The 144,179-nt window shown below is 31.5% G+C and overlaps 4 protein-coding genes across 4 annotated transcripts in view; all 4 read left to right on the forward strand.

The window, feature by feature from the left end:
* The first annotated feature begins 5,371 nt into the window (after positions 1–5,371).
* Positions 5,372–64,173, forward strand: LOC103575352 (diacylglycerol kinase 1). Its single transcript, XM_014441915.2, has 14 exons — positions 5,372–5,497; positions 31,004–31,135; positions 33,024–33,109; positions 42,987–43,121; positions 46,162–46,375; positions 46,467–46,628; positions 50,684–50,806; positions 50,881–50,930; positions 52,455–52,529; positions 56,348–56,585; positions 60,240–60,445; positions 62,032–63,112; positions 63,710–63,891; positions 63,971–64,173. Exons 2-14 carry the CDS (start codon positions 31,072–31,074, stop codon positions 64,058–64,060), a joined length of 2,706 nt encoding a protein of 901 aa, XP_014297401.2. The 5' UTR covers positions 5,372–5,497; positions 31,004–31,071; the 3' UTR covers positions 64,061–64,173.
* A 14,241-nt stretch (positions 64,174–78,414) lies between these two features.
* LOC103575351 (juvenile hormone esterase-like) lies at positions 78,415–84,039 on the forward strand. Its single transcript, XM_008555100.2, has 8 exons — positions 78,415–78,625; positions 78,694–78,982; positions 79,063–79,248; positions 79,312–79,514; positions 79,636–79,792; positions 83,184–83,504; positions 83,570–83,714; positions 83,804–84,039. The coding sequence occupies exons 2-8, from the start codon at positions 78,859–78,861 to the stop codon at positions 83,961–83,963; spliced, it is 1,296 nt and encodes a 431-aa protein (XP_008553322.2). The 5' UTR covers positions 78,415–78,625; positions 78,694–78,858; the 3' UTR covers positions 83,964–84,039.
* A 49,955-nt stretch (positions 84,040–133,994) lies between these two features.
* Positions 133,995–135,975, forward strand: LOC106693769 (prion-like-(Q/N-rich) domain-bearing protein 25). Its single transcript, XM_014442941.1, has 5 exons — positions 133,995–134,049; positions 134,518–134,772; positions 134,843–135,253; positions 135,378–135,626; positions 135,713–135,975. The coding sequence occupies exons 1-5, from the start codon at positions 133,995–133,997 to the stop codon at positions 135,973–135,975; spliced, it is 1,233 nt and encodes a 410-aa protein (XP_014298427.1).
* A 4,779-nt stretch (positions 135,976–140,754) lies between these two features.
* LOC103572014 (juvenile hormone esterase) overlaps positions 140,755–144,179 on the forward strand; it is a 10,582-nt gene continuing 7,157 nt past the window's right edge. Inside the window, 6 exon segments of the mRNA XM_014442943.2 lie at positions 140,755–140,893; positions 140,988–141,173; positions 141,233–141,314; positions 141,316–141,415; positions 141,498–141,696; positions 141,808–142,128. Coding sequence (XP_014298429.2) covers positions 140,770–140,893; positions 140,988–141,173; positions 141,233–141,314; positions 141,316–141,415; positions 141,498–141,696; positions 141,808–142,128 — 1,012 coding nt within the window. The 5' untranslated portion in view covers positions 140,755–140,769.

Below are 144,179 nucleotides of genomic sequence, written 5' to 3' on the forward strand. Positions count from 1 at the left end.
GATGAAACGCGTCGATTGCCACCTTAAACGTCAAAATCGGTTAATTAGTTCAAAAGATATCGGCGTTGAAAAATTAAAAAAATAACATTTTATGCTTTTTTTTCGGATAAATTATAATATAATGTACTGAAATATGTCTATGTGTAAAATCATACCAACTTTTCCTGTTTATGGTTTTTTTCGATCATCATATAATGTCATCTAACTTGTTTTCTAGTTTAAATTATATTAACAACCAAAAAATTGAAAAAACGCAATTTTTAATATTTTGTGACATAAGTCAACACTTATTTAAATCTTGATTTTGATCTCTGACATTAATTTCTGCCTCAATACACTGATTTAATTAAAAATAATCGGAAATTAAATTTTAAAAACCGCTTCTTTATTAATGATTTTTGATTCTTAAACTTTCAAACTTCAGCATAAAATGTAACTTATTAGAGCTTGAAAAGATCATAAGAAACAACCGCACGTAATAGCATTTTCGAACTTGAAGAGCTCGAAAATACATGCGCACTACAGTTTTCGAGCTCTTTGAGCTCGAAAACAGCGGGAAGTTTTGGAGCTGGCCCGCAGGGCCAACCAACGCCCACGTTTTTTTTTCAGTTTACATGCACACTTGGATATCATTCTGAAATAAGTCAGAATAGCTTCCTAGGATCTTAAAACGTCGACATTTGATAAAAACTGACTTTCAAAAATTGGGGTGAAAACAATAACTTCCCGAATTTTTTGGAAATGATCGATTTTCTTAGCGGAAAGTTAAAATTGAATTTGTCAAAAAAATATTAATTGTCTACTTTTTATCTAATGTTGTTCAGATTATTTATATACTTTAACAAACATTTTTTCTATAAATAAATAATTTTACCCTCCCTAAGATTCGATCCTAGACCGTTTACGCGAGACTTATGACGCTCACCATGGTGGCCATATTTCTGGAAAACTCGGAAATGTTAAGGAATTAAATAGACTGGAAAAATCCAAGAAAAGTCAGGGAAGTCCATCACAAAGCTGTAAAAATTTTTATTTTTTGCAACTCATGGTAAGAAAGCACGTCTCTGATTGGTTAAAAATGAATAAATATCGCGAAGAATGTCCACATTGTTCATGAAAAATATGACAAACGTACACTTTTTACATATATATAAATATACTATTTATTAGTTATTAATCGATCCACAAGAAAACCCAAGCACACTTGTTGTCGAAAGCACCTTCCCCTTAATGCGTTAATATACCATTTATTAATTTATGTTAGAGCCAAATTTTATTTAATGCTAAGCAATAAATTTACATGAAGAAATTCTTTGCCAGTATCTTGTAGTTTTTTGGACCTGATTGCATTAAGAATCTAAGCTTTATAATATTTTATTTTCTTTTAGAGAATCATTACTTAGTAAAAATATTTTTTTTGATTAGTTTTCTAATATTCGAATCTACTCGACTTTTAGAAAATAATTTCTGCCTTTTCTCGACCAACTCTCGATATCGAATATTTTTATCTCGTCTCGTCTCGTCTCCTCGTCATCAATCGGTATGATCTGGTCTCGTCGAGATATTCTCGACTCTCGCGGAAACACTACATTCAATGACATACATTTCAAACTTACAAGCTGCTAAATCTTGAAGCTGCTGAAATTCTTCTGGTGATAATTTGTTTCACTAAAGGGACGTCCTTACATTGAATAAGTATGAGATTTAGTGGATTGAACATTGTAATTGAATTTATTGAAACTAATGACCTGTAGCAAAAAAATATATTTTTATAGAATCCGATTCTTAAGATCGAAAAGTTAAAGATTTTTTAATGATTGAAAAATATGATTTTCTGCTTAAGCAAAGGTTAAATATGCTGCAAGTCTCTGTACCATTAAAAGTTTTCTTTAAAACTTTGTACCAGTATCTATAGTAAGGTCCTTAGTTATGGAAAGAGGTAGACAAATAGTATACTGGTGACCAGGTTTGGATAAGATTTCTCTAAGAATGTTATATTGGGTGAAATAAATATTTCTCGGTGAAGTAATCGTCTTAAAATATAGACATTATTGGAATAAGATGTATTTTTACGGTCGTTAAATATCCAGCAATAGATTTTAACAAATAGGTCACCAAATATCACCATTTCCTATCTTTCATCTGCTGAAAATTGTATTTTTTAATAGATTGTTGCTATGTTTAGATAATTTAATAAACTACAAATTAAGTAATAAAGAACAGATCACGTAAATTTCAAATACTTTCGATTTCCACTTAACTAAATAACCAGCTTATAATTTTTTTAATTAATTGTATGTGAAAATATAGTCAAAATTCATGTAAGCTATTTTCAATCGTAAAGTTTCAAGAAAATATTTAATTTTTATTTTATAGAATTGAGAAGAAAAAATGAGGCACCCCACAAAATTTTATAGAAGAAGTTTGTTTTTATAATTTTTTTTTTTTTTTTTCATTCTAAAATCACTTTTGTAAATCTAATTGAGCGTTGATTAATTTTTTTTTACTCTTTTCGAAAAGTTTTATTTTTGTAAAAATATAGTACGAAATGAACTTGATTTTTTTTTCTCATCAATTTACAATAAAATAACTGTCAGTGTCAAATTACTTAAAATGTAGGGGAGCGTGGGGTCATCCCGGTCAGCCGGTCGCTCCGGTCACCCAAATTTTGAAAATTCTATCATATTATAGATTTTGAATTTATTTTTATTTTATACTCTCATTGAATTAGAGGTAATTAATGAGCCCTAACGTTATAAATTCATTACTTATTAAAAATAAATAATAAATAAAAAATAGATCGACTTTTGATCTAAAAATCAAGGACATTATCATAAGGTTTTGTATATATATTCCAAGAAAAAAAGAGTTTATAATTGATATGTATATAATCTACAGACATTTCTTAAACCATTTTAATTTATATAAAAGTATAATTTTCAATCCTTTTTTTTTTTTTAATTCAGTTTATTTTCTCAAAAATTAGTTGGAGTCGTACCAATCAAAGTTATAGGGTCACAACGGTCAATTGATTCACTTGTTTTTTCGACTGACAATTCGTGTGTTTGTTTAATAAAAATATTAACCAATATCTTATTTAATTAGCAATTAATTAATTGAGGTAAGCTTTTTGAAAATTTAATCTAAAAATTTTTTTGTTCATCAGGGGCATTTTCTTCTACAACATCGTAACATTTTTGTAATAATATTAATGAATAAATAAATAAATTATAGATGCCTCGTAAGCGAGGACGGAAAATGGAAAAAAAGTTAAATGTTGTTAATTATTAATTTGACATTTTTTTCTTTACTTCTTAAGTTTTAGTTGACTAAATAAAATTTTAATTTGATGAAATTTCAGCAATACGACTTTAGATTCTTAATTTTTGATTTAAAATTAACAATGACCGGGATGACCCGCCAAATGACCGTGTCGGGTCGCCCCGGTCAAACTTACAATTTTTTTCATTCATAAAATATTTCTATTTACTTTTATACTTTCATTTTTAAGTATGTGTCCTTGGTTCTCTAGATTCCATAGAATAAGATAAAGTCCGTTTTATGATCTAATAAGGATAATCCGAAAAATTTTGAAGGTTTATTTGTTAGGTGTCCGGGGCGACCTCACACTCCCCTAATTATGGAATTTAATTAATTTTTGAATCTATTACTTTAAAGAATATATAATTGCTTTTTTAAAAATATCTTCTTTGGAATTAAACTTAACTTAAATCTTTAACTTTGAAATTAATAATCCAAAGTGATTAACAAATAAAAATTAACCACTTAAAGTCGGTATTTGAACTTTTTTAAAAATCGAAAGTCTCAGTCGAAAAATATTAATGACTTTTGTTTTATGATAAAAACTACTAAAATTTTTGTCTTCCTATGTATATCATCCCGTATGAAAATAACATATATGGTCAAAATATATAATATATATCAGAAAATATATGTGGCCAATTTAACTACATGATATATTTTTTTTTATATTAAAAAATATAATATTCATTATATACGAGTCTGTATATGTTTAGCATATATAAAATATATGTCATTCATATACAAAAAATATATTTTCGTCATATATGAAAATATATATTCTTGTCATATACAAGAACTATATTTTTACCATACATAAAAATATATATTTCTATCATATACGAAAAATATACTTTGATAGTATATAAAAACATATATTTATATTGTGTATGGAAAAAAAAAGTTTCTTATTCGTATGACCAACTCCAATCAGATTACATTTTAATTTTAATATACTCTTTAAATTGCAGATAAAATTCTCGACATTAGTTAATTTGAAGCGAATATATAGTATACCCATATACATACACATACACCGAATAAAAAATATGCTTGAATATAACAAATAAAATATATGGTGCCATATATATAATAAATTATATACTATCATATATTTCATTTCATATAAAAATTTTATATTTTTTTAATGTAAAAGGAAATATATCAATACAATATACACTATAAAGTAAATGTAAATGTATATATAGCTTAATATAAAAACCATATAAGTTACATATATGAAATACATATATTTACTTCTGTATATAATATTATATTAAATCGGCGAAAATCACTGTATGATTTTTTATAATATACAATATAATATATCATATATTTTTTGTTGCGAACATATATGGTTTTATATATTGTAACCATATATTGTTTTTTCATACGGGATACTTATGTGAAATGTAATTTTTCTTTATGTAAAATACTTGAAAAAAAATTTTATTACTCAAATTTATTTAACTTTTAAAATTTTCGTTTTTTTTCACCTTTTTTAGCGGATCCCCATTTTGTCCTCGAAAAATGAAATTTGTTTTTGACGGCAGCTAAAAATTTTTCTATTCACATCAAATATCACAAAAAAAAATTAACCTATTTTCCTTTCCGAAACTTAGAAATTCCTCAAATACCCCGTTTGCCCCCCCCCCATCTCTTATTAATAATATAATTAAATAATTATACAGTGTTCAATAAAAATTATGACAAGTATGGAATAAAATTATCTGACCGAATATGTACCTTTTCTACTGGTTTGAGTTGCTGATATAGAAGGGAAAAAAGCTCACACTTTGATTGGTTTATTTCTTAGAATATGGATGCGTATAAAGTTGCGCAGAAAAACATGCAATATGTATATGACGCGTGAAGTAGTTAGTCTCGCGCTCTAGGCGTGTTGTGTTGTTGTTTATTATCAATTTTTTCACATATTTTTTCAGTAACATTTGATGAACACACGTTTTTTTTTTTTTATTTTTTTTCTAATAATAAATGTGATACTGTCAACGTTTATCAAAATAAATTTTCAAATATTATTGACGTAGTACCATATGAACTAAAATAGTTTTGTGTAAATACAGACGATTTATTAGTTTGTGAATATATTTTCTTCTGAGTCTTTCACGTCCAGTGGAGCTGTCAGGAAAAAAAAATTAGGGATGGCGCCGAGATGGTGAGATCTTTTTTTTTTTCTTTGAATAATGCAGGAATTCTCATAAGGTTACTTAATTAAAAATTATTTTTCTCATTAATAATTAATTTTTTAAAATTAAATTTCATTTTTCATGTGAATTTTTTATTTTAAACGGTGAAAAAAAATAAAGATACGGTAATAATTACCTCCAAGATGTTATAAGACAGCGTGAGAAACTATTGTATTTTTCCAGAAGATAAAATGTGATCAACTTTATTTTATATTCACCAGAAAAATAGATAGAAATGCGGACGAAAGGATACTCAATTTTATAATGCAAATAAATAATTACCCGGAATTGAAAAAACAAATATCACGGTCTATATTTTTTTTATATTTTTCTAGCATTTAAAAATCTTGTTTAGGGAACAGCCAACTAACCCAATTTAAATCGAATGCATTCTCGTGCATTTGATTTGTACTCAAATTTAAATTTATTCGATATTAAATAATAAATAAAGTATAGCTTACATACCACAACTCGATACTGAAATTAGCTATCGTCCAGTAGTTTTTGGATTTTTTTAGAAACGATAAATTACAAACAAACAGATATTTTTAAAAATTGCACCTATGGATTTTTTTGTTTTCTACATGTGCATATTTTTAGTTTTTTTTTTTTTCGTAATCGATTTGTTAAAAAAGAAAGCTTCAGGATCATACCATAGCTTATTTAAGATACTTGAATTATTGCTTGAATAATTATGAAAGCTATCATTCTATTTCTCAATATTGTTTCTCTATGTGTCAATTAATGCATTGAAATATATACAATTTTTGAAAAAAAAAAGTAATGATAATACTACTTATATATAAGTTACCACATCCGGCTACATAAAGTTCGTATTACATGTAAAATTGGCCATTAATTTGGTGTGTATTGTTGACATTTTATTCTTAACCTTATTGGCTAAAAGTCTTATGACGTCATGTTGTAGATAAAAAAAAAATAAAATTTACGTGTGTAAGGTATTATGAGAATAAAGAATAGTTTCATATCGACCATTTGATAGTTTTTTTTTTATAATTGATTGAAATTTGTTTTTAGAAAATTCCGACGTCTTTTATCGATATAGGAAATAATTTCGGGTGCAATTAACAAAAGTTCAATTTTATATGTTCTTTTTTTGAGTAATTATTTTTAAAAAAATGTTTGAAGTTTAATTATTCAGATTTGTTTTGTGATAATGATAAACAGGATATGATACATCATTATTTTCCATGTGAGTGATTTTTATCTCGTGAAGGTGTTTCGGAATAAAATAATTCACTGACGAAATTTCTTATTATTGAATTAAAATAATTAGATTTTTCCATGTAAGTATAAACGAATAATGGGTAGAAAAATTGACTAAAGTGTTAAATTAATATTGAATTAGTTCTAATGACTTGCATATACTAGGTGTTTTTTAGAATGAAAAGTAATTATTGAAAGTGCAGTTAAAAATTATTCTGTCTTTCCTGTCATGGACTATATTCAGAATCAAAAAAATCATGAATTCAATGTCAAAAATGTAAAGAATGGGCTCATGATTCCTGTGCAGGAGTTGACGAATATTTTTCCGATATATACATTTGCGAATATTGTGAGGATTAATTTATAATACACTTAAATTAAATTTAATATTTAAAAAAGTAGTTTTGTTACATTTTAATAGTTAATGTTGTTAATTTTATAAATATATTATTAATAATGTTACATATAATAATTATAATTGTTCTGTTGGATTCTATAACAAATTATATGAATAAATTGAAAGTTATTTAATAAAAAATAACTTAATTGATTAATAATTATTTTTCTATTGAATAAAAATTTGACTGTTGGTATTTTTAACTTTTTCAAATGCTCTATTTTACTCCAAATCCATAGAATTAACCAAAAAATGTTATTTCTATTAAATCAATCATGACTAGTTTATAATAATATGAAATATATTTTTTTTAGAATTTTTTAGTGGTTCATTTTGCCCCTAGTTTCACTTATAGGACTAAAAATGAGTAAATAATCTGAATTTGTGATAATCAAAAGAAAACAAGAAAAAAAAATTTTGGTTAATTTTTGAGGTGGGCCTTCTTGCCCCAGGGGGCCGTCTTGCCCCGGTCTACTCTACTAATTTTTTATTTTATTATTTACCACTTATTCGATTTATGTGTATTATAAATTAATTTATAATGATGAATAAATGATATTTTAAGCTAATAATTGATCAGTGATATCGAATTTATAAAATAAAACTAACTTTTTCAATTTGTCGGCTGGAAAAATCAGTATCTAAGATAGCAATTCCTAATTTGCCCAATCATTACTTGTTAATAGATTATTTCATAAATTAATTAACTTTCACTAATAAGTCACGTTTTATACCTAAAAGTAATGATATTTAGTTACTTTTTGAAATAATTGATAGTAGTTGTTAGGAATCTACAAAAATTAGTAAACTACTTTTCATTAAGCATATAAGAGTACTAATGAATATTCACTAATTATGAGTGCCAACCAAGCCACTTTTTGAAATTAGTGGTTCGGTTTGCACTTGAAATTAGTGAATATTCACTTATTTTCACTTATTCACGTTTAGAGAGTATATTTTTCAAAATTTAAAGGTGGATTTTGAGGAAAATTGAGAAAATACAAATAATAAGCTTCCTATTAGGTAATGTCATGTAGTCAATTGCAAATTTCTAGCCAGAAAAAAATTTCTTTAATTTTTAAAAAAACGGTTTCTAAAGAAATCTTTTAACATTCTCTTTTACATGAAGAAAGCATTTTTGTAATACCAACTGCGGAAGTCTAATTACCGAGCGATGTTTGGCGGGGGAAAGTATATGATTCCCGACCAACGAAAATAATGAATGAGGATGGTTTTTTAATGTTTCACTCAGAATTAGGCTTGATAAATTCAATAAAATATTTTTAGACAGAAATTAATAAGAACCCGTGAAAAATGAATCATACATGGCCATGCATGGCCGTATATGGCTCATATATGGCCATACATGGACCATACGAACTTTTTTAATACAGTCATACAAAACCATGTGTGGCCATACTTGTGTGTGTGTGTGCGTGTAAAAATTACAATCATATTTTAGAAATAGTGCATTTTTTCGACTAATTCACTTACGTTAAATCATCTCTACATTTTTTCGATTACACTAATTACGTTAAATTGTATACGAGTACAAAGATAACTTATTTAAAAATAATTTTGATGCAACATTAAATCGATTCATTATTCTATTGATTTAAAATGAATTATTTTAATCCAATAAACCAGTGCTGTCAATTTTCGTGTATGAATCTTCAGAACTGCGATAACTCGAAAAATATCAGAAATTGGCCTAATTTCGTTTTTATTAGCTTTGTATCTCCCGTTGTTAGAAACTTTTTGAAAATAACTATCTGAATTCTGTTTGTTTAATCATAATTAATAAAAAACTTAATAACGGTAATTCATGACTAATTTAGCTATCATTTCTAATTTTTATCGTTATTATTTTGTCTTTTTTTTCTCCACCAACTACTGGCAGTAGCACTAGTGTGATAATAGGATTAAAACATAAAGCGACGTCTAAGAAAAAGAGGTGGAATTAAAAAAAAATTTTCAAATAAAAATTAAACTGAAAGAAAAAACTAAAAATAAAACATAAAATTAATAAGTTAAAAGTTTAATAAAAATTATTAATAAAAAAATCATAATTAAAATAATAATGTAATCATAGTAATATAAAAATACAATATTAATAATTATCATGAGCAAGTGAAATGTCTACTTTTGGATTTTCCAACTTTTTTTTTTTTAAATACCTCGGACCTTTTGTCTCCGTGCACACGCTCAAATTTAACGATTTATAGTTCATAGCTTACAGTACAAATGATCAATTTTTTTAGCAATTTTGTGACAAGTATACCCGGGTCGAAAAATTTAATTTGATTTCAGTCTAACTGGATTATTTGATCTGTTTTTTATCTTTTACAAAAATTTTAAGCTGTTTTCGACCTGTTGTTTTGAAAAACAATTTCGTTACAGGCAGACAAAACTAGATTAATTCTTGAACTTTAAAAATTTCAGTTCTGAAAATTTGCAGGGACAAGACTGGATTGAATCATGACTTATAGGATCTATATTTATGAGCAACATTTATAAAATAAATATTAAGCTACAGAATTGATTATGTTTTGTTTACTATATACTTAATATCTTTTGTTTAAGAATGTCGGCAGTTAATGAAAGGTTGACAGCTTAATTTTTAGTTATCTTGACTGAATATTTAAAGCATTGAATAAAAGTGATAAAATAACTGTTAAAATGTCAAGAAATTTTTCTTATTTACTGGATGGAATTGAAAATATTTTGACATTAGAAAACATCAAAATTCTTGTGACATCTTATTACGGAAGCGCATTAGCATGTTTCAAATACCAAAAAATTAAAATAAATTTATAAATCTAGATTTTTATTATTATTAGTTATATTTATAAAAAGTCCTGTTTTTGATCTAAAAGCGATCAAAAACAGGCTAAAAATTATAGTACATGAAGTCTGTTTTTGCCCTTAAAAACAATTGAACACAGGCTAATAATTATAATAGAAAAGTCTATTTTTAGTCTAAACTCGATTTAAAGACTAAATATCATACAAAATTAAGTCTGATTTTGGCCTGGATAAGGAATAGTACGGGTAAAACCATATTAAATTCCTATATAAATAAATACGATTTATAAACTTGAATTAAAAAAAAAATATTTGAATTTATCATTTATGTTAAAACAAATCTAATTTTTTGACCCGGATCCACTGGAACTAAAAATACTAAAACATAGATTTTGAAAATTTGTTCCTTACTGTGTTTTGGAATTGGGCAGCCGTAAACATCGAGGGAAAATACAGGGAACTTTAATGAGAAAAGCTAATGAAACATTGATGCTTTAGTGTTTTCGTTCATCAATACGTCAGAGTTATTACGTATAGGTTAATGAGTATGGTTTGTGTCATTATGTTTATCGTCATCAGTATTTACAAAAAAATAGTAAGACTATAATTAAATGAATTTAGTAGTGATAAATAGAACTTATTGAACGAATGAATCATTTTTTAGCAACAAAAACAATCTATATCTGAGAACAATGTTTTAACTTCGTTTGCAATTTGAGTTAATTTCAAATTTAAATATTTTAATGCACTAACTTTGAAACCACTAAATGACCACTATACAAGCTCATAAAGCGTGTGCGTACATTGCTTTTTGTTAATTTAATTTCAAATATATGATTGTGTTAATTATGCATATTTTCGTGATATATTTAACACATTGGATGGTAATGAATCGAGACAATACATATATTCAGTGCATTCTATTAATGGAATAATCTCAGTTATGCACAAGTGCACTTCGCTTGTTTCTCATATTTAGAGACATTAATATTATCCAGATTAGTTATTTGAGATAGAAAAAATTTGATAAACAATTGATTGAAAAAAAAAAAAATTGAGAATTGAATATAATTTTCATATCTAATTAATATTTAAAAATTTATATTTCCGAAAAAAAAAACACTCTTTCACAACTTTCAGGATATTTCTTGTTTAATGAAAAGTATCCCGTATGAAAAAACAATATATGGTTAAAATATATACAATCATATATGTTTGCAACAAAAAAATCTATGATATATTATATTGTATATTATAAAAAATCATATAGAGATTTTCGCCGATTTAATATAAAATTCTGTACAGTAGTAAATTTATGTATTTCATAATTTATATGTAACTTATATGTTTTTTATATTAAGCCTTATGTACATTTACATTTACCTTATAGTGTATATTGTATTGATATATTTCCTTTCACATTCAAAAAATATAAAATTTTTATATTAAATGAAATATATGATAGCTTATAATTTATATTACAAATGGCACCATATATTTTCTTTGTTATATTCACCCTTTCGGTTTAGATACCACCGCCAAAACTCCGAGTAAACTCGTCGGAAACTCGGAGTATCAGTGGCGTTTAGGGATAGTTTTAGCGGAGTAGACTCGGAGGATGGTTTGCAGATGCGACGCTAGATTCCGCTAGCGCTCTGTCGGGGTTTTTGTGGAGTACCGTTAGTGTCCTCACGGAGTATGCGCGGAGTACTGTTGGAGTTTTTTTGGAGCATTTGTCGAGTATAGTCGGCCTTTTTAAGGAGTATGCTTGGCGTTTTGACAATGTTTTTGCAGAGTTTTTGTGACGTCTGGGCGGATTTCTCGCCAAATTTTCCCCGCATTTTGACGGAAGATTTAGCCGTACAATTGTGAAATTACGTCAATATTTTGGTGGCAATACAAAATTACGGAAGTTACGTTTAAATTATACACTGCTCAAATTATAAAAGGGTATAATATACTATGTATAATTAGACAGCTCATAAAAAATCAAATTGTTAAGAATCAATGGTTGGAATGAGAATAGCTTAAAATTAATATAAATAATATATTTCACTTTTTTGTTCTGTTTGTTAAGTTATTCCAAAATTCATTTCTCTTAAAATAATTATATTATCACAATATATTATAATTAATTATAGTATTAATCTCTGTCTATTTCTGTAAAATTCTAATTATATTAATTGTAATTAAAGAACATATTTTTTCAACGAAATTCACGTCAAAATCTGTTTTCAGAACATTTTCTAAAACTATGACTTTTAAGTTATCTTTCTTTTCAGTTTAATTAACAATTTTATTAGATAATGAAGCATCCATATATAATGAATGAATAAAACATTTGCTTATTGTGAAAAAGACATACATGAAAAAATATTTATATTAGTTTACTTGTGATTTCAAAATACGCAACTATTATACTTTTGAAACATTACTAAAATGTTGAGATGAACCCGTATTTATGTCGAAATTATGCTACAAATTTTCGCAAAAGCAGTACTTAGATGTCAAAAAACATAGCGAAAAGTCCACCAAGTCACCGGAAAAATTCCGCGAAAACGCCAGCAGTACTCCGTAGATACTCCCTGAAAACGCTGCTTGTACTCGACAAATGCTCGGTAAAAATGCTCGCGGTACTCCGGCGATACTCCTTGAAAACACTGCTTGTACTCGACAAATGCTCCAAAAAAACTCCAACAGTACTCCGCGCATACTCCGTGAGGACACTAACGGTACTCCACAAAAACCCCGACAGAGCGCTAGCAGAATCTAGCGTCGCATCTGCACACTATCCTCCGAGTCTACTCCGCTAAAACTCTCCCTAAACGCCACTGATACTCCGAGAGAACTCTATGACGGAGTATACTCCGCAGAAACTCCGAGTTTAATCCGAGTTTGCGCCGAGTCAACAGAACCGCTAGGGCAAGCATATATTTTATTCGATGTATGTGTATGTATATGGGTATATTATATATTCGCTTCAAATTAACTAATTTCGAGAATTTTTTCTGCAATTTAAAGAGTATATTGAAATTAAAATGTAATTTAATTGGAGTTGGTCATACGAATAAGAAACTTTTTTTTTTCCATACACAATATAAATATATGTTTTTATATATGATCAAAGTATATTTTTCGTATATGATAGAAATATATATTTTTATGTATGATAAAAATATAGTTTTTGTATATGACAAGAATATATATTTTCATATATGACGAAAATATATTTTTTGTATATGATTGACATATATATTTTATATATGCTAAACATATATGAATTCCTATATGATGAATATTATATTCTTAATATAAAAAAAAATATATCAGAAAATATAGTTAAATTCGCCACATATATTTTCTGATATTTATCATATATTTCGACCACATATGTTATTTTCATACGGGATCAAATAAAAAATAATCAGCCAAAATTATTCTCTGCTTTGTAAAAACGAATTAGTGAAAATCACTTATTGCCAGTGCAAAGTATACCATTTTTTAATTAGTGACATACTTTCACTAGTAAACAGTAAATGGTCACTATTTCAAATTTAAGAGAGTGAAAGATCACTTTGCATAATTTTTCAAATTTTGAATTTCCGCAATTTCGATATTTATTTAAAATTTTTCTCAAAATATACTTTTTATGATACCCCCACGCTTCCTGTTCAAAATGAGACCAAGACCGTCCTTACGGAAAAAAAAACTAATCAGCACTAATAAGATACACAAATACCTTAGTTTTTTTGCGAACTAATGGTTTAGTGTCATTAGTGCGTTTGGTGTGATTGGTGTGTTTAGTATCACTAATTTTATTCTCACAGTAGTGGAGTACCGACTGTTCGAATTACTAATGAATACTATTGAAACCTGATCAGCACTTATCATTTCTATTAATATGATAGGATTCACTAATCAGACTACTAATTATCCCTAATACAACGCTATTCAACACTAATCACTTCCAAGAAGTGCTGCTAGACTCAGTTTTTAGAGTACTTATGATCACAAATACAACACTCATCACTTACAACAATGTTGCAAAATTCATTTGCCAGAATACTAATTAACACTAATAGAATAGTATCCAAAACTAGCCACTTCCAAAAGTGTAGCAAGATCTATTAGTGCTCCAACTAATGAACACTCATACAACCCTATTAACACTGATCACATCCAATAGTGTTGTAAGATTCACTAATGAGAGTACTAATGATCACTAATAAAACACTTATCAACACTAATGAATTTTCAACAGTGTTAAGTGCATATTAATTTTTTTCCGAAAGGGCAGAGCTACATCTCCGACAAACTTAACAAATTCCAATAAATAAATAAAGTTTACATAACTTTTTTCAAAAATTTTTTTTTAAATCCTTTGGTAGGGCTTTGTTCAATATTAAAACAAAAATCTCGGCAAAATTCAATACAAGTCAGAAAGGGTCGAATGCAATAACTCGTCGATTTGATATGGAATGACGCATACACATACATCTATATATATACATATAGATATAGAAATAAATTTTAACGGCAGTTTGGGTCTTGGGGGGATTCACCAACGATACCTGCTAATAAACGCGTATAAGATTAGCTTACCCTCGACCGACAGACAACACAACGAACTATATTTGGATGTCAGGGCTATAATACGAGGTCCTACCTCGACCAACGTTGATGATTCAGCAAGAATTCATTCTTATCTACTCAGCATTCGATGATGCGTGTGGATTATGAAGATATACACCCAGAAAAGGGAAGTATTCCCCCACGAATCTTTAACTATTGGAGTAAATTTTTCCGTCATTCGTCAAAAAAATAAGAATCAATTTATAAATATATATTAACATAATTAACTACTAAATTCTAATCGTTCATAAAAAAAAGATATAAAACATCAGTTCAATACTACTGGAAATTCTCTACGTGATTACCGCAGTATGACGTCAAATACAGGCGCTGCGATAAACGAATCATAATTTCATAATGATCATATTCTTTATCGATGTGCCTCAAGTACTAAGAGGACCTTATCAAGTTAAAATAAAGTTTGCCTCAATAAGACAAACCTAATCAGGTCCATGTGAGGTTTTCGTAAAATAGCCTTGTGCAGGAAAAAATTATTTGCCATCAGGTTATCCTGGTCAGGCCCATCTGGCGTTCTTTCTAGAAAAATTCGAACTGAAATTCAAAAACCGATTTCATATACCCAGGAAAAAATTTTTTTATAAAATTTTACAAAATTTAAGTACTATCCACCATATTTCATTGTATTAATTTATAATAATATAATAATTCGCACATTATTGCAGATATAACTTGTTTCTCAAACACGATCAGGTTAAATAGTACATAACTTCATTTATAATTATGTATAAAAAAACGATTTGAATAATTCAATGATCGATTGTTTAATGGACATAAAATTTTAAAATTAATTAAATTTATAGATTTTTAATGATTTATGTTTTTGAATTAATGTCGAAACTTTTAAACTTTTTTGTGAGTAATGAAGATTTAATTTTAACTGATGGTTGATAAAATAAAAGTTTTTTAACATTAAAATTAAAATTGCCACATTATGTAATATATATACAAATATGCAGGGGAAAGGGAGACGGGGTTAGACAAAACGAGGTACTTCCAAAATTTTATAAAAAAAAATTTTATTTTTTAAATGTATTTTAACCATTCCAAAATTACATTTGTAAATATAATTGAGTATTATGTTGAATTTTTTTCGTTGAACTTTTCCAAAATTGAGTATCAAAAATTTTTTTATCTTCCTTTGCATCCAATAATTGTGTAAAATATAATTTTTCATAATGTAAATAAATTACAAAAAATTTTAATAAAATCAAACTTATTCAATATTCAGAATTTTTTTTTTTTTCATTTTTCAGGGGGTACCCTACATATTGCCCGCAAAAATGAAATTTTTTTTTATGGCCATTGAAAACTTTGTCTATTTACTTTGAATTTCTTACAACTTTTATAATAATTTGTTATAAACTTTATAAAATTGTTCGAAATTTTATCAATTTTTACAAAATCCTACCCCACACTAGATGCAATAGTGACATCAAATTCTCTAAAGTTTTATGAAATGTTATAAAATTTTATCTAATTATTACTTCCCTTTTAAGACCTTATTATATAAAATTTTAGAAAATTCTATAAAATTTGATAAAATTTTATAAAATTTCGCTGTACAGTCATATAAAATTGTGTAAAACTTTATTAAATTTTATATTATTTTATACAGTTTTACAAAATGTTATACAATTTTATAAAATTTCATTTATTTATTACGTTCTTTACTCAGATCTGACTTTATAAAATTTTATTAAATTTTATGAGATTCTATTAAATTCTATAAAATTGTATGAATTTTTATAAAATTTTGCTCTTAAATTTTATAAAATCTTACAAAATTTTATGAAATTATACAAAATTTTATAAGAACATTTTTTCCCGGGCATAACAAAATTACGTAAAATTTTATTCAACTCCACCATAAATTATTCAGTTAAATTTTTGAGAATGCATATTGATGATAATTATTTTTATGATAAAGTTAGATTATCGAAGAAAAATTGTTTTGTATACACGAAGAAGGCCAGGCGCGAAAATATTATAATATTTAGCAAGGAATGACTAGTTCAAGTCAAGAAATTCATTACTTTTACTGTTTTTTGCTAAATTTATAGTAAAAAATTTCAAAATGTTTATTGTTACCATGTGTTTATCTGAAAATTTTCTATATCATTATGTTTATTGCTAATTCATGCGTACTCTTTATTAATAAAACAGAAGTTTTTATAAATAGTATATTAAATTATTAATAAATACTAAGTGATACATTTCATTATTCAAATTAACGATTTTCCTCCTGTAAAAAATATGAAAATTCACTGAAAGTATTTATTAAATATTCTACAGTATGAAAAAATTACAATTTGTTTAGTGATTTCTGTAAATCAAATTAAAAATGTAGTATTACGTATTGTACAGCAACTAAAAATTACTAAATAGCTTGTAATTTTTCGTAAGGAGATTGACAAAATTAAGGATTAGTAAGGAAAGCGGATACGAATATGCATTACAATTTTAGATGCCTTCGGTCAAACACTTAAAAAAAATTCGTTATCTTAACAAAAGTCAAAATTACGCAGTTATTTGTTAAGATAACAAATCCATCTTGGTCAACAGAACAAAGTAACATTTGTTATGGTAAGTAACGTGAAGTCGCCGTTATAACAAATGACATGCGTTGAGCTAAATATTAAGTTAAGTCTTACAAAGATTTCTTGACTCGAGAAAATTTTACTTCACCTAAGATATCATCGCGTCATGATATATTCTCTTGAGTCAAGAAAATCACTTCTTCAAGACACCTGCTTTTAACTATACTTAGACATCGCTATACTTTTCGAAATAAATAGCATTTAATATTTTAGCCATGAGTTTCAAACACAATTTATATCCAAAATCCTAAACTCGTGATGAATTCTTAATGATATTGTTCACCTAAGTAAAGCAAAAAATTCTATGCGTATTCAAAAAATTTTTTCTGAACACATATCATTTGTTACAATAGCCACTCCACTTTACTTACTACAACAAATGTCACTTCGTTGCGTTAACCAAGATAGTTTTGCGATCATAACAAATAGCTGTGTGATCTTGATTTTTGTTATTATAGCAAGTTTTTAACTTCCTGCTAAGAAAATTATCAATGTTCAAAAATTCGGGAAATTATTGGTTTCACCCCGATTTTTAAAAATCGAGTTTTTATCAGATGTCCACGTTTTGAGGTCCTAGGAAGCTATTCTGACTATTTTCAGAAGGATGTTCGAGTGTCTCTATATATGTGTGTGTGTGTGTGTGTGTGTGTGTGTGTGTGTGTGTGTGTGTGTGTGTGTGTGTGTGTGTGTGTGTGTGTGTGTGTGGATGTAAACTTTTAATATCTTTTTAATGAACTGACTGATTAACGTGTTTGATGTGACAATCAAAAGAGTATGTTGGCCGTCAACTTTTCTGAAAATTTCAAATCGATCGATCAAATAGACTCTAAGATATTGAAGAAAAACAAAAAAAAAATTTTCTTTTTTTAGATTTTCTTAAATTTTTTAGAAATGACTCGATCGATCAATTCCAAAATCTAATCAGCACAAGAATTCAATAAAACGCGTCGATTGCCGCCTCAATTATCTCAATCGGATGATTCGTTCGTAAGATATCGTGGGAGAAAGAAATGTTTAAAACGGTTTTTTCCTAAAATAATAGCATACAACAGTATTTTCGAGTTCGAAGAGCTTAAAAATGTATTCACGACAATGTTTTCGAGCTCAAGGAGCTCGAAAATTGCGGGAAGTTTTGGGGCTGGCCCGCAGGGTCAACCGATAGACCGATTTTTTTTTTCAGTGAAGGAGGCATTGGACCGGCAGATTAAGGACAGTATTCACATGCGGAAAATCAGGGTTCGAATCTCGGTCAAGTCAAGTCATTTTTAAATATAAAAATGACTGGTAGCTTGTCTAATGTGTTACCAATTTAAGGTGCTATATTTTTGTGCTCGAAAGGTAACATATCATGACAGAAAAAAGCAGTGGTCAATAGAGTACTCAAGTATATTCTTAAAAAAGTTGGAAAATTCAAAAGCACACACTTTAATCGCTCATTTTATTTTTAATCATTGCTTTTATTTTATTTTTGTTTCATAACATTAATTTTTTTTTTAATTATGAATTTTTATTTGACTTTTAAATTATTTTTTTAGTATTTCTTATTTTCAGTTTAATTTAAAAAAAAATTTTTTTTTAAATATCCCGCTTTTTGTCTTAGATGTCGCTTATTTTTCAATTCTAAATATAATAACTATTGTAGCATAAATAATAATAACAACAGTAAGAAAAATGACAGCTAAATATTTCGAGAATTATAAGTTTTTAAGTTTTTATTAATTACAATTAAACCAAAAAGAGTTGGGCGGTAATTAACGAAAGGGTTCTTGTAGTCGCCAAACTAATGCTCCTAAAAAAATTAGGTTATCGAGCCGTTTTATTCGGGAGTTATCGAGATCACAAGAAATCAGTTAATTAATTGACATCAGGGTTCCCGCCAACTAAATTCTTTATTTTGAAAATAAAATATTAAGGAATCAATTTTATATTGTATTACAATTATTCCTTAATAAGTTTTCAATAAGATAATATAAGTTTAATATACTTTAAAAAGCGTAAAAGTGATTGAAAGTGAGTGTGGTACCCGAAAAAAATCGAGTGACAATAGAGCACCCTAAGCACTTTCGCGCTTGAAGTGTGCAAAACAAATTTTTCCGTTCTTATTCTATTTAAGATTAAACTACGTTCAGTTCAATAGGATATCATCGTTTTTCTTTATGACATATAATGAAAAGATAAAACTTATTAAAAGATCTTAAAACAATATACTACTTACACTGAGTAGAAAATTGAATTGATAGCTCTTTATATGATTGTGTTCGTAATGAAGGAAAATAGATAAAGAAATAAGAGAAAAGTGGTATTTAATTAATGAACTTCTATTTTTAGTGTGTATTTTAATAAAAGAGATCTTACTTTTTGTAGCAGCCAGAAAATTAAGAGATTTTTTTTTACCGTTCGTGTGCGTTTATGTGTGTGTGTCACTACATCATATCTCTCGAACGAGTGGATCGATTTCAGCGCGCTTTGCGGTAATCAAAGGGGGTTCATTCTTTATCAGATTTAGAGTGAGCTTGACGTTTATCGGTCCAGTCGATTTCAAGTTTGTCGATAAACAAATATATACTAATTTTTTTTTAGTTTTTGTTAATACCCTAAAAGCTATTTCCTCTGTTCCGATTAATTTCGAAATTGAATCTGCTCGAAACTTGATAAACTTCGTTAGCTGCCTTCAGATTCTCATTTCAATCATTTAATTCGTTTTAGAAATATTGTTTGTAAATATTTGAAAATTAATTTTTTTCTGCGTTTTTTTTTTATTGATTCACAACATATTTAACTAGTCTAATAAGCAAATGTCGAATTTTAAAAATGGTCTTTATCAAATAATTTGATCAGAATTTATCGTCAATTGAAAATTCAAAAAGTTTTTCACTTTCTCAGTATTTGTGAAAAAAACTCTGATCATAACCGTTTTAAAATCTCATCACATTCGTCTCAAAAAATTTTGTTAGTTTCTGCTATTCCCTGATTAGAAAACCAATAGATTTTCATGGCTGTATATTTATAGCCTATAGTTGCCCATAGCACTTTTTCATAGAACTCATTCATTCTCATAAAACCTCTATGAGAATTTACGGGATTCTATCGGACTTGATGAGATTCCCTAAGCAGGGTTATCATTATTATTAATAGAATAACATTTCTTGTATACACGTATATATACTACAATCTTGAAGAAATGAAAAAAAGCCATTTGGCATCCGAAATGGAAGTAGATTTCACTTTATTGACTTATTTTGAAGTTTTAAGGTACAATTAAATTAAAAATAAATTTTTGGGCAAATGTCGGAGTCAGAAATCACCGAAGATTGATAATAGAATTTTGAAGATAACACAGAAAGTAATTTTATAACTTGAAAACTTTATTAAAAGTTGAAAAGTATCCTGAAACACAAAGTAAATAATAGTATTTTGTGTAACAAGGAATGAAACAAAACGATTTCAGACTGCAGGAGATGTCAGCTCTCGCCACAGGGAGAAAGAAAATCATTATTACTCACACTAATTTTTATAAAACTTGATCACGAAGTCAGAACTGTCATTCACGTGAATAAAATTAATGGTTTAAAACTACTATTAAACAAGTGACAAGTATCAGAGTTTAAATTACGAGTCTTCAGTCAGCGGGCGGAAACATTATTCGTTTCTTCCCAAGGGACAAAACAAGTTTGTTTCTGCCCGCTGACTGAAGGCATTCGCAATTTACGCGTTCGCTAATATTTATTCGCGGCACTGAACCGAAATCAGCTTGTTTCGACCGGCTGTAAAGACACTAAACTTCAAGTTTTGGGAAGACATCCATTGGACAGGTTTCAATTGGAAAAGTAACTGATAGGACATATCCTAATAACCCAGATCCCTATTACCTGAAATACCAATTAATAATAATCCCGATGACTCAAATTTCCAATCGCCTAAAATCCCGATCACCAGTAATTTCAATTACCAATACTACCAATTACCCAAATTTCCAATAATCTAAAAGTTCGATAGCTTAATTTTTCATTAACCAGAAACATTTGTGACAAGACATTCCAATTGAACAGGTTTCGTAAACTCAAAGTCAATTTCTTTGTTACATAACAAAGAAATCCATTTTAAGCTTTGTTATATAACAAAGAAATTTTAAAAATTTCAATGAATAAATGATTAAACTAATGAATTGTACAGTAAATATTAAAGGCAACCGAGCGAGCTTTCAGATGAAGCAAAAAAAAATGAGATATCTGTTTTCGTTTAAAAGTTACATCCAGTTAAATTGGTAAAATAATTTTTTTTGAAAAATTTCAAAAAACCATAACTTCTAATCTTACGAGCCAAATCGGCTCGTTTTTGAACTCATCCAAGGTGATCCATAGAATAAGTATACTAAGTTTCATTAAGATCGGTGTTAACGTTTTGACTAATTCTTCCAATAATTTAATAGTCTTGAAAGTTTGAACAAAATCAAGAAACTTACCAAATACACAGAAAGAAAATTATATAATAATAAAAAATTTATAAGACGTTTAACAAAAAAAAATTTGATCGTGTAGATTTTTTTCGGATCCCGTGATTATACAATCATCAGAATCAATAGGTTTGTGAGCTAATGATGAGATTTGTCTTATTAAATTTAAATGATAATAAAAATAAATAAAAGATTCTGGAGTAAGTTTTAGTGTAGAGATTTTAATAAACATTTAATGATATGATTAATCATATATAATAATTTATACGTTTAATATTATAATAATCCATATCATTTATAATATGTGTGATTATATACATGTGATATTGTATCAAAAATTATATATCCGTTTTATATATTAATTTATAATTCCAATATTATGATAATCCATGTAATTTATAATATGTGTAACTACATCTAAAATTATATTCTCGTTTTATATATAAACTTATAATTTAAATATTATGATAATTTCGATATTATTATACAAATAATTTAAAATATATATTCATACTAAAAATTAAAGGAACAAAAAAATATAAATAGTTGTAGTTATCATGTAACTACATAAAAATACTAAAAATATCATAGCTTACATCATATATCAATAAGTATATAAATCTATCATATATTTAAATATATATATGTTTACACATATTTGTGCAAATATATGCAAACACATATCTATATAAATATATATTTACATACATTTATACAAATATATGTGAACATATATTTATATAATTATATATTTACATGTATAAATATTATATGTCAGTCATTTAATTAAATCATATATCTTAGGATATAACTTAAAGTATAGTGTAAAATATTCTAAGCAATACTACTGTTATCATGTAAAAAAAATATATTACCGATATATATGTTGGAAATTATAAAATCATATACTATTTTGGCAAAATTTTGTATATGGCTCCATATATGACTTCTTATAATTTCATATAATTATCATATATTTCAATTATACTGAAGCTCATATATTGCTTTTTCATACGGGTATTTTTGTTTTGAATTATTACTTTACGTTTAGTGAGCTTTCTATACATAAGTTTATCTATGTAAATTGTATCCCTTTTCCTCGATTTCCACCCTCCTTTTCAAGGGCGACTACTTGTGCTCAAGTTTCCATAGCAACCGGCTGTCATAAGGTAACACGCTCAGGCCTTTTTTTCATTGTCATGATCGGTCTTTTTTGCTCATGAATGTGAAATACTTTTATTTTGGTTTGAATTTCGACTACATCATTTATAGATTTGGAGAAGCAGAAATTTTTATAAAGTAGATGTTTCATTTTTTCATAATCACTTAAAACATGCCTTACATTATATTTTGGTTGACTATTATTAAAAGATGATATAATTATCGAATTATAACAAAGTTTATTTATTAGCAGCTTCAAAATATATATAACATATTATAGACGATAATAGTTTTCTGTCTTTTTATTCATAGCTATTAAATTTTTCGAGATAAACTGCACTTGAGGCAATCGATACGTTAGTAGCGCTCTTTTATGCACTCCTCACTCGAGAGGTTATCGGATTTACAATACCTGCTTCGCTTCAATTCCTTTGAGGGCATCATGCTTCATTTACTATTAGGTAGTTTGTCTTCTGCTCTATATATTTAACACATTTTTTTATTCTCTTTTATCGGAGACTTTAAAATTGATATTTTTAAAAGGCTTAAGATTATAAGCAACAACATTTTTTTTATTTTGCAGCTGTAAACATAGTGTATTAACACTAATTTTTTACATCTCGGAGAATGGCCAATGAAGAAACGTGTAGAATATTTTCAAACTTCGGCAGTCACATGCCAGATTGTAAATATGGTTCTGCAAATAGTTCTCTAGAGCTTTTGTAAGTTTTAAAAAAATGAATGTCAGTCTTAACCTGATAAAGAATCATTTTAGATATTATTATTATTTTTTTAATAAAATCAACTTTTTCGTTAGTATTAAGGATGAAAATACAATATTTGTATAAACTCGGCTTCGCCTTAACCAACAATTACATGTGATCTGAGATATTTCTTACTTTACTGCCCTAAGTGTGTAATATGCTATTGCTTGATTGAAAAAAAATAATTGCTTCTCTGGTAGATCCGAATTAAGGTAATTTACTGCATTTTGCCGTAGTTTATTCTAAAATACTTTATTTTATTTAAATTACGGTATTTTTCCGACAATTACGGCATTTTACCTAAATTAAACTAAAGCTAGCGGCCATAATAACCCGAGAAAAAATTTTTATATATAACCATATAAAACTATATATAATTATATACAACTCGATTGTATATAATCATATATGAAAAATGGCCAAATATAATCATATATAATTATATATAACTGTATATAATTATATATAACTATATATAATTATATTTGGCCATTTTTCATATATGATTATATATAATCAAGTTATATATAATTAAAAAATATTTTTGAAAAAAAAAAAAAAATTAAATACCAAATATTTGATTTGGTTATTACCGCGCGAACGCATTACAAATTCAGAAACAAGAATTGATAGCAGTAAATGATGAAAAAATCCTGGAACATCTGCTGAGTTCGAACACGGCTCCTTTTGGCTGGTAGCCCTGAACGTTGATCACTGGTCCACATCACGAGAGTTCAAGTCATGTGCTTAATTGTTGTATTTAAAGTGAAATACCGGTAAAGACCGAGTTCATAAGTTTTCGTAATGGATTTTTACACAATTTAAAAAAACTCCATGAACTTATATGAAATTTTATTTTTGTCGGCCTCGATGATAATTATATAAAATTTTATTAAGTTTCTTCAAATTTTTTGATTTTCTGTTGTGATGTGAAATTAAAAAAAACTTATATAAAACTTTGGGAAACACTGAATAATTTCACAAAATTATATGAAATTCAACCGATTGAAAAACTGGGTACTTTCAATTTTTGAATACCATGAAAAAAAAAATTATTTTTTTTTAAACACCCTAATGATAGTATAGAATTATATATGGATATATATATATATATAAGATTATATATAATTATATATGATTCTAAATGAAAAAAATTTCTCGAAATAGTATTATATATAATCATATATAATATATATGGAGCTACATATGACTTTCTCTGTTTGAATATTGTATTATGTATGATCATATATAATCATATATAATTATATATAATTCTATATGATCATATATAGTTATATATAATTATGTATGATTATATACAAACATTTTTTCTCGGGTACAATTATATATGGATATGTATATAAGATTATATATAATTATATATGATTCTAAATGAAAAAAATTTCTCGAAATAGTATTATATATAATCATATATAATATATATGGAGCTACATATGACTTTCTCCGTTTAAATATTGTATTATGTATGATCATATATAATCATATATAATTATATATAATTCTATATGGATATATATACAAGATTATATATAATTATATATGATCATATATAGTTATATATAATTATGTATGATTATATATAAATATTTTTTCTCGGGAAGTAGCGGCCAGGCAAAAGATCGTGTTAGCAGCCGTAATAAGTAGCAGCCACGCAAAAAATTGCTGGCCGCTACTTATTACGGCTGCTACTTCAGCTTCATTTTAACCTAAAACACCGTAATTCGTTTAAATATCGTAAATTACAGTAATTACTGTAATTTGGGTCCGCCATGGTTCGCACCATTTAAATAACTAAAATACTTAAATCAATTTTTTTTCCTTGAAAACATGCATTTTTTTCTTTCAGTGTAGAGAAAATAATCAATAATGCTTTAGAAAATATATTGTGGTTTGTTTTATTTCGATTGGCAGTAATTGTACTACAGATAATCTTTACTTCAAATACGCATTCGTAACAATATGTGAAGAAGAGTCAATATCATCAATATAAGTATCAGTTATTATTAGTCGCTTCAGTAACGTAATACGGGCTATCATAAATTGAGTCCACCGTATTGTGACTAAATGATGTTTATACTAATGTATTTTATAGAATACTTTTCTTATATATTTTACTTAATTAATTATTGAATGAAATAGAATGAATGATTGAACGTTGGTAGTTCCATTTCGTATATAATATAAGTAAAAAAAAGTCCTATTTCTTAAGGTAATCTTATAAGATAGTTTCATACAATGTGATTTCCAACAGCATTCAAGTACGTGTTTGAAAAAATTGTGATTGAAGTACCAATTACAAATCTTTTCCGAAATTGGTATTTTAGTCGTTTCACATTCTACTTAATGTAGCTATATAAATATGTATTGTAAATGATTATAATTCGCCAAGTTGACATCGTTGAAGTACCGATAGTCCTTTAGGAGGAGCTCAAACGCAATCCTACAAATAACGAATCGTATATGCCCGTAAATAGAGCATATATGGTCGTATTTGAGTATACATACATTTTAAACGATTCCATACCTGACTTTATATAATAACATATGGACATATATAATCATGTGTTCATATATAATATGTAAAAGGCACTGTCTATAAATTGAAAAATTTCCAAAAAATGTCTATTTAATCCTGATGGATGTTGAAAATAAAAATTAATTTTTTTTTTAAAAAATGATGATTGGGTCTTGCAGGGGATTTATTCATTTTTAGCGCCACCCTCAAATTTATGGTGCAGTTATTGGTACCCGAAATATTAAAGATCAAAGCGAAAAGGATCATTTTTTGTTTGAAGGCCGATATCTCTGCGACAAATCGTCATATGAGGTTAAAAAAAAAAATGCTAAATTGAGGTTGAATAAATTTGCTAAATGGACTATGCTTTGGTTCAGTTGGAAAAATTTTTCCACGGTCCGTGGGCTCTTCGGAGGAAAAAAAATCGGTCTATCGGTTGACCCTGCGGGCTAGCCCCAAAACTTCCCGCAGTTTTAGAGCTCCTTGAGCTCGAAAATATTGTTGTATGCTATTATTTTAGGAAAAAACCGTTTTTAGCATTTCTTTCTCCCACAAAATCTTACGAATGAATCAACCGATTGAGATAATTGAGGCGGCAATTGACGCGTTTTATTGAGTTCTAGACCTGATTAAATTTTAGAATTGATCGAATGAGTCGCTTCAAAGATAATCGAAGAAAACCGTTTTACACCATTTCTTTCTCGATCGATTTCTCTTGAACGAATAAACCTATTGAGATGGTTGAGGAGGCAATCGACGCGTTTTAATTCAATTCTTGTGCTGTATTAGATTTTGGAATTGATCGATCGAGCCACTTCTGAAAAATTTGAAAAAAACCGAAAAAGAAATTTTTGTTTTTTGTTTTTCTTCCATATCTTAGAGTCTATTTGATCGATCGATTTGAAATTTTCAGAAAAGTTGACGGCCAACATACTCTTTCGATTGCCACCTCAAACATGTTAATCGGTCAGTTCATTAAAAAGATATTAAAAGTTTACATCCATACACACACACACATGCATACAGAAACTCGAACATCTTTTTGAAAATAGTCAGAATAGCTTCCTAGGACTTCAAAACGTCGACATCTGATGAAAACTCAATTTTCGAAAATCGGGGTGAAACCAATAACTTCCCGAATTTTTGAGAATTAATAATTTTCTTAGCGAGAAGTTAAAAAATTTAGAAACTTTTCTTCTCGTGGTATTTTTTATGTTTGCGCGATAACCAGAGCTCTTAAAAAAATTTGATAAAAATGCACTGATACTAGAGATTTTAAGCTATAAAATGTTTTTTTGTAAAATCTCGATACGGTTATTTTTCACAAAGTTACAGGCTTCCAAACATCACTAAAAAATTTATAAAATTTTTCTGTTCCTTTAATTTTTTGCGTTAGTGTATAATCATATATATAGTAATTCCAACAGCTTATATACTCATATATGGTCTGATCAAGCCCCATACATTGCTATATAATGTATAGCATGATATAAAAATATATAGTACAATATTATGCATAATATATTCTTATACTTTCTTACATAACATATGGCATTAAAGGCGTTTAAATTTTGTTAATAATTCTGAGCTCAGAATCACAGTTATTGACATACAATAAGTTATGGAGAAGAAAAAATCACAAAACATATCTTTAGTGATAGATTTTCAATTTCATTATATAACAGGGCTATTGCTGTTACTCTGGTTGTCCTTAAATTACCTTTTAAGGGCGCCACTGGAAGGATTAAATGGTCTTCCAGAACCGGTTCTTAATGCTCAGGGTCGATGTAAAAATTAATTGTAAGAGGAGGAAGAGGAAGGATAATTTTATAAATAACTTAGATTTATTTATCACAATATTCATCTTTTTATTAATTCACAACTTTGTAATTAAAACTTTATAATTTCCATAAGCTTATAACTTTTGACCTTAAACCTTATACCTTATAGCTATTAGACCTAATACCTTATAACCTTTAGACCTTATAACTATTGACCTTTTTACCTTATAACAATTGACCTAATCAAATCCTACCAATTACCTTTGGCGACTTAATTTACTTAATCTACATAGCCACTACCTTGGCGTCACACTCTCACACACTCGGTTAAAATCGTTGCCAACTACCTTTGGACTTACAATTTAAAATCGGTTACCTCCCGAATTATTTATTAACTATTTTACACATTTTAAAATTTATTTCCTACACTCATACTGCACTCGAGTCCCCTGGACTTTTCTTCACACACACTGAATTTAAAATGGCTCTTCCCGCCACGCACTTGATTAATTAATTAATTTATGAGAAGTATTATGATTATGTGACGAGCACGGGACAAATATATAAAATAAATATAAATATTAAAAATAAGCATACGGTAGGTGCGAGAGAGAAGGCAAGCGAGTGACAAGCACGACCGAGCGTCCGACGGGAAGAGCGCGACCGAGCGGAGGAGATAGACGCAGAGTGGGGAATATGTTTGCGGTGGCGTCCGCTAGAGCGCGCATGATTTAAAAATATTTTCCAAGGGGGATAGTAGGCTCAGAAGTTTTATAAGCCGATCGAAGTGACAGATGCTGCAGACGAGTTCAGTACGAGCGGTGCGCACGAGCTGGACTATTCTCAGCAGAGGACGTTATCGAGGTAACTCTTCTGTATTATTTTTGCGCCGAAACGGTTAAATTATATTTATTGTAATGAGCATAACTCGTTCAATAAATATAACTAAGATTTGATCGGGGATAGTTGGATATTAACTCAGAGGCTCTCTGAATTAATATTGCCGAGATAGATTGATTTTTTGGCCAAGCCACTAGGCAGATTACACGTGGAATAAGGTTTTACCTGTTTCGTGTACTCTAGGGGAAGACACGACAGGTTCCTGAGGCGTAGCTTCTGGGCCGGTGTCTTTATAATTTGCAGTAGGGCTTCTCCCTACTGATAGAGGGTCCGGGGTACTAGCTGGATAGAACGTGGGGTGAAAAGAAGTCGAGTCTCCGCGGTCGCGACGCGAATCCCAGTTAGGAGTAAAATTAAGAATTCGCGGCTTGTCACACTTAAATAAGAATATTGTAACAATGTATCTTGGTGTATATTACAGTTCTCTTAAATTATAATTCTTTTAAGATAATTAATATTTGTACATATTAGTGAATAAAACGGTATTTCAAGTCAAACAAATAAATTTTAGTAATTATCTGAGTTACGAGATCCCCATCCTGACCCTGGGTTTCCGACGAGCTAAAGAGTAGGGGATACGATAACTAATCAACATCGTGAGGTTTTTTTAAAACCTTCCGTAACGTTACAATTATTAATTAATTAATTCCAATTAACTCCTTTCCAATAACTAACATTATTTCTTCAATATAATACTGATTCAATTTCACGAGAATTAACATTTTAAGTTTTAGTTAGTAAAGTCTCATTTCTAATCCTGACTCAACACTCAACTTTTCTGACTTTTACTTATAGAATTTTCCTTTATGCCGAGTATATTTTATAATAATTTTATTAACTAATTGTATTTATTATTAATTTATTTTAATTATTAATTTGGTCCGAGTAATTATTTTAATTAATATTTAATTTGGTTAATTTAATTATTTTAATTAATAATTTAATTTGTAACAACGCGGACTAAACTATGGAAAATTCTGGCTCATCGGCCTAGAATTTTCTACGACGCATATAATTCCGGCAATGGCCTGGAATTTTAAGACAACGCCCTGGACCCGGCAATTGGGACTGGACCCGGTTAGACAACCGTCTGGCTTAATTTTTATTACTAAATTAATTTTACGACTAATTAATTAAATATGGGCCTAGACGCGGATACCTCGACAAACGACTAAGTATTTGTAAATTAAATCAATATTCTGGCTTCGGCCTAAAATAATTAATTTAATTAATACCTGATTACTTTTTGATGCGGTTCTCTTTGTTTCACCGTCTCTCGTCAGATACTTTTCCGTCTCGTTCGTCGCGTTCTCCTGCTTTGTCTCGCGTCTTTCCTCCTGTTGTTTCTCGTCTTTCTTTTTATTTGGTGTTGGCTCCTTCACCTGCTTTTCCAAATAATTAATACAGTGATATCAAAGGTACCGGCTAACGGCCTGGTATCAATAATAGTTAGTACAATTATCGCTTGGTTTCACAAAAGAATCCAAGTCTAAAATTAATTAATTACCTGACTGATGAAGAGCGTCTTGGTTGTTCGGCGTCTTGTCCGGTTGTCTCGTCACTTTGTTCTCTCCACCTCTCTATTCGGACGTCCCGATGGTTAATGCCCGATTCTCGTTCCGGTCCCCGTTTATAATTGCTCGCTCACTCTTGACTATAGTTGTCCTTTTTTCTCTCCTACTTAACTCTAGGTGGGGTCGACGGTCGAGCAAGTGAAATTTCCATTTCCGGACGACTAGTCGCTACCTACCCGGAATACCCGGAGTGGTAATATCACATAACCGACAGCGCGCATAATAGATTTTATTTGAATTTACTTCAACGCGGTAAATACGAATTTACCCCGTTACAATTTTACTATTTCAAATTGGAATTATCCGTCAATTTTATATACCATATCTGAATTATATATAGGCATTATAGTTCGCATAATGCAGTAAGTAAAGCGTCAGTCTTTCGTGCGTAAAGGATCGATCCAAATTCCAGTAAAGCGTTTTCGGTTGTTATTAGATTTTATCATTTTTCTATACATCATTCAGAGCAAAAAGCAAAGAAAATTTTAGTGATACGGAGAATTGCTGCATGATCAACCTTTGCTTAAGCAGAAAATCATATGTTATTACATTTTTCAATCATTAAAAAATCTTTAACTTTTTGATCGTAAGAATAGGATTTGATAAAAATATATTTTTTTGTTACAGGTCATTAGTTTGATTAGATTCAATTACAACGTTCATTCCACTAAATCTTATACTTATTCAATGTAAGGATGTCCCTTCAGTGGGACAAATTATCACCAGCAGAATTCCAGCAGCTTCAAGACTTAGCAGCTTGTAAGTTTGAGATGTATGTCATTGAATGTGACATCTTTGGGTAACACTTTTCATTTTTCCCTCGAAAATTATGTCCATTGAATACTATACGTAAGCTTCAAATGCATACTTAACGGAAACAATAACTAAAATTTCCAAGCATACTTATAACAGTCTTATAGCAATCTGGCCCAAGCCTGGTCACCAGTATACTAGTTGTCTACATCTTTATATAACTGTCGATCTTGCTACATACACTGGTACATAATTTTAAATTGCAAGTCTTGAACAAGACAATAAAAAACGTTGTATTATGTTGTACTTCACGAATTGTGCAAGAATGTTGAAGATATCTCGCTTAAGACGCATTAACACAGTTACTCGAGCTAATCTTGCACCAGAAATTACTTGCATATACTAACGAATATCTTGCGCCAAATCTGCGCAAGTGTCATATTGTACTTTCTATCGTACTTCTGTCTTTGTCACTATGTTCCTTCAACTCGCATACGATGCAAGATCTTGAGGTTAAGCGACAGAAATATAAATGCGATATAGACATAGTGTAATACAGTCGAATTCCATTACGCCAGATTCTATTAACTCGGAACTTTCCCTCATTCTTGACCCCAACTACGAGTTACGTGGTCTTCCACCCGATCCATTACGTTTGTATGTGTCTATGTTTATTTATACATGCATCAGTCATGTAGATGTAAGGTGGGCCTATGTAGTTTACTATTCAAAGGACAAGGGACATTCTGTAAGTAGGAATTTCCCAGAAATTTTCGCTCTTCCATAGACTAATTGTCCAAGTTAACAGAATTCTACTGTAAGAAACTTCTTGAGCAGATCTGGCGCAAGATATAAATTAGTGTCTGCGAGCAATTTCTGGTACAAGACTCGCTCAAGATAAGCGTAACTAACGTTGCTAACATTTCTTGTAATAGAATAATAAGTATATAAAGACGTTGGCATCTGGGGGTCTTCCGCAAGATACTTTTATAAAAATAGTATACGATCATTGCAAAACTATCTTTAGTACATCACCTTAGGCTAATCCATGTAGTATCTATCAAGATTCTTGTGATGAATGTCTTGACCAGTAACTTAAGATGGAAATCGTCACTGTCTCTCATTCATTGCTATATCGCTGTAGCCCCGCTACCCAGACAGCATTTAAGTCGGAATAACTTCTTTACGACGTCTTTTTGAAGAAGTCCACAAGAAGTCTTATAATGATCCCTTACAGGTGTCATTTTTAAAAACTCTTAATTAAGAGTTCTTGAAGAATCCATAAATAAGACGTCAGTTTTGTGACGCCTAAATGTATTCTTTTTTAAACTTCTTTATGAAGTCAAAATTAGGAGCTTTTTAAGATGTCATGGTAAATTCATATTAAAGTCTTATTCACGAAGTCAGAAAAAAGAACTCTTTAAGAACTCTTCTTGAAGACGTCTTACTGAGTTCGCAAGATGGCTCATTCGACATCTTGAGAACTTCTTAAAGACTTCTTTAAGATGTTGATAAGACGTCCAAATTATAAATAGGAACTCATTCAGAACTTATCAAGATGTCATTTTGCTATCTGGGTACTGTTTCCTTTTTTAAATTAAGCCTTATTTTGGTAGTTAACTTAACAGACCAGGAAACTATAAAATCATATTTTTTAAAATGATCTATAAAAAAAAAAAAATTTGTTAAACACTCTATAAGTCGGAGTAAAAATAATAACTTCTCGCATTGTTCGAAAATTCATCATTATGATAGCGAGAAGTTAAAGAAAAATGATTTATTATGCTGTAAGTATTGTGAATATAATATACAATACTTAAGGGTTTCCTATTTACTTGCTAGATTCCATTTACACACCACTTTTAAAATAAGTTATATTATTTTGAATTTTCAGATTCCACACGAAAACTTGAAGATGTCCTTACTGAATTTTGTGGTACAACAACTCTGGGTAGCGGATCTAAATATCATCCCGATGGGGTACGGTAATAAAAGAATTATTTCACATCGAATTTTTTAACTTTTTCTTTTAACCATTAAGTAAATTTCTTCATAATGCCTCAAATATCGTATTCGTTAGAACAAAATAAACCATTGGTAGTCTCAGGGACTGTTTGTGTGGCTTGTATTCAGTTTATAACGTTCTCTACTATTTTACGCGTCCCACGGCGGAGTGTGGTTGGCGCTCAATAGCCGTTATGACTCTCCGTTGGTCGAAAACTGAAAAAATAAAATAAACCCAGAAAACAAATGTCCTACCTGAAGATCCTGAATCTCCCTGGACTCGCTGCTCTGCTCAGGCTGGGTTAGAAAACCTAGTTGGGCGCCAGTTCGTGTGCCCCACGAACAAAATTAACTCAAAATTACACAACGGAGAAAAATGAAAATGAAAAATAAAATAAATAACAGGATAGCGATTTCAGATTTAGGAATAAGGATAGCAAAAAGGATAGCAGTAATTAAAATAATAAAATTAAATAATTACCGGGTTGATGACCATTTGCTTTAATTATCAATTAATTAGTAAATTAATCAGTCATATAGCGCATACTCACAGAAATAATCTTCGCAATAATAATAATAACTCACTTACAAAATAATATTAGTATGCGCATATAAAATCCAAATAATAATAATACTACATACACAATAAATGTATTGTAACAAAAAAAAAAAAACACGTCTTGAGTCAAATAAGTAGGACTGGTATTTAGACCTTGATCACTCTCGCGTGATTATTAAATAATACCTTGATGAAACAACTCAAATTAAATATAATAATAATTCACACTCAATATCCAGTTAAACAATAAGTAATAAATCAAATTATTAATATTTAATACGCAAACTAATAATAATTCATAATCAATATTCAAGTAAATAATAATTAATAATTCAATTTAGGAATAATGAATACGCTAAATAATAATAATTCGTAATCAATATTCCGTTAAATAATAATTAATAACTCAAATAATTAATATTTTATATACAAATTATTAATACTTCATAATCAATATTCAAGTAAATAATAATTAATAATTCAATTTAGGAATAATCAATACGCTAAATAATAATAATTCGTAAGCAATATTCCGTTAAATAATAATTAATAACTCGAATTATTATCACTCAATACGCAAATCATCAATACTTAATAACTCCAATTTATAATAATCAATACGCTAATAATAATAACTTATAACAAATAGGCAGTTTAACAATAATTAATATCTCAAATTATTAACACTCAATACGCAAATTATTATTACTTGATAACTCAAATTAATAGTCAGCGCTTTGTACTGTATATATATATATATATATATATATATATATATATATATATATCAGACGAGCGAAACTCCGTCGCATATGATTGTCGTCACGTGACAGAAATAATAATAATTATAAAATATTTTTCCTAAAATAAATATTCGCCGTCAAATAATAATAAATAGTTGCGAGTAACATTTAATCATCCACTGGACTCGATCACTGTTAATTTTATTATATGCTTGTGATAACTAGTGTAATAATGTTAGCAATAAATAATCGCCAAATTCATAATATTCCCACGCTTGCAAATGGCCACCAACGCGGGACAGCAGTTACACGCCAATGGATTACCAAAGGTACTTACAGTCGTCATTGGGTAATAACCGGCGAACAGGATTCATTGTTATTATGAACAACTACCAACAAAAATCTATTATTAATTGATTACACTAGAGATGCCGATTCAAATGGCAATTTTAATTAAATATTTCTGCGCTAACTCAACTAGCTTAACAACAGCACACTTTGCTCGTACAACAGATTATCCACGTCTGACCATGGCAGCACGTGAGTTTCATGCCGGCACCTCGACCGGCCATATTTTATATCTGCATCTCATTTTAACCCATTGGAGAACTATCTCTGTCGCATGTTACTTTCAAATAATACCAACGATAACGTACCCGATGTCAATTGTGTAACTTTGCCAATTCCCGACGTCAAATGCCCAATTACTCCTCATATTAATAATTAACAGTAAGTTAAATTGCCAAACCAATTAATGATTTATGCATGATAATTTTAAATTTCATTTATAATATAATAATAAATTTGTCGACGACAACTGTTGCGTCGCCGCGCATGCGCCGACCAACCACAATAACTACAAGCATATAAATAAAATGAATAATTATCTCCCAGCTTCATAAAATATACTTGCAACATCAACATGATCAGTAATTTTTGCTGACTTCAGCACAGTTTTCACCTAATAAATTAATTCAGTATAAGTAGTGTAATAATTAAAGTAAAATCTCATACATAAACAAAATAATCATAAAATTAATGAGTGTAGAGACGTGTGAGCAGCGAGTGCCGCCATCTGTTGTTCACCGACCTGATGTGAGACTGCAGCGATATTTAAATATCGTGACAAGTTTAACGACAGTATATTGCATAGTAACGTAAGGAAACCAAAAGATTTTTAACGAGGTTGAGGTTATGACATTGCATAGATTTTGAAAGTGCTTTCATCCCATGTTACGCGCTCTATTTTTCGCAATTACTTGCATTGAAACTAAGTCTTTGAATATCTAGAATCAGTAGAAATAAGTCGACTTAAGATAATGTGCGAAGGTGAAAATTCAACTTACTAAAAATAATGTATAGTTATTTTGTAACTTACAATAAAAACTCGTGACTCTAATTAGGTCAAAACTAGGGAAGACGAGCCGATATTTTTTGATTTGCTCTACCACATTAATCTAAAATTAGCTTGTTTTGACTGGCAGCAATTCCTTAGATGTTTGGTTTAACCTCTTGTCACACAGCGATAATTTAATTTTATGTGCATTTTTTTTGCATAAATTTTGTCGACAAATGCATAATGCCGGATTTAATATTACAATTGAAGGAGTTAGAAATATAGGAGCTTAATGCCTAATTCTTCCATTGTTTTATTATTATCCGATTTATTATTAAGTGAAAGAAGGGCATCAATCGTAACACCTGAAAATGTAACAATTGGAACACTCAGACCGGTCTGTGCAGGAGTGCGAACTAGATGTGCAATGTGTCTAACCTGGGCTTATATAGACGTATAGTAAATAATGTATTTACTGATTGTTATAGGCGTTTTAAATGAATATTCGATTATTTATAATGCAATTGATTCAAATGTATTAAAAACATTTGATATTATGAGTTTAGAAATATGAGACATGTATTCTATTTTGCCCGGATATATCCCGGACATATACTGTCTTCGTATGGGTTTCTGCACTTATTTCAGGTACACACGCGTCGCGGGGATGCCTCTACTTCTTCCCCAGATTTCTTAGTCGAAAACAAAATATAATCGAGTGATGATTAAGGGTGGGCGTTAAGCGGAGGTATGATCGAAAATCCTTATTTTGCGTAATATCTAACCACAGCCACCACGAGTCCATACTTCTGTCGGCCACACACTCCAGACACCTCAGGAAATAAATAGACTCTGGCCAAAGAGGGCTTGAAGAGGCCCCCGTGGTACCAGTTCCCTGTACTGGTGATCAGGTTGCTTCATGATAAATGGTGAGACACATCTCGTCAATACCCCAAAAAGGGTTTACTCCATTTATAATCACTTAGATTTCGGACATGCCATTAACACAACTTGTCTTAATCCATCACTAAGTGACTATCAGCCTTCGAGCTTGTTTGCACCCCGATTTTATAAAACTAATCAAGGTGGCGAGGAAATACTCATTGATAAGTTCGCAGAGACACCTGTTGGCTTCCTGCAACCACAGCTTTTAGACAATAAAAGTGAGATGACTAGTAGCGAAACCCACGGAAAAGGCGGTGCTCGCTGGTCTGGCGCCCATTATAGGGCGCTTAACCTCTTTCGCCTTGACAGAGAATAACAAAAATACTTCAATAGAAATTATATTTTCATTTTGTCTTAAAATCGCGACTATATTGTATTACAATTGTCCCTCGAGTGGCTCTTAACTGTGATTTGGCTTGAATAATCAGAGTTTGTCTCAGCTCGGGAAAGTACAAAACCTATCAGGGGCTGAACAAACGAATAATTGCTTGTTGGGAACCCAAAAGAAACAAGTGAAGGAAGCCCTTTACATAGAGTATGGAAAGAACTTGCACCCCACCACTAATTCTATGCAAGCATGTTAACCAGAGCTGGGAATCTGGTACTACGAGTGGCCCTTCTAAGCCCACTGTGACCAGAGTCTCTTTATTTCGTGAGATGGAAGCAGTGTTTGGCCCAAAAAAGGTTGGACTCGTCGTGGCTGTGGTTAGATACCACGCGCAATGATGAATTTTTTATAATTCCTCTGGTTAACGCCCACTCTTAGTCGATTGTCGTCTGGGTGGTAAATGGGGACACCCCGCAACGCGTGTATGCCCAAAAGGGTGAGGAAACGGTCTCCAGTCGGCGGAGGTGGACTTAGGTCCCGTTATATTAATTAATTGTATTACAATTGTAGCCCTCGCGTGCAGCCCTCTTGATCTCTGTCTTCAGCTAAATAAATTCATTTTTCAATAAATTAATATTAATTTTTTATTACTCAACTAAATCGGTGCTATAAAGAACACAACAGAGTAACTTTTTGACAGTTTTTGAATTTAAAATAATAAAAAACGAAAAAGTTATAATAAATAGAAACTTTTTTGTTCAATTGCAGCACCTCTCCCCTACCTCATTAATGTAATTTATTCCTGATATTATCAAAAATTCATATTGTTAACTTTTTTATCTATTACATCTGTTACTTTATTTCTTCTAGCACTCATTTGTATGCAAGAAAATTTACTATTTTATTTAAGATATCAGAAACTGTTCGCTTAGAGCATAGAACTAGCTACTTTATATTTTTATCCTCTGTCAGAAGAAGGCGTGTTGTGATTATAAGCGGGTTAATTAAAGCCACCCCTTGAAGCTATTCTCGGAAACCAAATTGTTGACATGAAATTTTTCTTTATGTGTAACTTTATCGTTTTTAAGGAATATTTGTTTAATTATAACCGTTGTATAAAGTCAATTTTCCGAATTTTCTAATTATCCAAGGCAGGAATCAGAATAATAGGCCTATAGTCCAGCACAATAGTAAGGTTAGGTACCTTATTGATACGTAGAATGATGGACTTTTTCTCGGGTTCAGCAAAAATTGATTCATGTAGTGATAGGCTAAATTCTTAGTAACATTGCTTGGAGTCTGAAGAGTATAGCACACCGGACAATTTTTAAAGTAGCTTTAGTGACTTCCGGATTGTCCAGCTTTGTAAAACATCAGCAAACTGGCTCTGGTGATGATCCGCAATTGACACAGTAGCAAATGCATGACATAGCTAACTATCATCCACAGTTAGTTTCCCAGTATTTAAAACCTGGAGAAGTCCCAGCTCACTTAGTTCGCACCACATAGCGCCATTATGCCAATGCGCTTCTGCACCGTACGCAGGCAACAATTTGAGTCCTTTAAGCCCCTAGATATCTATAGAGCATGCTATGGTAGTTGACAAGAACATTTTTCAACGAATCATAGTTGTCAATATGCACTAGGTAAGGATCAGAGGAGCACGCAACTACTTGACTGATAACGAGTTCAGCTGAGGTAATTGAAAACCAATCCAGGTTGGCAAGGAGAGCCAAATCATTAGGTTCCGTAAGTTTGTTAATCTTCCTGGTCTGTATGATATGCATTGAGGAAATAGTATGGTTGATTTCAAGGTGGTATGTATCACAAGATGTCTTCTACCAAGAAGTAGATCCGACTCATCTCATGAGGTGACATGGTCCATATTGTCGGCAATGATGAGGTCCAGCCATGTTTCAGAGTGTCTAGTAACATGAGTAACTCCATGGTCGACGAGTTTTTGAAAGTTTGCAATTACAAAACACTTTAGGAAGTCAGCATTGGATGTGTCACGCTATTGATCAGCATTAAAGTCCCCGAGAATCAGATTTTCACTGTTCCATTCATGGTCGATCCAAGGACAGAAGCAAGACATTCAAATGGCGTATGAGGTGGCTGATAGGGATGTTTTTGAAGTGTATAGGATTATGAAATCATAGAACAATGTCATGTCCATACGAATTGTGATAATTTCTAACTAAGTTGCAGCCCGGAAGACTAACAACTGAATCTGATATATGATTATCTAACCAAGTTTCAATTACTGCAATGATGTAATATAGTAAATTGGAGTCAAAGAAGAGCCGTATCTCATCTAAGTGCTTTTTGAGAGAGTTGGCATTCAGATGACAGACTCGAAGCAACACTGAGGTAGTATTTAGATTATAGATGCTAACGACTTTGATTGGTGGGCGACAATTCAGTTTAAATTACTTTTGGTGCATTCCTCATCTATTTTAGTTACATAACTTGCAGGAGTGACAACCTGTATCAGTGAGCTCATATTCTTTAATGAAGATAACTTTATACACAACAGCTTATTTGGAGCATCTGATGGCAAGAGTAGCGTGTCTCATGTTAGCAGAAGTCGCATTATTAGATCCTCCAGCTTCACTCATCGAAGCAGCTGAAGTATTTTGCTTAGATAAATGGCCCACATCGATTATATTACCAGGAACCAATTGGAACTTCAACACAGCAAGAACAGAGTTAACGAGACCTAATAACTGGGATTGATCACGGCTAAGACAATTAGCTGGGAAACCAGATAAAATTAACTCCACACAGTTAGTGCTAGTTTAATTAACCAATTTAATATAGTGGAAACTTAAAACATGCAAACCTTCTCAATAAGACAATTTATAGATAAATTGAGAAAAATATAGATAGCCCGAACTGGGAATCGAACCCAGACCATGTCGGTATCGCGCCGAGTGCTCTACCAGTTGAGCTATCCGGCACTATACTATATTCTGTTCAATTTCATCTATAACTTATTGAGCCACACCGTCCATCGTATGGTATTACACCAATTTAATATAGTGGAAACCTAAAACATGCAAACCTAGCATTGAGAATTTTTGGCACATTAACAGTATTGTAATAGAGGTGAGAAGTACTAGCTAATCAGCATGTTGAGTAGTCGCAGTATCGGCTCCATAACTTGCTGCTTCCAGTTTTTAGAGCTGTTCCATGGCATTAGCAACATTTTCTTTAATCATACTATTATTACACTACGTCTGTAGTTGCTGAGTGGTCGTATGTAAAGAGATATTTGCCAAAAACTTTTCAAGATCGGCTTCGATGTCAGGCAGAGAACCGTGCTTTATTTGAGAAAATCACTTCAACTTTGTGCTCAACACTCACAGACGGCTGCATATTACAGTCCGCTGAACTTGACTAGGTTTTTCTATGGTTTCCTGCACCATTATTATAAAATATTCTCGTAAGAAAATGTAGTTCAGTGAAAAAATAAGACGATCATAGAACGAAGAAAAGGCAGAAGAGACGGGGACAGCCGATAGTGATAACCATGCGGTTCATCGGCGGGATCTCACTCAAGGGATCTTCCGAAAGAGAATACCACTTGAGTGAGGGTTCGCGTGGTAGGGTATACGCTAGCATGCGGATCACTAGAAGACAAAGTTTAGATGAGATCACGTGATCTTTGTGTTTGAAAAAAGGAAGCTCCAGTAGTAGGAGGACCACATGAGTCAGCCCAATCTCGGGTTTAATGGGAGGTTACGACACCGTGCTAGGCCTCTGAGGCTGCATTGTGGGAATCACTCCTAAAAAACAAATCTGGGCGTCGGTTGGCCCTGCGGGCCAGCCCTAAAACTTCCCGCTGTTTTCGACCTCCCAGAGCTCGAAAACATAAGTGTAGATATATTTTCGAGCTCTTCGGGCTCGAAAATGCTATTACATGCAATTGTTTTTTTACGATCTTTCCAAACTTTAACAAGTTACCTATTATGCTGAAGTTTGAAAATTTAAGAATCGAAAATCAATAATGAAGCAGTTTTTAAAAATTAAATTCCTGACTATGTTCAATAAAATAAGTGTATTGAGGCAGAAATCAATGTCAGGGATCAAAATCAAAATTTAAATGAGTTTTGACTCATGTAAAAACCAATAGAATATGAAATATGCGAGAAAAATATTAAAAACTATGTTTTATCGATTTTATTGTTGATAATATGATTTAAACTAAAAACCAAGTTCGATGACCTTATATGATCAAAAGAAACCATAAAAAAGATGAGTTGGTATGATATCAGGCACATTTTAGTACGTTATATTGTGATTTATCCGGAAAAATAACATAAAATGTTATTTTTTTAACTTTTCAACGCCGATATCTTTTAAACTAATCAATCGATTTTGATAGTTGACGTGGCAATCGGCGCGTTTTATTGAATTCTAGAGCTGATTAAGATTTGAAATCGATCGCGTCAGTCGTTTCGAAAATATTTAGAAAAAACCGTTTTTCACCATTTCTTTCTCCCGCGATAACTATCGCACGAATTATCCGATTTTGATGTTTGAGGTGGCAATCGACGCGTTTTATTGAGTACTAGAGCTGATTAGATTTTGAAGTCGATCGTATAAGTCGTTTTTGAGAAATCAATAAAAAACTAAAAAAAATTTTTTTAGAAAAGTTGATGGCCAACAAGCTCTTCCGATTGCCACCTCAACTATCCAAATCGATTCATTAATTCAAAAGTTACAAAGAGTTTACATACATACACACACACACACACACACACACACACACACACACACACACACACACGCACACACACACATACACACACTCGGACATCATTCTGAAAATAGTCGGAATAGCTTCCTAGGACCTTAAAACGTCGACATCTGATGAAAACTCGATTTGCGAAAATCCGGGTGAAACCAATAAATTCCCGAATTTACGTATTTTGAGTTCTAGAACTGATCAGATTTTGGAATTGTTTGGGTAAGTAATTTCAAAGATATTCGCAAATAACTGTTTTTTAGCATTTCTTTCTCCCGCGATATCTCTCAAACAAATTAACTGATTGAGATCGCTAAGGTAGTAATCGACGCGTTTTATCAAATTCTAGAGCTGATTAGATTTTGAAATCGATCGTTCGAGTTGTTTCTGAGAAATTACTAAAAAACTAAAAAAAAAATGTATTTTTTTTTGTAATTCGTATATATTTTCGAGTCTAGTGGATCAAAGGATCTAAAATTTTCAGGAAAGTTGATGGCCAACAAGCTCTTTCGATTGCCGCCTCAATTATACAAATCGATTCATTAGTTAAAAAGTTAGAAAGAGTTTACATACACACACACACACACATACACACACACACACACACACACACACACACACACTCGGACATCATTCTGAAAATAGTCGGAATAGCTTCCTAGGACCTTAAAACGTCGACATCTGATGAAAACTCGATTTGCGAAAATCCGGGTGAAACCAATAAATTACCGAATTTTCGAAAATTTACAATTTTCTCAGCGGGAAGTTAAAAAATATGTCGAAGAATAGATATTAATAATCGTATTTAATCAAATTAATATAATTATGTTTCTATCACTTAAATTAATAAAAATATAGGTGAATAAGTTAATCGGAATATATATAAACGTCAATATTTTTTTCTTTCCTTTTTATTTTTGGCTGATTCTAAACTAGGAATCGCAGTATAATTTATGGTAAAATGTTTTATCTGTTCGATTTATCAGTTACTCTGAATAATTTACGAACTATTGCGATTAATACTTAAATTTCAGAACTTCATCCTGATAGGTTTATTTAAATTTTTAGAAATGTATTTAAATCAAAATTTTTAAAATACTGGGCTAATTATGTCTTCTCAGCATTGTTCACTTATATGCTGTTATTAAATTTAAAATTTACAAATATAACAGAAATTTTTATCTATGTTCAGGACATCGATTATGAAGGGTTCCGCAAGTTTTTGGATACATACCTTGAAGTTGCCGCACCCGATGATCTTTCCCGCCACCTTTTTTTATCATTTATCAAAAAAAATACAAGAAATGTTGACAGCAAAGCTTTTAAGGTAATTATTACATTCTTAGAACTTAATTTATAATTTTGCAAATAATTCGTTCTCAATGTAGTATATTGCATGATAAGGGATGAAACAAGATGATTTCAGGCGAGGACGAAGTAGACTGCCCGAGCTGACATCACTTGACGCCTAAGGTCGTGTTTTATCCCATTTCCGGAATGAAAATAGACATCTTATTGAAATGATTTCAAACCTCAATGAAATCGGTAAAAATCATTATAAAGTAAAAAGTTGAAGAAGAATCAGATTAAGACTTATTCTAGGCGCAATAGTTAATAATTTTAGTCAATTTAAAAATTTCAAATTGTCATTTTTCACCAATGATTCACTCAATTTCACTCTTTTGCAAACTGAATCAATCCTAGTGGATCCTGATTTCCGTTAAATCTACGGTAGATATATGGTAGTAATTTAAGGGTGACTTGCGGTAAAATCACCGGATGCCACGATGCCATTGTCAATATTTGCGGTATAACAGGACTAAGCTGTTGCTCTGGTCGTCCTTAAATTACCTTTTTAAGGGCGCCACTGGAAGGATTAAACGGTCTTTCAGAACCGGTTCTTAATATTCAGGGTCGGTGTAAATTTTAATTGTAAGAGAAGGAAGAGGAAGGATAATTTTGTAAATAACTTAGATTTATTTATTATAACAATATTCACTTTTAATTAATTTATAACCTTGTAAATTAAACCTTATAACTTTTCCATAAACCATATAATCTTTGACCTTTATACCTTATAACTTTTATACCTTATAACTATTATACCTTACAACTATTAGACCTTATAACTTTTTATAACTTTTGACCGTATAAAACTCACCAATTACCTTTGGTGACTTAAAACTAATTAGCCACTACTTTGGCATCGCACACACTCACGCACTCGATCAAAATCATTGCCAACTACCTTTGGACTTACAATTTAAAATCGGTTACCTCCCGAATTATTTATTAACTATACTATTAATTTTAAAATCATTTTCTACACACACACGCGCACTCGAGTCTCCTGGACTTTTACTCACACACACTGATTTTAAAATGGCCGTTCCCGCCACGCACTTAATAAATTAATTAATTAATTTTTGAAGAACAATTATTATTATTAATTAATTAATTTCAATATAACTCCTTCCAAAAAACTAAACATTAATCCTTCAATATAACACTGATCCAAAATTACTAGATTTAATATTTTAAGTTTAATCAGTAAAATCTCATCTCTGTTTTCTTGACTCGACACTCGCCTTACTCGACTTTTTACTTTATAAATTTTCTTTTTGTACTGAGTATCTTTTTATAATAATTTTATTAATGAAAACTAATTTTAATTAATTTATTAATTTGGTAAATTTAATTAATTTAATTAATATTTAATTTATAACAACGCGGACTAGAATATGAAAATTCTGGCTTGTGGCGTCCACCATCGGCCTAGAATTTTCTACGACGTATATAATTCCGGCGATGGCCTGGAATTATAAGACGACGCCCTGGACCCGGCAATTGGGCCTGGATCCGGTTAGACAACCGCCTGGCTTAATTTTTATTTTAATGAATTTAATAACCAATTAATGAACTAATGGCCTAGACGCGGATTGCCCCGACGAACGACTAAATATTTATTAAATTAAATTAGTTTTTCTGGCTCAGGCCTAGATAATTAATTTTATTAATACCTGATCTTATTTTGGTGTGATTTCCTGTCCTCGTCAGGTTCTCTGCTGTCCTATCGTCACGTTCGTCAGGATCCTGGTCTCTCGTCTTTTTTTTCGTCGTACTGTCCTCTCTCGTACTTTTCTTGTTCACTCAGATATCTCTCGTTCACCTGCTTTTCCGATTAATTAGTAAAATATTTAAGGATACCGGCTAATGGCCTTGTATCAATAATAATTATATATATAATCGCTTGGTTCCACAAAAGAATCCAAGTCTATAATTTAATTAATTACCTGAGTGACGGAGAGCATCTCAATTATCCGGCGTCTTGTCCGGTTGTGTGTCTCGGCCTGATTTTTCTCTTCACTTATAATTGTACACCCACTCAACCGAATTCGGCAACTTCCGGAAACATCGACACCCCTACTTATCACTAAGTGGGACTGACAGACAAGCCCCTACGATTTCCACGCGGGACGACAGTCGCACTCTACCCCGGATAACCCTGGGGCAGTAATAGATTATATCGACCGCGCACATGATAGAAAATCACGGCAACTGAGCGCGGAAAATTCAAAATTCCCTGTTACAGCGGTAGATTTTCTGTGTATTCTGGTGCCTTATTTCAAAGTTCAACTATAGTACGTTTAAAGCGAATTTACCGTGCCTAAGTATATCATATATTATCGTTTCACGGTAACTTGTAGTATTGTATTGTCATTACAAACCTTCGATATTGCTTTATACTTACAGTAAGATAACGATCCCGTGAGGTACATGTATGGTATTTGGTTCACATAAACGTATTTTACCGCAACGTACGGCAAATTTACAATATTTTCATCGTTACACCGCCGTGTAAATTTGATTTTTTTCCTCTGAGTTCGATTGTAAGCAGATGTATTTTAATTGTCTCAATGATACAAAATTGTTGATATTATTATGATGATTATAATTTATTAATTTGATACTTTTTAGCTTAAAAAGAATATTTTATGCAATACATTTCAAAATTAAGTTACAGTCGAACTCCGTTAACTTAGGTTCCATTACCTCGGAACTTTCACCGCATAATCACTGGAATACACTGTGTATACACGATGGTAAAATAGAACAAACCCACCGTGTAACCACGGTGGATCCACGGTGCTTACACTTCTACGGTATTCCACCGTGATTTCAATCTGCGGATACGCTGTAAAATATTGGGAGTGAATTCGGAGTGATTATGGATCTTATTTCAATCCGAATTCACTCGGAGAACTCACTCCGAGGAGATTAAATGAATAAACAGTCATCCGCTCTCAACTAAAACATCAATTATAATACACTTGTTCAACAACTATCGTGCGTGTATTGTTTTGTAGGAAATGACAGTTATGTCATCGACAACAGCATGTGCCGCCATAACATCACATACAACATCCAGTAGTAATGTGAATAGTACAGGACTTGCTCCAGTATCTACTGAAAGTCATGGGGGTTCATCTCTTGCTGAAAAATTCCATGGATTAACGGAAAAGTTTCAAGCTTTGGGTCATCACAGAACTGACAGTGAAACGTCAGCTCGGGCCAGAACAGGTAATGGAGCAAAAATTGAAAGAATATTTTAGATTTTTGTTTCCTAAACAGTTGGTCAAGCCAACATCCTTAATTTCTTTTTTTATTACAGGTAGTATTCATCCAATGTTGACAATTGCTCATACGTCTTACAGTTGTCACGATGTTTTGGAAAAAAAAAGCACTGATAGTAGCCCTAGTCACAGTCAAATGTCACGTAATTCATCGCGAAAGTCGAATAATTCTTTGCTCGTTAATAATGGAAAGCTAGAAGGTAAAATACTTTTACTTAAGTTTAACCAAATTTGAAAGTAATTTAAAATATTTATAACTACATTGAGAGAAAAAAAATTTAATTCAAGTAATTATTGTTCTTATTTCCATAAATACTAGAATTAAGTTGTTTTTTTCTAAAATTAAATTGATTGTTATAATTTTAAAAAAACTATTGCCTCAAAAGAAAAAAAGAACCTTCAAAAACAGTTTAAAATGAGCTTTTTGTGAACGTTGTTTGTACTGAAAAAATAATGGAACCTAGCAGTTTTCATGGAAGAAAAAAAAATTTTAAATACTTTTTAATGCTTTTGAATACTTCGAATAGTTTTGAATCACCCTTCTCATGGGCATTTAACATTGCAAATGGTTTCTTTTAATTAAGGAATCGTCTACACTTTTTCAGCGACGTTTTTTACACGGGTTAGGCAGCAAATATTTATTCGATTTAGTTTATACCTTCTCAAAAGGAATTGAAGAAAGACACTTGAAAATTAGAAAAAAATTTATTCTTGTAACAAAATGAAATATTTCATTGGTACTGATAAAAATATAGAATATATTACTTTTTTTGAACGCTACTTCTATAAAGTATCAAATATTGGAATTTCATCATTTAGTTGTGTAAATTAATATGATGAAGAATATCGATGAATAACTTAACAGTTTATTCAAAGGTCAATTTATTTATTTATAAAAAAATAATGTTTGTCCAGGTTCCAAATTACATGGAGAATTACTATACACGTATTAACCAATAGTAAAAGTAATGCACTTATTGATTTGCATTAGTATTTTTTACTAAAATAATAATATATTTTCAAGACTTGTTTTCTCCGTGTAATCTGAACAACATTAAAAAAAAAAGACGGCATGTCTAATAATATTTTTTTGATAAAATCAAATTTTTTTCTTAGCATTAAGAAACTAAATAAAATACTTGAATAAAGAAATTATTTTACTCAATGGAAGAAAATAATTTCTTGGCACTACTTAAGTGACTAAAATACTTAAATCCAGCATTTCTTTTTAAAAATATACATTTTATTCTCTCAGTGTATATAGGAATAGATATGAAAAAGAAGTTTTGAGTAAAGAGTCAAAATTCTCACATCATCACATCAAGCTGACCTTTAATATTTACCGTTTGATGATAAACGTCTGTGTTTATTTCTATTTTTAACATTTATTTTGAATACACGAGGTCATCTGTCAGTCTTTTTCTGATTTTTAATTAATCTTTAAATCTGTTAACAAAACTACACAAAACTTCAAAATCTATATCCTTGTATTTTCTTGTATATTCTTAGATTTATATCCAAACTAAAGCAAAGCATACACAACTTTCTGGACTGAAGCACTCGTCATCCCCACATTTATAAATAGATTAATCTGCATGCGTGACGTCATTGATACTAAAATTATATTTAATATAAAGTATGAATGAGTATAAAATTTTATACAAACGCTAACTTAGTGCTCTCAGCTACCGATTGCAATGCAACAAGTGTGTTTAGTATCGTATCAATTCGCTAAAGTTCTTTCTATATTTTCTTGCCGGAACTTGTTTTAAATCTGCATCAACGTTCAAGTTTATCATTATTTTTAATATTAATATTTTATATTTATAAGTTAAATCCAACTGCATAACACTAATAATGTTTATTAAATTATGAATAATATTGCAGTTAATAATTTACTTTAGTGAGCTATGTTTACTCCAGTATGAATACTTGAAGAAATTTTATATTATTTATCGATATTTTACTGTTTTTGGTGTTTGTATTAAAAGCAATAAATTCTTGAGTACTCGTAAAGCTTTATGAGATCATCAAAATTTTTATTTGTTTTTCTTCTTATTTTGTGTACACTGAGAGAAAAAAATGTACATTTTCAAGAAAAAATGCTTGATTTAAGTATTTTAGTTACTTAAATAGTACCAAGCAATTGTTTTCTTCAAATGATTACTAGCCATATGAAAATAACATATATGGTCAAAATATATAATAAATATCAGAAAATATATGTGGCCAATTTGACTACATTTTTTGATATATTTTTTTTTATATTAGGAATATAATATTCATCATATAGGAATTCATATATGTTTAGCATATATAAAATATATATGTCAATCATATACAAAAAATATATTTTCATCATATATGAAAATATATATTCTTGTCATATACAAGAACTATATTTTTATCATACATAAAAATATATATTTCTATCATATACGAAAAATATACTTTGATCATATACAAAAACATATATTTATATTGTGTATGGAAAAAAAAAGTTTCTTATTCGTATGACCAACTCCAATTAAATTACATTTTAATTTTAATATACTCTTTAAATTGCAGATAAAATTCTCGAAATTAGTTAATTTGAAGCAAATATATAATATATCCATATACATACACATACACCGAATAAAATATATGCTTGAATATAACAAAGAAAATATATGGTGCCATATATAATATAAATTATAAGCTATCATATATTTCATTTCATATAAAAATTTTATATTTTTTGAATGTAAAAGAAAATATATCAATACAATATATTATATTATTATAAGGTAAATGTAAATGTATATATAGCTTCATATAAGTAACATATAAGTTACATATATGGAATACATATATTTACAGCTGTATATAATTTTATATTAAATCGGCCAAAATCGCTATATGATTTTTTATAATATATAATATACTATATCATATATTTTTTTGTTGCAACCATATATGATTCTATATATTTTAACCATATATTATTTTTTCATACGGGTATTTAATATCTTATAGAGTAGCCCTCGAAAAAATTTATATATTTTATATTTTCATCAATACCGATGAGAAATTTTATTTTGTTATAAGAACAAATTTTTTTCCAATTTTAGAGTATATCTTTCGTTAATTCTTTTTTTTTATTTAACCAAATAATTGCTTTATTGAAGTTTTCAATTCCAACAAATTTGAGAAGTTATCAACTAAACTGAAGAAATATTTGCTTGCCGTAAGTAATTGATGCTTCTAAAAATTAATTACTAAAATGAAGCGATAATTTTTTACAAATAATAACTATTAATTGAATTTTAGAAAAAAAATCGGTCTGTCGGTTGACCCTGCGGGCCAGCCCCAAAACTTCCCGCCTATTTCGAGCTCCTTGAGCTCAGAAAATTGTTGTAGATACATTTTCTCTTCGAGCTCGAAAATACTTTTGTATGCCTTTGTTTTCGAAAGAAAACGTTTTTTACGATTTTTTCTCGAACGATATCTCTCGAACGAATAAACCGATTAAGACGTTCAAGGCGACAATCGACATGTTTTATTGAGTTCTATAACTGATCAGATTTTTGAATTGATTTATCAAGTCGTTTTTGAAATACTTTCAAAATACTAAAAAAAAAATTTGGAATTAATCGGGTCAGTCATTTCGAAAATATTTGGAAAAAACCATTATCCACCATTTCTTTCTCCCGCGATATCTCTCGAACAAATTAACCAATTGAGATGTCTAAGGCGGCAATCGGCGCGTTTTATTGAATTCTAGAGCTGATTAGATTTTGAAGTCGATCGTATGAGTCGTTTCTGAGAAATCAATAAAAAACAAAAAAAAATTTTTTTTTTTTTCGTAATTCGCAAATATTTTCGAGTCTATTCGATCAAATGATCTGAGATTTTTAGGAAAGTTGACGGCCAACGAGCTCTTTCAATTGCCACCTCAACCATCCAAATCGATTTATTAGTTAAAAAGTTACAAAGAGTTTACATACACACACACACACATACACACACTCGGACATCATTCTGAAAATAGTCAGAATAGCTTCCTAGGACCTCAAAACGTAATTTTCGTAAAATCGGGGTGAAAACAATAACTTCCCGAAATTTTTGAAAATCGTCGATTTTCTTAGCGGGAAGTTAAAAATTACTTACTTCGAGTATTTATATAAACAATAAAAATAATTACTTGAATTTAATTTGTTTTTATCTGCGTGTACTAATTTTGATGGAATTTAATGTCTTCTTTTAATTATAGAAATAAAACATCTTGTGCGGAAACAAAGTACTATTGATGTTCACACGGTTAAAGTGAGCTTGAAAGATATTGTATGCTATCTTTCATTACTTGAAGCTGGTAGACCAGAAGATAAATTAGAATGTAAGAAATAAATAGTATTATTAGAAAATATTAAAAATATAATTTAATGGCTTTTTTTCTTTTTTTACTAATAGTTATGTTTAGACTGTATGATACTGATGGAAATGGTGTTCTCGATACTAATGTAAGTTTTAGTGTTAAAAAAATACTTTCTTTTTGCAACTCATGGTAGAAAAGCACGTCTCTAATTGGTTAAAAATTACACGACAAAGAATAAATGTCGAGAAGAATGTCCACATTGTTCTTGAAAAATATGACAAACGTACACTTTTTACATATATATATATAGCTATACTATTTATTAGTCATTAAGTGATCCACCAAAATACCCAATCAACAGCCGTCTCGAATTAGGACAACGCAAAGTCTCAGACTATAGAAAATCGTCTTACTGTATTTAATTATAATATACAATTCACTATATGAACTTTGACTCGGAACTCTAGTTATTTTCTGCTGAGTACCAAAATTTTTAAAATAATAAAAATAATTTCAAATTATTATTAAAATCAATTCAATCATTTTTAATTGTTACTGTCATTATTTAATAATCTTTTGCATCAGAAATAATACAGGAATTAATTTTATATTAATAAGACAGAATATTATTTTAGGTTAATTATAAGATTAAATTTAATGTAGTGTCCTTTTTTACCAATAAAAGACATTCTTTCTTACCATTCGATGCAAAAACTATTGTAACAGATTGAGTAGGAAGGGCTTTCGACTCTCGTGAGTTGGAAACACTCGCCTAATGGCTCGTGAACCATTCACACTCGTTGTCGAAAGCACCTTCCACTCAATGCGTTAATATACTATTTTTTGTACTAACTGCTTAGAAAGTTCAATTTACGAACACTGTACAAAGTGCTGAAAGTGGCCAATTTTTTTAGTCTGAATTATTCACTTTTTTCTAGTCGATTTACGGTAAGTGCTTTACTAATTCATAATTTTTACTTTCCGTCATAAAAACAAAGATATAATGCCACGACTATTTCTTTAATTCAGCTTTCTCCGTGACTAAGTATGCGGCAACATTCAAACTGACAAAAACGTCGATACGAATTCTGAATCGAGTTATAAAAAACATTTATTTATTTTTCGATTGAATCCGATAGAAATATTTTAACCAGATTTTCTCCGAAAATAATTAGTTCTTTTTCGATTAACTTACCAATTTTCGATTAACTTCCAATCAGATTCATTCGAAACTTTCCGATCACAACTGATTGAAAGTCAATCGGAAATTTTCTATCAAATGTGATAAAAAACTCTCAATCAAATTCAATCGGACTTTTTAATCAGGGATTATAACACCATGCTTCAATCTTTTCTTAAAAATGACCCTTAATTCTACAATTAAATTTAAAAAAATATATTTTTTCCGTGATTGAGTTTCAATTTCCTTCGAATTGAACTTTCTTAGTGGACTAGGCAAAAAATTCATTCAATGTCTCGAAGAAATGGTGGCTCTGATAATCGTGACTTGACATAGGCCTCTTAAGTTCAGGCTAATCTATTTAAGGAAAATTGCATTATGAACTATATGCTCCTATAAAAATTTCACGATTTTCTAATTAGTTGACGATTTCTTTAAAAGTCACCCAATATATTATTATATTGTACTTAATTTATATTTTTTCATCAGGAAATGGATTGTATTGTCAATCAAATGATGAACGTTGCAGAGTATCTTGGATGGGACGTATCAGAATTGAAACCAGTAAGTTGAAATAATAAGAACAAAAATATATCAAACTAGAAAAAAAAACACCATTTACTTTACATAGATATTTTGTACTACATTAAATTACATCTTGAATTATTAACTCATGAAAACTAAATTTAGAACTCAATTCTATCAGTTCTTCATTCATTTTGAACGATTTTCCCTAAGTTGTCGGTTAATCTTTTCATATTCATTTTTAACTTTATACTACAATAATTACGGTTGGTTTTCATTGACTTGGACAGTTAGTCTATGGAGGAGCGAAAATTTCCGAAAAATTCAGACTTATCAGATGCCCTTTCTCTTTTAAAGAGTAAACTACAACGTGTGCACTCTTACATCTACATGTATGGTGTATTCATAAATATACACACATACATACAAATATATATATATACAAATATATAGTATCCGGTGGGAGACAGCGTAGTTCGTAGTGGTGGTCAGGATTGAGGGGAAGTTCCGAGTTAATGAAATCCGACTGTAAATATTTTTTATAACCGAAGAGTTATTGGTCCAATTTCGGTTTTCAGAACTCAAATTTTCCACACACGTTACTTTTTTTAGATCTAAAAACCTGTTTCTGAATGACCGTCAATCTATTTGTAAATGAGTGCATAATAATTATTGGCGTAACTAGTAGGGTAAGTTATTCATAATGTGTCAGCGTGATGTGGTTAGCACGAGTCGTAAGTGCGCAGGTACGACCGAAGCGAGTGCATACTGCGCACCGGACACTAGTGCTAACACATTGCGGATGAAGGGTTATGATTTAACCTACATGTTGCGCTCATAGATTTATTCAACTCATGTGTATTATTCACGTTTTATTAATTACCTAAAATGCGAAGTCTAAGTAGTTTTTCAGTGACATGGTGAAAAAAAAAACTTATAATATTAAGAATATGACAAAACTATAGGGATGTTGATTTCATTTAACGTAAATTCCAATTCAATATCAAAGTTTCAACTCCACGTTAAAAACATTCGTCATCACGGTCTTGGCTGCTCAATAGGTAATAGCAGAGAGTTGTAATTACCCAATATTCAGTTAGAGCCCGAAAGATATTTACTCTGATAGCCAGACTTTGCTCTACAAGTTCTGTCATGAAACATTTTCGGCTAACTTAACGAGAATATTTCTGGCAAGCTTGGCTTAATAATACTTTCCTTTAAGTTGGCTTCAGAATACGGCAGTAGCTTGAATGTAACTTGACGGAAAAACTTGTCGTCAATTTAAAGTGAAACTTCCAATCAACTTAACGTCATTGTCTGATAGTAACGCTTGTAGTCAAATTTGAGTTCAAATTATAGACAATTTACTATCAATTTAAAGGTAACTGCTTGCTCTCCAACGCTTTCCTTTAAGTTACCTTTAAATTATGGTAGTAGCTTGTAGTTAACTTACGGTTAGGGTGGCTATCAGGGTACGTTTATTTTTATTACGTCACGATGGCCGGAATAGTAGACACCTTTATTGCGTTTTGACAAATAATTTTTCACCAGTCGGTAAACTGCCATTTAGGGTTCGGATTTTAGACATGATAAAACGTGAATACTGCGCATGAGTTGAATAAAACAATATTAGTCTTAAGACGCGTTTTCATTTGTTTCTCTATTCGCACTCAACTGGATAAACGGTACTATCTTTGTTGCACTTGTACAGTAAATGGGAACTTTGTCCAAGCTTTTCTCGTAAACAAATGGAAGTTATCAAAAAATTGAAGTGCACTTTGCTAGTTCATAGAGTAAAGCATCAGGTCTGTGTCTTTATTTTACGTTTAGAGCTTTTATTGCATATAAAAGCTTGGACAAAATTATCTGATAACCGTTCTTAAGAAATTTCCCGAGCAAACAAACTTGTTTGAACGTGCTTTGCACTAATCATAATGGTTTATCGAATCTGAGATTTTATCATGCATTCAAGCTCGAGAACTTCAAAAAAGATTCGGGCTGACCTACAGAGTCAATTATTGATCCCAGTTTATAATCACGAATTTGTTTTTTTTTTTTGTTCTTATAATTATTATATTTTTTGTTTGAAATTCTTCTATGACATTAGTTAGGCCAACTTTGGATACAAAAATATAAAAAATCAGATTTAATGTTATTTATTCACCCACTCATATACTTATGCATTGTTCATTCTCAATACTATTAAACTTCGGCGATCTATTGTTAGTCCACAGCTTCATTCAACTGTTAGATAATTTGGATATTACATTACCACATTCTTTTATCTGGATAGGGTCCATAATTTACAATACTACTTACGCATCCTTTGATTCTATCGATAGTTAGTATAATTTTATCTATTGACTCAAATTTATTACAATATTTATAGTTACACACATCATCATAATATGCTGAATAATTTTTCGATGATAAATTAAACTATTTTCAATACTATTTTATGAAGCTAAATCGTACTCTGTAAAAAATAAGGTACTGACATCAAACTCCTTAAGAGTTTGACAAATTTCCTTTTCAATGAAACCAAATTCGTTTGAACCAACGAAAACTAGTTTATCTCAAGACATAAGAAATACACAAGAAGAAAATCGGTCTGTCAGTTGACCCTGCGAACCAGCCCCAAAACTTCCCGCTGTTTTTGAGTTCAAGGAAATCGAAAATATTAATGTGACTATGTTTTCGAGTTCTTCGAGCTCGAAAATCTTATTGCATGCGATCGTTTTTTTATGATTTTTTCAAACTCTAACAAGTTACGGTTTATGCTACAGTTTAAAAGTTTAAGAATCGAAAATCATTAATGAGCAAGCGGTTTTTAAATTTTAATTCCCGATTATGTTCAATAAACTAAATATATTGATACAAAAAACAATGTCAGTGATCAAAATCAAGATTTGAATGAGTTTTGGCTTAGGTCAGAGCAATAATATATAAAATATTCGAGAAAATGATTAAAAACTGTGTTTTTCCGATTTTTTCGTTGATAATATGGTTTAAACTAAAGAACAAGTTTGATGGCATTATATGATGATCAAAAGAGACCATAAAGAGGAAAAGTATGTTAGATTTTAGACACGTTTTAGTACAGTACATTTTGATTTATCTGGAAAAAATAACATAGAATATTATTTTTTTAACTTTTCAACGCTGATATCTTTTGAACTAATTAACTAATTTCGACATTTAAGGTGGCAATAGGCACGTTTTTTAATATTTCTTTCTCTAACGATATCTCTCAAACAAATCAACCGATTGAGATGGTTAAGGCAACATTCAACGCATTTTATTAAGTTATAGAGCTGAATAGATTTTAAAGTCGATCGTTCAATTCGTTTCTGAGAAATCAATAAAAAACTAAAAAAAAAAAAAATTTTTTTTTTTCGTAATTCGCATATATTTTCGAGTCTAGTGGATCAAATGATCTGAAATTTTCAGGAATGTTGACGGCCAACAAGCTCTTTCAATCGCCGCCTTAAACATCCAAATCGATTCATTAGTTGAAAAGTTATAGACCATTCACACACATACATACACACACATACATACAGACACTCGGGCATCATTCTGAAAATAGTCAGAATAGCTTCCTAGGACCTCAAAATGTCGACATCGGATAAAAACTCGATTTTTGATAATTGGGGTGAAAACAATAACTTCCCGAAATTTTTGAAAATCATCGATTTTCTAAGCGGGAAGTTAAAAATAATGCCATCTAAAAATTACTAAAAAATTTCTAAAATTGTTTTGTTCCTTTAGTTTTTGGATAAGTGTGTATACAATGAAATCTATACTTATTTATCATCGACTAATTAAATGAAAATTCGATTCCTTTTATGTAACAGATTCTACAAGATATGATGATTGAAATCGATTATGACGCAGATGGAACAGTTTCTCTAGAAGAGTGGAAAAGAGGTGGACTTACAACCATTCCACTTTTAGTACTTTTAGGTTTAGATTCTCACGTGAAAGAAGATGGAAATCATCTATGGAGACTAAAACACTTTAGTAAGCCAGCTTATTGTAATTTATGCCTTAATATGCTGGTGGGACTCGGCAAAAAAGGATTATGTTGTGTTTGTAAGTAAAAAGAATGGTATTTTGATTCTTGGATGGCACACTAACGCAAATTCATATAGAAATAAATTTCGAACAGATATTTTAATAAAAACCAAAAATGATTCATAATTGATTAATTTTATAGTAATTTTTTTTTTTTTTTTTTAGTTTTAATCTTAAATACTGGAATTTAGAAATTTTCGTTATCAATAAACAATATTACTTGGAAAGACTTTATTTAAATTATTTTAGAATCAATATTTTTGTCATCCTATGTAGTTCCTTCAATAATACGTAAATGTAACTTTAATTTTAATTTTAGTTTACTTTTAACTCTTCGTGAAATAATGTCTTGCATAGATAATTTATGGTTCGTAATATTTACGAACTTAAATATTTTCTTTGTATAGTCTACCATACATAAAATATATACTAGATTTTTTGTGCTGTCAGAAAATAATTTATTAAAAATTACTAGAAAGAGTTTAAGGGGCTATACGCAGTTAGAATTTTCAAAAAATCGATTTTTTTGCATTGTGGGAATGCACATATATTTAAGTATATTCTCTGAAAATTTGTAGCCAATCCGATAAATATTTTCGGAGATATGCCTGACTTTGTAAGGCCATGTCAGAGTGTTAAAAAGCAGGTACCCGTCCGGCAGGAAGATGACATACAGAATTCTTAAAGATAACATTTTTTTGATCTGATATCCGAAATAGTTATCCCGAAGATAACAGAAAGATATCAGAAAAGCCTCTTACGCGCCATCTGAGGATATTTTTAAGAGCTCATCGGTTAAACGTCAGAAACATAACATTTTTTAGAGATCTTAAAGAAATCAGTTTACGGAGATCATAATGTCAACACTTTTGGGTTTTTCATATCCATGATATCTCCCAATTACAAATGGCTGAGAAACTCTGGGATGAATTCGCGCAAGAATAGGATAAAGTTGACTCGTCGAACTTTTAGCAATCGGCAGCCCATCGATATTAATATTAATGACAATCAAGCCCGGTAGAGTATAACAATCAATAATTCTCAATTGATCAGTCAAGGCATTTTTTAACCCGTAATGAAAATATTGGCCAGGAGGAACTTCACGAGTTACTATCGGTGTTTCCGGTGTACCAAGTAAGATCCGAGAATCAAGAGGTAGATTACTGATTTCTTTTTGATTAGATGTTTTTAATATTTTTAGGAGTTTATTCGCTGCTTTACGTGATTTATTTGAATCAGTCACTTACTGAGTTAGTTTCGATGATAAACTTGTTTCATTGATTGCTACCAAAGCATTCTTTTTTAATTGATAACAGATCGATAATATACGTGAGTCAGAATTGCCACTAGTTTCACTGTCAGAACTGTAATTACTTATTTCATTTTCATTAACTTTTTCGTCATCAATATTATTGTCTGTATTAATATTTCTTTCATTATCAACATTATCCGATTCATCACGATATTCATCAAGATATATTATTACTCAAAAAGCATGAATTATTTTCTACTGTTTCATTTTCATCACTAGATGAATTTTCAAAATTATGTAATTTATTTAAAAAAATAACGTATTCGTTTATTTTTTTTACCTTTACATAAATTTTAAAAATTTTTTCTTTTCGACATTCTGCTATTATATTTATAATAACTAATTATATGTAATTACTTTAGAGCAGAATCAATAAATAATGTTTATAATCATTGGTACTTATAGGTTACAACGACATAGGTTACAATGGTCTCATAAGAAAGTTATTTTTTTTATGTTCTAGAGACATCCATAAATAGTTATCATTTCGCTAACTTTCAAATTTCTTTTAAATGACCTCAACATCAAGTTATCAAAACGATAACATTTTTCTGAGCTGTTAAAGATAAAATTTTTTGGATAACATTATGTCATCTTTTTGACATTGATGCCGGACGGGTAGAGGACGAACTGGGGTAGCAGCTGCACTCACTACATGCGCTACTTAAGGTTCCTTTTCCTATTGTGTTTTCTCATAGAGGGCGAGTATAATATGTTCGCCAAGAACTTCAAAGCCACATTCAGTTATTATAACCTAAAATAAAAGTATTTCTTCAGTCTAAAGAGTTATGCTACGTTGTAAAGTCGTGCGTTCAGTTCAAGCTTGTTTTTCGTGATTTTTTGTTTTATATTGGAGTAAATTTTATTTAAAAGTTATAACAACGCTTAGTAAATGTTCAAAATACGTAAAAGTACCATTACGTGACTCTTGTGACGGAAGAATAAAATTTGAAACTCCTCCTCCCCATGGACTTGGTTTTAAAATCGTTATAGGGTGTGATAAGCGTGAAAATTGTGTTATAAACTCCAGTCTTTTTGTGAAGCATTCTTAAGAAATAAACAGACGATTTATATTTGTAATGAGAATTCTGGGACTAGGATTAAAAAGCGCAGCTAAATTTTGTGGCTTGATGGACATGCCTGCTTTTTAAACTCAAAACACTTATGATTTGATTATTGACAACCTTCAATCTTGTGTGAAAATAGCAGCTAAAAAACTGTTTGAAAAAGCCTGTACTGAGGAAAAAGAAGCGACTGCTGAAAACCAAGCTGATGAAAATAATGAAGAATTAACAGTTTCGGGTGGTGGAACCTGGAGGAAGCGAGGGTTCAATTCTTTGTATGGAGACTCTAAAGTTGTTGAAATAGCGGCTTACATTGCAGCTGGAATGTTTAATGAACGTACAAAATAAGTATTGTACTTTATGAGCGCATCAGGACTTTCATTAGGTACCGCAGCTCACGCTTATGTCGACTGAGAGGACGCAGATCGTGTGATGATCTCTGGTGCAAGAGCGCATGGAAGCACGCGAGAAGGAAGAATGGCTCGACGACAACACAAGCTGGACTTATTAGAAGCTACTGATACTGCAAGAGGTCCATCTTATGGCCCTGGAATAGATGATACCATGTAAGTTGAAGAAAAAAATTCTATGTGTAAACTCAACCGTTCGGTCTCAAATTTTTATACAATCTTTTTAGGTATGTTCCTCAGGTATTAAATGAAGGAATAAGATTTAAAAAAATTATTACTACTTTTTTTAACAATTCAGAGCAAAAATTTCAGTCAGAAACAAAAAATATTTTTCAAATGGACGCTATTTTGTCAAAAATCAAAATTTTTATTATTCCTTCATTCTATACCTGCGTTAATCTATCCTTTGAAAATAAACACCATATTTTTGTATTTCAGATAATCTAAACCGCTGAAATAGAGATATTTACCAAGCGCCTTTTTTGGAGCTCGTTCGGGACATCATCTACAGGAGCACGGTGCACACAAATATTTTTACATGATCTACGCGTTATAGTATTCTTAAAAGTAGGCTCTATTTGAATTACCATCTTTTGTAATTGATAAATAAAAACTGTTTTAATAAAAAAATTCATAAAAAAAGACATCTTTTTTGAGCCTTGCAACTACGTATGACCCCAATAAACTATATAAATTAGAATTACCGGAATGGTGTTGCCGAATGGTCTCAAGTGCATACTTGAGAGAGTCTTTGACAACTTAGACGTAGGGTAGATAGGTTCAAGCCAGTGTACTATTCGAATTTGCAAAAATAAGTGTGCTGATGAAAGATTCAGTGAATATAAGTAAAAAATCGAATAAAACTGTGATTTTATTTTGTTTACAGTTTGTAAGTATACAGTCCACGAAAGATGTGTTCAGCGAGCTCCAGCATCTTGTATTGCAACTTATGTTAAAAGTAAAAAAACATCCCAAAGTATGGTACATCATTGGGTTGAAGGAAATTGTCATGGCAAATGTTCAAAATGTAGAAAGACAATAAAAAGTTACAACGGAATAACTGGACTGCATTGTCGATGGTGCCAAATTACTGTGAGTTAAAATAAAAATGACTATTATATGAGCTTATTAAAATTCATAAAACATTAAATTCAAAATTTAAAGATATAGTTTCCAGTATGATTAAGTAAAAATAATCTATAATAATCTCGAAGAAAAAGTTCCACTCAAATCGACAGTGAGATTATAGGAAAGAAGTATTATAGAGTGTACAAATAAGTTTTGAGGTTTTTTTTTTCTAATTTTGAAGATTTATTCAGAAAAACTGATACCCTGTATATTATTCAAAGTATTGCCCATCGCTTTCTATTACCTTCGACCATCTTCCAAGCAACAGATGGATACCGCGTTTCAAAAATGTCTCATCCTTTGAGGTGATTCAAGGATCGATCCAATTTTTGGCTTCTTCCTAAGAAGTGGTGCTGCTCGGCCAGGTTATGAGTCATCGACCGGAATAAGTGGTAGCCGGAAAGAACATGTCTGGCGAATACGGTGGGTTAGGTAGAACATCCCAGTTAAGTGCCTCCAAAGTTTTCTTGACGGCTTCAGCTACATGTGGCCGAGCGTTGTCGCGCTGAAAGTTCACTTTGTTATGTCGTATGTAAGAGGCATTTAAGCTTCAATGCTCGGCTCCATTGTATCAATTATTATTGATATCATTCCCTAGTGATGGTTGGTACATAGCCGGGCTTACCCCACGATTTTCGGCACTTTGAATTGTCGTAGGGGATTTACTTTTCACCCCCCGTCACTAATCAGTGCAAAAAACCCTTCCGAAATTTTCTTTCGAAGCAGCTGTTCCCACGTAAAAGAGGCTATCCGGCAGCCGAAATGGAAAATCAATTATCAAAATCAGTAGCTAGATTTTAGAAAAATCTACCTAAAAACGGCGCTCGACATCTCGTGGTTTTAGTCCATGTGGAACCCAATATCCTTATTTTTGCACCATACCCACGACCTTTAGATAGTTTGAAATCATTTATTGATTCACTCCCAAAGTTTCAAGGAGCTTCTCTTGGATTTGGCATGAATCGATCCAATAATGCCTCCAATAGCGTCTTCAAATTTTACTGACCTTCCTTCGCGTTCTTTGTTATTGGTGTCAAAATCACCACTCTTGAAACACTGGAACCAATACCCACACGTTTTTATTGAAAAAGCATGTTCTCCATATACTTCAGATATAGCAATCGATGTCCTTCAGAAGTACTTTTCTTCAAGTTGAAGAAAAAAAGCAGTGTTCCCTGCAAATATTGCTTTGTTGGCACAAAAGTTGACATAGTTAGAGCACAAAGACTGCAAGTCGTTTACACTTCGGTGAAATGACACATACTGAAAATAACAGTATAGTAATGATCATTAATGGAAAATAGCGACACTTCAGCATGAATACAAGTACAAGATGTTCCGATGCAGTTTATCATTAGTTACGTCATCTTGTGAAAATTCCTCAAAACTAATTTGTAAACATTTTACTTAAATTTGACTTATTTTATCCCTAAATGATTATAAGCTTCATTTTTATACATTAATATAAAAATTGAATGATGTTTAATATAGAAAAATTTAATTCTATCAAGCTAGAATTTTTATTTACAAAATCTTATATGTTCTTATAGATACATAATAAATGTGGATCACAAGTAAAAGCAGAGTGTAATCTTGGCGAGTACGCCATTCATATTCTACCTCCTACAGCGATATGTCCAGTTGTCTTGGATAGACAAAGATCATTATCTCGAGACAGTAAACGTGGCAGCAAGTATGGTCAGGATACATCTTCCGTTGGTTCTGGAGCTTTTCTAAGCACTAGTAGCAATCCGAATCAACAACCAGCGATGTCTTTTCAAATCACTCCACCACTAGGTTCAATTCCTCTGCTGGTTTTTATAAATCCGAAGTCTGGAGGCCGACAGGGAGAAAGAATGTTAAGAAAATTTCAGTACATTCTAAATCCACGTCAAGTACATAACCTGGCTATTGGAGGGCCTATGCAAGGTCTTCAAATGTTTAAGGATGTTGAAAATTTCAAAGTGATTTGCTGCGGCGGAGATGGAACTGTGGGTTGGATTCTAGAAACAATGGACCGAATTCAATTTGAACATCAACCGGCTGTTGGTGTGGTGCCATTAGGTACTGGCAATGATTTAGCGCGTTGTTTGCGTTGGGGTGGGGGCTACGACGGCGAAGCATTACACAAAATTTTGAAAAAAATAGAAAAATCAACTCCGGTTATGATGGATCGATGGCAAATCGAAGTTACTGACCAGAAAGAAGAAAAGAAACCTAATCAAGACAGTATTCCTTATAATATTATAAATAATTATTTTTCTGTTGGTGTCGACGCTGCTATTTGTGTTAAATTTCATCTTGAACGAGAAAAAAATCCAGAAAAGTTTAATAGTCGAATGAAAAACAAACTTTGGTATTTTGAGTACGCAACAACTGAGCAATTCGCAGCAAGTTGTAAAAATTTGCATGAAGATTTGGAAATCGTCTGTGATGGGACACCATTAGATTTGGCTCATGGCCCATCTCTGCAAGGAATCGCGTTATTAAACATTCCGTTTACTCATGGAGGTTCTAATTTGTGGGGAGAACATCATGCTCGGTATCACTTGAAAAAAAGGAAGAAACGACCAGATAAAGAACTTAGTACTAGCAGCTTTAATTCTGTTGATTTGACGGTAGCTATTCAAGGTATATTTTTTTTTTATATTATTGAAATACTTGTACTGTGAGAGAAAAAAATCGGTCTATCGGTTGATCCTATGGATCAGCCCCAAAACTTCCCTCTGTTTTCGAGTCCCTTGAGCTCGAAAAAATTGATGTGAATACATTTTCGAACTCAAAAATACTTTCTTTTGCAAACGATATCTCTTAAAATAACTGACGGATTAAAACGATTGAAGTGTAAATAAAAAGATATGAAGAGTTTACACATTGTTTTTTTATAAAAACGAACTTTTTCCTAATTTTTAATTATACTCTTCTTGAATTTCTTTTTTAACCAAATAATTGCTTTATCGAAGTTTTCAATTGTAATAAATTTGAGAACGTATCCACTGAATTGAAAAAATATTTGCTTGCCTTAAGTAATTGATGTTTCTAAAAATTTATTACTTAAATGAAGTAGTCGTGTCCTTAAAATAATAATTATTCATTCAATTTTATAAAAAAATTACTTGTTTTGAGTATTCGTGGAAACAAGAAAATAATTATTTAAATTTCATATTTTTTTCTCTCAGTGTCAATAGGAAAAATATAAATAAATAATTATCTTGTCAATGTTTATAGACATAGGAGATAATCTGATAGAAGTAATCGGCTTGGAAAATTGTTTGCACATGGGTCAAGTAAAAACTGGACTGAGAGCATCCGGTAGGAGATTAGCACAATGCAGTAGCGTCATTATTAAGACTAATAAACGCTTTCCTATGCAAATAGACGGAGAACCATGGATGCAAGGCCCTTGTGCGGTAATTACACTTCATTGGTTTTCAGTTATTCATAATTATTTGATAGTTTACTGCTAAATAATTCCTATTGTTTATATAGATTCATATTACTCATAAAAACCAAGTACCCATGCTAATGGCGCCACCGTCAGTCAAACGCCGAGGATTTCTTCGTTTTTTTAAAAGATAAAGAACTCACATATTTTCTACCATCGTACTGTTTTAAGTTTATGTATATGAAACAATCCCTGACCAAAAACTTCGATTGGATCTGATTAAATTTCAATTGTATTCATTCGGAAAGAATTTTTATAATTTACCGATTAATTCCGATTAAAATTTTTGAATCAGATGCTATTGGTAAATAATATATTTATTTTTCGATTATTTTTAATTGAATGCGATTAGAGTCAATTGATATATTTTAATCGGATCCAACCGGAAAACAATCATTTTTCTTCTCGATTATTTTACGATTGAATCCGACTAAATCTAATTGTAATATTTGTTAGATTCTATCGAATTTATTCGGCAAATGATTTTTATCGATCACTTTTCCGATTAAATCCGGTTGACAGTGAATCGGTAATTTCCAAATATATCCGATTATAATTTCTCAATTAGGTTCAATCGGAGTTTTTAATCAGGGATAATCAAAAATTCTATACCCTTCTGTTGTAATTAGTTCAGTTGATATTTTTTAAAAACAGAAAGAGCAATTTTTTTATAAGCATATCAGAAAACTTATTTTTTTGCTCATAAGAAGCTTTTGTTTATGATTTAATATTAGAGGATCAAAATCTTATTTATTTTCTTGAGTTAGCAAGAGTCATTTATGAACATAATGATTTTTAGTTAATTTTCTGGTTGATCCGAATTACGGTAAAATATGGTATTTTTACGGTTAAGGTACGGTTAATTCAACGTGAATTCACGGCAATCCTGCGGCAAAATTGCAGTATTTCACCGTAAAAGTGCAGGTTTACCGCAAAATTTCGGCATTTTATAAAGTCCAAGAATTTCCTGTTTCATAATAACAATGCAACTTATTGCGGTAAATTGACAAATTTTCTGCAAATTACCGTAAAATGCGGCAAATTTGCGGTAATTTAACGTAATTCGGATCCACTAGGGTGAGTATCGGTACATTATTGTTAAGAAAATAGTTTAGTTGAATTGTTTATTATATGACTTGAAAATGAAGTTTTCTAGACTACTTATAAAATTATAGGCTGGTTACGATACTCTATTTTTATATTGATAATTTCGTTAAATTTGAAAATATTAGTTTTTAATTATTAATGGGTGCTCCGAAATGATTCGTTATTTTTATCTCAAACGCAAAAAAAGGACCGTGGTTTTTTTAATCATATAACCAAAGATATATATAACAAATTAATTTACGATGTATATAATTAAGTAGACAAAGAGTACCTTGCTTAATATATAAGTCTGTAGGTATTACGATAAAAATAGGAAGAAAAAAAGCCAAAAATATAAAAAAAATGTTTAAACACCAGAATAAATGATATGTAATAATATGTAATAATATCCGTCCGTGAATAAATCAAGAATATGATTATCGTGTGGTTAGTTGAATAATAAATATAAAATAACAAATGATGCAAATGAAAAAATACGATTAAATTCATATAAACTATATTTAATATTTTTTATTCGTTTTTAATAGTATCTATTATGGTTGATGTATTATTAACCGATTTATTTCAGAGCACTCTTGAAATAATCAATTCACAGGGACCATTTCTTATTTGGCCGAATGTTAAACAAACGAGTTTTACATTATAATTTTTAGATTTTCATTATTTTTTTAGCCAAAAAAATTTAAGAAAAATCCAATAACTTTTCTATGATCATAATTGTGAATTTATTAATTTGACTTTCTAAAGGAAGAAATCATTTCATAATCCGGGAGCCAGTTATTATACATTCTAGTTTGTACACAGAAAAAAAATTAAATTTGAACCAAGAAGAATTTACTTGGGCCAAGAATATTTATGTAAAGAAAATATTTTTTTGTTTAAGTATATTTTTCTCTCAACTGAAAAATATATATTTTTGCTTAGAAATCTCCAAAGCCATGTTCCAACTCTATTATCGATTCAAAGTAGGGTAAGGATTCAGTCAAAGAATATCAATCTCTCGGTTTTTAAATACCCCCACCTGACTGTTAAAACTATGAAGAATAGAGAGACCTCTATTCCGAATCATAGTATTTATACTTAAAAACATCTCCTAGAATTTCGAACGGATGTCAGCCTAGTCGATAGCTGACAAGTCCTCTAACACAAAGCCCGCGAGTTTGATACCGTCGATTAGTAGGAGTTTTTTTTCGGACGTACAATAGAATCTCCGTAATGTTACTCTCTCTCTCTCTCTCTCTCTCTCTCTCTCTGAATTCATCAAGGTTCTCTAACTTTTGTTTACAATCTTGTGTCCCCCTACAATTTGTTGCATGACCAATAAAAGACAAGCTTAGTGGCGGGTAATTCAAATCTTCCCACTTGCACCTATAACATTGTATACGATTCAATCCTAACCTAAAAATGAGTCCCGTTGTTTTTGTATATTACGCATTTTACTGCGCTGACCTGTGCACATAAGACACGAGTATTATAGGATGATAGGTGACAACGGGAGTGTAACATTACGGAGATTTTATTGCATATGTGTCGTGTAATAAAGTGCTGTCTTGAAGCAAACCACTAGTGTCTCAAACAACGTGAATGATATTGTTGATTCAAAAACATCACGCTTTTGGTTGAAGAATGAAATCGTTTTGTTGAAAATATAATTTTTGATGAAAGATTAAATTTCCTTTAACTAAGGTAAAAATTTTTGAATAATGAAAAGTAGCTGACAAATCCATCATATAAATTATCCTGTTAGGTTCTCGATTGTTAGAATGTGAAATAATATATTATACACCTAGGGAGAAAAGTATGATATTCTGACCCGCGAGTATATGTTTGGTACATGTGCCTACTTGGGTTGAAGGCCTCTGTTTAAGCAATTGTTGGAAAATGGCGCATGCGTTAATTTTTATCATTTGTATTCTCGTAAGACAAAAGACCGACTTTCTTCCCTCCAAATAGAGGCAGAAATTTGATCTTTCAGGCACAAATCTGGTGAAAATCTATATATACACCACGAAAGAAGGAAGGAAGCCCTGATCAAGGCATTTGCCAATTTCGCCTTCGGCTCGGGTAGGCAATTATACACGCAGGTTAGAATGTCTTACTTTTCTCCCTAGGTGTATAATATACTAATTTTGATTTCCCGTTCTGTAAATTGCAGACTTTCGAAAAATTTGAGAAATTATTTTTTCAGTCCAATTTAAAATAATCGAGTTTTTATCAGATGTCGAGGTTTTGAGGTCCTTGTAGCTATTCTGATTATTTTTCTATTTTTAAGATTATGCCCGAGTGTGTGTGTGTGTGTGTGTGTGTGTGTGTGTGTGTGTGTGTGTGTGTGTGTGTGTGTGTGTGTGCATACATGTGCATGTATTGTAGATATATATATGGAAATATTATTATTTAAAGTATATTTTAGTGCCAAAAACTGGAATGCAATATATATGGCTCCCGTATTACCATGATTCGACGGTTTATCATTATTTTCAAAATGATATTCATCAGCTAATAGATAATTCAAAATATTACGCTTATCAGGTGTTGCCAGACATGAGGGTGCATTTTCTGTGTAAGAACAATCAATTCATCTTTAGATTCAATAAAATTCTAATGAAATTCGGACCATTTACTATATCTGTGAAATTATAATTGAGGATGTGGAATCCCAATATTATATATTGTAACAAAGTTAATAGTAACATATTAAAAAAAGAATTGTAACGCATGTATACAACAGAGATTTATAGACGAGAAATAATAGAAATTAGTTCACAAATTAATTTAAGAAATATATAGCTAATAAATTTTAACATATAATCATCTTCAGTTAAAGCCAATTTGAGAAACAATTAGATTATAGTCAACTATAGGTTATATCAGTGCAGCCAGATCGCGGACGAAATGTTCCCCTTCCCAAGAACCGTTTGAGCTGTGAGTGATGCTAGAATGGTGCGAAAGAAGGGGAACTTTTTGTCCGCGTTCTGGCTGCACTGGGTTATATGGAAAAAGGGAAGAGAACCTATTTTAAAAAAAGCTATTTCTTGAGTCAAGAAAGTATTTTATTGATCACTTTTTCTTCTTGTATGTTACAAGGAGAAAGATTTTTTTTTATTCCATAGCGGTGGAATTGTAAGCGTGATCATTTTAAATCCTGAAGATCCTCAATTTAAATAAATTAATGTATATAAAAAATCCTGCAACACATTTTCATCCTTACTTTTTATTTTTGAATATCTTTATTTGGGTGCCATAACTAGATAACCGTAGACAAAACATTCGCACCACAGAACATCCAGAAAACCCCAGTCTCTATCTCTATCTACTATGTTCTACTAACACGTGTACAGTCTAATACAGTCGTCCCGGAGAAAACGAGATTTTTCCCCACCATTATTCTTTCCCTCTCTGTTAAAACATTCTGACAAAGATACTAAGCCCATGTGGAAATCCAAATATTGTTGTAAAGGAGGAACAACTATGGTAGGGCAAAATCCCAAGCTTTCTATGGGACGACTATAATCTGTATCGCATTAAGGATTCAATAGGCACCATGTAATATAAGGATTCATCCCAGATGTGCGGAAAAAAAATAGATAGGAATAGTTACCTCGTTACACAAGAATGATCGTAAAGTATGTAAGAACTGATCTTAGCATATCACAAGCATTTCTCGTTATAATAGGAGTGGATCCTTTTTACATACGACTGAGTACGATTCAAGATAGGGACCATTCCTAAATTGCGCGTTATGTCAAAAACACCACTCGTTGTCGTGTTCACGGTCACCGTTTATTCACAAGATAATACAGGTTCCTTTCAGCAATAGATATGATTTCTATCTAATATAAAATAGGTATAGGTGCTGTGAAGAAAATGCAAAAGACTCCCTGGACAAATGCGTTCCATTGTTTTTCAACATAGTAACCATTCCTGTGCTGGGTAGGAACTAATGTTTTCAATCCCACGTCTGACTACTGTTTAGCGAAAATCGCAAGGTCTTATTTTGGCAACAGTGATTTTCTTAAACATACGACTGAAAACAACAGTTTTGCCCAGCACAGAAATGGTTACTGTGTTGAAGGACAATGGGACACATTTATCCAGGGAGTATTTCGAATTTCCACACAGCGCCCATACCTATTTTATATACTAACTGCTGAAAGGAACCTGTAGTATCTGGTAAGTGAACGGTGACTATGAATACGATAACCAGTCGTGTTTTTGAATAATGTGTAACTAGTAGGGCTGTACGAATCTTGTTCGAATTGAATCGAGTCGAATAGTTACATTCGAATCGATATTCGAGTCGAATATCGAATAGTTCGAAAGATTCGAATAGTTTGAAAGATTCGAATAGTTCGAAAGATTCGAATTGTTCGAAGGGTTCGAATAGTTCGGAAGATTCGAATATTTCGAAATTGTTTCGAATCTTCGGTAAATAATATTATTGCACCTAAGAAATTTAGTATTTATGACTTTATCAAATCAAAAAACTATTAGCGGAACCTGGGGCACGAGAACCCCCTTCAAAAATTAGGTAAAATTTATTTTTTCATTTTCCGTCGTTATGCTTTGTATACTAGATACGCATGCGCTAGAAAAAAAATGGCTGAATTGCAACTGAGTTAAATCTGATAGTACTGAGTATAATCTGAGATGGTACTGAGTATAATCCAGATGTATATGGTTATAATCTAGGATGAAAACCAGTATAATCTAGCGCTGTATAATCTGAGATGTAACTGAGTATAATCTGGGATAAAACTGAGTATAATCTAGATGCAACTCAATATAATCTAGATTATACTGGGTACTATTTGATTTTTTTTTACCTCAGATGTAACTGAGTATAATCTGAGATGATATCTAGTATCATCCTATTCTTTCCGTGTAGTTTAATTCAGGTGTGGTTTAATGGGAGTTTCGATTCAGTTTTTTTTTCGCACATTTAAACGTTGAATTAGGGTTTATATTAATGATTTATCGAATCTGCTGAGATAGAATGGCATATGATTTTTCTAAGGTTAGCAACTATCAAATGCGATCCTGACAGGACTGACAAGAAGTCATAAGTAATTTCGTGAATAAAAAGGGAATTTTTTCTTTCCATATTCAATTGAGCCTTGTTAACCATCTTTACTACGGGGTTATCTATTTGTACAAAGTTGTTCTGAGTGACTTCTTCAGAAGGCAAGGAAAGAAACGACGTCTCCTCTCGGTCAAGTGATATGTCGACCAGTACATGAAATTATTACTGTGGACAAACCCTTTCCAAGCCGACGTAAGAGAAACCGAATGTTAGGGTTTTTATGGGTCTTGACTTGTAGTGACTGCCGGTTCAGTCCTCCATGCAGAAGGATCATTGATCCTAGAGAATCCCAATCATAAACATACGTTTAATATTTCGTTAGTTGGTGATATTATTCCATTACAGTACGGTGAAAACTAGAAATGTACGGAGCGCGTGTACACCCAAGAGGGTAAGGAATTGGCTTATGTAAAAAAGAGTGAGCATTGAAAGTAGCCGGTTTCTGGTTAGCTTCGTTACATTAATTAATCAATGTACACAAAGTGGGATTGAATTGAGTAGAAAAGAAAACACAGTAGCCAAGTACTGTCACATGACACGCAGACGAATTTACAACGTTTTGTGTCTCGCGCTCTCTTCGCTTGACACATCGATACTTTTTGAGATTTCCAAACGCTAAAATAATTTGACTTGATGTAGCAAGATCTAAGCGAACATGAACATATCTATTCAGATCTAAATTGCTGGAATTGAATTGAAAACTATTTTTTATTTAGATTTAGTTTGATCTGTTTATATCTACCAATACTTACTCTTATAAAATTTGATCTGAACCAATTCAAAGTATTTTTCTAGGATACTTCAAATTAATAAAGTATCGTAAGTCTGAATTAAATGGATACAAAGTAAGTCAACTTAACCAAAAATAATTTAAAGTCACACAATTATTGGTAGAAAAAGTTAATAATGCCTTCAAACAATTACTTGTAAATGTATAAATCCAGTGATATGTGAAAAATACCTACACTATATACGACAATTTTTATGAACTGATTCTACATTTTATAAGGGCATTTGATAAGTTATGACATTCGACACTGTTTAACCCCTTCTATAAATTTATCAAACTCACTTGACTCAGCATTTTTTAAAAGAAGAACAAATGAATAGAAACTAAAGTACATATTTTATTATTGTAATTAGCATTCCGCAATTTATAAAAATATCAACTACCGCAATATCATTAAAGATATTCAGCTAACATATTATTTTATATAAAATTTAAAGTCCATAAAGTACCTCATCCATATTAATCGTTTTTCAGTACTATTATATTATTATTCTCACTGTTATTAATATCCGCTACCCTAGCGGATCTGATTTATCGTGAGAGTTCACTACGATTCACCGTAAATAGCGATGATTTATTTTGAAATTTTAGTGACCAGCGGTTATTTATCGTGAACCATTTTTATTTCTCTGTGACTCATTGTATCACTGGGAATCATGGTAAGTCAGATCTGGTAGAGTATCAATAATTTCAAAACAATAAATTGAGATGCGAATTGGAGCATATATGTTATGTTCAAAACTTCTGCTCTGGAACTTCAACTTTCAAGCTTCAAGCAGATGTTATGAAATATATAATGCGTGACACAGGATGAACACCTCATTAATGCAAGCACAGATGGTCTCTGCCTTTTTCTTTGGCTCAGACATACTACAGCCTGGTCAGCATTCATATTGTCTTATCCTTTTTATGATACCAACATCAAAACTTTAAGTTTCAGGGTCTCTACAGTCAGACGAAACAAGCTGATTTCAGTCCAATGCGGTGAACAAATATTAGTGAACGTGTAACGCATTTCTGCCCGCTGATTGAAGGCATTTGGAATTTTAACTCTAAATAACTCTTGTCGTTTACTTAATAATAATTTCAGAACACTGATTTCATTTACGTAAATGACAGATCTGACTTTGTGATTAAGATTTATAAAAATAAGTGTAAATAATAAATAGCATTTATAGTTTCTGCTTAATTATAAATTGCAAATGATCTTTTACGCTTACGCTAATAGTTAATCATATCATTGGTCTTAAATTAACTTATTTCTGACTGGCTGATGACACTAAAACTTCAAGTTCCAATACTGGTAATGAAAAAAAAATATAGTGACACTGGATGACACGCAATTACAGACTGCGAGTGATTTCAGTCCCGCTTACGACTCGGGCGCCAACTTAACCCTGGTCTGAAATCGTTTTGTTTCATCTTTTATCACACAATGTACTATCGTTAATTAATAACTGTTCTTTTTTTCATTTTCATCATATTCTATTAACGTAAAAAGGAATCTCTTATTCTGGCAACACTAATTTTAATAACAATTCATTGAAAAAAGAAAGAACTTAAGAAATAAAAAAATAATAATAGTATATTGTACAACTAGTTCTTTAAGCTGTCGATTGCCCACGAGAGCAAAGTTGAGCACACGAACGAAGTACCACCGCATGAATTAAACATATTTTTTTTTTTTTTATTATTAATGCGATATGAGTACTATTTTAGTGCTCGTTATTTTGTTTCCCAAGTAGCTTTTTGCTGATTCGACTGTTGCCGAGATATTTTTGTGGGTTAAACACTAATTTGCATGCGCCTAGAAGTAAATTTGCGTGCAACAAGTTTACTTGTCGTACTCTTATTTACTTGCCACTCGCAGATAATCGTTCAACGCACACAAATGTCGTGGGAATAGTTAAAAAGGCAAACAGCTATTTGGCAAACAAAAGAGCGTGCACTAAAATAGCACTTATATTGCATAAATGATGAAAATAAATATTCTTGCCATATCTTCACAGAAAGCAATTATTGATTACTAATAATCTGATACTTCATAACTTTATTATTAGTTAATATATCTAACTTTTGAATTCATTACTTTTTGATGGATGATGTTAGTAAGGGGAGAGTGGGGCAAAATAGGCTTTTTAAGAAAAAAAAGGCTTATGTCATATAATTGTAAGGCCATTTCACCCTCAGTGGTCCATGTTGTCCCACTCTCCCTACTAGAAAAAAATTAGTTACTATTAGTAAGTTTCGGTAATCAGGTACAAATTTCAATTATGTAATGCTATTACTTTCATGAATTATATTGCTGTTTCAGACACTACTCTATCAAAAAAATCCATATGGGATTGCATGGGAATCCATAAGAATTAATTTAGGAGTATACAGATTTATATAAGAATCCATGTAGGAACCCATGGTTATCTGGATTACTATATGGGGTCCACATAAGAAACTGTGGATACCCAGACTCCCATATGGGAATTCATGTAGGAAACCATGTGTATCTGAATTCCCATATGGGAAACTCACATCGGAAATTTTGAATACATGGATTCCCATATGGAAATATGAAACCATATGGAAATTCATCCAAAAACACCATGAGGAAGCCTTCATAGGAATCTGTGCTGGATTCCGAGAGGGATTCTTCTGATGGGGTAGCTTTTGAATAATGAATTCGTTAATTTCAATCATTATTAGTAGTTATTGTTCAATGCATGGAGTAATGAATAACTACTTACATAAGCGGGTTTCAGTAGTTAATTTCTGTGTAAGATATGATATATATTTTTTAAAAGTATAAAGTAATGATTAAACTTTTTATCTATAATTTTTCTAAGTTACATTCTAAATTATTATATCATTACGATTGATATCACAAGTTAATACTCATAGAAAAGCGAAGTTTATTTTTAAACTGGTGTATAATATTCCCTTGTGCTTCTTATTAAAAAACTGTACATATAATTAAAAAATCAGATATAAATAGAATTGTAGATTATAAAAGTATAATGTTGTGGTCCCAGTAAGAGAATGGACCTTGGAAATCGCCCCCACTATCGAACATTTATAACCTGTGCATGCGTAGAGAAAAATAGGAGAATATATAGTACATAAAACATCTAGAGTGGGAGTAAAAACCGACGACACCCGAAGTTTAATCTCTGGTTGGGATGACAATACCATTCAAATAATAATAATTTTTTTTTTTTTTAAATTCTCAGTGTGTTTGAATGTTATTTCATTGTCAAATAGCTGACAGAAGATTTAGAAACAATTTTTTCATGAAGTTTTATGAGGACATTAGTCAGATTGCTTTTTCAAACTTAGTAGTTTGTTAAAAATTTAAAAACTAGGAAAATCACTAGGTGTCTTTTCTAAATTAATTATCATGAATCTGATATTTAGCTAAATTAACTGCCACACATTTTTGAGTTTATATGCATTTTTAAGCACAACTGCCATTTTTAAGTAATTAAACAATTATGTATATTTTAATTAATTTCTTTAGTGTATATTAATCAAAGAAAAATAAAAATTTAATTTAAGAAAATAGTAAGTCATTATTTCCTGTAAAATATTACCTATTCACAATATAAAATAAGCTTTCGAATTTTATTTTTCAGTTAACTTCGGATTAAGAACTACACAGAGAGAATTTTTTGGTAAAAGTTATCATCAAGTTATTGTACAACTTTTAAGCTGAATTTTATGATAGAAAATATTATTTTAATTATTAAACAAACAGTCTGATTTGTAGTATCTACCAACTATATGGTAAAATTCAAAATTATTTATGATAATCAGAAATTATAACTTTTATTATCTTAAATAATTACTACTATTATAGACATCATAATTCTTAATAACCTGATGGTAATAATTATTATCAGCCTAAACTTTTTCATAAAATTTTGGGGGAACCCCATTTGGCCCCCCCCCCCTCCGATGCCTATTTTTATACAGTTATCAGTAGTAGTTATCAGGTCTCATGATAAGTAGTTTGAAAATTAAGGATAAATCGCATGTAATTAATGCCAAATTTTTATAGATTAGTCATAATGTCATAAACTATCAACTATATGCTAATAAATACTCTAAAATAAAGGAATTGCATAAGGCCTGACTTCACAAGTGTCTATGTACTGTACTACAAATTTTGTGAGGCTCGGGCATATAAAACCGGTTTGATGACAAAAATTCATGAAGCCTGGCCTTATTAGTCAAAAACAGTCCCACAAACACCATCATATCAACGAACGTGGTCCCATAACTATATATATATTTGACATTGCTACAGAAAGTGATCGATAATTTATTCTTCAATTTTCGTAGCTGAAATGATCATTATTGGATTTTTTCTCTTTCCCTTTCAATTCTTATATTCTTACAAAATATATTCTGATTATTCAAAGTTTACCCGTGGGACTGAATAAACGTCCTCCAGCTACGTATTACTCAAAGTAATTTCATTTACTCAACTCTACTGTGTTACGTTCTCTGTCAAAGAAAATACTATTCAATATTATTAGTTGGTTTAACTTATATATTTTTATCAGAGCCCAGTCACTAAATATATATATAACATACTAAGGTACTTCAAAAAGAATGTTTTGCTTTGTTCTTTTGAATGAAGTTTTCTTAAACAGTGTTGAAAGTTTGTTTTCGGTAAAAAAAAAAAATGATCGCGAACCATCAGCTCGAAATTTCAATCCTACAAAGAACTCAACGAATAATTTTTTTTTCCGAGCAAATAACCTGTTGAAAATTTTTTTTTGTTGTTTTTTAAATATAAATGTATTGAAGAAATTTATTTTCAATATCGAAGTATGCAATCGTGCAAGAAATTTGATTCTCTTAGAAATCTCGAAAGTGTTTTCTTCGCAGTCACAGCAGAAAAGATTTATGGAGCTTTAAGCAATCGTAAGTTGAAAAACTCAGAACAAACAATCAAGACAAAAGTTAAGAATTAAAAGATTGTTTTTATAATGTTCTCTACTATTTCACGCGTCCCACGGCGGAGTGTGGTTGGCGCTCAATAGCCGTTATGGCTCTCCGTTGGTCGAAAACTGAAAAATAAAATAAACCCAGAAAACAAATGTCCCACCTGGAGATATCCTGAATCTCCCTGGACTGGCTGCTCTGCTCAGGCTGGGTTAGAAAACCTAGTTGGGCGCCAGTTCGTGTGCCCCACGAACAAAATTAACTCAAAAATAACACAACGGAGAAAAATGAAAATTAAAATAAAATGAATAACAGGATAGCGATTTCAGATTTAAGAATAAGGATAGCAAGAAAGATAGCAGTAATTAAAATAATAAAATTAAATAAATACCGGGTTGATGACCATTTGTTTTAATTATCCATTAATTAACAAATTAATCAGTCACATATATCGCATATTCACATAAATAATAATTGGAAAAATAGTAATAGCTCACTGACAAAAAAATAATGATAATAATAATAATATGCGTATATAAACTTCAAATAGTAACAATACTACATAAACAATAAATGTATTGTAAAACCCACATCTGATAATAATTAATATTTCACTCTCACGTGAACATAAGTCATTTTATTCAAATTATTCTCAGTAACAATTTCCAGTAAATTCCACTGGCGAATTTACGGTATTTTAAAATAATATTATTTAAACGCAAACAATAAAGATAAATACCCCCTCTTGGGTACGATAATTATAAATGGTATTTATACCTTGATCACTCTCACGTGATAGTTAAATAATAACTTGAGGAATCAAACTCAAATTAAATATAATAATAATTCAAATTAACAATAATTAATAACTCAAATTAATAATAATCAATACGCAAATAAATAATAATTTACACTCACTATCCAGTTAAACAATAAGTAATAACTCAAATTATTAATATTAATACGCAAATTAATAATAATTCATAATCAATATTCAAGTAAATAATAGTTTATGACTCAGCTTAATAATAATTCATAGATCAAATCGATAATAATTCATAAATAATACTCAAATAAATAATAATTTATAACTCAAATTATTAATAAATCATAATGAAAAATAACCAAACATTTACCACACTCAACGTTTGGTAAAATAATACTGAATAATTTCACTGACTGTACTCGTATTTACTGAGTATAACATTCATGCATTCCATCATATGCTTATGACCAGTTACTAATACTCAGAATTTACTATCGTTCTCACGCTTAGGCTATATACAAATGATCACCAACTCGGGAACCAAAATTACACGCCAATGTATTAGCCAAAAAGTACTTACAGTTTACGTATTAATCAACTCCCTTGGTTGCACGCTAATACGGTAAATGTATTTTCCTTTATGCGATTTAACAAATGTTCAACTAATGCCAATGGGTGTATATTATCTACACAAAATACCAAATGGCGACAAATTTATAATTAATTTAATGTAACAGAGCACACACGCTACTCTTACAGAGACTATCCCACGTCTGACCATGGCAGCACGTGAATCTCACGCCGGCACCTAGGCCGACGCCATTTTGTCGTATATCTCACTTTGACCAATGGAGATATACAACTGTCGCATGTTATTTCTTTTTACAGTACCACCAACATACTACATAACTGTGGCCGTGTAATTTATCACGTTCCCGACGCTAACTGACCAACTGTATATTTCATAATTAATTGTTACTATGATTTACTCAAAAACTAGTAGATTTATTTATAATAAATAAATCTACGGATGCCAACTGTTGCGTTGACGCGCATGCACCAACCAATTCAAAATAATCATAAGCACATAAATGAAATGCGCAACTATTTTCCCCAGCGCTACAAAATCCAAATATATACTCTAATTAATCAGTGAGATCTCCTGATTCAAATACACTTTATACCTAAGAAATCAATAACGTATTATTAACACAATAATTAAATAAAATCTTACATGTAAACAAACAATAATCATAATACAATGTCGGATGAGACGTGTGAGCAGCGTGTGCTGCCCTCTGTTGCTCACCGACCTGATGCGAGACTGCCGCGATATTAAAATATCGTGACATTTTTCCAAATGAAAAAAAAATTCATTATAATTTAATACCAAGACAAAAGGTGATGATTTTGCAAAATCAGTTTCATCATTCTTTGGTATCTGAATAAATATACAGTGTATTCTTAATATCTAGGTTATGATTAAGACTAATACAAATTAATCCGGTTCTATTCAATTAAAATTATCCAATTGGTATTATATATATATTCTTAGAAAAAAAAATTAGCTACCTGATGGTTCTGACGTAAAGATAATTCTTTTTAAAACAAAGACGCTCTCCGTTTACAAATTACACATTATGTTTGTGCAAGTGCTTAACTTCATTTGATTAACATCGTTTTATTAGCAAAATCAATTAAAGCAAGAATTATTAATTTAGCAATCTTACATGTAAATTCGACGATTTTTATTCCTAGTGTCCAATACCTTGAAGATAATCATTTGTAAGATGAAGCGAGAATTAGCAAGATTGTATAACATAATATTAATAAGTTCGATTATATATACAACAAAATCAGATGATAGTTATGATAGAAATAGGCCTATCATAAGTGTGCAACAGGGCAAATTGCAAGGAGTTAAAGAAAAAAATATCAATGGAAGGACTTATTTTTACGCTTTTCGTGGAATCCCGTATGCTAAACCACCTGTTCAGGAACTAAGATTCAAGGTTTATTATATTTTAATTTATCAAGAAGTTTATGTGATGAGATAAATAATAAACACTATATATTTAAGAAACCCGAACCAGCAGAAGTTTGGCCTGGTATACGAGATGCTAAAAATTTTGGTAACGTCTGTGCACAAAAGAACTCTTCCACACACAAAATAGTAGGAAGTGATGATTGCCTATATTTGAATGTCTATACAACTGATTTGAATCCCTGTGAATCACGTGCTGTTATGTTCTGGATACACGGTGGTGGTTTTTCTTATGGTTCTGGAAATGATGACCGGTCAGGTCCTGATTATCTTGTGCAGAAAAATATTGTTCTAGTAACGATAAATTACCGTCTCAATATATTCGGTAAACTAAATATATTTATTTGTATCTTTACTATTGATAGTATGGGAGAATAATTAAAACAAATGATAAATGAATCTTAGGTTTTCTTAATTTGGACGATAAAGAGGCAGCCGGTAATCAGGGACTAAAAGATCAAGTAATGGCTTTAAAATGGGTACAACAGAATATTGATAAATTTGGTGGTGATCCCAATCGTGTTACAATTTTTGGTGAAAGTGCTGGAGCTTCTTCGGTCCATTATTTGACTCTGTCTCCTCTAGCTCAAGGTTGTAAATAAACGTAATTTTTTTTATTATACTAAAAACATGTTAATTAATGCGATTCATTAGGACTCTTTAATAAAGCCATTCTACAAAGCGGGGTGGCGACAAACCCATGGGCAAGACAATCACATTCCATGAAAGTACCAACTGAACAAGTGGCAAAGAATTTGGGCAAAACAATCACTGACTCAAAAATACTTATTGAGTTTTTACGAAGCGTTGATCCCCATAGTTTAACCCAGGCAGTACAGTCATTAAGCAATGGTCAGGTAAACTCTAGATAACAAAATAGAAGAAGTTTAAATAACTAACAATATTTGAACCGTTTTAATTTTTCCTGATGATAAAAGAAAATTCATACAGACATTATATACTTTCTCTACTTTATAGAATAGCTACGTTCATACGAATGAATTCGTACCATCAGTTGATTTAAAATCAGAAAATCCCTTCTTAAATATTCCGATCATTGAAGCCGCTAAATCTGGGATCAAAGTACCTCATATTATTGGTTACAATGGAAATGAAGCTATTATTATTCTTGCAGGTACGAATTAAACACTCTTCTGGTGTTATCAAAGCCATTCATTACTTTGCTTAAAAAACGATAGATTTTCATAGCTGAATATATAAGATCTATACTTGATTATATCTCTTTCTTATAGAACTTGTTCATTCTCGTAAGGATATAATGATAGATCAGAATCTCTTGAATTCTATGAACTTTTTTAAACAGGGTATCTTCCCGAGTTGAAATCTAAGGTATACTTTGAACCTAAATCAGTATCAAAAACCTACATTTGACTTTTTAAAACATAATCATTGTAACAGCTTGAAATGAACCAACTTAGATTTACAAATGCTTGATACGAATGAACTCAGAATTTTTCAAATTGACTCTCTGTTCATCCCAGGATGCTTCCAGATCCTAGTCAACTCATAGGTGTTATTAATTTTCTGATAAAATCGCTGGATCACTTGCAGCAATTTTTTTTTGCTAGCCTCAGAATTTTTGTAAGTCGACCCACAGTTAGCCTCAGGCTGTAGGACCCAATTCACCCTTGGGTGTCATTAACCTATTGGAGAGATCACTGGATCACTTGCATTGACTCTGCAGTAGTCCGCGAATCTTACAATCTTACTTTTTTGCAGTATTTCTTGAAAGTCCTTCCTTCTATCCAGTTTAGTTAAGTTCGTTTCACGATTTATGTCGATGAGATCTAATTTATGCCTCCATAAATCTAAGTTGGTCCAATGCAAGCCTTTGTATGTCTAATCCAAGTAACATGTACTTAAGCAAGTGTTCTTATATAAAAGCCTTGTGCAAGGCCTATAGTTACAAGTGTCTCCTTCTACGTATGTACCTTGCACAAGATTGTGTAGCAAGGAACATTTAAAAATTGTGCACGATTTGCTCATGGTATTGCAGGCAAGAATATTAAAGATATTTCTAACAAGAAGCAGCCAGAAGTTTCTGACGCATTTCTTGGGCAAGAAAATTGTACACATGGCTTGCTCAATATCTGCTCAAGACGCGCGATACTTCCCATACTATTCATTCCCCCACTAGTTTTGAGCAGATCTTGAGCAAGCCATGTGCAAGGTAGATTCAACATGCTTCTGGCGCCGAATTTCCCTCAGAATTAAATAATAATCACCGAAATTCTTGTGTAAGGCTAGCAAAAGACTTGCAATTCAGATCTGCCCCAAATATCTGAAGCAAGATCCATCGCTATCGAACTTGACAGCAGGCTTGTGAAAGCCTTGAAAAAACTGATTTATGGGAAGTAGATCCACTTTAAGCTTTTACTGTGATTATGTTCTGAAAAGTCTAATGTAGGTATTCAATGCTCAATCAAGATCAAAGTTATGACAGAGAGATTATTCTTGCCAAGTCTGGTCGCACCTAGTATTATAGTCGAATAATAGGGCGCCACTGGAAGATGTACTCGGCCTTCCAGAACCGGATGTTGTAGAATTTTATTTTAATTAAATTAGATTAATTTATTACTCAGGGTCGTTTGTAATATTTTGTGAGAGAGGAGAGAAATCGTAGAATAGGCTGAAATAATGTTAATCCAAATTAAATTAAGCACCTTACTTTATTTTATCAACCTTATGACAATATCTATTTCTTATGACAAACTAATATACTTATGACAAACTACTGCGTCCCCTGGACATTACTTATGACAAACTAAATTTTCTTATGACAAACTAAATTTTCCTAATGACAAACTAATATTTATCTCGTCTCCCGGACGGTTACTATGTCAAACTAATATGCATCCCCTGGACGTTTTCCACACCCACGTTAAAATATATCTCGTCCCCTGGACGGTAAACCTTAATATTACTTTCAAAATCATCCACTGGATGTATAATTATTTAAAACAACTTAACCTGTCCACCGGACCTAAATCACAGACACAGTTTTTCCTTACACTAATTGACTCTACTTTACTTTATTTAATTTTGTACTCAATGACATCACTAACTTTTATCCAAATAATAGAACTCTATTTTTCCAATATAAAAATTTCCAATATAAAATTTTCACAATTATTTAATTCTTATTAATTTCCACTGATTTATTTAATTAACTTCATATTTATTAATTAATTAATTTTGGTTTTAATTTAATTATTAATTAATTAATTTTTCACTGATAAATTTCCCAACTACTTTTATCAAAAATCTATTCACTCGATTTACTCGTGACAAATAATCCGTTTTTTTCAATTTTCTCAATAACCATTTACTGTAATTTTCTAGCGTCTTTTAACAACTCTAATTTATTTATTTAGAAATCTTATTTTATAATTATAAAAATTATTTTATTATCACAGAACGACTAGAATTACATTTAGAAATTGACTAGAAAATTCGGCCAGTGATTTGGCATTACGAGGCCTGAAATTAAGATTTTACAACACGGACAATTTTGTCTAATGCGGCCGACAGGCCTGGGATACTTTTGTAATTGATATTGAATTTAATTAAATTTATTTATCGGACAATTTACACGGAAAATTATTTTATTTCAGCCGAGAGGCCTCGAATAGAATAAATTTAGAGTTACGACAAGATGGCGAATACGCGGCAAAAGACGACGAAAATTTCGAGACGCGCGGTTAAACTAGCCGACGGGCCTTGAGCTACCAATCTAATTTTACGAAACCAGCAGAAAGATATTAAGTAATTTATTTATAATTAATTTGGCCCTTTAATAATTAAATTAGAGGCCTTAATTAATTATAAATTTAACCTTGAGGAAAACTCCAACAATTTCAAGATTCCAACCGTTGTCCCAGCTATTCTGCTTTTCTGGGTTTTCCTTAGCTTCGCCGCTCGAAATTTCACCCGTACTCTCTCGCTTAACAATGAATTTTTCCAATTGATAACCTGTCAATGATCAGCCCGCATTAGTATTTTATTAAATTATTAATTATTGTAATCATCGGCCCAAAGGCCTGATAGTTAATTAGACAGTTAAATATTAATTACTAAATCTCCTCGTTCCACGTGAAGCGGACGTAGACTTATACATTTACCTTGGTTCTCTTTTGCGTCCTGCCACTGTCGTTGTCTAGACAACTCTCTCTATTTCACGTTCCGCAGTCCCTTATATTGTTTCACTTTTAGTTCACTTCCACGGAAACCTATTCCCAATTTTCTTAACTTAAGGAAATGACGAACGGACGGGCCTTAGTGATCCGTGCGACACCCGGTGACTAGTCGCATCACTAACTCGCAACTCACGAGGTCGTTGGCCGGTTATTGGCGGGAAACGAAATTCAAATCCAATTTATTTAATCATTTATGTTCATAAATTTACCCTGTGACAAAGTATGCCTTTGATTTCGACGGATTAATGCATGCTTCAAAAGAAACATTATAGTTTTTTCACAATGCATTCACAATAACTAATATTTCAGGACTAAAGGACAAAGACTATGCTGAAATAGAAGCTAATCAAGACACACAACTAATAGAAGCAAATGAAATACAATTTTTACAGGAGCGAAATATATCAGTGGCTGATTTTAAGGAATTTTTCATGGATGATAATGAGATTAGTCGAGAAAATGCTAAACAATTCGTAGAATTAGTAAGCGCTGCATCTTTCACAGCTAATATTTATGATATAGTAGATATTCAATCTTCAATACCTGATATACCGACATACTTTTATAAATTTGATCACTACTCAAAAAAAACTGCAGTAGTTCAAAAGTTATTCAACACAGATTTAGAAGGTACTTATATTTTTTAGAGGGTACTCATTGCTAATAATAATGAGATTTTATAAATTAATAATTAGGTACGTCGCTCACTGAAGATTTATATTATATTTTTAATGCAAAAATTTTGGACACCCGTGGCATTAAACGACCGGCATGTTATCCAATCGAGCGCATCATTCAAAGGAGATTCTTAGAATTATGGACTAATTTTGCTAAGACTGGGTATCAATTTACTTATAATTTTTATTTTCAATCACAAAGTGACTTTATAAGACTATGAAAAATCTAATAAAATTCTAATTTCGTTACAGGAATCCAAATTGTAAATTATCAGAATTGATCCCTATCGAATGGCTGCCTGTTAATAGTTCTGATAATTACAATTGTTTGGAAATATCTGAGAACCTTCGTCTCATTAAACAACCAAACATCTTGCATCAGATAGAAAAGTTTGCACAAAATAATAATTAACTAATGTTATAAGAATATATATGAAATACTTTATCGCTTTATAAAGACATTATCAAAATAACCTGCAGTAATTTTTTACTGGCGTACCATGCAACCCTGTCGGATCCGAATGACGGTTAATTATGGTAATTATCGTCATATACAGCCTTTTAGGTTACGACAATTTACAATAAGCGCCTATGCTTTTTATTTGTACAGTTTTACAGTGTAATACCTAACTTTATGGTAAAATAATGCAAGCTTTCCGCAATTTTACAGTAAATCGCCGTTATTTTACCGTCAAACTTGAGGTAAAAAATTGTATTTTTGCCGTAAAATACCGTAATTTACAGTAATTCGGGTCCATCAGGGACAATGAAATTTAACTCATACTAAATCATGTGTGAAATATTGAGACAATGTAAATTGTCTTCGTCGTCCTCAGCCTTGCAGTTCCCATTTTTCCCCGTCTTCTTGTTGTCTGAAACTACACAAGTCATAGTGCCGTGGTCACATGACTAATTTTCACGTTAACGCATGACCGTAAGGGCGAAGTGGGGATAGAGTTCAGAGGCAAGTCCCAGACCCTCAATCATGAGTCGAAGACTTCGATCTTGGATCTAGTAGCGTTTAGATGTATTTGAATATTCTGAATTAATTATTAACCGGCAATTCACTTGCATTATATCAATTTATTCTTATTTATTTTTATTATTATACTTTATATTATACTGGCAACTCTGCTTGCGATTCCATTATATATCATATATTATTATTTGAATATAAAATATATTTAATTTATTAAGTCGATTATTACGTTACCGCTGATACACTTGTAGTATCAGCGTATTAATTATAAAGCCTAAATTCAGTGCGATAACCAACGCTTTCCACGTGGCCATTCATTGTTATTCGGACCACATCTATTGTATTCTGCGAAAACATTTATTGTAAGTAATTGAAATTATTATAACTGGCAATAAACTTGTATACTTTCCTTTCTACCTACTATCTTTTATTCATATTTTAAAATACTGGTAAAATTATGTAATAAGATCCAATACCTATTGATTAAGCTGCATAAGATAATTGAAGTAATTATAAGAAATAATTTATAAATAATAAGCCGTGAGGTAAGTTGATGAATTTTCATATACCTTGTCGAGTTTGAATAAGTGCGGGTCTTTGCTTTGCAAGAACCCCAGCCCACTGCTCTGTCCAAGTAAAATAAAAATTTGTTAGAGGCCAGCCTAAGCCAGGGTTCAACCCGCGAATTCTGGTGGCTGCTGGTAAAAATCGCGAAAAGAAAAGCGATTTGTCTCAACTGGCGCTCGAACAGGGACTTTGCAGTAATTCAAACGGGCAACTGAAAATTCTATTGATTTTTCTCATGGCTTTGCAGCAAAAATTTTATACAATTTTCCGTAGTAATCTCAAAAATTTTACCAGTATTAACAATTTCATTTTTCTACATTCATCATTCCATTACATTTCATAATTCATTATCCGCATCAAAATTTTATAAAATATTTTATTGCTTTTTCAATTTATTATTTTAATTATTATCAATTTATTATAAATTATTTATTTTAAAAATTATTTATCATTGTAATATTGTGTGCCGGTTTCGTTCCCATAAATATTTCGTTATACTTTGACCTTGAGCGTATACTAGGTACACGCGTTGTAACCCGACACACTAGTATTTATTTCGTTGCAGCTTAGGACTCTCTGCTTACGCACAGAAACAACCCAAAGTAAATAATAAAATAAATACTTAAAATATTAAAATAAAACTTTGGTTCGAATATTTTCTAAGTAAAGAAATTTATTACTTTCTGTACGACACAGAAGATTAATATATTTGTTTCCGGTTTAAAATAAAATATCTTTTGCTCGACAAAATTGTCTTCAAATAAACTAAGCAGTTAAGTAAATTATCAATAGAATCTTTGCAGTAATAAATAAGAATTTTATGAGTCATTGAAAATTTCAATAACCCAAAATAAGTCATTACAGTAATAAACAAAAATTTATTAATCGTCAAGAAATTTAATAACTTAAATAAACTATTAATTTATTAATAAATAAATAATCTTTATAATCTTGGAAAAGCTCCTATTACAATAATTCCTGATTAAATAAATCTATTTATAATGCGACAAGATTATTATCAGTTCGAATTAAGAAAAAAAAATTTATTAAAATTAAAATTTTATAAATTATTATTTCAAAAGAATTTACTGAGACAGTTTTCCCGCCAAAATGACACTACCGAGAACGCCGATTCCACAATCATCTCTCCCAGTCACCTCGGTTAACAATCCGGGTAATCTTATTCATTTTCCCACCAAATCAAGCGCAATGGATGATCTTGTCGATCTTACGCACAACGACGAAATACATAATAGTACCCTTTGTACCCAAAATCAATCTGTCAGTAATAACTATAATAATGTTTGTACTACGAGTTCGAACGGAAACGTGAATGGTCATTCTCACAACGTTAGTGGAATTGCACCAATTTCAGAGTCCCAAAATACGACCTCCGTTGCCGTATTACAAAATGTAGTTTCGGGCCTACAGACAGAAATTGAAGCTTTGCGGGCAGAACGTCAGCACTTGCTTCGTATATCGAGCACGGTTTTGCGACCCCCAGGTACTCAATTGCCACCCCCATCTTTTCAACCAGACACATCAAGCGTGTGGATGCCGAGAGAGCTGTTCCCTGCTGCCACTGTGACGTCACAGGCAGCAAACCCCCTCTCTACTCACCAAGTCATCCCACAGCCACATGCACACCTTTCGGCATCGCAAGCGAACGGACAGCAGTTCGCCATGCCTGGCTTACCTGCGCGTGAACTGTACGCGCACTCAGTGGTCCCACCACCAACTCATACGCTACCCGTGCATATGAATACTCAGCCGACACTCTCGGACACATACATTCATCCAGCTAGCAATAATAGTGCACCCGCACTCACAAATACATACACACAAGCTTCATCAGTACAGGCATACCCACATGCTCAGCCGTCAACCTGACATAATACTTATACAGTTGCTGCGGGGAGTTCAAATATGAGTGGGTCTAACTCCATGCGGTTGTATGATCTCAGTCGTCTTGTTAAATCTTGGAATGTCTCATTTCCGTCTCATGATCGATCTTCTCCCATTGACGCCAGAAAATATTTTAAAATAATCGAGCAGCGGATGATCAGCAATGATATTTCTTTTGACAAATTTCATGCAGTGGTAACCAACACACTTCGCGGCGACGTACTCGAGTGGTATTACCAAAACGAAGGCTTATTTCACAGCTGGGTGGCCTTCAAAGAATTTTTTAAGATTTGGCAGGTTCAGCAAACAAACGAGTCGGTGCTGCAGGGGATATATTCGGCTAAACACAGCAGCGACGAGACAGGCGTTGCATTTATTAATCGAATGCAGAGCGAATTCGCAAAATTAGAAGATCCGTTACCGCAAATGAAGCAGATTCGAATTATAACCTTGCGATTTAATCCTCAGTTTCTACAAAAATTTTCGGATACGACTATTATGACTTACGCGGAATTGTACACGCGGGTCAGCGCCTGGCAGTCAACGGCTGATGCGCTGAACCCTCATTTTAAAAATCGTAAAGAAAATAACAGTAGAATCAAAACCCGTAGTCCATTAAATTCTATCAAAAGTACAGAAACAGATCAATTAAATAGTATAGAGACTTTACAGCCTTCTACCGTATCATCCAACAATAATTTCGCAAATAATAATCTCATTAGAAATAATCATTTTAATAGAAACAATAATTTTAATAGAAATAATAATTTTAACAATAATAAAAAATTTCATAATTCTAAACACACTCAAAATTCAACACCGTCAAATCCAGCTAGTAAAAATGTAGATTTTGAGTCTTCTACGTTATTAAACAATTTCGAGTCTATGATGAAAACTATTTTAGAAAAATTACATCAAAATACGGTAAAAACGTCACCGGGAAAAGTAACTCCTATTAATTCAACTCCAGTATCATCGAATAATAATGTAACGAAAGCTCCTGTCTGCGGTCGTTGCAGAAAAATTGGTCACGTTGCCGAAGTTTGCTGTGGACCAGTAACCGACGAACTGCGTATTAAAGCAGGATTACCTCTTCGTCCACGTCCTTCGTCTCCAAAAAACGCGTAAGCGCCCTGGTAGACACTCACCACGTTACCAGGGCTTCTGTGTCAACTAATAACTCGGATATGCTGATTGGAATTAATGATTATAAACCTAAATCGACTCAATTAAACCCGGATGCTTCTGAATTTATTATCAGTAATGGAAAGTTCTTTCTAAATTATCCTATAGCTGCCGATACTCCAAAATTGGTTGATAATGAGAATCCTGAGGCTGATTCAATTGATTTTTCAACTCCCCTCGATCAAATTGCCGACAAGTTGGTGAGTGAAGAGTCCAGTTGGGAGACAAGTTCAGAAGCTTCTCAACAAATCCGAAATACTAGAAGACCAAAAATTAAAAATCCTGTAAAAGTTCTAAAATCCAAAATTAAAAATTCCATAAATCCGTCGCGTAATTTTAAAAATAAAATTAATAAAAATCGATTAAAATCTCCAATTAAAAATTCACTACTAGACCTGGAAATAAACGAACCGCAACGACCAACTTCCACAAAGCTTGAGAGTACCTCGGAGACAGACGATGCCCTTCTCTGTGATCTAAGGGAGGATACTAGTCCTTAATATGACTCTGAGATTGATGAGTATCGATCCGATTCGAGTGAAGACATTGCTTATGCTCCAAAATTCACCATTCAAATGAATTCGGACAATACACAGAGCACATTACTGCCAATGCTCAGTAATGATAATAAACTCAGCCCATTGACTTCTTCAGCCAGCCTCACAGCTCCGTCAACAGTAAGTCGCATGATTGCCAATATACTTATCGGTAAATATGAGCTCGAAGCATTACTGGACAGTGGGAGTGAGCGCAGTTATATTTCTGAGATTGCGTATGAACAAATCAAAGAATATCAACTGCAAGACCTCACACCTGATCCCACTAGCACTCATGGAGTAACCATGGCTAACTCCAAGTCCACGCAAACCCGTGGTGGAGCCCCATTTAAAATTCGACTCGATGGTCATGCTATAATCACTTGGTTAAGTGTTTTATCTGAATTGTCTACTCCAGTGATTCTTGGTCTTGATTTCTGGCAACTAGCAGATATCCAAGTAAATTCCAAGGAGAGTACTTGGAAATTAAATACCAGTAACGTCACTCATACATTTTTCTCTCGGTCCGGATTTATAAATCAAGCATCATTAAATGTACTGTCGTCAGCTGAACGCGTCAATCTGGAAAAATTTCACGCCAAAGAATTTGAAAAAAATAAACAAGTCCAGTTGGGTTTAAAGCATTTAGTGCTACATCGTATCGAATTGACAGATGAGACTCCCATACGCACTAAACCTTACCGTAGAAGTCCACCAGTAATGAAAGCGATGCACGATAAAGTTGATGAATTACTCGCGAAGGGTTATATTCAGCCTTCAAATAGTGCTTGGGCATGTTCGCCAGTAATGGTACCCAAAAAGAACAATACTTGGCGCATGTGCATCGATTACCGGCCATTAAATAAAGTCACGAAAAAATCTGCTTATCCACTACCAATTATGCATCATATTTTGTCAAGCCTTCAAGGTACTAAAGTAATTTCGGTACTTGATGTCAGCGATGCCTTTCATCATGTTCTAGTCGAGCCAAATAGCCGTCAGTACACAGCGTTCTGTGTAGATGGACGAGGGTTATTTGAATGGATTCGGATGCCATTTGGTCTCACAAATGCACCAAGCACGTACCAAGAAGTTTCCGATATAGTACGACGAAAAATTATTGAGTTATTAAAAACTCAGTTTTCACATACTGAAGCAGAAAATAAAATTTTCGCCTATCTCGACGACTGGATAATAATTAGTGACGATTTACAAGAGCATAAAATTCTTCTCCAAGCTGTCTTTGAAGGATTCCGTAAGGCTGGAATAAAAATGAACGAAGAAAAGAGCCATTTTGGATGCTTTGAAGTTCACTTTTTGGGCTTCATTATTAACGAAGATGGCTTGAAACCTGATCCAGCTCGATTGGAACCAATTGCAAATTATAAACGACCTACAAACCGTAAGGAACTGCGAAGATTTAATGAATTAGTCAATTGGTACCACAAACATCTTAAAAATGTCGCACAAGTTCAAGGTCCTTTGAACAAATTAACAAGTACTCGAGTTCAATGGAAATGGACAGACGTCGAAGAAAAAGCTTTTGAGGAAACGAAAGAAGCCCTGTTAAAAGCCGCAACATTGTCATTGCCACGTCCAGACTTATCTTATCGTCTATACACTGATGCTAGCAACACGGGGTTAGGTTCTGTTTTAACTCAGTATGATCCAGAACTCGATCGAGAAAATTTAATTATCTGTTTAAGTCGACCGCTAAATAAAGCCGAAATGAATTACACAACAACAGAAAAGGAATGTTTCGCTGTCGTGTGGTCCTCACGGAAATTACGCGGTTACATCGAGGGTTTACCAGTCACGGTCTACACTGATCATTCCGCATTAAAATGGCTTCACTCACTAAAAGATCCTGCAGGTAGATTGGCCAGGTGGGCAATTGACATTTCCGCTTATGACATCGAAGTTGTTCATTATCGGGGTACACAAAATGAAGCTCCAGACGCACTCTCGCGTCGATACGAAGAACCAGAGACTGCTGATTTAACTGCTTCAGATTTTAATCCGTCATCACTGTGTGTAATTGCTTAAAATTCCGCTTGGTATGACGAGAAAGTCCGAGTCGTTCAGAAATATCCAGAGAATTATCGTGAATGGAAATATGAGAACGATAAGTTGTATTTTTACCGTCCACTAGCTGTCAAGGAAATATTTGGTGAATTAAATCCTTGGAAAGTCGTTCTAACTGAATCAGAAATTCGTCCAGCTATCGAGAAAGCACACTGTGAAACTCAATCGGGTCACCTTGGGATTGACAAAACTTATCAACGGATACGAGATCATTTTGACTGGCCAGGAATGTTCAAAGACGTCTCATCTTACGTTTCAGCTTGCGAAACTTGTTTAATGACTAAAAGTGATCAGACAAAACCGCAAGGATATATCGGAACGAGACCACCAACTTAACCTTGGTCTATTATCTCGATTGACACAATTGGCCCATACACCCGCTCCACTATGGGGAATCAATATGCTCTGGTTATTGAAGATCTTTATACTCGCTATCTTGAAATCTTTACTCTGAAACAACAGTCGGGAAAAATCATAAAACATCACTTGATGTCTGTATTTAATCACTCGGGTCCTCCTTGCCAAATTATCTCAGATAATGGCAAAGAATTCATAAACAAAGATATAATTAATTTAATTAGTAAATTTAATATCAAATTTACATCTACTCCTATCGGTCACCCTTACGCAAATCCCGTTGAACGCTGCAATCGTACAATTAAACCTATGATTGTCGCGTTTACAAGTAAAAATCAAAAAGATTGGGATGAACATATCGATGATTTAAAATTCGCGTATAATACCTCGGTACATACTGCTTTAGGCGTCTCTCCATTCTATCTAAACCACGGACGTGACGCACGACTAATTAATGACACCGATCCCCTTGAAAATCTAGACGTATCTGACGTTACCGTTTGGCAAGCCCGAATGGACCGTGCAGTTGAACTGAGACATTTTGTTGAGCAAAATATGTTAAAAGCTAGGGAACGCACGCGGAAACAACACGAACAAAAATTTTCTGATATTCCTATAGATTTAAAAATCGGTGATCAAGTTTATTACCTAAATAAAAAACTAAGCAAAAAGTTAATGGTTACAGTGCTAAATTAGCACCAAAATATTCGGGACCCGCGATTGTCTCTAAAATTTTAAGTCCTCTAGTAGTTGAATGACAAGATAATGCCGGTAACGATATTGGCACATACTATTACAATGATTTAAAAATTCCTAGACGGTCTCGAAGACGTAACTGATTATTTTTAATATATTTCAGATCATTCACCATGAAAGTCAAAATACATGGAAAATCAGGATCAGATACTGAAGCCTCACCTCATGAGTCCGAGGCCGAGGTGTCTGATACTGAAGTAACATCCATCCATGCAGTCATACCATCATCTGAATCATTATCACTCTCATCTAACACTGCATCAACATCCACCTCTGAATTACCCCCTGTTATTGAGAAGACAACAGCAACTTCGTCACCGGTGGCACCGGTAATCGCAACAACCGTCGCAGCATCACCAACATGGTCTACTGGGTCAGCGACATCGACTGGACCCCAATTTGCGTTGCCGCCATGGCAAACTACGACTGGCCTTGACTTTGGTCGTCCATCATCCGCACTATACGTGTCAAGTCCAACAACAACGCCTACATCAGCAATGTTTGAGACTCTCACTAAATTCATGAAGGATGAATTTAGTAAGTTACATGCTCGTATTGACCGTGCCATAAGTCACCGTCCTGCGGCCACGTCACTACCATCTGGGGTATCCAGATTTGACATCCAGTGGATGGAACGTATCGACGAGAAGTTAGAAGATCTTCAAATTGTCATCCAAACCAACACTGATCAAGTCGCGGAGTTGAAAACACAACTTGATTCTTTAAGATCATCATCAACTGCTCAAGAATTAGGTGCTACTACTCACCTCACGGCTCAACTTCAACAGCTAAATGAGCAAGTCCAGCGAAGCCAGAAAATGATTGCAGACATTAAATTGCCAAGCCCCGAAGAATTTGCTAAGAAATTCCAAGCGATCAACTCGCAAACGCAACTGACGGTTACTGAAATCAGCTGTCAGACAACAATGACCTCAACTGCAACCTCTACTCCAGTCAAAGTGGAATATGACATCGGTATTACGCCAAATAACAAATCGGTGTTGCCATTACTGGCTCAACAACCTTCCGCTTGCGGTCCGGATCCAGGACTCAAGATTCGTGATGGTGCACACCAACGTCCACTGCCGGAAAATGCCAGATTTCCACCATCATCACTGCTAGCTAGGCGAATGGCTCGCCAAGAGCTATCTGAAAAAGAAGTTACGACACTACGAGCTTCGGAAGCCATCCCCAAAGACATTAAAACAAAGATCCAGATGGTAACGTTCGCCAATTCGTTACCGTACTCACAGACAACTCTAGCTCCAAAGTATGATGTCCCGCTGCAACCTAAAGAAGCATATAAGCAATTTCTGTCTAGTATAACTGCTGTGTCAACATCAACCTCTACAGCAGCTGCCACGGAGATATCCCAACAGGTCGTCGTCCATAACGGTCTCCATTTTATGGACTACGCCACCTTCTGCAAAGCTATCGAGAAGATCTGCATCACTGTTAAGTCTCGGATATGTTATACGAAATTGAGGGAATCATGGACACAGACGGTAACGACTCAAGCCCACTCGTTGTTCATCTCCAATGCGTGTCAAAATTGTCGGCAACGAGACCACCAAATTGCCGAATGTCAATTACCATGGCGACCTGACATGTGCCATGTATGCTATCAGGACCAAGTGACGACGGCAACGTGCTTCCGTCCACACGACAAAAATTACAAGGACTATATTCGGGGACGTTGTCAAGGCTGTGGCATTCCAAGCCAATTATTTGACCCACACTGCAACTTTTGTAATCACAGATACCCGGGGTACAAAGATTGGATATCAACGAAGTACACTCCGGAGGACATTGAGCGCTTCCATCGTAGTCACTTGCGCGCTACCAAGAAACTGGAATAAATTACCTTACGTTACCGATTTAGATTGTAAATCTAAATAAAAACATATACATAATCTTATACTCATCTCATTAATTCATTTTATTGTTGCTGCCAATTGTAATAATTTTCAATTACAGCTTCGAGTCCTGTAGCAGTTGGTAGCAGAAAAGAAAAAAAAATTACTATACTTTCTTTACAGTCCTGAGGCTGTGGGAAACAAATATTTAAAATTATATTTTTATTTCTATATTTTATTTTTGTTAGTTCGTAAGTTGTAAAGATTTCCGGATCCAGATCGAAGTCCCAGGATCGAGGTGGACTTGAGATTAGAGTGGCGGGACTTCGAATTTAAGTCACAATACTCCTAACGGCTTGCGATCGCTTTCTAAATTATTTTTTACTGGCAATCTATTTGCACAGCTAGCGATTGACTCGCACTTTAAAATTCAAATCAACACTGGCAATTGACTTGCACTACTGGCGATTGATTCGCAACACTGTAAATAATTCAATGTACATATTTTTTTTTTGTATATAACTATTGTATAAGAATTACTGGCAATCTACTTGCATATCTGACAATCTACTTGCATATCTGGCAATTTACTTGCATATCTGGCGATCTACTCGCAATATTTTCAGACAACCTAGACGAGAGGTCAAAAGGGTAACCTTGGCTAAGTGGGGGAGATTGAGACAATGTGAATTGTCTTCGTCGTCCTCAGCCTTGCGGTTCCCATTTTTCCCCGTCTTCTTGTCGTCTGAAACTACACAAGTCATAGTGCCGTGGTCACATGACTAATTTTCACGTTGACGCATGACCGTAAGGGTGAAGTGGGGACAGAGTTCAGAGGCAAGTCCCAGACCCTCAATCATGAGTCAAAGACTTCGATCTTGGATCAAGTAGCGTTTAGACGTATTTGAATATTCTGAATTAATTATTAACCGGCAATTCACTTGCATTATATCAATTTATTCTTATTTATTTTTATTATTATACTTTATATTATACTGGCAACTCTGCTTGCGATTCCATTATATATCATATATTATTATTAGAATATAAAATATATTTAATTTATTAAGTTGATTATTACGTTACCGCTGATACACTTGTAGTATCAGCGTATTAATTATAAAGCCTGAATTCAGTGCGATAACCAACGCTTTCCACGTGGCCATTCATTGTTATTCGAACCACATCTATTGTATTCTGCGAAAACATTTATTGTAAGTAATTGAAATTATTATAACTGGCAATAAACTTGTATACTTTCCTTTCTACCTACTATCTTGTAACGGGTAAAACTGGGGTTAATTTCAGTTGCCAATTCAAAGTTATGAATTACTTGATAAGTTGAAACATGAACCATCCAGAACCAGAAAAGATAAACCAGTAAATAGATAAACAATATCTGAATGCAAGGTATTTAATAATTAGCCAATATTATTTTAAGTTAACATAAAATATCCTAGAAAGCAAAATTAGAAAATATACAAAACTACCCCTTTTTGCTCGGTTTAGCTCGCCGGAGTCCAGGGTTAAAAACAAAAGGGGTTTTCAAAAGACAGACATTATTAAATATAATACTTTAAATTTTATTCAAATCAACACCTTTACATAGGCTTCGAGCCCTTGTTCTACTACCCATTATTTAAGCAAGGTTTTCATCACGGTTTATTATGATTTTTAAATACGTACACACGGTTACGCGGTCTATTCCCACACACACACACACAAAATTACGCGGACTAGTAACGCAGGTCTACCCCCTCCTGGATGCTTCAGGGGTGTCTGGTCGACTTCCCCGTCGGCCCTGCACGAGTTCCCCTTCCCTGAGGGTAAGCGGATGGTCTCCGTCTAACCCCCACCTAGTCGGCTAGTATCACCTACCACCCCTTGGCAGAAGGCCTCAGAGTGGGGACCCTTAAATCTCTCCGAGAATCAAATTTCGCTTACCTTGGTACGGTCGGACTCGGGGTAGTCGAAGTTCCAGATGTTGTCCAGGGAATGGTCTTCCTCCAGAAAACGTCTCAGGAGACTAAGTCGCCAATACGAGCTTTACCGTGCGCTTTTATTACCCGAGCCATCCGTCACACATACGGCAAAGGATAAATTTCATCGCCCTCTAGCGTTGCTTTCTAAATCCAAACCGACAAAAATCAAAGGAAACAGAAAAACGATGAAATACTATTCAAGAGATTGAATTTCTTCTGAGTTTTGTGCTTTAATATCAGTGAGAATTGGAAAATATAATTTAACGAGATATAAAGAATGATTCGGAAAGGAAAAGAATGTGTTTAAGACTTTGAGTAAACATCTAAATACGGAGAAGGTTAGCCGTGCGGCTCACACACTCGTGAGCGAAAGGAGAGAGAATGAAAGAATACGCGATTAAAATACTAAGTTAAATTAAACTCTCTCACATAATTTTTTACATATTTTGTCTTATTTTGTATTTCTTTCAATCTCTTGAATCTTTTGAACGATTTATATAGTGATAGTTTTTAGTATATCCAAAAGAAATAGAGACAAATAAATGTTCAATCATAAATAAGTAGATCATGAGTAAACATGTAGTAATTAAGTATTATATAAATAGGTTTTAAGTACAAATAGTAATTATAATAGCACCATAGTTTTTAGGTTTTCGTCATGGTTATAAATAATAATACTAGTTATAAATTACAAGTAGTAATGAGTAGTAATAATTATTCTAGTAATTAAGTCAGAGTAATAAGAAAATAGTAGTTATTTGAAGTACAATAGGTTAGTATAGTAGTAGATATAAGAAAACAAATAGTCGTGAGAATAAAACAATAATAGTCATACAGGAAACAAACTTGGTCCGCACAAACTGGTCTACCATCACAATGTAGCAGACATCAGAGAACTTTAAAATTATAAATAAATAAGATAAATAATTAAAAAAATAATATTTACAAAAAAAGCACTATTAATCTCAAAACTTTTTGAATTTGCATTTTTTTAAATTTTATATTATTAATTATTTACTCGACTTATTAATAATTTTAAATTTGTCTGATGTCTGCTATATCACACCCAAAATGTAAAATGTATTTAAGTTTTTAAAATGATTGAATATTCAATGAAAATAAATATTTTGAACTATAGAATAGAAACAAAATAAATCATTTGAGGTTATACTAGAAAAATAATTAAAAAAAAAAAACTAAACACAAAAATTTATTTTTTATGATTTAAATTAAAGTTTATCTATACTTAATTAATTTTTTATAACAATCATACATACTGCATTAAATATTAGGGCTCCAGTAATAATTAATATTGTACTTGATTTAGCCAGTCAATAAAACTCACCGTCAATGTCTATCGATAACATTAATATGATTGGCTGTTCCGGTACTGGGCACGGGTACATTTTGGTGTACCAATAGACGAATAGTAGAATTAATATAATAATACTATTTTTTTCTTATTTTTAATATGTTTTATTGAATTTTTTGTCATTCAAGATGCATATACAAAAAAAAAAATGATTGAAAAGTAATTCTATGCATTTTCTATAAGCTTAAGACCATTGCCTGATTTCTTAGCAAAACCATCAAGAGACATGAAAAAGTCATGAATCTGAGACTATTGCTCTAATAAACATTTTTTTAACTTCCCGCTAAGAAAATCGACGATTTTCAAAAATTTCGGTAAGTTATTGTTTTCACCCCGATTTTCGAAAATCGAGTTTTCATCAGATGTCGACGTTTTGAGGTTCTAGGAAGCTTTTCTGACTATTTTCAGAATGATGTCCGAGTGTGTGTATGTGTGTGTGTGTGTGTGTGTGTGTATGTATGTATGTAAACTCTTTGTAACTTTTGAACTAATGAATCGAATTGGATGGTTGAGGTGGCAATCGAAAGAGCTTGTTGTAAAAAAAAAATTTTTTTTTTTAGTTTTTTATTGATTTCTCAAAAACGACTTATACGATCGACTTCAAAATCTAATCAGCTCTAGTACTCAATAAAACGCGTCGATTGCCACCTCAAACATCAAAATCGGATAATTCGTTCGAGAGTTATCGCGGGAGAAAGAAATGGTGAAAAACGGTTTTTTCTAAATATTTTCGAAACGACTGACGCGATCGATTTCAAATATTAATTAGCTCTAGAATTCAATAAAACGCGCCGATTGCCACGTCAACTATCAAAATCGATTGATTAGTTCAAAAGATATCGGCGTTGAAAAGTTAAAAAAATAACATTTTATGTTATTTTTTCCGGATAAATCATAATATAACGTACTAAAATGTGCCTGATATCATACCAACTTATGTTTTTTATGGTTTCTTTTGATCATATAATGTCATCGAACTTGGTTTTTAGTTTAAATCATATTATCAACAAAAAAATCGATAAAACGTAGTTTTTAATATTTTTATCGGATATTTCATATTTTATTCTTTCTTACATGAGTCAAAACTTATTTAAATCTTGATTTTGATCCCTGACATTGATTTCTCCCTCAATACACTTATTTTACTGAACATAATCAGGAACTAAATTTTAAAAACCGCTTCATTGATGATTTTCGATTCTTAAATTTTCAAACTTTAGCATAACAGGTAACTTGTTAGAGCTTGAAAAGATCGTAAAAAAACAATTGCATGTGATAGCATTTTCGAGCTCAAAGAGCTCGAAAATATCTCTACACTAATGTTTTCGAGCTCTTTGAGGTCGAAAACAGCAGGAAGTTTTGGGGCTGGCCCGCAGGGTCAACCGACGCCCAGATTTTTTTTTAACTTTTCTACGCCGATATCTTTCGAACTAATTAATTGATTTTGATAGTTGACATGGCAATCGGCGCGTTTTATTAAATTCTAGAGCTGACTAAAATTTGAAATCGATCGCGTCAGTCGTTTCGAAAATATTTAGAAAAAACCGTTTTTCACCATTTCTTTCTCCCGCGATAACTCTCGAACGAATTATCCGATTTCGATGTTTAAGGTGAAATTTTCAGGAAAGTTGATGGCCAACAAGCTCTTTCGATTGCCACCTCAACTATCCAAATCGATTTATTAGTTAAAAAGTTACAAAGAGTTTAAACACACACACACACACACACACACACACACACACACACACACACACACACACACACACACACACACACACACACACACACACACACACACATACATACATACACACACTCGGACATCATTCTGAAAATAGTCAGACTAGCTTCCTAGGACCTCAAAACGTCGACATCTGACGAAAACTCGATTTTCGGAAATTGGGGTGAAAACAATAACTTCCCGAAATTTTTGAAAATCGTCGATTTTCTTAGCGGGAAGTTAAAAAATTCAAATTTATAGTTTGAATATATTTAATGTCACATTTTAAAAAAACTATTACAGTTTATATTTGACATACAACTATAAAAATGTAGTTAATGGAGTTAATGTGTAAATGTGAGATGATAGATAGATTCAATGTAGTAAATAATTTAGTGAATTAATATTAATAAATTATAAGAGTAACAAAATATAGTATTGCATTTGCATAAATTACCTGCTCTTAGTATTAATTTTGACTTGCATAAATGTTGGACATCAATGTGATAGTGTTTCCCACGTTCCCTTTCATAACGATATAAGAATTATGAATTATATTATTTAAAGTTTTTTCTTCTAGCTGACAACCTATCTTGAGACAAGGACTAATATATGACTACGGAGATTGATAGAAGTCATGAAATCGTCGATTTATGATCTATGCATTGTTTTTTCAATATTTGATAAATTTAACATCATTTTTAATAATCCGGGGATCGCACACATAAAATATTGGATACTTTTACATAACCAGGTTTACACTCACAACTATTATCTATACAATCGGAATTTTTTATGGCCTATTGACCCACTAGCCAACAAAATCCACCTAAAGTCAGTCCACATGATTGGTCGGTTAATAAAATATGATATGGCTTGCAAACGCATTTTTTATTGATTGAGCAATCCATATGTAGTGCATCTTTACATCCTGAACGTTCAGAGCAATCAGCTAGCGATGAGGCTGAAAAAATTAGAAGTAACACACAGAAACAACAACAAAAACTACCGGTAAATTCACTAAATTTTTTTTCTCCATAATCTTACTTACTTTCTGCACAATGTAAATCAGATACTGGTAAAAATGAGGATTTGCATTGACATATATTATTAATACAACGAGAGTTCTCAATATAACAATGATTATCGTTTGAACATGATCCTTCAATCATTACCGTGCACGTAAATTTATTTACTGATAAATGATTTTCATTGCAAACACACGTTTTACCATTCGAACATTTTGCGTTGATTATAAAACCACAATCTACATCCGATTCACATGACATTGCCAATGAAACTTTAATGATAAGTAATGTATTCAAGAAGTATATATCAATTACTTATAGAGAATTAAAAATATATTATACGTGTTTTCAGATATAAAAAGTAGAATATTTATACTTACCTTTTTTACATCGACTATTAGATATTGATACAAAGTTATTTTTACATCGACATGTGTACAGATAATAAAAAGAATTATCTGGAATACAATCTTCATTTTTATTACAATAACCACCTATAATTGGTTGACAGGAACCGTTCAATTTAATGTAATTCGATTTACAGATACACGTTTGATTTTCTGAACAATATTTGCGCAGTATATCGCCACATTCATGATTTTTACGGCAAAAATCTCCTGTTGCATCGCATTGTGTTATCTCACGATGAACACAATTTTTCATTGGTTCACATACTGTTGCATTAATTGGAACATAATTTTCTTTGCAAGCACATTTTTTATGCATTGAACATTTTGCATGTTCTATGGCGTTACAATCGAGATCACAACTACAATCTCCTTTCAAGCGTTCTGAAAAAAAAAGTAAGTTAACGACAATAAACTCGTTGACAATATGTTCATTTATCTGATTATATTAACCTGGTACGCAATAATTATTGGACAGGTAAATAATTATGTTTACATCGACATTTATTGTAAATGCAAACAGCATTTGATGTCGCGCATACTCCGTCGTTCGAGCATGATTCATTCAACAAAGGTGCACACCTTGTCTCATTTAATGCAACGTAATTTGCATTACAAACACATTCGTGATTCTTCGAGCATACTGAATGCATTACACTACTGCAGTCGTCATTACTTTCACAGAATATTCCTAGATAACCTTGTTATACGAGGAAACAAATAATTGTATGTCATGAATTTTGGGCACTATATTTGTAATTAATACACTTACTTGACAAGCATTTATTATTAGATTGACGTACAAAGCCGTCGGCGCATTGGCATATTGCATGGTCACAGATACTGTGGATGGGATAACAATCTCTATTTTCTAGACAACGTTCGCCTATGAGTGATGCACATGTAGTTTTGTTGAGCTCAATATAATTTAATTTGCAAACGCATTTATTATTTTTGGAACATGTCACATGTCGTATTTTATTACAGTCATTATCTCCTCTGCACTTAACTCCTAAAAAGACTTATTAAAAGAAAAGAAAAGATTGTATGATATAAAAATATTTTTTATTTATCCCCAGTGGATCTGATTTACAGTAAATTACTGTATTTTACCGCAAAAATGCCGTAACTCACTGCAAATTAACCGTAACATGTGGTGTTTGTATTGTAAATTACAGTGATTTCCCGTAAACTTCCGTAAAATGTCGTCCTTAAAGGAAACATGCCGTATTTTATGGTAACCTACGGTCATTCTACTGAATACCTTAAACCCCCGCAATATCAAGACAAATTTGCCATAAAGTACCACCCTTTGGCCGTACAAAACCGCAGTATTTCCGCAAATCTTATAAGGAATTGCCACAATTGTACCGCAAATTTGCCGTAAAATGCCCTATTTACCGTAATTTGCAGTGTTTATGGTAATCTGTGGTAATTTTGAGTAAAATTATGGTAGTTTACTGTTATTTGAATTCGCCAGGGATGTTTGTTACGATAAATACTCACGGGGTATGCATTGCCCATTAAAGTCTCGATCATAGTAAGTTTGGCATGAACATTGGTTATTAATGCAAATTGAATTACTCAAGCCACATGCTTTATTATATCGACAAAATTCACCCAATAACGGATCACAAGCTGTTTTATCAATCTTCACATAATTATGCTTGCAACGACATTTTTTGTGCTTTCTTGAGCATTTGCTATTTATTAACATTCCGCAGTCGTTGTTTTCGTCACAATATTTATCGAAAAAACCTGTAAAGTAATTATGATTATCAAATAATTCCGAAAGTGGATGGTATTTTCGTAAATCTTGATTTATCGTTAGGTGATGGTCATTTGTAAGCGGCTATTACCATCAATACATTTATCGTTTGACTGTTCTATAAAATCATGATTGCATTGACATGTATGGCTAATACAAACAGAATTATTCGTTATACATTGTTCATCATTCCAACAGTATTCACCCAGTAATGGAGCACACGTCGTACTATTTAAGGGAACGTGGTTCGATTTACAAATACATTGTTTGAACTCCGAACATATTGCATTGCATAAATTTCGACAATCGTCGTCATATCCACAATTCGATCCCAATACAGCTGTAGTTATATAAAAAAAAAATTTACTTTGAATTTAATCTGATGGAATGAATGTTTTTTCTCTTATGAAGTCACCGTTCTAATCTCTTCGTTCGTTACGCTATGAGCGCAGCGCCGCAATTTTTGTAAAAAGATTATTTAAAAAAAAAAAAAAAAATTTCCTAGTCATTTGAAATTTCAAGAGTTTTTCTACTGTACTTTATAGCATCGGATTTATCAATGATCATTATTTCTCCGATATTTTGAATATTAAAATAATTATTTTTCTTTGTCTACACTGAAAAAAATAATCATTTGTTGTTGGTGATTAAAAATCATTCGCTGCAAGTGATTATTTCGCTAGCAGTTAACGATTTTTTTGCTAACAGGCTGCGCTTGAAAATCGTTAGCTGGAAACAAATTTTAAGCTAGCTGCTAATAATTTTCTCGCTAGTAGATAGCACGGTGTAACTATAACACGGTATTTTGCACATCCTACGGTGTTATTCACTCAAAACTCTTACATTATTCCATCATACGGTAATTGGGTAATTTTTAACTATATACAGGTCTTATGATAGGACGAATGCCACGACGTGATAAACAAATGGTGGCAAGACTGCGCGGCGGACGGAGGGTTAAAATACATACCGGGTAAACATTGCACATCGCATAAAGGTGAATAATAAGCTTGACATTCGCATCGATTACTAATACATTGTGAGTTTGAAATTTTACATTTTTCATCTTTCGAACAAAATCCCCCTATAATTGACACACATGATGTTTCATTAAACTGAGTAAATTTGCCATCACAAACGCATTTTTTATCTATCAAACAAATTCCAAATTTTATGTTATGACAATCTTCGTCGTCAACACAAGGCTCTTCCAAATATGCTATTAAATATTAAATAGAACTGCATATACTCTTTCTACACGATTATTGATTAATTACATTATATGTTACAATATCAATTTACTTGGAAAGCATTTAAATTCTTGATAGACATAATTATGTTTACATTGACACTTGTTATCAATGCAAAGAGAATTATCAATTGCACATATTTCAGGGTCCTGACAAATTTGATTATACATTGGTGCACACACTGTCTGATTGATTGGATAGTAATTAAGAATACACGTGCATTTTTTAAACTCATTACAGCTTGAATGATTGATGAATTCATTACAATCAGAATGACGATCGCAAGACATTCGCATATAAACTGAATTATTCAAAATTATTAAAATATATGAAATGCTTAACAAATCAAACATTTACCTTCTTTACACCGGGTATTAGATTGAGGAACTAAGTTAGGCTTGCATTTGCATTTATTATCAACACAGATAGAACCCATTACTATACACTCATTATTTTCTTCACAAAATCAATCTAAGAATGGTGCGCATATGGTTGAATTAAATGCAACTGTATTAGCTGTACATTCACATTTATTGTCATATGCTGAGCACTTTGAAAATTTCACTATTTTGCATTTACTATTGTCAGAGCAAGGTTCTCCTAGTATTTCTAGAACGTAAAAAAATATAGATGATATTCTTCGAAACTTAATTCGGTTCAATTACTCGATTAATTGTTTAATAAGTGAGCTAGCTTAATTTGCACTGATTATTAGATACAGGTGAAGTATTTTCCTTGCATTGACATTTGTTAAGAATGCAAATAGAATTATCGGGAGCACATTTTTCATTATTTACACAATATTCACCCAATAGTGGCGCACATATGGTAGAATTGATTGCAATATTATTAGACCTGCAAACGCACATGTTGTCTTTTGAACACTTCGAATGCAATATTCCATCACAATCCTGATCCCGTGCACAAAACATCCCTATATAGCCTTAATTACAATGGAAATTAGAATTAATAATACTGTCATCTATGTAAGTACGTGTTAGTTAGTCATCCATAAAAGTACCTTGTTTTTTACATGTAAACATATTATTGAGTTTGTTTACTTCACACGTACTTTTTAACTGACAACATGGACGTCGGTAGGCAAGATCACACTGATACGATATTTAGTCACAATGAAATGTATAACAAATTACGTTAGCATTACGGAAAAAAATAATTTTTAGCTGCATTATTTATTGGATTGTTATAGAGGTAATGCTACACTAACGATTCAGATTGTGACCGACTGAGAAGTATTTTGTATTTTGAGCCAAATGAATATGAACGCAAAATAAACTTTGAATTCTCTCGCTTAGGTTACAAACTTTTATGACTATTACAATATATATATATATATATATATATATATATATATATATGTAAACTTTTGAGTGGATGGTATTTTTTGACTCTACTAGGTACAGTAAGATATATGGTGGCAAAATTCTTTGATAATTCGATCATGAGACCCATTGCAATAGGCCGATTTCTAAAGAAATCTACCTAAAAAGCCATTTTTTTCAAAAATTCATAACTTTTTTGGTTGGGTGAAAAAATTATAAGAAACGTTCCTGATCGGGTAGAAAAAGAAAAAAAATTTTCAGCCAAATCTATAGGAGTCGGCGTCAAAAGTGGTCGATTTGGCGTGAAATGCCCTATATACATATATAACAAATATACTTACTTGATCATTGTCTTGTGCACATTGATAGTTGTAATTATTTTTGTTTCCGAAAATTGTATTTGCATATAGCAAAGTCAGAACTAAGACTCGAAACATTTCTGACTTGACCCCAATTTGTATTCTCGTAATTAAATTTTTCTTAGTGTATTTAATTTTAGATACTCCTTTTTAAATTCGACACGTAAAAAATATTTTTTTTATATTAAAAAAAAAAAAAAAAAAAAATACGTGTCCTACCTGATTGATTGAAAAATGCTGTTATAAATTTATTCTTATCTCCATAAAACTTAATAGTTTCAATTTTTTTATTGTTTTTTTTTTTGTCTGTCTAACTGTTGTTTCAATCAATGAGTAGTTAACTTGGTATATAGCTTTATTTAATTTTATTTTTTTTCTACTTGTCAAATTAGGAGAAGGGGGGGGGGGTATCCGTAAAAAAAATGTTACTACAAATGGTTTTTAAACATTTCAAAATCATTTTTGTAAACATAATTGAGCTTTATTTTGAATTTTTTTTGTTAAACTTTTTCATAAATCGAGTGTCAGTTGAAAAACATTAATGGCTTTTTTTATGATAAAAACTATTAAAAATTTATTTCTCATCTTTTGTATTCAATAATCATGCTGTATAATTTTTTTCCGTGTAAATTACTTGTGAAAATTTTACTTTAATTAAATTCATTTTAAATCCAGAAATTTTTATTTTTAACTTTTTAAAGGGTACCCCATTTTGCCCGCAAGAAGTAAAAAATTTTTTTTAACAGTAACTGAAAATTTTTCCTACCCGGGAAAAAATGATCAGACATGATTAGACATGAACAGCCATGAGTCTTCAGGCCTGATCAGACATGAAAAATGACCATTCCTGGTTAGACATGTCCAGGTCTGATCATGTCTGTTCAGGCCCATCCGGGTAAAAAAATTATAAATAAAAAATTGCCCTAGATAATTATATATAATTATGGATAACTATATTATACAATTATATAAAATTATTTCTATAAAAATAAAGAAAAAAATTCGGACGTGTGCAGGATTTAAACCACGGATCTTACGCTCGGAAGTTCAACCCGCTACCCGTTGACTTAAATGATTGATTTGAAAAGTTAGCTTCGTATGAACTTCAAATAATAAAAATCTTATACGTGATAGATTCTTGGCCAATAAAATGTTATATCTTATGCATGATGGATTTTTAAACAATAAAATTTTATATCTGATTTATCAATTATTGATTAATAGTTATATGAAATTCCATATCAGTTATATATAATTATAACTATATACGTTAGCTATATGTAATTATAACTAAGGTCGTTATATATAATTACAACTAAGATTTTAAATTTAATCCCATACATCAGGCTTGATCAGATGTGGACAGGCATGGACAGGTATACTCAGGCCTGAGCGTATTAAAGGCTTCAGACATAGATAGGTATAATCAGGTCTCAGCGTATTCAACGCTTCAGACATAAACAAGCATGGTCAGGTCTGATCATTTTTTCCCAGATATATTTACTCTGGATATCATAAAAAAAATAGTATTTAGGGTATCGAGTCATCGAAAACTTGGTATTTCCTTAAGTATCCCGTTTTGCCCCTCCCTCTGCTATGCCCTTTTTAATAGAAACTACTTGTATTTCTAAGGTTATAGATCAATCAACTTTTCTAATTATTCGGATATATTTTCGCATAAACGAAAATAGTTCTCTACCAAATTTTATTATAAATCTTAAAAAAAATCAAAGATCTATACAGGATATATTCGGACATACTGGTCTGTTGATAAAAATCGAAAAATCAGAAACTTTTTCCCATAGTTTAAATTTTAATAGTTTCTGATGTATCAGTTTATTTATAAGAAAAAAAAGAAAAAAAATTTGTTATCTTCAGGTTTCGTAAGTATCCCATTTTACCCTAGATATGTTTTTTCTTTACTTCTGAATACTGAGCTAACTTAATTTGCATTGATTATTAGACGCAGGTGAAGTATTTTTTTTTTGCACCTTTTTCATTATTTACACAATATTCACCCAATAGTGGTGCACATATAGTAGAGTTCATTGCTATAATATTAAACCAGAATTTGTCGTTTCTTCACCGCCATCCAACGCTCTTAAATCGAATTTCTGTAAAAGGGATTGCAAGAAAAGTTTTAAACAGGTACTTGGTGCGGATTTATACAGAGAATCTGTTTTTAATAAAATATAGTTGTAAATAACTCGATAGAGGATAATATTTGCTTCTATAGCACAATTATTTGACTTCGAAAAGAGTTTTACCTTGTACGGTCATATTTATCTTTATATGGTTATATATTGAGACAAATCGCTTTTCTTTTCGCGATTTTTACCAGCAGCCACCAGAATTCGCGGGTTGAACCCTGGCTTAGGCTGGCATCTGACAAATTTTTATTTTACTTGGACTGAGCAGTGGGCTGGGGTTCTTGCAAGGCAAAGACCCGCACTTATTCAAACTCGACAACGTATATGAAAATTCATCAACTTACCTCACGGCTTATTATTTATAAATTATTTCTTATAATTACTTCAATTATGTTATGCAGCTTAATCAATAGGTATTGGATCTTATTACATAATTTTACCAGTATTTTAAAATATGAATAAAAGATTGTGATGGTAGACCAGTTTGTGCGGACCAAGTTTGTTTCCTGTATGACTATTATTGTTTTATTCTTACGACTATTTGTTTTCTTATATCTACTACTATACTAACCTATCGTACTTTAAATTACTACTATTTTCTTATTACTATGACTTAATTACTAGAATAATTATTACTACTTATTACTACTTGTAATTTATAACTAGTATTATTATTTATAACTATGACGAAAACCTAAAAACTATGGTGCTATTATAATTACTATTTGTACTTAAAACCTATTTATATAATACTTAATTACTACATGTTTACTTATGATCTACTTGTTTATGATTGAACATTTATTTGTCTCTATTTCTTTTGGATATACTAAAAACTATCACTATAACTATTTTGACTTATTATTTACTATGGCTGTGTATTATTATTACTAATTTTTGGTGTGAGAGTACGATTATACGAGTGTATAGTATGAGTGTAAAATACGTGCCGAGTGGAAATTGTTCTAAGTCCCGAGCCGACGGGAATCAAAGAGAAAGGAAGGAAACATATAAAATAATTCTATATAAATCGTTCAAAAGATTCAAGAGATTGAAAGAAATACAAAATAAGACAAAATATGTAAAAAAATAATGTGAGAGAGTATTCTTTCATTCTCTCTCCTTTCGCTCACGAGTGTGTGAGCCGCACGGCTAAGCTTCTCCGTATTTAGATGTTTACTCAGTCTTAAACACATTCTTTTCCTTTCCGAATCATTCTTTATATCTCGTTCAATTATATTTTCCAATTCTCACTGATATTAAAGCACAAAACTTAGAAGAAATTCAATCTCTTGAATAGTATTTCATCGTTTTTCTGTTTCCTTTGATTTTTGTCGGTTTGGACTTAGAAAGTAACGCTAGAGGGCGATGAAATTTATCCTTTTCCGTATGTGTGACAGATGGCTCAGGTAATAAAAGCGCTCGGTAAAGCTCGTATTGGCGACTTAGTCTCCTGAGACATTTTCTGGAGGAAGACCATTCCCTGGACAACATCTGGAACTTCGACTACCCCGAGTCCGACCGGACCAAGGTAAGCGAAATTTGATTCTCGGGGAGATTTAAGGGTCCCCACTCTGAGGCCTTCTGCCAAGGGGTGGTAGGTGAAACTAGCCGACTAGGTGGGGGTTAGACGGAGACAATCCGCTTACCCTCAGGGAAGGGGAACTCGTGCAGGGCCGACGGGGAAGTCGACCAGACACCCCTGAAGCATCCAGGAGGGGGTAGACCCGCGTTACTAGTCCGCGTAATTTTGTGTGTGTGTGTGTGGGAATAGACCGCGTAACCGTGTGTACGTATTTCAAAATCATAATGAACCGTGATGAAAACCTTGCTTAAATAATAGGTAGTAGAACAAGGGCTCGAAGCCTATGTAAAGGTGTTGATTTGAATAAAATTTAAAGTATTATATTTAATAATGTCTGTTTTTTGAAAACCCCTTTTGTTTTTAACCCTGGACTTTGGCGAGCTAAACCGAGCAAAAAGGGGTAGTTTTGTATATTTTCTAATTTTGCTTTCTAGGATATTTTATGTTAACTTAAAATAATATTGGCTAATTATTAAATTCCTTGCATTCAGATATTGTTTATCTATTTACTGGTTTATCTTTTCTGGTTCTGGATGGTTCATGTTTCAACTTATGAAGTAATTAATAACTTTTAGTTGGCAGCTGAAATTAACCTCAGTTTTACCCGTTGCAACATTCATACTCGTTTTACATTTATATTATTTAATAATCATTAATATTTTTACCATAAATAAATGCAAAAAATAACTTATTTCATTTACTGTTCCGGTATTAGGACTACCGAATTCCCGTATTGGGACAAGGCTATTTCAGCCTTTCGGTATTGGGTCTTTTGGGTGTCATAGAAAAAAAATTTTTTTTTATATTAAATTTAAGAAAAATGAACTAATTTGATTATTTTTGAATTGGTAAATGTCTATTCTATATGATGTAATAAATTATTTTGGTTTATAATTAATTTGAATATTTTTAAAACGATAAAAATCAGTCATATACCCTTCGTCGTTCCGGTATTGGGGCATTTATCTTAGTATACTTAAAAATTTCTGAAAAAAAATTCCAAAAACACTCAAAATTGTACGGAAAATATAATAAGAATCGTAAATGGCGATTGGACATAATTTTGGAAAAAAAACTTTTCCAAGTTTTTCGAGTGGTCTATTTTGCCCGTCCAGTATCATTTTGCCAGCTCGCCCCGCGTATGTATATCCCATGTAGGAGCTGACAGAATTGAACGAAGGGGCCATCCTTGGCCCAGCACTGGGGAACCTAGTTTTGTCACGTCTATATTGGCCCATGCCTTGGTCAAGAATGGTTACTCAATCCTGGCCATTCCAATCCCTAAGTCTGGACCAGGACTGGGTTCCCCGGCCTTGATCATTCAATGGCAACCTGGATTTGGGCCAAGGTAGGATTATTCAACTTCGACTATATTTTTAGCTACCCATCTTTGGGTTAGAATTGGCTAACCAGGTTTTTTATTAATTATTTAATTAACTTATCGTTATGGTTTTTTAAATTAGTAAATATCTATTTTTCAATCATAATAAGCTTTATATTTAAATATTTGAACACTCCGATTAAAATTATTTACAACTAATAAATAAAAAATTTCGTAGTTCGTTACTATTTGCAATCAACAACCGCAATTTTATATTTTTACTTATAAAAAATTAATTTAAGTAAGAAATAACTAATGAATTTTTATAATAAACGCTATTTTTAATAATAGTGGTAGTCCAAGATAATTCAACTCGGTTCTTGATAAATAATCAATTAAATTTAATAAATTTTATTTTTAAAATGTTACGTCCAGCTTAGATGCTGAACTTTTTATATTAAATTTAATTTTTTTATTAAAATAACGTGGTGACCAAATTTTATTTTTCTTTAATAATTCTAGAGCGATAAGAAATAATTTAGTTGTAAAAAAAGTTTTAGAATTAGTAAATCAGTTTTGCTCTGACGCACGTAAAAAATACTAGAGTAAACAACCAAATGAATTTTTAATGACCCCCCGGGTCACAATATAATGAAGGCCCAAAGGCCATCTGGAAACAATTTTTTAGGAATTAACAAAAAATATTTATCAACAAAAGTGTACTTGAAATATTTTAAAAAAAAGTTTAACAATGACTCATTGTTAAATAAATAAAATAAACAAAGTATATAATCTTATAAGCCCTTATATTTTTAAGTGCATTTTTGTAGATAAAATTTCGGTATCCACGTAAACGTAAAATAAATACCTAAAGAAATGAATTTAATGACACGCGGTCCAGAATATCCAAATGAATAAGTTAATTAATAAAATTCAAATAGATAAAAAATTGTAAGAATAAATATGAAATTTAATATAAATAATGAAATAAATTAATAAAATTCAAATAAATAAAAATTATAAGAATAAATATAAAATTTTACATAAATATTTAAATAAATTAATATAATTTAAAGAAGTAAAAACTATGAGAAAAAAAATATAAAATTTTATATGAACAAATAAATTAACTAATAGAATTTCCATAAGAAAAGATTCATGCAAACAGCTATAAAATTTTATATAAGTAAATAAGTAAACCAATAAAACCTAAATAAATAAAATTTATATAAATAAATAAAAGTAAATATTCATAAGGAAAATTTATAAAATAGATATAAATTTCTATTATTATAAATAAATTACAATATCGTTATATATGTAATATTGTGCATGGGGGTGTATGTGTGTATATTCCCACACATAGGCCTGCATCGGGGTGGGCCTTTACTACTTCCCTAACGGAAAATCCTAGGGAAAGGGAAAGGACTTAATACTATTAGATGTAATTATTAAGCTCAAAGGCCATTGAGTCAGTAGCAAGAAGAACTGGCGATCTGCAGAGCTAATAGCAAATACATGTAATACTATTAATCGTCGCACGTTTAAATTCATGTTTATTTTTTAACTATTGCCTTGAGTGAATTTTAAAATAAAAATTTTATTTAATATTCACCGATGGATATACAGTAATCAAACAATAATTGTAAAATTAGCCAATTTCCTACGGAAATGGGCCTCCAAAGTTGCAACACTAGCTTTAATAGCGTGAAAGGGTATTTTGGTATCGTTGATTCTTGTCCCTAAAAGTGACCAATTAGTGAAAACAAAATTAGTAACAATATATTTAAGATTAAACAAAATAATTTAATGCAGAGCCTACTAACAAACAGCTTAGAGACCAACGATTCGTACAAACTTGCAAAGACAGATTTAAATAGGTTTATTGTGGCAATATTTTTACTTCTAAAATCACATATCAGCTTTAGCTGTCGTAAACATACGTATTTTCAGAATAGTATTTTTCATAAATCAATATCATTTCCAGTAATTATAAAACATCTAGCCTACAATTATATGCAGGAAGAAACGGCAATGTGGCAAACTAAAGCAAAAATGGCCATCGAAATTGATCGAAAAATTTCCGCACGCATTTTTCATTTGACCACGTTAGCTTATCGTAGCCAATAGCTTTGTTCTCCAGTTCCTTGTTCTCGAATAATATCTTTACGAAAATGCTGAAGTTCCCAAATATCGTTTCTGCGCATGTCGAAACTCTGACAATATATGTAGTCCTTCTCGATGGAAAGAAATTATTAATTCAAAAAAAACCCATCAAACACAGTTACCACTATTAAATAAAATAATTGATTTTAAATTGTTCGAACAAAGTGACCAGACGGCTATCTCAAAAATATTGGCTACTTTTTTTATTTAAATATTATCATAAAACTAAAACAATTTAATTATTTTAAAACGAATTTTGAGTCAACTCAATATTTTAACTATTCTAGAAATTAAAAAAAAATAATCCCGATAATGTTGATAAAGAATATTATTCTGAGTGCATCATTCGCGAGTGCTTTGTGCTACCAATGAAAAAAACTTAAATATATCACCAACAAATCCTCCAATTACACACACAAATATGGTAATTAAATTTTTATTGATTTGTATACACTATTATTAATTTTCTTATTACCATTACTGATGTTTTTTTTTCAAGTTATTTTTATTGTTCCTAATAATTATAATAAATTTCTTTTCTGTTTCCCAACAGGCTCAACTTTTTGAACTTTGTTTTGCAAATACATCGAATCCGACAGCCATAACTGAGAACTTGGTAGAGATGTTTCACAAAAATTTATCCATTACAATAAAGGCGCCTGTCATTATCATCAACGAAAATTTCATCGCCAAAAAAATTTAACTGTACTATCCAACTTATTCGATGTATATTTTGTCAGTGTCGAGTTAGGGTGAAATGAACAGATTCTTAGTGCAATTGTATAATTCACCGTTATGGAGTCAAAATTCCAAATTTTTTGTGATCCTCGAAACCGAAAACCTTTGCGAGCGTTCATGGGGAATTCTCAGCGTACTGTGGCAAGCTCAACTGTTATCATGTATCATATTGTGCTTCAGAACTCGTATTAAAACCAGCCTATACACTTATAATCCATTCAATAAACGAGCACTCAATCCTTGGGTCGACATTAACATGTATTTCATTGACTGGCATAATCGACCATTGCCCCTTTATAATCAAATTTTTACAAATGGTAAATTCTTTTTCTTATTATTGCATTACAGTTATCGTTATTACAATCATACACGGAAAGAAATTTTCTTTAAAAATTACCGTTAAATTCACAGTAATCGTGCGACATAATGCAGTGCTTTTATTTATTACCATTTTTGAAATAAAGATTATGAAAAAATTCATTTATTTTGTGGTAAACTTTATAAAATTTACCGAAAACCGAATAAAATTTACAGTAGACTACGATAAAATTTGTTGAAAAAAAGTTAAAAATTATCTGACTTACCGACAAATGGTTAGGTCGTGCCATTCGTCCCACGATTACAGTGAATTTAAAGATAATTTTCTAAGGAAATTTCTTTCCGTGTAGCTAATAAATGACCTTTTTTTTTTGTGAGACTCTATTTTTTGAAGACTCAAATTCTTGATGGCTATCCCGTTAAAGTTGCCACAGTAGGAGAAAAGTTTTATTATGATATGGATGTCGTATTCGATTCTTTTAACATAAAACAACAAAGAACATTCCTCGAAAATACGGATATGTGGTATTCATTAATTGAATCAGTAACTAATGGAACTAACGATCTCTTCGCATGTCTCACTGAGGGTCAATTTTATGATATTTTACACACAGTGCCATTGAATCACGATACATCTTATATCATAGTAACACAAAAAGTAAATTTATTATCAGCATCTTATGAAATTGCAAATGTATTTGATATTAATGGAGCATTAGCGATAATTTTTCTTCTTCTTTTAATCACCCTCTTGATAATATTGCACAATAAGTATCAGATCGGATGAGCTGTTCCGGATGTCCTGAAGCTGTTGATGAGTATGGGTATCGATGTACCTCTCGACCGACTCGCCATGAAAATCACCTTCTTCACGGGATTTTTTTTTTGTTTTTTTATTTAGTCCATTGATTGAGGGACAATTATTTGCTGTACTAACTCGCCCGCCGACTTACAACATTGAATCCCTTAAAGACTTGTACGATCATAAGTATCACGTATATTGTCCGGGAGTACTCCGTAATCACATTTTAGAAGATCAATTATGGAAAACTGATGAGGATATGAAATACTTGCATCTCTTAGACATATTTGTCGGCTCATACGATTGTTTGAAACTACTTATCGAAATATCTCCGAACGTACCCTACCGATTAAGCTCAATTTTCAGTGTTTATAGTAAATAACAAGCCGCGTCGAATGACACCTCGACGATCGAAATCAGTTCATCCGTTCAAAAGTTACAGAATATTTACATACGTACGTACGTAAATACATACATACATTCGGACATCATCTTGAATTTAGTCATTATAGCTTCCTAGAACCTCAAAACGTTGAAATCTGTTGGAATTTAGAATTTCGCAAATCGGGGTGAAAAAAATAACTTCCCGAAATTTTTGAAAATCATCGATTTTCTTAGCGGGAAGTTAAAAAATTTAAAGACCAAATCAGGAAGCTAGACACTTGAAGCTACAATTTACCTTTTTTGTTTTTGTCGTACGACCATTTTCCTTCGAGTTATAGCCTGTTGAAAATCACTTGAAAATTAAAAATTTTTTTAATTTTGAACTGTCACAATTTGATTCCCGGATACTTTCTGAAATTCCCTGATAATTCCCGATATTCCCGGTTTTCCAGGTTTGTGGCCACCCTGTATATTAAGTCAAAAGTAGGGATGTTTCCAAGAGTGAACCAAAGATGGCTAAAGTGGAACACGGTATATGTAGGTCTGCGGAACGTGGATTTCGTCAGATTTAGTTGGGCGACTAAGGTGGCAGGACGCATACCAAAATTCAGGCTATAAACATAATAATTAATTTCAGGGAATTCAGTGGCATCAGATCCACCAGGGCAGTTCTGGAAGGCCAAGTCCATCTTCCAGTGACGCCCTAATATTCGACTATGATACTTAGGTGCGACCAGACTTGACAAGAATAAACCCTCTGTTATATAATTATAATAAAAATAATAAGAAATTATTATTTTTTTTTCTTCATCGAAAATATTAATTCACTTGCTCTTTATATTTCATAAATCCGAGTGGTTGTAGTGAAATGAATAAGTAAAACATATAAAAGTTTCAGTTTAACATTAGTAGGTTCGTTCAGTAGCTATCTATTAAATCCAGCGATCAGAAGGGCGGCAGTTCGCTCCCAGAGCCCAGTGGAATTTTCATCGAGTTTTTTTCACGTCATTTACCTCACTTAAATAGCTTAAGCGTTAATGATCACAAGCTCTATTAGGATAATTATAATAAAATTTTTTTTAATTAAATTTATTTATTTTGCCGATATATAGGCCAAGTCTGGCAATCAAGCATGGGCCAGACCTGGCAAGTAAGCACAGGACAGCGCTGGCGACCAGGCTTGGCACGATGCTATCATTCCGAACTTCTATCAAGGCTGGCTTACAAGATTGGCCTCAAGTTGGCACATAGTTAAGCCAAGTCTGGGCCCGTCGTACTTTCTTATCTGGAATATATGTATGTGTATATATATTTTTCAAAATTTAAGATAAAAGCTATTAAAATTCTTACAACAAAATATCACGATCATTAAAACACTTTATTTTAAGAAATAGTTGTTTTTGGCAGAGAATTAAATGATTTCATTATAAAAAAATAAAATCTAATGACTCAAGTTCTATCTCTATATAATTATCTCATACTTATAATTATTATTAACGCTGTGAATAGAGATAAAAAACAATTGCATGACCAATTACTTCCACAAATAGCATCACATAATGAACAGTACAATAGCACTCAAAACTATTTTGACAATGATATTTATTTATTGAGTAAACAAAAAAAATACAAAATTCTTCAAGTTATATTTTTGAATAATATTTAACGTTTTATAGAAAAGTGATGAAATAACCTTAGGTCGCAACAAAATGAAGTTTAAATTTTAAAAAATAAAAAAAATGGTGGATCATAAGTATTTTAACAAGATTACAAAACATCTTTCTAACATAGAATTAGCCCTTTTAGTCATGAGGAATTCAATATTTAGTACCATATCCCTTAGCCTTTGTGACAGCCTCCCATCGCGCCGTGATCGAGTTAACCGACTTCTCTAAACGGTTCAACGGAATTTTCTCCCACCCATTACTTAAAGCTTCATATAAATAATTTCGTGTTCTTATTCTATGATCCATATCCTCCCACAGATGTTCTATAGGATTCAAAATTAGTCTAGGCTTGGCCACTCTGAAACTTTGATTTTTCTGCCTTTCATGAAATCACAGCTGTACTTGGATCTTTGTTTGGAATCATTATCATGCTGAAAATAGCACCCAGCTGGCATGTGTTGCGTAACGAATGACAGCATCGGAGTTCTCGATATATTTTTTTATACAAGCCGTTCCATATTTTCTTTAATTCATACTAATGGTGCAAAACGTCAAAGCATCAAAAACACTCTCGAACCATCACACTATCACCTCCATATTTAACAGAGGGTAATTAATAACGAACATCATCTTTTTTTATTAGGACGTCGAACATACTCAACACCATCATCTAACATTAACCCTTTAGAGTCTGACCTTGAGATCCTACTCTTCGGTGTGGCGGAGCCCGATTGAATTAGAAAGGGCGCGAAGCAAATGTGGCAGGGCCGTATTATAAGAGAAAACATTTCACCTCGGCGGGAAGGAAAAAATAATTTTTATTTTATTTTTCATTTATTAAATAATAAATATCAAAGTACTTAAATTCAAAGTAAGAATAACATTTAGTTTCATTGTAAATATAGTTAAGTATTTTAATTATCAGTATAATAATTAGTAGAAATAAATACTAAGGAAAATTCAAATTTTAATGTGAATTCTAATAATATAATGAGTAATATAATAATCATATTTTAAATAATATTTTTAGTAATATTTTTAATAATTTAATTGTTAATTTGTTCCATAAAAACTTTAATTGATTGTATGGTGGTTTTGATGAAATTTTGAAAATGTTTCTAACCTTACTTTCGAAGAGACTGTTTCCTCACGTCAACAATACTAACTACGGCACTGTTGATGAACGCAGCGCGAGATTAAATGAGTGAGAGGGTACTCACAGGCACACTACTACTCTCACATGTCACTCATATATGCTTACTGGACTCTACGATTCGCGCTTTCCTCACTAGTCTCACACGTAGACGTTTTAAAGATTCCCTGTTTCTAAAGGGTCAAATTGAATTTGTTTTCATCATTTCACAAAATTTTGGAACAGTCTAAACTTGACCACGATTTATACTGTTTTAGGAATGCAAGTCAAGACTTTTCATTTTTTTTGTTTTTAAATATCAAAGGTTTATTCGTCGGCCTTCGGCCATGCACCTTAAATAGTTTTAAGCATTGTATGACAGTAAGAATGTGAGATACATGTTATATTTATCTTTCAATTCATTTTTTATCATCACAACTGACTTTCAACAATCGCTACTTAATAACTTTTTACTCTAATAATGACTCTAGAAGATGTTTTTTTGGACGGCCTCCCTGAGGCTTATTTTTGACAGTCTTTCGTTAATTATACATTTTGTTCTTTATACTAATGAGTATAAAATTTCCAAAAAATGTTAAAAAAAAATTTTTCGTCCAAAAAAACAGGTTTTAATTTGTATGTTTTTTTTTACTTTTTTTGACATTTTTTGAAAATTTTTCGTTTTTTGCTCTTTCCCTCACATTTACTGAGTAACCTGAGTATCTGAGTATCTCAATCGAATCGTTGGCAACCACTCGCGGTATTACTAACATTACCGGCTCGATAAGGACTTCCTCAGATCTTATTCTCGGTCGACCTTGGGTAAAGTCCGCGATAACGCCTTGAAGTACGCGACCGAGCTGTAAGGCACGTCCTGATCTCCTGCTTCGTCGGCCTCGAGACATAAAGGTTGTTATGATAGGTGGTGAAGGAGCCCGAACTGCTGATTAGCGCTCTGAGCAAAGGAAGGGTGGAACAGCTAGTAAGCGCTCGCCCCTTTTAGGTTCTTAGACAAAAGATTTTTATATAGGTTAAATTTTAGGTTTTATTCCTTTAAACCGATGGAGACAGGCGAATCAGTCAGTTAATTGTACAGAGTTTCGTGCTCTTTAAGATCTCGCGATCAACTGACTGATCCTGCTGCTCTTCGACTAAATACATTCATCAAAGTGTTAACGTTGCATCTCAGGTTTCCTATGAGAGAATCGTCGTGGCCCGAGTCTCATGCGTCGTCATCTGTTTAGACTATCCGCGAGCCACGGCAATTCTCTTATCGCAAGAGATTTCCGTTACCTTGTTGGTGATGAATAAAATAATATCGCCAACAAAGTAACGATTTATTAATTTATTATTTATTTATGATTCTAAGAAGTGTCGAACAGTTTATTCGCCCACCGTGGTGAATAAATAATTCGAGACTTCAAAAAAAAAATTTCCAAATTTTTTACTTAAATTTAATTAGAGTCAGAACATAACACTATAAAAGTCCCCGGCAACATTAGTCTTTTCATTGATATTCACAGAGTAGCAGTTGATTTACTTAAAAAACCAAAAAAAGTCATTCTTTTGTACTTACTTCTAATGGATGTTAAAAAAAAAAAAATTTTTTTTTTTAAATGATGGAAGGGTCTCATAGGGAATTTATTTAAGTTTTTAACACCACCCTCAAATTTACTGTGCGGTTATTGGTACCCTAAATATCGATGATCAAAACCAAAAGGATCATTTTTTGTTTAAAGGCTGATATCTCTGCAAAAAATCATCTTGAGGGGTTAAAAAAGCTAAATTGAAGCTAAATAAATTTGCTAAATGACCTGTGCATTGGTTTAGTTTACAAAATTTTTCCACAGTCCGTGGGCTCTTCGGAAACGAAAAATAAATTTAGAAATCTTTTGTCCCGCGGTATTTTTTATGTTTGCCCAATAACCAGAGCTTTTAAACAATTTTGATAAAAATGCACCGAAACCAGAGATTTCAAGCTATAAAATCCTTGTTCAAAATATCGATACAATAACTTTTCACAAATTTACAGCCTTTTACAAATCACTACAAAATTTATAAAATTTTTCTGTTCCTTTAATTTTTTGCGTTAGTGTATAATTTGTAGGACTATGAAAATACTCGAAACTTCGGACTATTCGAGGCGAATCGAATCGAACAAGATTCGCACAGCCCTAATAATTTGGTAGAGAAGAGTATCTGTGTTTATACGAAAATATATCCGAATACTTAGAAAATTTAATTGATCTATGACCTCAAAAATACAAATAGCTTTTAAAAAAGGGCATACGGGTAGGAGGGGCAAAACGGGGTACTTGAGGAAATATCAAGTTTTCGATGACTCAAATACACTAAATACTATTTTTTTAATGATATTCAGAATAAATAGAAAAAAATTTTCAGTTACCATTGAAAAAAAAAAAAAAAGTTTATTTTTGGGGACAAAATAGGGTACCCCTTAAAAAGTTAAAAAAAAAATTTCTGGATTTTAAATGAATTTGATTAAAGTAAACTTTTCGCTAGTAATTTACATGGAGAAAAATTATATTGCATGATTATTGAATACAAAAGATAAAAAATAAATTTTTAATAGTTTTTATCATAAAAAAAAGCCATTAATGTTTTTCAACTGACACTCGATTTATGAAAAAGTTTAACAAAAAAAGTTCAAAATAAAGCTCAATTATGTTCACAAAAGTGATTTTGGAATGTTTAAAAACCATTTATAATAAAATTTTTTTTTACGGATACCCCCCCCCCCCTTCTCCTAATTTGACCAGTACAAAAAAAATAAAATTAAATAAAGCTATATACCAAGTTTACTACTCATTGATTAAAACAACAGTTAGACAGATAAAAAAAAACAATAAAAAAATTAAAACTATTAAGTTTTATGGAGATAAGAATATATTTATAACAGTATTTTTCAATCAATCAGGTAGGACACGTACTTTATTTTTTTTAATATAAACGAAATATTTTTTACATGTCCAATTAAAAAAGGAGTTTCTGAAATTAAACACACTAAGAAAAATTTAATTACGAGAATGCAAATTGGGGTCAAGTCAAAAATGTTCCGAGTCTTAGTTCTGACTTTGCTATATGCAAATACAATTTTCGGGAGCAAAGATGATGACAACCATCAATGTGCACAAGACAATGATCAAGTATGTATACTTGGTATATATGAATATATATTATATATTAGGGTGTCCGTTATTTTCCAAATTAGATTTTTTTAGTTGGCCATGATATAAATCATTTGTTTGTGATCCGTAAATAATAGAAAAGTTTATTCCAATGCCGTTTAATCCTGCCTAAGTAATTATACTTTCCCATTTTAAAACAATGAGAAAAATTTTATTATTCGCTTAAAAATAAGTGTACAGCTATAACTAATACATAGATTTGTAGGAAATTTATCGCTCTTCAAAAAAGATATCTTATATTGTTTTCGTGAATCCAACTGTTTATGAAATATAGAAACTCAAAATTTAATTTGCTTAATAAAATTGGCATTTATGATTGAAATTTTATTACTCCCCGGGTCATAATTCCTAGCTTCAATTTAGCCTAATCGAACCCAAGTAAGCCTCAATCCAGCCTCACTGAGTAAAAAATGCATTTCGAGCCTGAAATGGAGATCAAAGAGCCTCAAATAATAGTAATCAAATTTAAATCACATAATCGAGACTAGGTTCAAATGAGGCGCATTGAGGCTTATTGAGGATCTTTGAGCATCATTTGAGGATCATTGAAGCTCTGTGAGCATTATTTGAGGCTCACTGAGCCTCAAAATGCATTTTTGACTCAGTGAGGCTGGATTGAGGCTTCCCGAGTCGAAAAATTTGATCTGATTTTAGTCTAACTGGACTGTACTTGGACTAATTGGTCTGTTGTTGAACTTCTATAAAAATTTAGATCTGTTTTTTACTAGCCGGACCGAAAAATTTGATCGGATTTTAGTCTAATTGAATTATGTGATCTGTTTTTGATCTTTTATAAAAATTTAAAGCTGTATTCGACCTGTTGTTTTTCAAAAACAATTGCGTTACGGGCAGAAAAAACTAGATCAATTCTTAAACTTTGAAAATTTTAGTTCTGAAAATTCGCAAGGACAAAACTGGATTTAATCATGGACTTATAAGATTTTTATGTATGGGCAATATTTATAAAAAAAATCTGGGCGTCGGTTGGCCCTGCAGGCCAGTTCCAAAACTTCCCGCTGTTTTTCAACTGAGAGAGCTCGAAAACTATAGCGTGAATATATTTTCGAGCTCGATAACACCATTACATGCAATTGTTTTTTTTTTTTGTGAGCGTTTCGAGTTCCAACAAGTTACGTTTTATGCTTAAGCTTGAAAATTTTAAAACCGAAAATCATTAGTGAAGAAACGGTTATAAATTTATTCCTAATTATATTCAATAAAATGAATTTATTGAGGCAGAAATCAAAGTCAGGGTTCAAAATCAAGATTTTAATGAGTTTTGACTGAGGTCAGAGCAATAATATATGAAATATCCGAGAAAAATATTAGAAACTGTGTGTTTTCACTTTTTGATAATATGATTTAAACTAAAGAATAAGTTAGATGCCATTATATGACGATCGAGAGAGACCATAAAGACAAATAGTTGGTATGTCTTTAGACACATTTCGTTACATTATATTATGATCTATCCGAAAAAAATAACGTAAAACGCTATTTTTTTAACGTTTCAACGCCGATATTTTTTGAATTAACTAAGCAATACCATTTCTTTCTCCTACGATATCTCTTGAACGCATTAACCAATTGAGATGGTTGAGGCGACAATCGACGCGTTTTATTGAATGCAAGAGCTGATTAGAGTTTAAAGTCGATCGTTCGCGTTGCTTCTGAGAAATCGAAAAAAAACTAAAAAAGAACAAATTTTTTTTTTCTCATAATTCGCAAATATTTTCGAGTCTACGTGATCAAATGATCTGAAATTTTCAGCAAAGTTGATGGCCAACAAGTTCTTTTGATTGCCATCTTAATCATTCAAATCGGTTTAATAGCTAAAAAGTTATAAAGCGTTCACACACACACACACACACACACACACACACACACACACACACACACACACACACACACACACACACACACACACACACACACACACACACATACAGACACTCGGACATCATTCTGAAAATAGTCAGAATAGCTTCCTAGGACCTAAATGTCCACATCTGATGAACACTCGATTTTCGAAGATCGGGGTAAAAACAATAACTTCCCGAATTTTTTGAAAATCATCGATTTTCATAGCCGGAAGTTAAGAAATATTGAGTTACAGAATGGATTATGTTCTGTTTACTATTTACGTAGTATCTTTTGTTTAAAAATGTCGGCAGTTAATGAAAGTTTGACAGTTTAATTTTTAGTTGTCTTGACTGCATAATTATAGCATTGAATAAAAGTGATAAAATAACTCTTAAAATGTCAAGAAATTTTTCTTATTTACTGAATGAAATTGAAAATATTTTGGCATCAGAAAACATCAAAATTCTTGTGACATCTTATTATAGAAGCGCATTAGCATGTTTCAAATACCAAAAAATTAAAATAAATTTATAAATCTAGATTATTATTGTTATTATTGTTTATATTTATGAAAAGTCCTGTTTTTGATCTATAAGTGAGTTGAAACAGACTAAAAATTATAGTAAATAAAGTCTGTTTTTGTCCTTAAAAATAATTGAACTCAGGCCAATAGTTATAAAAAAATGTCAGTTTTTAGTCTAAACCCGATTTAAAACAGACTAAATATCATATGAAAATAAGTTTGATTTTGGCCTGGATAATGACTAGTACAGGAAAAACAGATAAAATTTCTATATGAAATAAATACGATTTATAAACTTGAATTAAAGAAAAATATTTAAATTTATCATTTATTTGAAAACAAATATAATTTTTTGACCCGGGAAATCGTATTTATTTTATATAGGAATTTAATCTATTTTTGCCCGTACTATTCCTTATCCAGGCCATAATCACACTCATTTTCGTATCATATTTAGTCTATTTAAAATCGGGTTTAGACTAAAAATAGACTTTTCTATTACAATTATTAGCCTGTGTTCAATTGTTTTTGAGGACAAAAACTGACTTTATTTACTATAATTTTTAGTCTGTTTTTAATCGCTTCTAGATCAAAAATAGGTCTTTTTATAAATAAAAATAATAATAATAATAATCTAGATTTATAAATTTATTTAAAATTTTTGGTATTTGAAACATGCTAATGCGCTTCCGTAATATGAAGTCACAAGAATTTTGATGTTTTCTAATGCCAAAATTTTTTTGATTTCATCCAGTATATGAGAAAAATTTCTTGACATTTTAAGTTATTTCATCACTTTTATTCAATGCTATGAAAATGAAGTTAAGACAACTAAAAATTAAGCTATCAAACTTTCACTAACTGCCGATGATTTAAAAAAAAAGATACTAAGTAAATAGTAAACAAAACATAATCAATTTTGTTACTTAATATTTTTTTTATAAATATTGCCCATAAATAAAACTCTTCTAAGTCCATGATTTAATCCAGCTTTGTCCTTGCAAATTTTCAGAACTAAAATTTTTCAAAGCTCAAGAACTAATCTAGTTTTGTCTGCCCGTCACGCAATTGTTTTTAAAACAGCAAGTCAAAAATAGCTTAAAATTTCTGTAAAAGATCAAAATCAGATCAGAGAATCCAATTAGACTAAAATTAGATCAAATTTTTCGGTCCGGGTAGATCAAAAAGTTTTCTAGTTATTTAAATATTTTAAAACATCAGTTTCTTATTCGTTACTATATATATATATATTTTGCCACCATATATCTTACTGTACCTAGTAGAGTCAAAAAATACCATCCACTCAAAAGTTTACATATATATATATATATATATATATATATATATATATATATATATATATATATATATATATTGTAATAGTCATAAAAGTTTGTAACCTAAGCGAGAGAATTCAAAGTTTATTTTGCGTTCATATTCATTTGGCTCAAAATACAAAATACTTCTCAGTCGGTCACAATCTGAATCGTTAGTGTAGCATTACCTCTATAACAATCCAATAAATAATGCAGCTAAAAATTATTTTTTTCCGTAATGCTAACGTAATTTGTTATACATTTCATTGTGACTAAATATCGTATCAGTGTGATCTTGCCTACCGACGTCCATGTTGTCAGTTAAAAAGTACGTGTGAAGTAAACAAACTCAATAATATGTTTACATGTAAAAAACAAGGTACTTTTATGGATGACTAACTAACACGTACTTACATAGATGACAGTATTATTAATTCTAATTTCCATTGTAATTAAGGCTATATAGGGATGTTTTGTGCACGGGATCAGGATTGTGATGGAATATTGCATTCGAAGTGTTCAAAAGACAACATGTGCGTTTGCAGGTCTAATAATATTGCAATCAATTCTACCATATGTGCGCCACTATTGGGTGAATATTGTGTAAATAATGAAAAATGTGCTCCCGATAATTCTATTTGCATTCTTAACAAATGTCAATGCAAGGAAAATACTTCACCTGTATCTAATAATCAGTGCAAATTAAGTTAGCTCACTTATTAAACAATTAATCGAGTAATTGAACCGAATTAAGTTTCGAATATTATCATCTATATTTTTTTACGTTCTAGAAATACTAGGAGAACCTTGCTCTGACAATAGTAAATGCGAAATAGTGAAATTTTCAAAGTGCTCAGCATATGATAATAAATGTGAATGTACAGCTAATACAGTTGCATTTAATTTAACCATATGCGCACCACTCTTAGATGGATTTTGTAAAGAAAATAATGAGTGTATAGTAACGGGTTCTATCTGTGTTGATAATAAATGCAAATGCCAGCCTAACTTAGTTCCTCAATCTAATACCCGGTGTAAAGAAGGTAAATGTTTGATTTGTTAAGCATTTCATATATTTTAATAATTTTGAATAATTCAGTTTATATGCGAATGTCTTGCGATCGTCATTCTGATTGTAATGAATTCATCAATCATTCAAGCTGTAATGAGTTTAAAAAATGCACGTGTATTCCTAATTACTATCCAATCAATCAGACAGTGTGTGCACCAATGTATAATCAAATTTGTCAGGACCCTGAAATATGTGCAATTGATAATTCTCTTTGCATTGATAACAAGTGTCAATGTAAACATAATTATGTTTATCAAGAATTTAAATGCTTTCCAAGTAAATTAATATTGTAACATATAATGTAATTAATTCATAATCGTGTAAAAAGAGTATATGCAGTTCTATTTAATATTTAATAGCATATTTGGAAGAGCCTTGTGTTGACGACGAAGATTGTCGTAACATAAAATTTGGAATTTGTTCGATAGATAAAAAATGCGTTTGTGATGGCAAATTTACTCAATTTAATAAAACGTCATGTGTGCCAATTATAGGTGGATTTTGTTCAAAAGATGACGAATGTAAAATTTCAAACTCACAATGTATTTATAATCGATGCGAATGTAGATATTATTATTCACCTTTGTACAATAAGCAATGTTTACCAGGTACGGATTTTAAGAGCAGTAATTCATAAGAAAAAAATTGATTTATTTCATTCGATTGTATTTAAAATAAAGTATTGTTTTCATTTAACCACAGTTCTGTTAGGATTAAATTGTCAATACGATGACGACTGTAGAAATTTATACAATGCAAAATGTTCGAAATATAAAAAATGTATTTGTCGATTGAATTACGTTCCCTTGAATAATACGATATGTGCTCCGTTACTAGGTGAATACTGTTGGAATGATGAACAATGTATAACGAATAATTCTCTTTGTATCAATCATGCATGCCGATGCAATCATAATTTTATAGAACAGACAAACAATCAATGTATTGATGGTAATAGCGGTTTTTACATTACTTTTATTTACCAGTTGAACTGGACTGTACTTAGACTACTTGGTCTTTTATTGGAATTCTATAAGAATTTTAATCTGTTTTTGAACTACTCGGACCGAAAAATTTGACCGGATTTTAGTCTAATTGGACTATTTGATCTGTTTTTGATCTTTTACAAAAATTTTCAGCTATTTTCGACTTGCTGTTTTAAAAAACAATTGGGTTACAGACAGACAAAACTAGATTATTTCTTGAACTTTTAGAATTTTAGTTCTGAAAATTTGCAAAGACAACACTCGATTAAATCATGGACTTATAAGATTTTTATTTATGGGTAATATTTATAAAAGAAATACTAAGTTACAGAATTGATTATGTTTTGTTTACTATTCATTCAGTATCTTTTGTTTAAAAATATCGGCAGTTGATGAAAGTTTAACACCTTAATTTTGAGTTATCTTAAGTGCATATTTCTAGCGTTGAATTAAAATGATAAAATAACTATTAAAATGTCAAGAAATTTTTGTTATTTACTGGATGAAATCAAAAATATTCTGGCATTAGAAAACATCAAAATTCTTGTGACATCTTATTACGGAAGCGCATTAGCATGTTTCAAATACTAAAAATTTAAAATAAATTTATAAATCTAGATTATCATTATTATTATTGTTTATATTTATAAAAAGTCCTGTTTTTGATCTAAAAGCGATTAAAAGCAGACTAAAAATTATAGTAAATAAAGTCTGATTTTGTCCTCAAAAACAATTGAACACAGGCTAATAATTATAGTAAAAAATGTTTGTTTTCAGTCTAAACCCGATTTAAAGCAGACTAAATATCATACGAAAACGAGTTCGATATTGGCCTGGATAAGGAATAGTACGGGCAAAAACAGATTAAATTCCTATATAAAATAAATACAATTCATAAACTTGAATTAGATAGTTCACTCGCGAAACGACTTTTCTTAGAAATGCGATGAAATTAAAACATGAGATTAACAAGAATATTTAATATTCAATGAAGAAAAAAAACGAAATTTTTTCACCGATTGTAAGACGAGATGTTAACAATCAAAAAGTGCATAATTAATAGGCTGGAGATCTACCAAGTATAAGAAAAACATGTAGTTTCTTGAATATCTTGGAAACGGTGCTTACCATTTTTTTTTAAACTTATCCACTGTTAAATGAAAAAATTAGAAATTTTTTGAAAAAAACTCTGAATTTCTTGACCGATTAGTTTAAAAAAAAATGATTTTTAAAAATACACTTATCCAAAGAATTAAAGGAACACGAAAATTTTATAAAATTTGTAGCAATTTTTGGAAGTCTTTATTTTCGTGAAAAATAATCGTGTCGAAAAAATAAAAAAAGGAAATTGAAGCTTGAAATCTCTAGTTTAAAGATCTTCCAGCAAAATAATTTTTGGAGCCATGGTTTTTGCGGAATCATAAGAAATAGGTCGAGACAAAATTTTTCTAAATTTTTTGGTTTTGTTTTTTGGGTCTACAGGGCCGGGAAAATTTTTTTCGAAAAAACCAATTCATGGCTCGTTTAGAAAATTTATTCAGCTACAATTTGCATTTTTTGTTTCTCTGTACGACAATTTGCTGCTGACATATCAGTTTTTTAAATAAAAAAGGATCCTTTTGTCTTTGATTATCGATATCTCAGCAACTAATGGTCGCACAGTAATTTAAAGGGCAGTTTGAGAAACTTTAATAGATACCCTACAAGCTCCATTTTCGATTTTTTTGAAAAAAACATTTTTTTTTTATCCTTAATATTAATTCGAAAAACTTACAAAAAATGGCCATTTTCTAGTTTTTTAGTCAACTCATCGCTACTTTGTAAATATCGATAAAAAAATAATGTTGCTAGGTTACTTTACAGCTTAATGTACCCCCGAAAACCCTGAAAATTTTCAGATTGATCCACTAAACCGTTTGTCTGGGCCGATTGCTTAAAGTTTTATAAATCAATTAAAGGAACAAGTTTCGTTCCTTAATTTGTGTAGTCAATACCAAAATGAAAAAATTGATTCTCTTCGGATTTTCTTTCATTTTTACATTAGTTATTCGGTTAATGTAAGGTAGAGAAAAAAAATTTTTTTTTTCTCAAAAAACGAGATAAAACAAGAATTTTTTAAGTTCTTTTTTTTACGTTTTATTCGGGTTTGTTTTTAGTTTTTAGAAAAAAAAAAATTTTTTTTCTCTCTAAAATAATTTTTATGAATGGTAAACATGTATTTAATGATATCAAACGAACAAAAAAATTACTTTTTGATATTAACTTATATTAATGATAGCTCGGCTGCCCAATTCCAAAACACAGTAAGAGACAAATTTTTCAAAATCGAATTTTTAGTATTTTTAGTTCTAATGGAGTTTTGTGAACATGATTCTATACATATTTCAAAAATTTTACTTTTGTCAGTTACTGTGTTTTGAAATTGGACAGCCAAGCTTTTCTAATAGTTTTAAAATTTTTACACTGAGAGAAAATTATGGTAACTCTTCCTAGTACGTTTATGAAATATCATTCCATACCGTTATGGTAATGATTACTTGGGATTATGGGATATAGACCCATACTTTCTGGAAAAAGTTCCCATAAGTATGGGAACAATTCCTATTATTATGTTAACAGTTATAGGCTTGCCATACGTCCAGATTTCACCCGGTCAGTCCGGTTTATTTCTTTTTGTCCGGATTTTTGTCCGGAGTAAAAAACAGTCCGGACTTTTTTAAATCTATTAGTGAGTTTACAAAATAATTTCAAAAGTAAGGTCTTCAAATTGGGCTACTGCAACTTACTATAAGAATTAATTATAAATTATCAATGGATGACGTTAATGGTCAAGTTTTCAACCGTCTTTTAGCACAATTAATTATTGAAAGGAATAGGAAACTAATTTTTAAGAAATTGACGATTTTCAATGGATAGATTTAAAACACGAAATTTATTGGAATAATTTAGAAAAAAGTTATAATAAAATTACATCGGTTACAAAAGAAAATAATTGTGATCAAGATGCACTGTTTGATGAAAGAATGATATTAAATAAAATAATAAGACATAAAAAATCCAAAAGTACTGAAGAATGGACTGCATTAGGAACAGATAAGAAGTGGTTAAAAGTTGCTGAAATAGCTCAAAAAAACTAATGTCCCGATAAACAATATCTTAAACAATGGTGAGTTCGTTCTCTGCATTTCTGGGAGCTCTGCTAGCGTCGAAAGAACATTTTCGGTTATGAAAAATGCCTGAGGCCCAGAAAAAGGACGGTTGAAAGTGTTAGTATTAGAGGAATTACTGAAGATTAAGTAAATAATACTGATGATTGTTCAACATTTTATGATGAAATAAAAAATAATAGATCTCTATTTGAAGCAGCTGCGTCATCTAATAAATATGATACGAATACGAAAGATAAATGAAAAAAAAAAATGAATAAATAAAAACATAAGAAACAAAAATGAAAAAATGAAAAATAAAAATGTTTTATCGATGTTTTGATTGAGAATTTATTCTTGATAAATTAAAGTTATTTTATAGAGTAAATTATTTTAGATATATTCGTTTCCTTATTTCTTTTATTCTTATCTGGACTTTAAATATTTTGTTTATGGCAAGCCTGTGGTAACAGTTCCCATATCGCATGTGAAAGAATCATGGTAATGAATGCCATAATGATAATGTTACTGATAATAATAATGATAATATTTAATAATTATAATAAAATAGATATTTTGATTCACTATACTATGCTATTACTAATTACTTGTAATTATTAATTCTGTAACTTATGGCCTTTAAGGAATGTAAATTCTAGGGTCAAATAAACTTATATATAAATAAATAAATAAATAAATCCTCATAGGAATAGTTCCCATAAGCAAATAGTAACCAACCCTATAACCACATTGTAATGGTTCCAAAGTGTATATGGGAATAAGCCCTACATATTATGGTAACTATTCCTAAAATATTATGGGATTAATTACCATAGTACTAGAAATTATAATAATTTTTTTAAGTTCCCGCTAAGAAAATTGCGAATTTTCAAAAATGCGGAAAGTTATGGGTCTCAGTCCGATTTTTATCATCAAAGTGCCATTCGACGCGGCTTGCGAATACCTTAAAGCTGAAAAAAAATAAGGGCTCGTTCAAAGATATTCCAAAAATAAACTTTTTTCAAAAATGTTTTTTTTGGATAACTTTTTATGTTCTCGATGGATTGATTTCAAAATCAACTGGGCTCTGAAGCTTCATAAGCCGCGTCGAATGCCACCTCAAACGCCAAAATCGGTTAATTCTTTCAAGAAAAACCGTTGTCGAAAGAATTTAAAAAAAAAAATTCTTTAGTATTTTGAAAATTTATCAAAAACTACTTAATGAATCAATTTAAAAATCTAACCAGTTGTAGAACTTAATAAAACGCGTCGATTGCCGCCTTGAACGTCTCAATCGGTTCATTTGTTCGAGAGATATTGTTTGAGAAAAAAATCGTAAAAAACGTTATTTTTCGAAAACAAAGGCATACAAAAGTATTTTCGAGCTCGAAGAGAAAATGTATCTACAACAATTTTCTGAGCTCAAGGAGCTCGAAATAGGCGGGAAGTTTTGGGGCTGGCCCGCAGGGTCAACCGTCAGACCGGTTTTTTCTTGTACGAAACGTTTTTTTTTGTATATTACAAAATATTACAAAATTTTAAGTAGAAAAAAAAACGCTTATTACAAATAAAAATTTTATAATTATTTCTAAATATTCTGATAACGATTACCATAATCTAGAGGAATTATTACCATAATATTATGGTAATTAACCATTATCATAGTAACATGGTAACGATTACCATAATTCCATAGGAACTATTCCGATACCATATGGGAATTATACCCATAATTATAGGAATGATTACCATAATATATATGGGTGCCGTTCCTATAATCAACCCCTCGCAGTTTTGCGAATGCCGTAAAAATGCCGTAAATTTTCGGTATTTATGCACATGCCGTAAATTTACCGTAATAATTTGGTATTAAAATGGTTATTTTAGCCAGTTTTTTTCCTGCAGTTATGCCATATACTTACTGCACTTATGCTGTAGAGTTACCAGATTACTACAGTAATATTACTATAAAAATGCTGTAAAAAAACTATAACAATACCGAATTCTTACCAAAAAAATCGGTCTGTCGGTTGACCCTGCGGGCCAGCCCCAAAACTTCCCGCTGTTTTCGACCTCAAAGAGCTCGAAAACATTAGTGTAGATATATTTTTGAGCTCTTCGAGCTCGAAAATGCTATCACATGCAATTGTTTTTTTACGATCTTTTCAAGCTCTAACAAGTTACCTGTTATGCTGAAGTTTAAAAATTTAAGAATCGAAAATCATCAATGAAGCGGTTTTTAAAATTTAGTTCCTGATTTTGTTCAGTAAAATAAGTGTATTGAGACAGAAATCGATGTCAGGGATCGAAATCAGGATTTAAAGAAGTTTTGACTCATGTAAGAAACAATAAAATATGAAATATCCGATAAAAATATTAAAAACTACGTTTTATCGATTTTTTTGTTGATAATATGATTTAAACTAAAAGCCAAGTTCGATGACATTATATGATCAAAAGAACCCATAAAAAAGATGAGTTGGTATGATATCAGGCACATTTTGTTACCTTATATTATGATTTATCCGGAAAAAATAACATAAAATGTTATTTTTTTTAACTTTTTAACGCCGATATCTTTTGAACTAATCAATCGATTTTGATAGTTGACGTGGCAATCGGCGCGTTTTATTAAATTCTAGAGCTGATTAAAAGTTCAAATCGATCGCGTCAGCCATTTCGAAAATATTAAAAAGAAACCGTTTTTCACCATTTCTTTCTCCCGCGATCTCGAACGAATTATCCGATTTTGATGATTGAGGTGGCAATCGACGCGTTTTATTGAGTACTAAAGCTGATTAGATTTTGAAGTCGATCGTATAAGTCGTTTTTGAGAAATCAATAAAAAACTAAAAAAAAAATTTTTTTTTTTTTCGTAATTCGCCAATATTTTCGAGTCTATTCGATCAAATAATCTGAAATTTTCAGGAAAGTTGAAGGCCAACAAGTTCTTTCGATTGCCACCTCAACCATCCAAATCGATTCATTAATTCAAAAGTTACAAAGAGTTTACATACATACACACACACACACACACACACACACATACATACACACACTCGGACATCATTCTGAAAATAGTCAGAATAGCTTCCTAGGACCTCAAAACGTCGACATCTGATGAAAACTCGATTTTCGAAAATCGGGGTGAAAACAATAACTTCCCGAAATTTTTGAAAATCGTCGATTTTCTTAGCGGGAAGTTAAAAATGCTGTAAAAAACTGTAAAAATGCCGAACTTTCACCAATAAAATGCTGTATAAAAACTATAATACGATAATGTAGTAATAATAAAATCGTTGTTTTTGTGATAATAATACCGTCAGTATCCTGCAATTTCACCAGATTTACGCTGATAAAATAGAAAATTGTAAAAATATATGGTTTTATTTTTTGTTCGCTTCTGCATTCAAAATCATCGAAAATTTGCAAAATGTAATATTTTTTATTTTATTTTATTGGTTCACACAATTCTTACTCAAACAAAAACATGTAAGTGAAAATAACTATCTGTGAAAATTGATGTTTTCAATTTTCTTAAGTTTGTTTGTATCCATCTGAATACAATTAGTAACCTATTTCAAGTAAGTGATTTGGCATAGTGGCTACCAGATCAGACTTTGAACAAATAGGTCTCGGGATCGAGTCCACGAGTTAACGGGTGTTTTTATTTTTTTTTTTTTTTCATGACAGTTATTTAATACATAACTTTATAAGGTTCTATATAATTATATAAAATTAGATATAACTGAATAAAATTTTATATAATTATATATAAATTTTTTTACGGGTAGAACGGTTTGATGCTGCAAAAATGCCGAAAATATACTATAAATATGCTGTATAATTACTGTTTTAATTCTGTGAAAATACCGTATTTTTTCTGTTTTATTACCGTAAATATTAGAAATTTATTTTGTAAATTTTTGGTAATAATGCGGCAAAAAAACTGGCTAAAATAACTCGAGTAATACCATATTTATGCAGTATTTATACCGTATAATTCCGGTATTATTTCGGTATTTCCAAAACCGCGAGGGACATTTCAAAAAACCGGTTACCATGCATTATAGGAACCATTCCCATAATATATTGTAACTGTTACCATAATTTTCTCTCCGTGTATATTAAACTCACACTATATAAAGATTGCTACCTATATGTTCAATCTATAGACTATTCAATATAAATGTTTGCAGCGTTGCCACATTTATTATACTCATCAGTTTGATTGTATTAGCGTGTATCTGTATATTTAAAACTAAAATGTATTGGATACAGCCTCTCACAAAAATAAAATATTCTGGCATTGAGTATCTCTAACTTGTTGTAGTTACGATTACGCTATATTTTTGGCTACGAATGTCGCGAGTGAACTATCTTCAAGAAAAAATTTTTGAATTTATCATTTATTTTAAAACAGATCTAATTCTTTGACCCGGGTAGTTTTCGGAACTATTGCAAATCAATTCAATAATTGTAATTATTTTCTAGAGCTTTTAGATCTATCATGTGAAATAGATCGGCATTGTGGAATAATATCGAATGCCAAATGCTCAAAAAAAAACAAAAAGTGTGTTTGTCGCAGTAATCATATAAAAATTAGTAAAATGGCTTGTGCACCGTTATTAGGTGCATTATGTCCTCATAAAACTTGTGGCTTAAGTAATTCAATCTGTACTGATAACCGATGTTCATGCAAACCTAACTATATCCAAGTCTCTAATGATAAATGCTTACCACGTATGTGTACATTGTGATGAACATAAATCCAAAATGTTTTTATGTTATCGTTTTTCTTTTTTTTTTTTTTTTAATAAGTCTTGCTAGGTCTTATGTGTAAAGTGGATAATGACTGTAGAAACATTAAATATGCAAAATGTTCAGATGATCATAGATGTGTTGGTAAATCAAATTACCTCGAGATAAACGTGAAAACTTGTGCACCGCTAATAGGAGAGCATTGTACGGAAAATAGTGAGTGTTATCCCATTTATTCTCGTTGTTTTCATAGAGTATGCCAATGCGCTGATGCCTTTGTTCGACGATCTAATAACCAATGTTTATCAAGTAAGCATATTTACAAATATAGTGCTCAAAATCCATGACTTACAGTTATGTATTTTTCTTCAGAACAAGGATATCTAGAAAAATTCTGCGAGAATAATGACGACTGTAGTAATATATTGCATTCAGTATGTTCGAAAAATAACGGATGTGTTTGTATTGCAAATTATACTGCATTAAATAAAACAACATGTGCACCTTTGTTAAATGAACCATGTTTAGACGATGGAGAATGCGCAACATTAAATGCTGTTTGCATTGACAATAAATGTCAATGTAAACGTAAATATTTACCTGAATCCAGTCATAATTGCATACCAGGTTAATATAATTTTATAATTGAAAACATTTTAAATAAATTCATCATAGTTTACTAACTTTCTTTTCCCAGAGCATTTGAAAGAAGCCTGCGATTGCGATTTAGATTGTAAGGCTATAGAACATGCAAAATGTTCAGAAGATAAAAAATGTGTTTGCATAGAAAATTACGTTTCAATTAATGAAACAACTTGTGAACCAATAAAATACGATCTCTGTCCTGCGAAAGAACAATGCTATGCAACAAAAAATTTTTGCCGTCAAAATAATGATTGTCACGATTTAGAGCATCAATATTGTTCAGAAAAACAAATTTGTATCTGTAAACCAACTTACATGGAGTTGAACGAGATTTGCCAACCAATTATAGGTGGTTACTGTTCAAAAAATGAAGATTGTATTCCAGATAATACTTTTTGTTTTCTGAACCTATGTCTATGCAAATATGGCTATGTAGCTATATCTAGTAATGAATGTTTACCAGGTAAGTATAAACACTCTACCCTTTTTAATTAGAAACCAACACAAGCAAGTTTTGATTGAACCTAATGAATAAAATCCAAGTAATTCATGTAGCCCTTGAATTTATACATTTTTTATCATTAAAGTTTCATTGGGAATGTCATGTGAATCAGATGAAGATTGTGATTCGATAAATAACGCAAAATGTTCTAATGATAAAATATGTGTATGCATTGAAAATGGTATTTCACTAAATAAATTTACGTGCACGATAATTATCGGAAAATCTTGCTCAAACGATGATCATTGTTATATTGAACATTCAAGATGTATAAATAATAGTTGTCAGTGCAAGTCTGAATATACAACAGCATCTGGTAGCCAGTGTGTAAAAAGTACGTAAATTTGTCGGGAAAAAAAAGTTAATAAATTGACCCATTGCTTATGATGTTATTTTTCTGTTTACTGATATTTATTTTAGCATCATTCTTAGCCGATTGCTCTGATCGTTCGGATTGTAGAGATGCATTACACATGGATTGCTCAATTAATAATAAATGTGTCTGCAAACCGAACCATATTGCATATATCAATCAATCTTGTGCACCGCTTTTAGATGGATTCTGTTGGTTAGAAGGCCACTGCGTCACGGAAAATTCTGATTGTATCAATAGTAGTTGTACGTGTAAGCCTGGTTATGTTAGAGTATCAATGAATGGATGTGTAAAATCCTTGAATCATTGAACAGGTTGATAAATCTATGAATATTTTTTAAAAAATAAATAAATCGTAAAACACGAATTTCATCACTTTCATCAATCTCCATAATTATCCATTCAATTCTTATTGCCATGAAAACTTCAGATCCAAGATAAATTGTTTAGGCAGAAAGATAATTAAATACCAAGACGTCGGAATATATGGAATTTGAAAATGATACTTATAGCTGATAATTTATGAATATCAATTTACTAAATCATTCAATAAAATGATTTTTTTTCACATGCATAATTCACTTTATCAATTTTATTTTTAGAAAAAAATGAATTGTAATTAGTTCTTCAAAATATAACAATAAAAATATCCAAACCATGAATGTTGAACTACATATTTTTAACTTGTGACCACCAAAACTGATGATTTTCAAAAAAATCGGAAAGTTAATGTTTTCACTTAGTGTTGTCCTAGAAAGCTATTCTGACGATTTTCAAAATGATGTCCGCGCGTGTGTGTAGTTCCCGGTGTATCTGAGTGCGAGTTTTGCTGAACCTTGATTTTCTGTTGATGATAAAGTATACTCTTTTCTCATTACTGTGTCCTCGATGCCTAGTATCAATTTTCCAAATTTCTTGTTGTAGTGTACCGCTTGCTTGGTGAATGCTGGGGCTTGGGTTATCCACACCAACTTGTATGCCTCTTGCAATCGATCTACCCGTTTTTCAATATTATCTCCTTCTTCTAGTGTCATCCTTCCCTCTAGCCATGATCTCGTACTCAGGGGTGCGTCTAGCTCTCGTCCGTAGTTTAAGTATGTAAACTGTGTAGCTTCGTTCTGATATATTATAAGCAAATACTAACTTCTTCAGTTTATCAGCCCATGACCGCTGTGTACTCTCAACAAGTTAAGCCACCATCGTTTTAATGACCCTATTAGTTCTCTCCACCGAGTTACATTAAGGTGACTAAGGTGGAGTCCGAGTGTGCTGGATGGTATATTTGCTACACGTGTTTGCTAATGCATTGCCAGTAAATTGAGTCCCGTTATCTGTTATGACGCTACTTGGTCTTCCAAATCTCAGCAACACCATCTCCTTGACTGCATCTACTATCGGCTCTGCTGTGGTCTTCAATGGTTGTAGCTCTATCCACTTCGTGAATTTATCCTAGATCATCAGGATGTAGCTAAATCCTTTTAGCGATTTTGTCAGTGGACCCACAATATCCATTGTCACCACCGGCCATGACCGTGTAGCTTCAATTGTACTTATCTTCCCCAGTGGTTCGAACTGTGGTGCCTTGAACTTCTGGTATGACTCGCAATTTTTTATGTAACTTATTATTTACTTTCTCATTCTTGGCCAGTAATATCGTTGGGAGATCCTGGCAAATTTTTTTGTGACTTCTAAGTGTCCCGCTGTTGGACTATCATGATTCTTCCTGATGACCTTGTTTCTTAACCCATGAGCAACACATAACTTCCAAACATCTAACTTCTCGTTGTAGTTCAGGGTATGATAAATGTGTCTGCATAATCTTCCCTCGTAAACTACGTAATCTGGGTACTTTTCCGGATCATCCTGAACTTTTTTCATCAGCTGCTGATATCAGGCATCTGCTTTTCTTCTCCTAGAGTCAATATTGTCTCCTTGCTGAGCTCTTCTTCGTCTTCTCTTAATGCTTGCACAGGAGCCTGTGATAGTGCATCTGCTACCTTGTTCATCGTACCCTTCCTGTAGATTAATGAAATGAAATTAATGAAACTTTGAATTCATATCTCTCCAGATAATGTCTCATTTTTTGAACTCCCCAGACTACAGCCAGACACTCTTTCTCTGTAGTTGAGAAGATGGCTTCGTAATTATTCAACGTGCAATTTGCGTATGCTATGACATGTTTTTCTCCATTGTGCTGTTGTTTGTAGTGTAAATGGTAAAGTGTAATCTGGTGCTGCCAATATTGGAGCCGTCGTCAACGCTGTTTTTAATTTTTCGAACGCTTCCTGCTGCTCTTCTGCTCATCCCCATTGATACTTCTTTTGGAATAACTTTGTCAGTGGCTTGGCTAGATCCGAGCAATTTTTGATAAATCTTCGGTACGACGAAAGCATACCTATAAATCTTCTCAGCTCCCTAGTCATTGTCGGGGCAGACAATTCAACAATCGATTCAACCTTCTCTGGATCAGTGTGAATACCCTCCTTTGTGATGAAGTGGCCCAAGTACACGATTTTATCCTGAAAGAAATGACTTTTCTCGGGGTTGATCTTTAATTTTGCTCTTTTCAGTCTTTCCAGTACCTCCAACACGTTGTAGAAATGCTCTGCTAAGTCTCTACCAAGTATTATTATATCGTCGAAGTAGGCAAAAGCTTGCCCCTCCAGCTCTGGTCCCATTATCTGGTACAAATTCCTCTGGAACGTCGCCAGTGCTGAGTGAAGTCTAAACGGCATCCTTGTGAAGTGGGATAGGCCTCTGTTTGGTACGGCAAATGCAGTGACCTCTTTTTAAGAGTAGAGGTAGATATCCTATCTGTGCTCTGTATCTTTCCCCATGTCTCTCCGTTTATACAGGACCTTATGGTCCCTGTGTCCAATAATGCCTGGATTGAATATTTTCCAACGATTACGTCTGTGTTCAGCCTGTAATTATGGGAACTTTTACCATAATGTACAGAAAAAGTTCTTATAATTTTCTTTCCGTGTACTGGTAAGAATTTATTTGAATCATTATTAAATAACATTATTTTTCTGATCATTGTAAGGTAAAACTATTGAGAAACAATGAAAAATATAAAGTTTGTACATATTTTTGTTATCAAATTAAATAAAATGTGAATTACTTGTTTCTTAACTCAATGAAATTAATTCGATAACTTATTTTCAACTTGCCGCAAAGAAAATTGTTGATTTTCAAAAATCCAGGAAGTTATTGGTTTTATCATATCTTTTTAATGAATTAACCGATTGAGATGGTTGAGGTGGCAATCGAGAGAGCTTGTTGGCCGTCAACTTTTCTAAAAATTTCAAATTGATCGATTTTTTACGTTCCAGCCTGCTCATCAGATGGCTCTGCCAATTTTTAAATCTTAAATAATTAGAGACCGACCTGAAACCTATCAAATCGATATATTTAAATAATAGAATTGTTAATAATAATATATTATCTTCAAATCTTTATTAATAGGCATACATCTAAAAATAGTCAAATAGATAAGATATTTTTAATGCATTAGAACACTTATTCATCGCCGTCGATTTTTCTAAAAGAATGTCAATGAATAAAAATAGATAAGAACGAATGTACGACAAATAATGAACATCAAAAGAATAGAAAAATGGAAACTAGTTTTTTCCGGAAATATCTGGAAACTTGAGGAAACATCGTCCAACTGCTAACGCAACTGCATCAGCGTCGAACGATGATAACAAACTCTCACTTTTGGGAATAAGGCCCTAATACCTTACCCCACTTTTATCTAGGGTGTTGGCTCGCGTAATGATATAAAAAGCCGATGCCCAATGCATCTTGTACACGCTCAAATTCTCAGACATCAATTAGAAGTTATAGTAGTGTGGTTTAGTACACGCAAGTAAACTCCCGGTTTAATTAAAATATATTATTCTTTTGACACGAAGTTATTTGTCAAATAGTAATTGTAAAACTTAAGCGTATTTTCAATCTAATACTTCGACTATTCTATTTTAAATGAATCAATCAAACATATTTATTCTCTAATAAATGACCAAGTTATTTCGAGCTTTCGAAAACTACTTAAGTATCTGAAGATCTACAGTCAAGTCCAATTCAAATAATTCGCGCCGGCAGATCTCAAGCCGACACGACTCCAGGACGTAACAGATGAAATGAACTCTAAAATATAGAAAAAATACAAAAAAAAAACTTTTTCAGTTTTTTAAAAATGTCTCAGAAATGGTTCGATTGATCGATTCCAAAATCTAATCAGCTCTAGAATTCAATAAAACGCATCGATTGTCACCTCAACCATCTCAATCGGCTTATTTTTTTAAGAGATATTGTTGAAGAAAGAAACGGTAAAAATTTCTTTTTCAAAAACAAAGGCATACTTGACATTGTCAAATTATTTAAAAGAAAAAATAAATATTTGTTTGCAATAATATTTTAGTCTTACGTCACCCATTGTGTAAATGTAGTTGCCATAGTGTCGTGGAGGTCATAAGTAAATCACAAACACATTACTTCATAAAAACAGCTAAATAAACTTTCGGTTGGATATATTTAGTCTCTAAATTACAAAATCCCCACAAATTAATTTTATATAGAACATCTTGCTCGTAATAAGATTTTGGTCTTTCATCAGAGATTTCATGCGTGTCAGTTAATATGAAACCAGGAATGAAAATAGTATATAACACGATAGTCATATGTGTTATTATTCCAACAGTATTGTCAAGAGATTATTACAAAATAAGTAGACCCATCATAAGAGTGCAGCAGGGTCAATTGCAAGGACTTAAAGAAAAAACTGTCGATGGAAATAATTATTTTTACGCTTTTCGTGGGATTCCTTATGCTAAACCACCCGTTGGAAATCTATGATTCAAGGTTTTGTATATTTTTATTTATTTATAAGTTTATATGATCAACAGAAAAGTGAAAAATTATGAATTAAAGGAACCCGAACCAGTAAAAGCATGGTCCAGTGTAAAAGTCATAGAGCATTTTGGTATCGTTTGTCCACAAAAGTACACTTACACACAAAAAATAGTAGGAAGTGATGATTGTCTATACTTGAATGTCTATACGACTAATTTAAACCCGTGTGAATTGAAAAGCTGTTATGTTCTGGATACATACGGGTGGTTTTTCTTTTGGTTCCGGAAATGATGACCGGGTTGGTCCCGATTATCTTGTGCAGAAAGATATTGTTCTAGTAACAATAAATTACCGTCTCAATATATTCGGTAAGCTTACCTAACTAGTTTAATATATTTCTTGGTATATATATTTACTTTTGACAGAATGGGAGATTAATTAAAAATGATAAATGAATTTTAGTTTTTCTTAATTTGGATGATGAAGAGGCAGCTGGTAACCAGGGATTAAAAGATCCAGTAATTGCTTTAAAATAGGTACAACAGAATATTGATAAATTTGGTGGTGATCCCTATCATGTTAAAATTTTTGGTGAAAGTGCTGGAGCTGCTTCGGTTCATTATTTGACTCTGTCTCCTCTAGCTCAAGGTTGTAAATAAACTTAATTTTTTTTTACTGAAAATATCTTAATTATTGTGATTCATTAGGATTATTTACTAAAGCCATCCTACAAAGTGGGGTGGTGACAAATCCATGGGCAAGGCAATCACATTCCATGAAATTACTAACCGAAAGTTGCAAAGGAATTGGGCAAATCAATTACTGACACGAAAAAACTTACAGAATATTTGCGAAGCGTCGACGCCCACAGTATAGTCCAGGCAATAGAGGCAATAAAAAACCGACAGGTACACACGAGATAACAGAAAAATAATTAACAATTTTCAAATCTTTATTTTTCGTAATTAAGAGAAAAAACTCCAATGAGCGCTATTTACTTTGATTATTTTATAGAATAATTTCGTTCGGAGAAATGAGTTTGTCCAATCAGTTGATTCAAAATCAAAGAATCCTTTTTTAAATATTCCGATCATTGAAGCCGTTAAGTATGGAATCAAAGTACCTCATATCATTGGTTTTACTGGTAATGAGTCTCTCATTACTATTGCAGGTATAAATAAAAGATTTTGCGGTATTTTTACGACAATCATTACTTTAACACCTACTTCAATATAAAAGTCCTTGATTCTTTCAAATGTATTTAAAATAATTTTATTTGTAGAACTGAAGGACGAAGACTATACCGACGTAGAAGCTAATCAAAACACACTGCTTATTCAGCCAAATGAAAAGCAATTTTTACAAGAGCGAAATGTATCTGTGGGTGATGTAAAGAAATTTTTTGTGGGTGACAATGAAATTAGTCGAGAAAATGCTCAACAGTTTGTAGAATTAGTAAGCGCTGAACGTTTTACAATTAATATCCATGATGTAGTAGAAATTCAATTTTCAATACCTGATATACCGACATATTTTTATAAGTTCAATCACTACTCAAAAGAAACTGCAGTAGTCCAAAAATTGGTGAACACAGATTTAGAAGGTATAGTTAATATTTTTTACTCAACGCTATACAGGGCAAAAAAAATCTAGTTAAATTTACGGTTCTAACATCGTAATTTGTCCTATCGATTATTGTAGTGGTAAACTATACCTTGAAAATCATAATTTTTACGGCGTAGATTCGGAAATTTCATGTAAGGAATAATACTTCAAACAAATAATATAAAGTCTTAAGCTCTTTAGTATAAATTACGATGTAAACATAGTAAAATTTGAAGAGAAATTTTAATCAAAAGGAAAAGATAATAATTGTTCAGGAGTTAGAATCAAACCCGAGGTCTTCTGAGTGCAAAATGTCCGACGCCTCAGACCACGTGCCCCAGAAGGGCCTTCAAGTCTATGGAGTTTTTAAGATCCATATGAACGATTCAAATAAACAGTCATAAGCTCTTAAGTCACGAGAGCGCCTCTTATGGAGGACGCAGTTACTATTTAAAAACTACGATGTAACATCGTAATTTTTACAACTTCCATCGTATGGTAACAGAGACAGCACTGTGATATTTATTTTATTCAAAAGTAAATAGAAAGATGAATATGGGAATATATATAGTTTTGAATTATAATAATTATTCTATTCTTTTTGCGATGTTAACATTATAATTTATGAAATGATTTTTAGCTCTAAAAGTCTTTGTTAAAATTACGATGTTAAATAGTAAAAAATTTAACCTACATAGTCAATTTTAAAATAAAACATTTGAAAATTGACGCTAATAAAAGTATAGTCTACGATTACAATGTTACCATCGTAAATTTCAGTGGAATTTCCTTTTTGTGTATGACGTCTACGTTGCGAATCCTAAAGGGCTATTTATCAACTGTTACAAAAAATTTGAGTTAAGTCAAAGTAGATTTCCTTGTCTTCCACCGGCGTTGCAAAAAATGAGTGTTATAATGAAATTTCACAACGCGTCTCAAGATTTCCGACTGAGCTCTATCTATTAAACATCATAGGACTCGTTGAGTGACTTAAAGTTTTTTGTCAACATGTATGTTGAACGGCTAGTACACTAAATATGGTTACTTCATTTCATCATTTGTAGAGTGTTGTACCACGTGGTTGTTGTTGTGTTTTTTGTAATTAATAAATATTCAAATTAATGATTAAAACATCTGAGTGAATTTTATATCAATTAGATATGAATTCTGAATTTTAGAGTCGACGATTTGTTTGAATTTCGTAGGTGCATTGTATCGCTAAACAGCCACGGACTCCGTTTTGCAGATTATTATTAATCGCGTAAAGCGACCTGTGGATGTCACCCTACCACCCTATCTTAGTACTCTAACTATGCAATATACTATGACAGTGAGCTTATTAATAATAATAATGAGATTTTATAAATTATAATTAGGTACGTCCCTTACTGAGGATTTATACTATCTTTTCAATGCTTATTTTTCATTACTTATTTTGCTAAGACTGGGTATCAATTTACTTATAATTTTTATTTTCAATCACAAAGTGACTTTATAAGAGCATGAAATATCTAATGAAACTCTGATTTTGATCAGATAGAAAAGTTTGCACAAAATAACAGTTAACTAATGTTATAAGAATATATATGAAATACTTTATCGCTTTATAAAGACATTATCAAAATAATCTGTTGTACATTCTAATAAATTTATGTCTCAGTTTATATAAATGAGAGAACAGCATAATACTTTATTGGCAGGATTTTTTTAACAAAAACGATTAGTTGATGCTTTTTATATAAGCATTTGTACAACAAATTTTTAATTTATTAATTAACTCAAGAAGTATTACATTTTCATAGAAATTACAAAACTTCAATTGAAACGTTAAATTAAGATTTGTATAAAAGTATCGAACTTCAGGAAAATTTGGTATTTTATGGCAAGTCGTTGCTACAGCACGATACCATATGTCTTTAACCATGGTATACTGTATCTTCCTATTATTTTTTCATACGACGGTAGTACAAATTATTTTCAATAAAATAATAATCATAACAGCCAAAAGAAATATGATTCAATTATGTTGTATATTTATACAAGTGCTGT

Source organism: Microplitis demolitor, chromosome 6 (genome assembly GCF_026212275.2).
Source record: "Microplitis demolitor isolate Queensland-Clemson2020A chromosome 6, iyMicDemo2.1a, whole genome shotgun sequence".
NCBI lineage: Eukaryota > Metazoa > Arthropoda > Insecta > Hymenoptera > Braconidae > Microplitis > Microplitis demolitor.

Coding starts and splice junctions, on each gene's coding strand:
- LOC103575352 (XM_014441915.2), top strand. CDS start 31,072: ATGTCCCTTCAGTGGGACAAATTATCACCAGCAGAATTCCAGCAGCTT. Junction 43,122..46,161: donor TTGACAGCAAAGCTTTTAAG/GTAATTATTACA, acceptor ATTGTTTTGTAG/GAAATGACAGTTATGTCATC. Junction 52,530..56,347: donor ACGTATCAGAATTGAAACCA/GTAAGTTGAAAT, acceptor TTTATGTAACAG/ATTCTACAAGATATGATGAT.
- LOC103575351 (XM_008555100.2), top strand. CDS start 78,859: ATGTTCTGGATACACGGTGGTGGTTTTTCTTATGGTTCTGGAAATGAT. Junction 79,515..79,635: donor AGTCATTAAGCAATGGTCAG/GTAAACTCTAGA, acceptor TCTACTTTATAG/AATAGCTACGTTCATACGAA. Junction 79,793..83,183: donor AGCTATTATTATTCTTGCAG/GTACGAATTAAA, acceptor CTAATATTTCAG/GACTAAAGGACAAAGACTAT.
- LOC106693769 (XM_014442941.1), top strand. CDS start 133,995: ATGGCTTGTGCACCGTTATTAGGTGCATTATGTCCTCATAAAACTTGT. Junction 134,773..134,842: donor CAGTCATAATTGCATACCAG/GTTAATATAATT, acceptor TTCTTTTCCCAG/AGCATTTGAAAGAAGCCTGC. Junction 135,254..135,377: donor TAGTAATGAATGTTTACCAG/GTAAGTATAAAC, acceptor TTATCATTAAAG/TTTCATTGGGAATGTCATGT.